The 144179-nt window shown below is 39.1% G+C and overlaps 1 protein-coding gene across 1 annotated transcript; it reads right to left on the bottom strand.

The window, feature by feature from the left end:
• Positions 1-49527: 49527 nt before the first annotated feature.
• KHDRBS3 (KH RNA binding domain containing, signal transduction associated 3) lies at positions 49528-141299 on the bottom strand. Its single transcript, XM_075705973.1, has 9 exons — positions 141212-141299; positions 115087-115205; positions 102240-102356; positions 96325-96471; positions 90742-90881; positions 80197-80389; positions 68753-68835; positions 52898-52956; positions 49528-49619 (listed from the first exon to the last, which is right to left on the bottom strand). The coding sequence occupies exons 1-9, from the start codon at positions 141297-141299 to the stop codon at positions 49528-49530; spliced, it is 1038 nt and encodes a 345-aa protein (XP_075562088.1).
• Positions 141300-144179: the final 2880 nt, after the last annotated feature.

Below are 144179 nucleotides of genomic sequence, written 5' to 3'. Positions count from 1 at the left end.
ATACCACATTAAAAATGCTCCTCTATCTCAGAAAATTATGTTCTTAAAGCAATTTTGGATTCCCACCTGTCTTTACGATGATACACTGAATGGCTGGTTTGTGCCGAATCTATCGTACAAACTATTAAAAAGCCCATAAATCCAAATTACATATTAAAATATGCATTTAGCCCAGGAACTTAAACCAGACTAAGGGAAAAAATTCTCTTTTTCTTTCTTTTAAATTATCTTAAAGTCTTTACTGACATTCATTTTCTTTTCTCCACTGATTTTACTGACAGCCAGTTTTGATAGGTTCTCTTTTTTACCAGCTTTCAATATTTCATGACAGTTGGCAAGCCAGTGTTGACATAGTGATAGGATTTGATATGACCACCAGTACTTAAAAGTAAACTTTATTTTGGAAGCGATAGCTGCCATAATTTTAAACAGATATGCAGTCCTGCTATATTATGCCTACCTTGTATAGGAGCAGAATATGATGCTAGGTGAGCCTGTGAAATCTTTTGTCTTGTTTTCCCTTGGGTAAAAGTCACCAAGGGAGCAACTATCCTTTTTTCTCTTTCCTATGTATTCATTTACGCATTTCCCTATTGCTACCATAGGAATACAGGTATCAGGTATGCCAGCGCGGCAGAAGAGGATGTCACTGAGGTCACGCAGGAAGACTGGGATGTTGCACAGTAGCAGAGGCTCAGGGCAGACAAGGTAGGAGCCATTTCTGAAGTGCAGTGTCTTCCAGCTCCTGGTCCTCATGGCCTGGTGTCCTCATGGGACACAAAATCTGGGAACTCCTAACAGCAAGAAACTGCAGACCCTGTCTGAGAGGCAGTATGACCACATGCCAGCCAAGTTTCCATTGCCTTATTTAAACTTCATTTTCAGAAAGAAAAACACATTCTGGCTCTCGTCCATGGGAAGTTTGCTTACTCCCCACATAGCCTCATTTTATAAATGAAAAAACTAGTATTTAAGAGAGATGATGCCATCTGCCCAAAGTCAAAAAGAAAGTCTGTGACTGAACAAAGAACCAAAACAAAGACCTTCAAGGCATCCTTCAGCGACTAAAGGCAAGACATGGGTTCTCCAAGGACAGACCCAATCCCAAGCCTTCCCCTTTACAACTGCTGTAGCAGAGAGGAATCCTTATGAAGAACAGAGACTTCTGAGGAAGGAACGAAGGTATCCCTGTATATCCCTGGACTATGCTATGTCACAGGAGCAGTCCCCAAGCACTGGACAAAATTTTGAACAACGTTCATGTTGCAAAATTATGCTTCATCAGGTCCCAGAGCAGCTTCAGCTTTAGAAGGACACAAAGATAGCCCTTGATAGGCTTTGGACAGCACGAAACTTTATTCCAAATATTCAGAGGCTCAGCAGACAGAGAGGAAAGACGGGAGAACATTTTCAGAAATATGCGGTATACTACAACTATAGACCATACCTTCTGTCTAATCAAACAATGAAGATTTCTTAGAATCATAGAATGTCTCAAGTTCATAGGGACCCATAAAGATTATTGAGTCCCACTCCCTGCTCCTCACAGGACTACCTAAATCTAAACCATATGACTAAGAGTGTTGTCCAGATGCTCCTTGAACTCTGACAGGTTTGGTGCCATGACCACTTCCCTGGGGAGCCTGTTCCAGTGACTGACCACCTTCTCAGTGAAGAACCTTTTCCTAATGTCCAGTCTGAACTTCCCCTGATGCAGCTTCATTCCATTTCAATGTGTCCTGTCGCTGGTCACCAGAGAGAGGAGATCAGAACCTCCTCCTCATCTGCCCCCTGTGAGGAAGTTGTAGACTGCAATGAGGTCACCCCTCAGCCTTCTCTCCTCCAAACTGAACAAGCCAAGTGACCTCAACCACCCCTTGTAAGTCTTGTCCTTGAGGCCCTTCACCATCTTGGTTGCCCTCCTCTGGACACCCTCTAATAGTCTGATGTCCTTCTTATACTGAGGTGCCCAAAACTGCACACAGTACTTGAGGTGCAGTGTATATCTTATATTATGTAACAGATTTTCTACCGTCAGGTCACAGGCTGATGTATATTTCTAGGGGTAGCAGTTAGAACTATTTTATAAGGTTTGTCTTACACTCTGACACTACAGTTCTGTACTGGCCATGGCAATGATGCCAGCAGATAAACAACTTTTGTAAATTTGATTTAAAATATATATATGCATAACAATTAAAACCAGTGTCCTGATATCTTATTCTCCTCTTATGCTCACTCTTAATGATATAAAGACCAAATTCTTCCACTTTCTTCCACTAGACTGATCTACATAGGAGTGTCTGTCTAAAGAGCTGCTAACAAATAGCTCCTGCCACCTTTGCAGAGGTCTTAACATAGTCTGTTCATATTTTTTAAGATGCTCTAGCACATCAGCTCCAGCAAAATAAGATTTGCAACTTGTAAAACAGGGATCTCTGGAGAAAACATTTAGGCCTATTGTCTTTTGAGAAAGTAAAAAGCTGTGTCCAGCAAGCCATTATTTCCTTGTTCCTACTGAATGCAACATTAGGGAGCTGTCTGAATATTACCTATACAGTTATTCATAATAACTGGATTCCATTTAAGACTTACACAGCAGACCCAACAATAGCCATGATACTACTGCACATCAGCCCCATCTCTATGGCAATACCTTCTATTTGGGTATCAGAGCTCCTCCTCTTGTTTAATTGCATCTTACCTCAGGTCGCTTTCATAAAGTAGGGAAAGTGTAGTTATGCCCATTTTGTACACAGGAGGTGAACACAGAAACACTGCAATGCCTTACACACAAAGTCTGTCCCACAGACATGAATTACACTCCAGAATCTAAATTACAGCACTACTGTAATTTCCTTCCCTCTTCTATTAAATTAGTTTAAACCAATGTAGCAGCAGATCCTCTATGCCCAAGAGTAGTGTTGCATTAAAGGCTTCCCCTCTTTGCTAGTCACAGACTACTAGAGAAAGGCAAATGACAGGCAGCTTAACATTGGTGGTGCAAGGAGCTGCAAACAGGTAGGAATCACCTGAGCTAACTTGAGCGATCTGTACTATGGATGTCTACTATGTCTGATCATTACAGTGCCATTTGAGATATCCTAGAGTTTCCCATCTGTCTTCTAGTGGTTGGTCTTGAAGACTGTCAGTCTGTGACAGTACTGTCTCATTTTGGACTTCCTTGTGCAGTTGTTCAGACACCTCAAGCCATCTCAGGTGGCACTAGAAACCTGTTTGTAGGCAACTGAATCAAGCTCCAGCTTGAATCCAGTCAGCCTCATGGCGTTTAGTTGGTGCAGAAGGTCACACAAAGAAACAATGCCTGTCTTTCACACTTGGCTACTCCTATCTCTTTTAAAGCCATGTTCACTGCCCACTCTTTGCATGGTGAGCAATTTCCTACTCCGGTAATCTTTTAATGTTCCTCCTTGCATTGCTATAAAAGTGTAATCCCCAGTGAGCTAAAAAAAATCGTTTCTATGATTTTATTAGATGTCCATTTGGAGGAGGTCAGGAGAAGGGGCTCTGATGTTTATTATTAGTAACTGGAGATTTTATTTTTCAGCTGCTTTACCTCTTTTTGAAGTTCTTGCCTTAAGTTTAAGGCATCTGCTTTGGGAGGTCGTCAGCTGTATGAATTATAATGTGGCTTTGAGCAGGAGGTTTAAGTACACAATGTGAATCACTTGATTGATGGCCCATTTGATCAACTGTGCAGTCAGGGTCCTTGCTCTGCTGAAAACCTGACTACACAGCCAATACTACAGCATCCCAGGCTGGCAGGAGGATTCAGGGTCAGTAGCTGTACTATAATAAAATCTGCATCACTGTACAGCTGGCATCTTGCTTATCTCTCCCCCTTGGCTGCCTTTCATTGTTCATGTAAAAGATCCAGGTCTGGGATCTTTCTTCTGTCCTCCATCCTTTTGCTCAGGCCAGCCTGTCACCCTGTCAGTTACAAGAATTCCTGTGGTCTTTTGTGTCCACTTGGTTAACCAAGAACAAGGTCTCTGTTGCACTGCTCCACTTTCACAGGAATGGATCTAATCTCAGAGAAAAGCCCTGAACTTGAACATAAGGGATAGTGGAAATATCACCAGTGAGAGTTGGTCTACTTTTATTTATTTGGTTTTTTTTAATGAAAGACAACTGTTTGAAAAAAACCTGTGTCCTTTCAGCATAATTTATTGGGTTTTTAGAAAGACTAAACCAAAGACATTTTCATTTTTCAAACAGTAAAACTTCCTGATCAAAAAAGTAACACATGAATCATTGGGACAATTCAACAAACAAGGGAACAGTGCCTCATGGGAAAGGAAATACAGATGAGGACAGCGGCCTAAGGAAGAGAGGAAACCGCCAGACTACTTTTCCCATGAGCCCCCACAGCAGCGTGGATAGTCACCATTCAATGCCAAATACCCCTGAAGTGTAATAATTTGGATCAGTGTGATAAAATGAAATATTTGGATGTGAGGTGGCTGGACGTGAAAAGCAATGTTCCATTTCTACTCTGCAATGTTCACTCAACAGCTCTGTTCTCTGGCCTCCTAGCTCCCTGATCCTACTAGAAGAATTTGTGGGAAAGCAGCATTGACCTCTCCAGAGGAAGATGTGGTTAGGGAGCACTTAAGCCAACTGAACGTGTTTAAGTCCATGGGATCACAGGGCACACAAGTTAGGGTGCTGAGAGCTGGCTGATGTCATTGCCAAGCTACTCGTCGTTGTCTTTGAAAGGCCATGTATATTTGGGGAGGTTCCTGATGCCTAGAAGAACGGGAACATCACTCCAGCTTCAAGGAAAGGCAAGAAATAGGATTCAGGGGAACTACAGACTGGTCATCCTAAACACAGTCCCTAGAAAGTCATTAAATAAATTATCCTAGAAGTTATTTCCAACCATATGAAGGATAAGAAAGTAATTGAAACAGCCACCATGGATTTACGAAAGGCAAATCAGGGCTGACAAAGCAGATTGCCTTGTATGATGAGACTAGCTGTGTGGGTGAGAAAAGTAGATGATTATACGGGGTGCCCCTGCCCCGGGGCTGGCGGCGGGGCTGGGGGCCCCTGTGAGGGGAGGCCGGGGCTGCCCCGGGCCGGACACAGCCGGTCCCAGCCGGTCCCAGCCGGCTCCAGCGGCCCCAGCGCAGGACACAGCTGAGCCCCTCAGCCAAGCTGGGGGCGCCGGCAGCGGGGAAAAGAGGTTTCCGAAAGGGCCCGAGGCGGCCCAGGCAGAGGAGGAGGAAGCCAAGGAGGGAGCAGCAGCAGAGGCAGCCCGAGGCCGCAGGAGGAGGAGGGCAGGAGGTGCTGCAGGCCCGGAGCAGGGATCCCCTGCAGCCCTGGAGAGACCCCGCTGGAGCAGAGAGCCAGCCTGCAGCCCGGGGAGGGCCCCAGGCCGCAGCAGGGGGATATTTCCTGCAGGAGCTGCGGCCCTGGAGAGCCCAGGCGGGAGCAGGTTGTCCCTGCAGGACTGCAGCCCGGGGAAGGGCCCGCGCTGGAGCAGGGAGCCGTGGCAGGAGGGAGGAGCGGCCCAGAGGGGCTGCCAGGGGCTGGCCCGGGGGGAAGGAGGGAATGGAGAAAAGATGGTGAGGGGGAAGGTGGTGTTTTAATGGTTGTCTCTGTTTCTCACCATTCAACTCTACTTTATTTGGCAATAAATTAATTTTCCCCAAGTTGAGTCTCCTTTGCCTGCAATGGTAACTAGTAAGCAATCTCCCTGTCTTTATTTCAACCTATGATCTTTATCTCTTTTTTCTTTCTCCCCTGTCCTGTTGAGGTGGGGGAGTGAGCGATGCCCAGCTTGGCCACAGTCCAAGGTCAACCCACAGCAATGTTGTATATCTTGAATTTAGCAAGGGCTTTAACATGGTCTCCCCGTAGTGCTCTTATAGCCAAATGGATAAGCTACAGGTTTGGTAAATGGATGGCAAGGTGGGCAGATAATTTGCAGGACCTTCAGCCTAAAACACTGATGACCACTGGTACAAAGTCCAGCTGGCAGCCTGTTACTAGTGACTTTCCTCAGGGATCAATGCGGTTACAATATCTATTCAAAACCTAATGACTATATTCTGTTCTATTCTAGTCCAGTCTAGCCTGATCTATTCCAATCACTATATAAATAATTCTCCTTGAAGGACTGGAATTTCTGTTTAGCAGCAGATCTCAAAGTAAAATTCAGACTAGACATTACAGCATTGTAAAAAACAACAACTTTAGGATGCATGTCTTGAGCAAGAAGAGCTCAAAACTTGATGTTCTTCCACTGCTTTCAGTTTTATGCCAGCTTCTGGTCTTTAGACCTCTCTTGATCTATTTACCAGAGCTATCCAATGCATTTTGGACCGTCTCTGCTTTTGTTTCGTTTTGCTTTTTACTTTTATCTCTGTAGCATCGAGGATATTATTTCCAGGTTTATTCTTGACTTATACCCAAGCTATTAGAGCCATCATTGTATAACGCCATTATATCTTATCCTAGTGTTTTCCTTATTACTTCTTTTTTCTCTGCAGTCTTGAAATTCTCTACATACCTTCATCCAACTCATTTTTAAGTCAATATGTTTTATCATCAAGTTTTGCTGTTCTCCAGCATTGCTATCCATATACCAATATAACATGCCAGTTAGCCTGTATGTGCTGATTTCATGGTTTTTCTTGCAGATACAATGAAGCACTGTTCAGAAAAGCGGGGGGAAAAAATCCCTTGATGCAGTAGATTCAGAGGTGGAGGAGTTTAAAAGTACTGTGGGGACTTAGTTCCCAAGAACAACAACGTGGGAGCAAGAACCTACAGCAGAGGATACTTTCATATTTTATACCACAAAATTTGCCATAAGAGAAAAATTGCAAACTAGACCACATCCCTCACCCTCTTCATTTCCCACTAGTGATTTCTCTACCCTTTTGATGGCAAAGGTGTTCTCTACTTACATGCTCCCTATTTAGTAAAATTACTCTTGAACTCTGTATAGTTGCTCAGCTTCAACAGGGGACTGGAGTTTGTCACTACCATATTCCCTTCTCTGCCCTTCCAATACAGACAGGACAGATCATACCTGGAGACAGAGAACTTGAACTGCAGGCTAGGATCTGTTTCACTGATGGATCTTCCAATCACTGGTTTTGGGGTTTTTTTTTAGGTTTTATATTATATAAAACATATGTTATTACATTATGTAAATATTGCTCTTTTTATACCATTACACAGTATATTTGTTATATAAAATTTGTTATGAATGTTTCACATGTTCTATGTAAATGATGCACGCTACATGAGACTCATAGCAATTTATATGCAGACACTACAGAAAATGCTTTTTATAGATATCTATAAAAGTGTTTATGAAGTTGGCTATTACATAAATCCACCAGCAACAGCTTCTTGAGGAACCCAGTTCTGTCACTGTATGTTAGGTAAGATCTGAAACACTGTATGGAGCTCCTCAGTAGACATCGGCCTCGCGCTGCCTTGTTCCTGCTTCCTGATTACATTTAGACAGAGGTAGGGGCTCAGAGCGGGCTGTTCTGAGCCCAAGGAAATTTGAAGAGGCAGGAGAGTTCAAATGTCACCAGCCTTGAATGGTGCCTGATAAATAGTCGTGGGAATGCAATTTTGGAGCTAGACGCATCAGTGTCACTTAGACCTTGCACTAGCTGTCTGCATCCATGCCTGGATCAAGACCCCAGGCTGGGAAGCTGACCAATATTTTTACTCCTAAATCTTTCACTGATATGCTGTTCTCAGGATTGGTCCCATGATTTCTTTCCAGGCTGCACTTTTTCAGCCACTCAAATATTACTTAACAGGCATGTTTTGAGTCAAATCTGTTAGCAGCTGCTTGTGTAGCTTGGTGACATCATTGGATGAGGTATCTATCTCCAGAAATAAAGTACTATTGGTTTGTACCAAACCTCTTCGTAATCACTGGAATCTATCCCACTTGCTAATGCAGAACAGGGAGGCTGAGTAACAGGAAAATATTCTTAATATAATAGATTATTGCTCCTTGGGGCAATTTGTCAGAAACAGTTGGGAAGTTTGTGATCCACATTAATTCCTGAAAGATCTCAGCAAGGGAGGGGACAAGAGACAGCAGTTTCTGGAATGAGGAGCAGGGAAGGGGTGCAAAGAGCAGGATAAGTAATTCTCAGAAGCTCTTTGGAAAAATATAAACAATCTGGTAAGGGGGAGGAGGTGTGGGAGATGAGCAGAAGCAAATTAAAAGGATAATTAGAAGAGAAAAAAAATTGAGTTGCTGAGTACATTTCAGCTGCTGAAGTCAGGGATTTCAGATGTATTCACAGCAGACAGATGGTAAAAAAAGAGGGGAAAACCAACAACCAACAGCATACCCTATAATCAGTTCCTTAGCACGAATATTAGGGGGATTTAGTTAGAGATGGGGAATAAGGAGCTGGCAACCTTAATACACAATTATTTTGTTTTGTATCCTTGCAACAGTGGAAGAGGGATCAGAGCAACCAGAGACAAAAGCCACAGCCCTGGTTTGCTGTGGGGCATGAGCTGGAAGAGTCAAATAATCCTCACCATCCACCTAGACTGACATTTTAACTGTAGTTTTCACATTTTCCTGTGTGAGAAGTTGGCACTTCTTTTTTTCTCAGACACAAATGTCTCTGGGCACCTGGAAGTTTAATTAATGAACATACAGGCTAAATAGACAAGTAATTTTCCTATATAAATAATCAATATATCCTAAAGAAAAAAGAGTGGAAATAAATAACAAATGAAAAAGAACTCAAGCACCCCATTCCCCCATCTCTGATAACATCAAGTAACAGAAGCTGCAGTACGCGAAACAAGAAGGAAGGGAAACCACCTCCCCAATGTGATGAAGAAAGCACATGCCTTCCCAGTGCAACAGGGTGAAGGACAGAGACTTGCAAAGCAGCTCTGACAGCAGTGCACCCTCATGACACAGGGCAGAGACCAATGCAGTGAATTGCTTTGGTTCAGCACCACGAATGCTGTTGTCTTGCTCTGGATGCAAAAACAGCCCACACAAACCAGCCTGGAGATCTCTACACAGCATGCTCCAGAGCCTTGGATCTGCGTCTCAACACTTTGGGGACAGGCGGGGTGTCCCTGTGACATACTCTTTGGCAGAGATGCTTCAGTTTGGGTTGCTTCTCTTTTTTAGTGGCTAACCAGAGATACTTCATACTGTATCAGCTTTCTTGAGGGATGTACTTCAAGAGATGACTTGTTTTACCTGTCTAGTCTATAGCTGGGCTCAACCTACAGCCAAGATGAAAAGAGTCCTCCTGCAGACTTGGAGATATCCTAAAAGTATGAAACATTTCATTAAAAAATCCAATTCCCACTGAAATTACTAGCAGAACTCCCATTGATTCAATTAAGAGAAGAATCACAGTGTTTATAGCCCCCAAACCTGCTAATACGTAAGGACATCTGACTCATGAGGACAGTAACCAGAGGCAAGCTATTCACACACTTTTTTATTCATGGAGTCATGACTCTGGACAGCATAGATGAGACCAAATTGATTTTAAATAGAGAAGCATTTTTATTGAAGACCAAAACTTTTTGATAATTTTGCTGATTTCAATAATTTTTAAAATTTGCACTGCCTTGCTAATTGGGGAGATTTTCAACAGAGGAATTACTAATAAAAAAAAAAAAAAAAAAAAAGAGTAAAGGTTTGGGCTTTTTTATGTTTGCTTTCAAAATGAAATGGAAATTAAATGGGAATGAAAGAAAAAAACACAACCATTGTTATTCCTCTAATGTAGTCTCTCCTACTCTCCTATGTAGATGATGATTTGGTTTTGAAGTGTTGCAAAGAGCACATTAGCAGTTCATGTCTGGTTGGAATTGTTTTGTGTGGTTTGGTTTGGTTTGTTACTGCTGAGGTACTGTGACCCTTATATAAAAGGTAAAAGGATTTTCATAAATGTATGTCACAGATAGGTGTGAGATCAGGAGGGAGAGTTGTCCCTCCCAACCATGGATCTCCCATATTTCCCCTCACTCCATGGTGCTGCTCATGAGCTGTTCATCTCTGGACCCGATCATGTCTACGAAGACCACCAACTCCAAGAGAGGGCTGCAGCCTTCCCAGCCCTGGCCAGGGGGGGCAAGTAGAGACCGGGCAGTCTGTCCCTCCACAGTCTTTGCAGACAAAGTCCATTCTGTGCCATAGCTTTCCCAGAAACCCTCAGAGGCAGGTCTCCAGCCTCCCCAGGCCAGCAGTACCAGTCATACAATGAGCTGCATTAAGCATATCAGCTACGGGAAGTTTCCTGTAACAGCTCTGGTGCAGATCACATTTCCTCCAAGCCTCTTCCTCTCCCAGCTGATGGATGCCCAAGCCCCTTTTTGCACTGCCTGAAGCAGGGAATAAAACAGTCTGGAGGACCTGACCCAGAAAGAAGTGTCAGAATATGGTGGATAACACTGTATTCACTGGAGGTAGAACCTTCCTTTGAGAAGAGTTTCTGAAGAATTAAAGCCTTCATTTCCCCCTGGCACCAGGCCTGGCTTTGCAACAGCTATTTCCATATTTCACTTGTTTCATCTTGGAGGCTGTGATTCCTTGATAGATCAGAACTTGCATCACTTCATCTCCCACTTAACTAATTTGATGAAGAAAATGGAACTGCTATGGTGGCAATTTAAGTGTATTAAAGAAAAAACGTTAATGCAAAATTTTGATTCACCAAATTTAAAGTCCATTTCCATTACATTGAATAAATTCAGCCTCTCTTAGTTCATCTGTACTTATCTTTAAGTCTGCATGGCTGGGTGGCATTAGAAATAAGAAGATTATTCATAGTAGGGTGCTCTGCCTATGAACTTTTTCTTAGCTCTCAGTAGAGATAAAGAATCTTTGTTCAACTGTATATCATTTCATAACCACGTGAGTGGTCAGCTTCTCTGTTCTTATAAAATCAAATCTCACACCATCAGCCACAGACCTTTCAAAAAATACCAAAAGGGGTAGAATTAATTCAAACAGAGTAATCATTAAAGTATGAGGGTAGTCTGACACATGCTTTTTCATTTCCCTCCAAGCATACATGAATTATAAGATCCAAATCACACCTCTTGTAAGGGAGTAGTTCGTGCATTTGTGTAGGGAGAGGGGAGGGAAGGGAACTTGCTACATGAATTCTCACCCTTTTACTGTAAATCTGTGCACAAACCATTTGGGTCTGAAGGCCTGAATCGTGATGTAGTACACCGAATCAAGGAAAAGTAGGTGAGGAAGTGAGCCCAAGGAAAAAGATCTGTAATGATTGACATTAACATGTTTGGGAGGGAGCATGCTAAAAGGCTGCCTCTGGGGTGGCAGCAGGTTCTTAAATTCTGAAGGATTTAAGGAATGATTTGGGGGGGGGGGGGGGGGCAAGAAAAAAACTTCCACACAATCTTGCAGCAGCAGCAGCTGCTTCCCAGTCTGTGGAGTCAAGGAGAGAGAGCAAAGCCCTTGGAGCCGGCATGGGAGCAGGTGGGGGAAGGTGCCGCTGTTATTTGCAGCAGACGTTCCTTAGCAACAACCTTGAGCAGATGGAGCCCGGGTACCGCTGTGCGAAGGCCCCATCAGCAGCCCCTCGTCCCCCTCAGCCTCGTCCCCAGGCAGGGGGAGGTAAGACAAGACAGCAAAATCTACTGGAGAGCTTTTCTCCAGATAAAAAGAAAGGGATAAGGACATCATCTTCGCTTGTACTAAGTTGAAGCCCAAAGAGACGTGAACAAATTTTATTAAACAAGTTTGATAAATACCAACAACATTGTTGTAATTGGCTATATAACAGCGATAAGTAATTATATGTGTTATACATACACATGCATACATAAAAACATATTCTTTTACTATGACTGAGTAACCGATTTCTGGGGATGCTGAGAAATCTTGGAAATGTAAAGAAAATGCATGTGACCAAGGGTGTCTTAAGGTTATCCTGAACCACACCTGGGGAAAAAAAGGAAAAAAAGGGGAAGATACCAGGTCTTAATCTGCATCTGAAGTAAAATAAAAGGTGATGGATGTTCCACAGTTAAAAAGGTTATTTGAAAATGGACAGTTCACAGATGCAGAGGATTTCAGAAAAAGTGGACATTGACAGATGGATGTGTTACCAAATTAAAGAAAATGGGAATCTTCTGTGGGATAACTAATTAATCTTGTACATGGAGAATGGGGAGAATCATCACAGTTGAACATAGCTAACAGTGGTGGGGCTGACTGTAGACAGTGCCCGTAAGACTGTAACAAACACCCCCAAGTTGCGCAGGCACCCCTTTTTTCTTCAAAATCAGGTATGCAGAATTGAGCACTCTGATATCCTATTATATTACTGTATATGTAAATATTGTCTTATTATCATTAAAGGAAAATAAATTCTACTGCCTGTAGTTGATCTGGCAACATGCCCTTGAGACTTGGTTGTAATCTGCATGCAAAAGCAAAGGAGAATAAAAGTACAAAGGCCATAAAACTTCATGGTCAATAAAGAGCCATAATTGTCTCTAGGGGGAAGGACAAAAGCCTGCTTCTGAGAGTTTGTACATAACAAGATGTGGTGGGATTTCTTGCACCTTCTCGAGGGCAAGATGTTGTTTGAAACATGTCTGTTTCAAATTAGGATTGTATCAGCCAGACTTGTGCCCTCAATGCCTGTTTTCTATTAATAGCACCATTAACAAAAATCTGATAGATTAATTGATTTATCTTGGTTGATTACCTTGGTTAACCGGGACCTAGGTGAACGTCTTAAAGACTTCGGAATAGCTCTGTAGCCAGCAAAAGCAGACAAACACTTGATTATGTATTCTGGTGAGTCAAGCTCACCCATATGGGATCTCATCTCCCGTGTCTCCATTTCCCTTCTGCTAATCTAACCTCTTAGCAACATTTTAGCAATTCCTGTGGGTGATACAAGCAGTGAATAGAAATTGGAAAACTACAGATGAGTCTGAACTTCCATTAAAACCAATGGATTCTTTATTCCATTAACGTCAAGGACACTAGTCTGAGTGATAATGGTATTTAATATTATTTCTTTGGCAATGTCTGGACAAAAAGAGAACTCCTCCTTTTTCTTGCCTCTGTAGAGCTATAGACCAAAAGGAGTGCAACCAGAGTAAGGCTGAAGTTTTCTTTCTTACCAGAATTTGCTGATTAGCCAGAATTGTGCAATTTTGAGGAGATGGTTAGTTTTACAAGCTTCTCATGCATACCCTAGCAGTTTGCCTATTTCAAACCTTTCAGTCCACCTGCTTGTCCACCAGGTTACCAAAGTTTCTGATGATTCCCAGTTTCCTGACAGCTCACCTGCCAGATCGGGCAAGATCAGAGCATAGAGCTGCTTCATGGATCCTCAAGAGCCAAAACTCCTTGTCTCCTAGCTAGTAGACCACCATGCTCTCAGGGTCTCCAGGGTTTCCACAGCTCCTGTTCATCAGCTGGAGAGTCAGGGCTCAATACCCTTTCACAGGTAATTTTCAATTGTTATTTTTCCCCTGAGAAACAGTAAAACAAAAATTCTAAATATCAGATCTTATGTGAAAGACTTCCCTACACAGACTCCTTAATCCAAAACCTGGGAGCAGGCTGAACCAGCTTTGGTACACAGGCGAAGTGGTATCATTTTATTAAGGATGTAGCCAGACAAGTGTCATTGTATGGTTGCAGATGGGGCCATTTCTTAATTTCCAATTGCTGTCCTATCAGCTCCATTTCTATTCAATATGAAGGCAACTGGACTAAACCATGGGGTGGGGAGCTATTTATGTATTTATGTCTTTATTTATTTAGTCTGTATTTATTATGTAACAGTCAAGGAGGTTTCACAGAATGAATTACACAGCTAAAAGGGCAGCAGCCTTTAGACAAAAGGCACTACCATCTTACACTACTCAGATGTGAGCCCATGTACACATCTGGCAACACCTATGAACTGATTGTGCTGTATCTATGTATACCTGCATTGACTTCTCTACTATACTGCAAAACAGCTGTGTTAGCATTTCACTAGATACTATTCCTTGCTGCCTTAATGCGAAATAAGTTTGATTTAAACTGATATGGGAGTGACCAGGTAGGAATTTGCAGAAATTTTGTTATGTTGATTGATATCACTCCTTCACTTAAACAATAGCTACAAGTAGTGCAAGCAGGCAGGTAAGGGTAAGATAAGGCAAAAAAGCAATATTATTGTTGTTGTTGCTGTTGTTATTTTAGCACAAACAAATTGCAGCTGCAGTCTTTCTCCAATTAGCAGCAGCAATTACAACTTACCATCTTCTAAGCCATTATCAGGCAACAGTTCTCAAAATGTAGTATGGGCAGGGACTGAGGGTAGCAGGCAATGCCCATATACAACATCCTTGCCTCACAGCTGCTGCCAGCCTGTCCATTTTTCTTTTGTTTTATTAGGTAATTTAAAATAGCTTCTCCCACCCCTCTTCACACCCACAAAGCAAAAGCCACTAGTGACATTTCCAAGACAAGTATATGTAGTTTTGTATTCTTTATCATTTTATCCTCCATCGGGGCCGATTCTTTTAACTGGTAGGAGAGCCAACTTCACGTTTCATAGAATATGCCCTTTTTTTATGCAAAGCATTAGCTAGAATGACATCTCAGCACTGATCCTGAGAAAAGGACATTGCAAAGTGTCTTTATGGTGAGATAAATCCAGTGTAGCATGAATAAAAAAATTTCCAGTGCATTTCCATTCTGATTACATATCTACTTGGAAATCTAGATAGCTTGTTTAAATCATCAATCTTCTGGGTTCAATGCCATGGAAATTGCAAAGACGTTCTGCTTTGCAGGACCTCCTGTGCTGTATCTTGTTGAACAAATTTGAATGTGCCTATGTACAGAGCAGAGAAATTTGATTGTGATACTTCTTTGTATGGATTGTGTCTCTTTTCATACTAAACTGACTTTTTCAAGCTTCAGTTCAGCAGGTTATGTCACTTGATTCCAGAATAATTATTTTGAAAAAGATTGGTTGTTTCTTTACTTCCACAGTAAATCTATTCTGTTTGGTTTTGGGTTTTTTTAAGAGTTCATAGGATCCTTTTTATAAGATCCACATCTTGTATAATTTACTATAGTCTTATTGTGCAAGTATTGTTATTACTTCTATTTTCCACTCATAAAAGTAATAACATGGGAAACAACTCCTTACTTCATTTTGTGAAGATTCATTCTTTTCTAGAAATTCCACTATTCCAGCTAATCCCTAAAGATAAAGAGGAAATTTCCCTGCCAATGATGCAGGCACCAACTAGCAAGTGATGTGTTTCTGGTGCGATCATTGTAATTGATACCGATGGTGATCTGTGGGACAGGGAAAATCTTGGTGCAGATTTCTCTAACCAACCCTTTGGCTTACAGGTTACTTTGCTTTCAATGTACTTCATATATACAGTGTCACAGTCATTACAGGATACACAGATACAGCGCTGCGGCTGAACTGAATGACTACAGAACAAACTTTAAAACCTTTCATATTTAGCTCTGATTATACAGGGAGGAAGAAATACGGTCTCAAAACTGCTGTTTAAAAAAGGCCTTCAAAGAAAAATAAAACCCAAGATGGAAGAGGTCATTCTTGGACAGGTTCTTGGACAACCTTTTTTTTTTTTTCTTTTCACTATTCTGACATCACATATTTATTTCATTCCCTTTTGGTTTTAACACTGAAAAATCCCATTATATTAAATTCCCTGTATTTCACTTACCCCTAACGGTACTTAAAAATAGCAGTCTTTTTGTGTGTCTTCATGGCATTTCTTTTAATATACTTTTCTCTATTTTTAATTTTAAAAGTTGTCTAGTACTGAATATTTCAGATGTTCTGGCACGCTCTTATTTCAAGTCTCCTGGCCCTTCTGCAGAACCACCTCCTGCAGGAGCAAGATGCAGCTTTCATGCCAGATTGCCTTACAATTTCCCAGTGACAGCTGTCCCTCTTCTTGTTTACCTTTCTGAAATAAGCATAATGCCACTTTCATGTTACAGGAGCAGATTAACAGCTGTCTCCAAAGTCTTTGTGTAACAGCATCAGCTGTTGTGCAAGGTAGAGACAAGGACCACCATAAAGCTAGCGCACAGAGAGTGGGAAATAACCTTAATCTCTCCAATCAGCTTGCGGCATGGCCTGGGAGGACATTTCACATAAACAAAGGCTTCTCAGATCTGGTTTGTCTGGGTGCCACCATAGCTGGGGGTCCTTTCTCAGCTCTGTTCTGGACAACTTAGTTGTGTAAGAGGAGTCAACCCTCCATATTCTCCACCCAAGTATTAGTACACCCTCATTCCTTTCCCTTAGAGCAAACCTCCATGCCTGTGTCCAGGCTTCCCACCATTTAGGGCCCAGAGCTATGACCTCATGAACACATACCGACAGTCATCACTTCCATCCCAATACTTTCCCCGTCTGCACTTGCATCACCAATTCAGTGCTTCCTGCCTCATTCTTCCTTACTAGTTGTTTCTTACCCATCCTCTCAGATGTTAATGGCCAAGCAGGTATTTAGACAGAAGTGCATGTGTTCTTACCCCTCAGCTCAGATATATCTCTTTGAAGAAGCCACCAAGAGCAGCTGCCTAGTTCCTTTTGCAGTTGCTTGTGCCCTATCAATGGCATGCACACTGTGCTTGATAAACTCTGGAATAAACTATTCCAGACTCCTGAGCTGCCTGTCTACCTGTCTCTTCACTAGCAATAAGGTCACTTTTAAAAATAAAACAATAAAACTTCTTCTAAGAAGAAGGAAATGACCTTTATTTGTTGCATGTCTAAGTAAACTGCATAAAAATAACAGGAAGACTGTGACATGAGATAACCAAAGATGGTAAATTTAGGCTGACATCTTGTCCTTAACTTGAACTGTTCAACAAGAAAGTATACATTAAAAACAAAGATTTGGCCTTAAATCAGATTCTCTTGGGATGTGTCATTCTGCTATATGCTTAATATATTTTCAGGTACTTCCTGAGCTGCCTGTGATATGATACAGAATCACTGGGAAAGCAGGAATGCTGAAAGACCATCACTGGGGATCAGAGTCCCTTAGGACCAGGTGCTATAAAGCTAAATCACAACAACAGAGTCCCTGCCCGGACAAAATGCCAGAAGGGATACAACAGATGAGCCATTCAGACAGGCAAGGGGAGGGAAAAGAAGAACAGGCACTGGCTGAATGGATCTGATAACAAGAAGAACAAAGGTCAAATGAAAAAGGCTTGTGAATCTTGACACGGCAGTTTCTCGCACATGTGGGAGTTATGGTAGGGAAAGCATCAGTAAGCTTGAAGAAGAGTTCAAGTGAGAAACACACATGCAGGGCTATCTTCCATCCTTAGTCATCTGGAACAGTCTTTTGGGTTACTCTGTATGGTCTATCCAGTCTGAAACTAAGCGTTCTGAAATTAAAACTATACAACAAAACACCTTAAAATATAAAATGCAAAACCATACCAAGTAATACTTGGGACACTTGGGGAAAAAATTCTCATACTCTAAGAAGTCAGACTGCTTTCCAACCAGGTAGCCAACCTAGGCGTTTCGGTTCATATTTGAATCCAGTTGCTCCTAATTATTCCCAGCTGTAAATCCTCACTTCATTTCCCTTTATATTTAATGGCTACAAATACTCAATGAAGTTCGAGAAAGAAAAAGAAAAAAAAAAAGCAAGCTAAATTAATCCTTCTAAACCTGATTCCCTTCACTTAACACAAATTTAAGGAAAACAGAGGCACTGAACTGGGATTAATTGGAGGCCACAGTTTTTATTTATAGTCTGTGTGAAAATATACACAAGGTATGAATCACAATGTGTTTTTGGCTACAGGCTTGTCCCTTGTAATTGATGCTCCAATAAGGCTTAGTGCCCTTCAGAAACACTGTCTCCCTAACCCTGATAATTGTAGGCCTAACTGCTGGCGCGCTGCTAGCTCCTGGATCATTTGGTTATGGGAACTGATGCTCTTATTTCTGGCCCTGGGAAACAAATGGAAGACTCATGGATGTTTTCTCAAAAGGCAAAGTCTCACATTGATTACCAGTGAACCAGTCATTTGCCACCTGATAGTTCCCATCCACCTTGGCAGAAGAAGAAGGGTTGTAGAAGTGCCCCATGCAAAGTAAGCCAGCTATCTTCCTACCTCAGGGACAAATTGTTGTGAGTTAACCACGGTGGGCAGCTAAGCACCACACAGCCACTTGCATATACCCCCAGTGGGATTGGGAAGAGAATCAGAAGTGCAAAATTTAGAAAAGCACTGGCAAACTTCCACACACACACCCATTTTATATGCTGAGCATGACATCATATGGTATGGAATATCCCTTTGGTCAGCTGGGGTCAGCTGTCCTGGCTGTATCCCCTCCCAACTCCTTGTGCACCCCCAGCCTACTCACTGGCAGCAGTGTGAGGAGCAGAAAAGGCTTTGACTCTGTGTAAGCACTGCTTAGCAATAACTAAAACATCAGCGTGTTATCAACAGTTTTCATCACAATCCAAAACAGAGAATCATACAAGCTACTATGAAGAAAATTAACTTAATCCCAGACAAAACCAGTACACAAATCAAGACCCACATCTGTGTAGAATTTTAAATCTACTTTTTAGTCAATTTTTTGAAATTCTAATGTTGATAGCAGGACTAGGAACGGAAACTCAAGAGTTGAATGCCAGCAGGTAGCATACTCACCAGAGATGGTCTTTCTCACCTAGCAGAAAAAGGTACAGCAGAAAACATAAACTGGAAAAAAAGAAGCCAAATTTTAATGTAAGAGGTAATGAAACACTAGCAGATCTTACCAAAAGAAAATTTTCAGTCAAAATGAGAATTTTTTGTTGATGTTATACTGTAGATTTTTAGTTTTGCACCACAAGATACAACACGTGGATCATGAAAGTAAATTCTTTCTGGCCTCGAAGTATATGAGAAGTCATTGATCCCAGCTGAAAGTATGAATAAAGTTCAAAACATTTTTTCTACTTGTTTTTCTGTAGTGTCGTGGTTTAACCCAGTCAGCAACTAAGCACCACACAGCAGCTCTCTCACCCTCCCCCCACTGGTGGGATGGGGCAGAGAATCAAAAAAAAAGTAAAACTCGTGGGTTGAGAAAAAAGGCAGTTTAATAGGACAGCAGAGGAAGAGAAAATAATAATATAATAATAATGATAAAAGAATATACAAAACAAGTGATGCACAGTGCAATTGCTCACCACCTACTGACCGATGCCCAGCCAGTCCCTGAGTAGCAATCACCCCTGGCCAACTCCCGCTGGTTTCTATACTGAGCATGACGCCATACAGTATGGAATCGCCCTTTGGGCAGTTTGGGTCAGCTGTCCTGGCTGTGCCCCATCCCAGTTTCTTGTGCACCTGGCAGAGCATGGGAAGCTGAAAAGTCCTTGACTAGTATAAACACTAGTTAGCAACAACTAAAACATCAGTATGTTATCAATGTTATTCTCATACTAAATCCAAAACACAGCACTATGCCAGCTACTAGGAAAAAAAATAACTCTATCCCAGCTGAAAACAGGACATTTAGTATCTACTTTTCTCAGCTATCATCTTTTCAACATTGCTGTCTTTGTTAGTCCTTGGAAACCCTCACCAGGGTGATCGGCCAGTATCCTGTTGTTCCACATACTGCACAGATAGACAACAAAAAGACGTCCTCTACCCAAAACTGCTCACAGTAAAGCTGAAACTGAACATCTGGGTAGAGGTGGGGAAACCAAGAAAACAAAGGCTGCAGAGGGGTTGGCTGCATAATGTTAAGTTCTTTGTAGGGTTCATGACAAGGATGGACTTTAAAGCTATTTTGGGGGGACGAGGCTATGAATTTTGCCATTTGTTATGGGAAATGCACAACAGTAAGGGAGAGGGCAACAAGTAGAAGTTGGCAGATGGTAGGCGGAGCAGAGGCAGGAGTTGACATTGTGATACTGATTGAAAGAGGCTGGGTGGATAGTTCACTTAAGTTCAGCTAGTTCAGCTAAGGCAAATAGGTGCTTTGTTTTGGCCTTCTTGTAATAAGAAAGGAGAATCCTGAGGGAAGTGCAAAAAGATGGCACAAGAGGGGTGATATGGTCAAAGCAGCAGTGTGGGAGAGCACTCCTGACAGCAGTGACTTACACAGATATGAGGAAGGCAAGTTTGTATATGACAGGGTGACAGAGAGGTATCTCGCTTATCAGAACAAGAGCTGACCAAAACCTGGGCAGGAATGTCAGAATGGCTGCAAAACTCTTTAGTTTAGGAAAGATGAGGACCTAAACTTGAATATAACTAAGGATCTGCAAGCCCAACAGAATAGTGGGATTATCTGTAGCAAACCATTTCAGACAATGATTGTAGACAGTGCCTTTAATAAGAGCAGGAGAGCAACATGGGGCAGAAGTTGGAAAATTTTTTTTTTTTTCATGATTGTTTCTCTTTTGCTTTCCTTTTTCTTTTTTCTTTGAAGATATGTGAGATAAAGGAGCAGATAGGTCAAGGGGGGGAATGTTTGCAAGATGGGAGACTCACTGGGGCAAGAAGAGAGTGAGTAGAGAAGGGAAGTGGATTAAATACTTCTGCCTCTCAGATTGGGGGAAGGAATCTAAATTTAAACTACCAAATTTCTTCATGTTTTGTGGAAATACATAAAGGATGACCCAAGTTAGTGTCCTCCCCAAGGAATGGTGAACCCCAACCTCAGCTATAATTTAACCACCAGAGAATCCACATGGGAAGGAAACGTTATGAATTCTCCAACCATAGAAACATGCTTAATGAGAACAATTATCTTAACATGAAAGTCCACAACAGTGGAGGCTCCACCATGAATGTTTCACTGCTCACAGCAGCACTTACTAAAACAATAGATTCAATTACTTATAATATTCCTCAGTTCCATGTTTCTATTGGTACCTTTCTGATGCCTATTTTTGTCTTGTTAAAGCAAAAGACAGAGATAACAGAAACAAACAAAAAAACCCTGGCAATGAATGTTTTTAATCGCAGTTCCCTGGGTGGGGTAACCAGTGATCATGAGTTACTTTGGGTTTTCATTGTGCTTCATGACTGCATCACAGTGTCGCTGGTATGTTACTAACTTAATTGTGCTTGCTTCCTTCAGCAGGATGAGTCCTGACTGAAAAGCCAAACATCTATTGTGAGAATTCACAAAACACATCACAACTTCCTCCCAAAAGAAAAAATAATACTGAATGGTCTTTTAGATTGACTGAATTTCTCTCCAGTTCTATTTAGAACATGGTAGAACTTTTACTATACTGAGTAGACAGCTTATTAAAATAATTTTAGTAAGTAATTTTGTACATTTTGACAGTGTAAAAAGCTACCATCAGTTTAAATTTATGAGTTAAAATAAAACCATGCTGTAGATAAATTCCCTTATGAGTACTAACACATAAAGACTTATTCATTTTTTAGTTTTATTTATTTTTCCATTTTAATAAGAAAGTTTCAACAACGTTTTTTCTATCCATTTAGGCCCAGCTCCAATTTCAAGGTAAGATGTTGGGAAATATTGTGTCACAGTGTAAAAAAATATCAAAACAAAGTGGTAGTTCAGCATGACAAGACAACATATCACTGCCCAGCTGGGATGCCAAGAGGAAAATCAAAGCAAGCACTGGTGTTTTTGTAGGCTCCTGCACAACATGACAAATGTACATTGTTATCTCAAGAGTAAGGAAGATGAGCTCAGGAAGTGTGTAATGAACGGTGCTCTGTCTTTGAGAGTCAGCAGCACTAGGAGCAACTGTGGTTCCAGTAAAGCTCTGCTACCTAAACCATTTTTGTATTGAGCTGTTGCTAATCAATAGCAAGAAGAACTCCTGTTCCTGTATCTTCTACAGGAAAGACTCCACGCAGACCTCCTACAACATGTTCATGGCTGATGGGGGGCCTTGGAGAACCTTCTGAGAGCCAGAAAGGAAGGGCAGAACTCATGGGTTGGGATTCATCTTCTGCAGGCTTGTGATAAATGATCCCCCATTTCCAGTGGAGGAAGGCAAGAGATATTTGCTGGGTGGCTAGTCCCATCCTAAGGTGACTCCTAAGGGAGTTGCTGAGAGTCTTGGTGCACTGATGGGATGTGATCTTGGTTAAAACGGGAAGGAAGAAGGAAAGGAAAGGAAAGGGGAGAGGGATAAGTATGGGGTGGCATGGTTCACTTGTACCCTTCCTCCTGGGCTATGCTGATGCCACAAGGTCCCTGCCTGTCACAGCCTCCCAGTGCAAACAAGGGATAGAGGAACTGTCATGCATTCACTACACTGCCCTGTAGAAAGTGTCTCTGATCCACTCAGACAAAAACATGTACCTTGTTACTCAGTTGATCATCAAAAGGGAGGGGTGCCTGAGGAGACCACTGAGGGGTCCTGAGATTGACCCTGGAAAGGGGCAGGGGAATTGGGGAAGCAGGTTGTACCTGGCAGATAGCTGCATTTCTCGTTCCCGTTCTGTGCAGTAGAATGACAGTAGCTCCTGTGATTGAACGGGGGCCTACATGTAGGTATAAATAAATAAATAAAAATCCTTTGCACAAACATGAAAGCTGAGAGTGCTTAATTCAGGCTTGACTGTTACTTTCTTCTCCGCACCAGGACTGGACCGCTCTGAGATATAAAGAAGCATTGACTCTATTAGGTTGTAGCTATTCACCATATTAATCATAATCCAGCTCACCTTTCAAAAAGTAAATAACGTCTTTAAGATGATCAGACTCAGTTTTGAGCAACATTTTTCTTATTAAACAAGCACATAGGACTGAGAAAAATCAATAGGAGAGTTAGACTAGCCTCCACGTAGATGGTGTTTGTTATCATCCGTAAGTCACTGTAAAAGATGACAAAGCTGCCATATCATGGAGAAAAGTAATTTTACAGGGCTCAGGTGGGTTCAAGTGTCCATCTTCTCCCCTCCTGTAATTCAGTGCATCATGTGTTTCCACCAGATAAATGAATCTGCTAGCCTGCCAGACGCAGATGGTCACCACAGTGACAGAGCTCAGTGTGCTAATTTCCATTTTATAGACCATGATTCCTTCTCTTTTCTCTTTAGCAATAAAGAAAGGAATTCTAATTCTTCACAGGCAGTGCAAGTTGGTGTGATTGGGTGGATGTAACAGCCCACAATTGCAGGTGGCTGGCTGACCACATCATTCTGTGGAAAGGAGGGGATACTCATTTCAGCTGGCAGGAGGAAACTTAAGTGGGCTCCACCACATTTATCACCTGCATGACACAGTCCACCTCCCTCACTATGCCAGCAACCTCAAATAACTGCAAACATCAATGTAAATTCAGTGAAATTTGTATAGTTTGTTATCACATATAAAATACATTTAAGTTTCCTTAAGTTTAAGGTCTGATTTGTCTGTGCAGTTTCATAAATATGAAACTCTAAAAACTAATTACTGATGTTAAGTTTTCAGGGGAAGGGTTTTTTTTGTTGTTTGTTTATTTGTTTGTTGTTAAGGGAGTAGGTTGTTTTTTACCAAAATGGAAGTACATCTTGAATTCTTTCTCGGTATGTAAGAGCTATTGTTCATTTGTATTATAATAAGGCATTAGAGCTTGCAGCTGTAGTGGCAAGATCAGTTGGAACAAGATGAGGTAAGTAGCCATTCCAGATAAATGTTTCTAATGCAAAGGAAAGGTGATAAAAGGAAAAACAGAAAAGGATTAATCAAATTGCCTGTCATTTTGGAGTCAGAGAAAGATTCCTTATATTTGCCTTTCATTCAGTAAACTGCCTGTAGTGGAAGTTACTGTACATCAGTGAAAACAAACATATATGTGTTAGATGTTAGGACACAAAAATAATGATAGCATTAAAAAGAAAATATGTGGGTTTGCAGCAGTACCTGTTGCAGTACCAATCTCAGACACCTAAGAAAGATACTACTTTTCCTTCTCTTCTACTCTGTAGCTACTACATGGGTAGAATGAAACTCTTCTTCTAGTGACTTTTAAATGGGCACTAAGCTTTGCAGTTCACTTCTGTTACCTAGATTAATGGGCTATTATTTTCTGTGTTTGTCTTACTACCTTTGTTAATTCTGACTTGAAATATAGCTACTCATGATCAATAAGGCCTGTAATATGCACATATTTACATTATTAGAAATAATAAGTCATGCACAGAACTCATAGCTGAGAGTTAACTTTGTTAGCTGTGTTCTCCAGACAGTTTCATAACCTTCACCTGTCCTCTGCATATATTTTGGTAACTAATATTGAGTGACTCTCTAAAGTGAACACCGTAACCTGTATCATGAAATTAATCAATAATACTTGCTATCCTTGATATTACATTCTGGGGACATTGAATTGTACATCTCTGGAGCACAGGGTTGTTTTAACAATGTGTCAATATTAATAGTTGGTTGAAATGAAAACAAAAAATTTTATTCCATCTTTAATGATACAAAAATTGGTCCTCATTTGATGTAGTAGTACTTTTAATCCAGAACTACACATTCCATGAAAATGGAATTATTATTTTCAGAATCTTCCCAATTTTTAACTGAAATTCTAGCTGTTGCTGCAGATTTTCTGCCAGTGCACTTAAACCAGGATAGTTTGCAATCAGATTAAGATTATTTTAAGTCAACGTCTGCTTTTGATGTCAAGGCCACAACGTCTGTATCAAAGTATGGTTGATGCACACTACAAGCAGGCTTTCACTACAAGCTAGCACTGCTCAAGGGTGAGTATGTGGTCATCTAGAAAAGCAGTATGTGGAGCTGTAAGTGTGGGAAGGGGACTGCCTCTCTAGGCCTTCTGAAAGAAGGAAAGGTCTCTGCATGAAAACACCTGCCCACCTGCCATCTGAGTAGATGGAAAATCCCACAGGATACAGTCACTTGAATACCCAGAAAATAAATCTAGATAAAGCCGTATATGATTATTTCACAAAGACATAATTTCTGTCTCTTTCTCTTTCACATCTTTTTATTAAAGAAGAAAATGAGTCATGGTTGCCTCTTTGCAGCCCAGCCTGAATTTGCCTACAACCTGCACATACAGACAACGGGCACTTTTATGAGGTGTCATAGTCACTTAGTAAAAGTTTCTACCTTAGGCTAACCTACTGGCTCTGAGTCTTTTGTGGACCACCTCTAGGGAGCTCTGCACTAGGTGGAGGGGTAGTATCCAGTTCTTCAGTTTGGTATTCAACCATGACAGGCAAGAAATCCTCCCTTCCCTCCCCCTATTCTCTTTCTTATTCATCATATACCTTCTAATTGCTGCAACAAGCAATTGTCTAGGCAGTGGAGCACTTTCACGACACAGTCCTGATTCATCTGTGGAGCAGGTCCAACATATACATGCAATATATGCATGTATTTGCATAATCAATGGCTGGAATGTAATACATATTTATGAACAGTGCCAATTCAGCTGTCACAGAAAATGATAGTTCTAGTGATCCCCAAGCTATGTGTTACACATGTTAAAGAAAAGTAAGATTTTAAAGAACAGTAACTGGAGTTCTTTTTCGGTAGAGAGGGAAAGGGAGACACTGTTTTGGGGTTGCAATATGGTTAGACAGTTATGCTATATGTGTCTGGGATAATTTTTTGGCACAGATTTGCCTATATCTGTACTGTTAAAATCCCCCAGCCTGTGAACCAGGGTGGGCACATCCAAACTGCTAACTGGGAACGGTCCCTGGTCTGTGCTGATTCCTGAACTGTGTCCAGGATGCATTTTGGGGAGTGCCAGCTGGCTGGGGCCAAAATCATAACAGCAACCACTTAACAGGACAGGCGATCAAGTTCCCGTGCCTGGGAACTTTCCCTGGCGCCATTCAATTAACTAGGATAGAGTAGTCCAAAAGTCTAAACTAATTACCATGAAGAGAGACAGTAATTCAGTGGCAGTGTTTCATTGCTGTATGCTGGCATCTTTGGGGTCTGGAGAGAAAATAAAACCATCTTAAGGAAAGCTTTGCCAAAGGAAAGCTCTAGCAGACAATTGCAATAGGGAAGAAATTTCAGGCATCACTCACGACTAGGAATGGGGCATGATAAAACAGCACTTCCCTTCCTTCCTTCCAGACTGTTTCAACAGAAGGGAAATACAGTGAAAAGTTGAAGAAGCAAAATACTCAATTACAAAGATGTGCTGTTTCATTTCAAAAATACCCTTTGAATGCTGTGTTTGCATTACTGGACTACAGAGTTAGCCACAGCCTGTTCCATAGGGAGAACTCAAATCAGCCTTCATTTAAACCAGATTTCAAGATCTGGTATCCTGATACTGTCCCCTGGACACAGTTATTGTGAGGAACATTTACAAGAAACAGAAACACTTTGTTAGGAAGTCTCACCAGGAAAGGCAAGCATGCCACATACATGCTGGGGTCTTGTAAAATTCAAACTTCCCAGTGAAATGACAATTGTACATGATAAATCCCTCTTCAGGCTGAACTGAAGAGGTTAAACAAACATAAACATATGTATTTTAGAAGGAAATATCAACTAGTCCTCCCCCTGGCATGGATTTACCAATAGGGTAAACGAGCTGAAGTAATCTACTTGTTACTACTATTTGCAGTAGCATATGCACTGGATCATGGGAGAAGGGAAAGACTGTCCTATGACACTTCATTTTACTGCTGACCTTGGATCCATATCTGCCAGACCTCTAAGGCCAGCAAACGTCTGGATAATGGGAAGCTATTACGTCAGCAAGGAGGTAAACAACTAGTGAAAAGGCCATTTTCTTGCACTATGGCTCTGCACAGTATCAACTAATGGATGTCCTTTGAATAGAGACTAATCTCCAAAGGTGAAGGAGGAGGGTAAATTCTCTCCATGTTTACTGGGCCACAGGCTGGTGTATGAAAAATGTCTCATTCTTCTTCTGTTAAATGGAAAATATTTATCTACTGAACACCTGCAACACAGCCCGACAGTGAAAAGAGGACTAGTTATAACCCCGTTCTCACTGAATGGAAAAAGGTACATGTAGGACACGATGGACACAAAAGTAACTTGGTTGCATCTCAACAAGTTCTTCTTTATCTGGACAAATACAAAATTTGTATGAAATGACTGCATCTCAGATGTGCCTCACTGCCCACTTGTATCTTGTTATAAGAAGAAGTTGTCACAACATGATGTATATACCCTGTTAGCTTTTACCAACTTCCATTCACTAAATTATGGGAGATGGATAAAGGTCAATTGGTGGCTCAGAAAATTGAGTTTAATCACAAGCCACCTAAGTGAGGAAAGACATTACCATCTGGCATTATATAGTACATTAAACTGACTCTTCGCTGGCCTGTAAAGGTCATTGTACATTGTATGGCAAAGGTTGCACTGTGGAAATGCTAATTTATTTTTAATATTGGTTGCTGGTTTTCCTGTAGAGAGTGTCAAGTGCCTCTTGGGAGTACTTACTGACACTTATTCCCAGTGGAGTCATAATTGCCACCCCGTGCCAGAAAAATCAGATGGATTTTTGAGGTCCAGTCCAGCAAAGCTGGAAGAGGACTGAGGATCCACATAATAATCATGACTCTGCCACTGAATGACTGTACCACCTCTGTCCAAGTTGGGTAATACATTTGAATCTCTCATCTAGAAAGCAAGATAATCCCATCTTCTTGCCCATGGGATTGAAAGATGGAAAGGGCAAGTTATTACCATTCACAGAAGTGGTCTGAGCACTTGGTGCCAGGTCCACAGGGTTTCCAGTGGTTAGCTCACATTATATTTCAACTGACTTAAATGTGAGTTAAATAGCTTAATACAGAAAATACATCAATAAACTAGCAGAAGTTCAGTGGAGGCCACTCAGATGATCAGGGCTAGAATGCCCTGAGAAGAGGCTGAGGGATGAGCATTGTTCAGCCTGGAGAAGTGGTGGCCTTGGAGGAACCTTACAGCAGCCCCCAGTACTCATGGGAAAGTCATCAAGAAGACGGAGACAGGCTTTTCACAGGGGTGCATGGTAGGAGGATAAGAGAAAACAAGCTCAGAAAGTCTCAGACTGAATATAAGGAGAAACACTTTTTCTCCATGAGGAGACCCAGGCAGTGGAGCAGGTTGCCCAGGTACATTGTGCCTTCTTCATCCTTGGATGAAGACTCAAATGGATAAAGCTCTGAGCAATATTATAGGATCCCATAGCTGAGCCAGTTTTGAGAAGGAGGTTAGAATAGAGATCTCCTGAGGTCATATTTGACCTGAATACCTGATGACCCTATGAAATGGGTACGTTGGTGCTGGATACACCCTTTGTGTTACTCAGCTGGGAGAATGGACAGATGGGATGATCTGTCATTCTCCACATCCAGCATACACAGAAATCATTATGAGTCAGATATATTTCCAGCAGCTTCCTCAAACACCTCTAAAGGGGGATACTAGATGGTGATACTTTCCCTTCTGTAAAGAAGCCAGTTGATAATTTTGTTTGGTATTTGCATACATGTCCAATAGCCGCCTTCTGATTGTCATCTTCAATGGCATGAAATGCATTTGGATCATATAGAGTTACAAAATGTATGCAAAGCCCAAATCTTCCCAGTGCCTGTTAGTTAGAGCTAGATGCATTTCTAGGAAATCCTGAAAAAAAGGAAAATGTAAGATTTGGAAGGATGTGGTTGAGAGGGCGCTGGTGTGACACACTGCCTGGCTCACAGTGATGGGCTGCATTGACAGAGGAAATTCCTGGCATGGCATTGGCAATTTCTGTGTTCACAATTCGCTCAGCCCTAAAATGAGTTCTGGAAGGCTAATCATCATTTGTATTAGATCACTAGTATGTAGGAATAGCCACAAGCTCTGACAGTAAGTAGACAGAAGATAATGATGAAGGCACTTTTAAAAAAAAAAAAAAAGAAAAAAACCCCGCACCAAAAACAAACCTTCACTATTTTAGAACTGTGTATTTCTAGAAAAAAACTCGTGGACTTCTTTAATGGCAGTTCCAGTAGTTTAGACAACATTACTGTTTATGTTCAACTTGTCATAGCTTTGCATAAATGCTCAAAATGAGAAAAAAAAAAACAAAACCAAAAACCAAAAAGGCGATTAAAAAGTACTACCAGGGCTTAAAAGGAACAGAGGAAAACAAAAGACAACTCATTCCCAGTGCAATCCAAGCTCCTTTTTGTCAGATTTAAAGAATTTCATCCAATTTCCCCATTAATCACCTGATAAAGCGGACCCACATTCTGACATGAAGCATAAGATAATGTCAACATTATTTGCAAACTGCTACATTACAGTGACAGCCTAATGTTTATTACTGTCAAATTACTGTCATTTTATTAAAAGGACCAAAGGAGCTGGCTTTGCTAAGCACAGCTCTCAGTCCCACTAGACTAGTGAAGCTGCTCCCTCTTCCCCCGTGCTATTCTCTGTGATGGAGCACAGTATTTCCATTTGTCTGTGCAGACAGCTCTGTGAACATGCTAGCTAATGAACAGTGCAGGGAATTTTAAATACCAGGACACCTTTTTATCTGAATCACCCTTTGGTTTTTGATAGGGTTTTTTGTTTGCTTTTTTCCCCCTAAACCCTTCGTATGTATTATCACTACAGTTTATTCTCCTAATAGCTATTCTCCCTGTAGCGTTTGTGCTGTTAGGGCCAGATTCTGCTAGCCTTACTCTGTTTGAAAAGCTTTCTCCGCTATGTCAGTTCTGGCACTTGTGAAGTGACATGCTATGCAATTTTAGGAAAGACATCACTGTGTCACCTTCTAGATTTGCATCTACTAGTCAAACAATGCAATATTCTCATCATCTATGCTTTTCTAGTGCAAAATGAAAACACTTGGTAACAGATCTGGGCTAATTCATTTCATAGGCTTGCATGCAAACACCCTAAGCTTTATTTTGACATTGTTAACAAGGGCATAACAAGAACTGAAAGTTGGATACTGCAAAATTCAACCTTAAAATCAATGATGATTTCCTAGAAATAGTACTGCTCAGCGCTGACACAATGCTTACACAAGGAAAGGGAGGGCAGGCACTGTCTCCTGTGGCCTTTTAAACAAGGTTTGAGATCCCTTTATCCAGCTTTGGAAAGAATTGTAGGATTTGCATTTTTTGAGGGAGAAAGGATATAAAACCTCCTCTGCTGAATGGCTATGGACACTAGTAGCAGGAATGGGATTTCTTGTGCTGCCCTCAATGCATTCATAACACTGCAGTTTAGCTAACAGTTAATAATCATAGAATCATAGAACCGTTTAGGTTGAAAAATACCTTTAAGATCATCAAGTCCAACCATTAACATCACTGCCAAGTCCACCACTAAACCATGTCCCTAAGCGCCACGTGTACACTTCTTTTAAATACGTCCAGGGATGGAGACTCAAGCACTTCCCTGGGCAGCCTTTTCCAATGCTTGACTACCCTTTCTGTGAAGAAATTTTTCCTAATATCCAATCTAAACCTCCCCTGGCACAACTTGGGGCCATTTCCTCTTGTCCTATCACTAGTTACATGGGAGAAGAGATTGACACCCACCTCACTACACCCTCCTTTCAGGTAGTTGTAGAGAGCGATAAGGTCTCCCCTCAGCCTCCTCTTCTCCAGGCTATACAACCCCAGTTCCCTCAGCCGCTCCTCATAGGACTTGTGCTCCAGACACTTCACCAGCTTTGTTGCCCTCCTCTGGACACGCTTCATCACCTCAATGGCTTTCTTGTATTGAGGGGCCCAAAACTGGACACAGTATTCCAGGTGCGGCCTCACCAGCGCCGAGTACAGGGGGACAATCACCTCCCTGCTCCTGCTGGCCACACTATTCCTGATACAAGCCAGGATGCTGTTGGCCTTCTTAGCCGCCTGGGCACACTGCTGGCTCATGTTCAGCCGGCTGTCAACCAACACCCCCAGGTCCTTTTCTGCTGAGCAGCTTCCCAGCCACTCTTCCCCAAGCCCAGAGCATTGCATGGGGTTGTGACCCAAGTGCAGGACCCGGCACTTGGCCTTGTTGAACCTCATACAACTGGCCTTGGCCCATTGATCCAGCCTGTCCAGATCCCTCTGTAGAGCCTTTCTACGCTCAAGCAGATCAACACTCCCGCCCAGCTTGGTGTCATCTGCAAACTTACTGAGGATGCACTCTTGCAGTAGAACTTAACATGTCAGATTATCACCTATAAAGGTCACAAGGACTCTTTTTTCTCAACTACATATGTAAAAAATGAAGAAAAAAAGCATCAGATGTAGATCTTCTACCATGCTGTCTCGGTTGTGTCCACAGAACCACTCTGCTTGGTGTGACCCTTGCCTCCAATCTTTGCTTTTACAGTTATTAATGAGAAAACTGCAATTAGAGTTGGTTCAAATGAGAGTTAGAATGCCCCTTTAAACTTTTCAGAACAAAGAAAATAAACTCAGGTCATGTCTCTCTACACATAGGTGAATACACTGCAGAAATACACATTAAAGAGCAAGTCCCATAGCGACATACCTAATATGATTGGTGGGAAACGGAAGTGAGTTGAGAGTTAAAAGCAATTGGCTTTGGTTGTCATTGGAAAGTCTGTTAAATATTCCTAGCTAAAATACTGTCACCCCCAGTCCAGCTCAGTGTCCAAAACCAGGCACCATTCATCTCATGGAGTTTTAGTAGCCAATTTCCAGATATGAAACTGAGGTTTGTGGAATCAGCCATTGCAAAACAGAACCAAAAGAAACTTTGTTAGACACCTGCACATGAGAAACTCATGCCTCCTTTCACCAATTCTTATGGCCTGTTCAACTCTGAATCACAGGATCTCATTTAAAATGTAATGACTTATAATTAATCTATTTAAATATCTTTGCTTCATTTGGATTCAATATTTGATGTCCACCGTTTAGGGAAGCACTCCACCTCATCCTCCAAGCCAGTGATGACCATCTCTTGTCCTGTTCATGTGACACAACCCTTCTCTCATGTCAGATGCCTATTCCACGTTGCGGAGATACTTCCAGCCCCTGCTTGCAGTAGTCCTTATTTTAAAAAAGTAAGGCTACCAAGATGAAGGGGGCTATGAAGATTACAAAGCAGGAAAAAGAATCTCATATGCACAGAGAGTCTTTGTGTGAAGCACTTTTTTCTGGTGAGCCGCATGTACACAAAGACTGATCCCAAGGGTCTGGGAAATTAGCCTCCTTGTATTTTGGAGAAAAATTTTCTAAGTTGGTTTGGTTAAAAATGAAAAACAGAAACAGATCATGACTGGATTTTTCTCTGCAACAGGAAGAAGCAACCTTGCCTACCACACACGGCTAATCTGGAATGAGTTATCTGCATCAAGGTCACTTCTTTATTGTCCTCATTCTGTCTTATGTGAAATTGCCAAGATGGTGCATCTTCCTTCTTGGGAAAATAGATGTTTGGTGTTTAGTTGTGTTTTGAGTGGTTCTTTTAACATCTCATTTGCATCATAGATTGCTTGCTTATAATTTAATTTTACCAAAACACGTAGGTCAGATCTTCTTCTGGTATAAACTGTGGAAGTCAGCTGAAAAACTATAGTAGGAATAAACACAAACTGGATTAAATATACCTCATCCCAAGAACAGGCAAGAGGAGCACATCTGGTAGAATCTTAAGGCTGGTTTTTTTTCAATTTCAAGTACAAATGACCTCCAGTGCACTGAAATTTAATTGCAAACATTTAGTCTGATTTAGTAAGCCTGAAAGTCTGTCTCTTCTAGAAGAGATCACTAAATTATTTTTCTGTGTGGGGGGAGGTGAAAAGAACTAGTCCTCTGCAGGGATATAATAATTTATATATCCAAACCATGGCTCTTAAATCTACAGATGTCTGAAAAAGATTTTAAAGTCAAATAAAGCAGAAGATCAGGAGCTCTTTACTCCCAGGGCATTTCACATGCTTGAAGAACAGCAATTGCTTTGTCTCCTGCTGAAATGCAGCTTTCTCTGGGGTAGAGAGAAGCAGCTGTGTAACACCACATAGCAATGCCACACAGGAACTTGACAGGAAAGGAACAATCGCACGTGAAAACACAGCAGCATCAGGAACTTAGCTAGACAAACTGTGCAGTCATTACCCATTCAGATTACTGGGACAGAGATGGGAATTAGGCTTTCTGTACCACAGGGCCTTTAAACACCCCTATGTGGCAAAGCTTGACGTTTGATATCTTATTTGAAGCCTGGCAACCACCACCTTATAGGGCCCTTTGTTCTGATACGGCTGCTGTGAGTGCTGTTCTAGTGTCATAACAGGAGATACATTTTCATTGAGGAGCAACATTTGGTTACAGACTGAGTTTGCTGGTGCTAATAACTTGGGCTGCTTCCAGAAAGAGGAACTAAAATAATAATAATAAAAAAAAAAACACCCAAAGAAAAAAAAAAAAAAGAAAAAACCAGGAAAGGTAGCAATCCAAATATGAATCAAATGCTGTGCAACCCACGGAGTCAACAGGGACCTGAACTGAGATAATAAATAACTGGCTCTGGATGAACGTTAGAAGGTTTAGCAATATGTTTCACTTGCTTCTCAAAGGGGGAAGTGCAGGGTGAAAAATTAATGCAGTTGCTGGAAATCTAAGAGACAAATAAGCAGCTTTGCCAGAGGCTTAGGAGGTGGTGATGGGTTTGCCCATAAAGGAATTTTGCTGCATCTGATTAAAGCATTGGTAAATGTAAAAGCCATCCACAGGAGGAATACTGAAGCAGTTCGTGTGAGGCTCATAAATTGCTGTTATAAACAGGAGGCTGGTGATCTGTAACTACCTTCCACAGGTTTTAAGTCATCAGAGAGATGCCTGTTTTGCACAGCTGGACTTTGCACGATCTGCTTGGATGGTAGGAGTATGTCACCCTGCCACTCACCTATGGGCCTCTTCAGGAGAGTAAGTGGCCTTCATATTCAAAATTTAGGCTGAAGTGAAGGATTTAGACACAGTTAAGCAGACGCCTTTGAGTTCCACTGGAGGCCTGATCTATACCAACAGCAAAACCACCATCTGCAGTAACACGGGAGCCAGAGCTGCTCCTCTTGTCCGCTGCGTGCGGACCCGCGCCCGGCAGTCCCACGTACCGAGGCGTGCCAACTAGCCTCCTCCGGCTTTGCAGGGTAAGTGATGCTCAGCCATCTTAACCAGACGTTGGTACATGAGGCGGCAGCAGGGGGCTTACCCAGACAAACCTCACCTAGAGGTCAATACCCCTTAGATTTTTTTTCAGTTTATTTAATCCCCAGGATATTATTGGAGCGTAGCATTATGCATGACCGTAGCAGTACCGTAACAACACAGTATTGATCCTGGAGCACAGCATGCCGGTAACTAAAAAGAACTCGTGATCAGAAATAATTTCAGGGAGTTATTGCAGAGGACTGAGAAATAATACACGGCCCCTCGGGCAGGGCGCTCACAGGGCCCGCAGGAGACGGTGACAGCCAAGGCTGCAGGACTTCCGCGCCTGAGTCTTTCTGCCATGTTGGAAGCGGAGAGAACGTATCTACTGTAGGTTATAAAATGAAAATAATTGAAAAAGCGATAACAAAGATTGAGACTACTATAAATATGTTTAAGGTGATGTACTGGGTGCCCGTGCCCAGGCGCTGGCGGCGGGGCTGGGGGGCCCCTGTGAGGGGAGGCCGGGGCTGCCCCGGGCCGGACACAGCCGGTCCCAGCCGGTCCCAGCCGGCTCCAGCGGCCCCAGCGCAGGACACAGCTGAGCCCCTCAGCCAAGCTGGGGGCGCCGGCAGCGGGGAAAAGAGGTTTCCGAAAGGGCCCGAGGCGGCCCAGGCAGAGGAGGAGGAAGCCAAGGAGGGAGCAGCAGCAGAGGCAGCCCGAGGCCGCAGGAGGAGGAGGGCAGGAGGTGCTGCAGGCCCGGAGCAGGGATCCCCTGCAGCCCTGGAGAGACCCCGCTGGAGCAGAGAGCCAGCCTGCAGCCCGGGGAGGGCCCCAGGCCGCAGCAGGGGGATATTTCCTGCAGGAGCTGCGGCCCTGGAGAGCCCAGGCGGGAGCAGGTTGTCCCTGCAGGACTGCAGCCCGGGGAAGGGCCCGCGCTGGAGCAGGGAGCCGTGGCAGGAGGGAGGAGCGGCCCAGAGGGGCTGCCAGGGGCTGGCCCCAGCCCCCATGGCCGCCCTGCCCCGGGGGGAGAGGGGCCGGGGTGAGGGGGGAATGGAGAAAAGAGGATAGAGCAAAGGTGTTGTTTTCATTCACCTTTTTTCTTATCCGTGGATCTATTTTAATTGGCTATAAATTAAATTCATTTTCCTCAAGTCAAGGCTGTCTGCCTGTGATGATAACTGATGAATGATTGTATTGTGTTTATTTGGCAAGGTTTCGGTAGTGGAGGGAAGGCTGCAGCGGTGGCTTCTGTGAGAGCTGCTAGAAGCTTCCTCCATGTCAGACAGAGCCAGGGCTCTGGACCCAATGTTGGCCAAAACTGAGCCCATTAGCAACAGTGGTAGCACCTCTGTGATAATATATTTAAGAAGGAGAAAAAACTGGTGTGCAGCAGCTGGGAGAGTTGAGTGAGAACATGTGAGAGGAACAGCCCTTCAGACCCCCAGGTCAGTGCAGGAGGAGGGCAGGAGGTGCTCCAGGCACCGGAGCAGAGATTCCCCTGCAGCCCCTGGTGCAGCCCATAGTGAGGCAGCTGTGCCCCTGCACCCATGGAGGCCCCCGGGGGAGCAGAGATCCACTGCAGCCCGGGGAGGAGCCCACGCCGGAGCAGGGGGATGTTCACAGGGTCACTGCTTCCTTCAGAGAAGGACTGTCTCCTGTGGGAGGGACCCCATGCTAGAGCAGGGGAAGAGAGTGAGGAGGAAGGAGCAGCAAAGACAACATGTGAGGAACTGACTGCAACCCCTGTTCCCTGTCCCCCTGTTCCTCTCAGGGAGAGGAGGTAGAGAAGTCAGAAGCGAAGAAGGGAAGGGTGGGGGGAAGGTGTTTCTAGATTTGTTCTTGTTTCTCACTATCCTACTCTGATTTTGATTGGCAATAAATTAATTTCCTCAAGTCGAGTCTGTTTTGCCTTTGATGGTAATTGCTGAGTGATCTCCCTGTCCTCATCTTGACCCAGAAGCCTTTCATCATGTTTTCTCCCCTGACCAGTTGAAGAGGGGCAGTGATAGAGCAGCTTGGTGGGCACCTGGGGGCCAGCCAAGGTCAACCCACCACAGTGATCTCCCTGTCTTTATCTCGACGCATGAACTTAAGAGATCGGCTTTTTTTTGATAAATATAGCAGCCTGATTTGCAAATATGACCCTAATGGCAAAAGTTTGAACTCTGTTTGCTTCAAGACTGGTGATTTGTACTTGGGCGAGTAGCTGCCTAAATCAAAGCTGTAAATATTTTAATGCTTGCTCCGTCCTAATCAAACTATAATATATTATGGCCAGGTACTTAAAATTCTGACTATTGTTCTTTTGAAAGATACAGATAGATCAGGAGGCCTGTCCTAAAATATAGCTGAGGCTTTTTAAATTTTAAAGCCTGTTACACAGAGCTAATAGGAACAATACATTCACAGAACTAATGCATTGTTGTGTTCTGCCCACTAGATGTGAAATGCTGCAGGTGCTCAAAAGAAAGTAAATAATAAATTGCGGTTTGCTAGATTTTTGTGCTGGGTTTTTTTTTTTTAATACTAAGAAACTCTTTGAAAAATAAATGCCTGCATATAATTGAAAATGTTGCTTGCTCTCTAGATGTACCTGTAGTAGAACAAAAGCTCTGCAGGGATGATTAATAAGTAGCACTGTTTCTCAAGCACTATCTGATTAACAGCATTCCCATTTACACAATCCTCCGCTTGAATTAGCAGAACAGGGTATCGTCAGTGAATGACAATAATGGGTCTGGTGGTGAGGTAGCATAAAGAAGTCAACTCTTTCCTGCTAACATATGCTGATCATCGGGAACTTATTTTTAATGAGCTCACTTACAGTCTGTGTTTGCATAAGAGAGAAGACAGAGAAGGGAGCACAGACATAATCTTTAGTATGTTTATTCATTACTAAATTCATTCTATTACTATATTAACAACTGCAATTATTTCAAAAACCGTTCAGGTGGGTCAGTAAGGAGGTGTCAGCTAACCTCAGGCAACCAAATGAAGCTTCTAGCATAGGAGAAGAGTGTTCTCATATTCCTCAGGCTAAACAAGTCATACTTTGCACCCCTGTCTCTCCCTTTCTTCCATGTCTTTGTCACAGCTGTGTATAAAGGAACCTAGAACAACCGCAGTCTAGACTTAAGATCACATTATGTAGTTCCAGAATACCCAAAACACATAAGCTTTGCTATAAAGTGGAGGAATTTACACTCCCTGACACTGTAAGTACCTTTTAAAAATCTCGCAGATTCTTACAACACCCTTCAAGCCTGCACCGAACAAAATTGTTGTAATGGTCCCAGACCTGTTGGCTGAGGGAGAAAAAGAGACATGTAAACATCTCGCTTTTACTATGACTGACTTGAGAAGAACAAGTATCAACAAAAAAGCACATAGTATATTTTTAACCTCCTCTTCATACATTTTTACAGAAGGGAAAAGTGGAAGGACCTCTCTAGTTTCAGGTTCCTCTCAACTACCTTCAACTGGGTAAAAGCCAAGTGACTAGTCCAGTGTACTAGGTAATGAAGAATACAGGAAAATTAGGGGGAGGATTGATCCCACTTGTTTTTTTTTCCCCTGACATATATATAATCAAATATAAAGCAAAAGAATGATGTTCTTTATGGCTGGATGTCATGTCCATCATCAGGATTGATGATCTGGAGAACCACAGGGTGGTCGGCCTAATCTTGGTTTCTGAGAAGGTTATGGAGCAAATCTACCCAGAAGCACATTTCCATGCATGCGAAGGACAAGAAGGTAACTAGGAGCAGCCAACATGAATTTAGCAAGGGCAAATCATGTCTGACTAACCTGGTTGCCTTCTGTGGTGACTGGCATTGTAGACTTGGAGAGAGCGGTCAACGTCACGTACTTTGACATGAGTGAAAAACTTGCACTCAATCTGGAGATACAAAGAGTGGTTGGATGGACTGCAAGGTGACTGGAAAACTAGGCTGTACTGAAAAAATAGCTAGACAGCTGGACTCCAAGGGTAGTGGTCACTGGTTTGAAGTTTTGGTGGCAGCCAGTTCCTCGCAGCATGCCTCAGGGATCTACACGGGGGCCAATACTGGACAATAGGATGGCGTACACCGTACGTGCACCTGTAGAGACCAGGTGAGGGGGGTGAGGAAGAGGCATGGGGACACAGTTAATACATTGCAGGACAGGGCTTCTATTCAGGTAGACCTCCATCGTAGTGGCATTACTATGTTACAAATCACAGAATGGTTGAGGTTGGAAGGGGCCTCTTGAGGTTATCTTATCCACCCACCCCTGCTCAAGGAGGGCCACCTGGAGCAGGTTGCCCAGGACTATGTTAATACAGAGAACTACAGTTGAGAGTTCTGTGCCAGCGTCCTGATATTCTTGTTTCCCCCACCCCACCCCCCCCTTTTTTTTTTTTGATGGTTTCCCTCCCAGTCAATTTTCTCATGTCTTTTGAGTGGCCTAGCAACACTAGGCATGTCCTGAGAGAAAGTCACATTTTAAAAATACACATCTTTTAAAAAAAAAGTTTTGAAAGAATATATTTCAAAGTGAAATAGTAACTCTCTTCCCAATACACGTTTTCCTGCAAACTAATGTTTTTCTGGGAAAATTTGAGCTTCTGAGGAGTATTGCACCAATGAGAAATTTCAGGCTTGTTTTGGCTCTTCTTCTGTATAGTGCAAAATGATCCCCATGCATCACCTCTTCCTTAACACAACAATGTTTGAAAGTTAGTGAATTCCTTAAATGTTAAGAACCACAGAAGTATGAAGTCTTAGATTTCCATTAGCAGAAGCACTGCATATTTTCTGTTTCCTAGTTAAAAGATTTCCTGCAGATATTCCAAAGGAGAGCTAATCTTATTTAAGCAGCTCTGGATAACTGGATAAGTACACTGAAGGTTTTTAATTCTCCTTCTGTGTAGCATCTAATGGTTATTAGCGGGGGCTGGATGCTAACATTTTAGATGGTAGAGTGAAATAGGAAATCTTTTACTTCCTGTTGTTCTAAGTTTTTAAGCATAGAAATTCAACTGCATTTTCTAGTCTCTAGACTATCCTTCAGCCAATCCCATTTAAACCTTTAAGCAGCGACTAACATTTATAACATAACAATAAATTCCCACTTGTACAAGTCATCTCAGCCAATATTCTAGTTAATCCTTAGATTTAAGATGCCTACAAACAAACAAAAACATGTAGCCATGTTTAACAGAAGGCTCTGGAAACACTGAGTTTCAAAACGTCCTGGTAAATACATATGCTAAGAAGGCTATGTCACAGAAACATTTGGAGCAGAAGCAATCAAAAGACAGTCTGCTTTGCTTTTCTGCTTACAACAAGAAGAGCATAAAACTTTTGCTGAAGGAAGGACGAAGGACACACAGACAGCAGGTAACAAACACGGTTACATACACATCCTCTCACCTACTCCTACCTATCTGGAATAGCAAACCACACCTTCCATGCTCATTACTATGAGAGCTGTCTTCAGTGATTTTTCTCCAAGTACCTATTTAGTCCCAGACCCCATCAATTGCTGCTGTTTTCAAGGTATCAGCAAAGCTGGATTTAGAACACAAATATGAATGGGATTCACTTGAGACATCTAAGGCTTAAACATCCAAATAAGTTTAATCACCCACATGAGTCAAGGGGGAAGAGCTAGGTGCTTTCAGAGGGTGAGTCACCTGATCTCAATGTACTTCTGTCTCAAAAAATGTGAGTTACCCTTTGAGCTTGTTTCTCTTGGTCGACTATAAGGGAAACCTAAGCAACCAGTCAAGAGTTTGTCATCTGAGTTGTAGATATGTAAGTCAGAACTGAAAAATCCTGCCTGTTTCTTTTCTTAAACAAAATTTAGAGACTTCTGTTAACTTAGTAAGTAGATGCTGTTTCTCAAAAAGCATAATTTGCAAGGTAACAGCAATAAACAAGATTTCTAAATGTTGCTTGCATGAGGAACGAGAGTCATGTTGGTATGTTAGGATCAGTAAATATCTACTTACCATTGCTTTCACTGTTTGTAAAGGCACTAAGACATGTATAATATATATTATATATATGTACAGAAATGGAGAATTCATCCTTGTAATCAAAGGTATTTTGAACATCTTAATCCTCACAGATTATTAGCCTGCAAATCAGAAAAAAAAGCGCTTTCTTGTGATGATTAGAATTATTATACAACAATCATGGATCCACAACTTTCAAGTTCAGACATGGTTATTAGATCATTCAATCTAGTCTGCTATGTAAGAAAACCAACAGAAGCCCATTCTTCTGTGTGTAGCTTGCTGCTGTGGTTAATCACTCTCATTTGAGCCTAATTTCTCATTTAAAACTGCAGGGCTCTTAGACTCAGCATTAGTTCTTACTTTTTTCACTACTAGATTAGAGTAATTTAGTACTTGTTATTTTCTCCCTGTGCAAGCAATTATAAACCACAATCAAGCTTTTTAAGTCTCTCACAGTAAGATATCATCTTCTGTCCTTTGAATTATTCTTCTGAAGAGCCCTTACCAAGTATGTTAAATTATGTACACATTCATATAAATATTATTCAGGAGTACACAAAGTGACCTTTCAAAACGGTGTTGATTGTGGCATTTACAAAAATTATCTGTTTATATCTTTGAAGGACATCACCAAAAATTAATGAAGTTATTCCTACTATGTGAGGGATTACAGTGCCAGACTAGCTAGATACAGGTAGAAAAAAATGGTAGTTATCATAGATCATGCCTGTGACCTATGTTTCTCTTACCACTCTGACCTAGGATGCATCACTTCAACTTCCTAACATCAAATATGTCTAAATCGAGAGTGAACTCCGGGGACTAATTGTTGGAATAGTCTATGCCAAAACCCCCCATCATTTTAAAGATTAGCAGGTATTGCATGGCTTCCCAAGCTAGCTCAGGGAAGATATGCTCTGGAATATGGAAGCTTTCCCTCTCCATTCCAGAATTTGAAATCCGGAATGGCTGTTATTATTTAGATTGCTTTTTAACAACCTATCTTCCTCACTCCCTCATCCAGTTTCCTTTTGTGCCATATGCTTCTATTATATTTTTCCATTTTCATTCCCTCAAATCTGTAATGAGTGTAATAAAAAAGTAAAAGTGACTCATGATCCCCACCATTAAACATACCACAAAACTTTACCACAATTCCTTATGCATTTATCCCACAGTTCTTTCAAGAGGAGTAACTGCCTGAGGATCATCTCTGCTTTCTGACTTATACTTCCTTAATTCTGTCAATCTTAGAGGAACTCTATTTCTGATGTAACAATAATATAGTCTTCAAGTGAATAATGAAAAGACCACAAACACTTTTCTTATTAATATGCTGTATGAGAAATTTATTACTGGAATATTTTAAATATCTAAGTGAATTTTCTATTCAAACCATTTCAAGTTAGAGCCTCAAGTACTGTAAAAAAGTGAAACATACTAAACAGAATAAGGTTGACTTTCACATGTGGATAACTCTGATCATCATCATTAGTCAGATGACTTCCAATATACACATAGGCAGCATTCACCGTAGATTATACTTGGTCATCTCATTTGCTTTCAATCCTGTAATTAACTATCCTGAAGGGTCTACTGAATTTTTAAAACAATAAGTATTTATATTGTGATATGAACATTGCAAAATGATTTAGTAAAAGCCCAACTTCTGTGAATGTATGTTTAGCAGTAATTATGTAGCAGTCTGTTAATATCTGAAGCAAGAGCATCTTCATCCATGGATTTTTGAGCTGGTAATTGCATTACCAGAAGAATTAAATTTAGAGACAAATGTATTTTCCTTCTTTTTTAATATATCCCTCTGCGAGATGGAGTATGCATATTTTCTCTCAGTAAGAAACACACAAGAAACAGCCACCTCCACATTAGAAACCCCAACTCTTAATAGAGGAATGAAGAAACAAGGCAATCTATCAAATGAATAAATAGTGTTTCATCTTCATGAGATGTTTAGGGCATCAGGATCTTTCACAAACAGATCAACAGCAATAGCACGTTACCACTTACTCTTTTTGCCATAGAAGACAATGAACTATTGAGTTCATAGGTTGCTGCTTGACTACGCATTTGGAGCAGTTCACTATGTTTTGCATAAAAGGGAGGAAAAAACCAAATCAGCCTATGGAGGTCAGTAAAAAAAAAAAACAACCCAACTTCCCTTTATCTTCATAAAGGGGCCAGCATTTCACTTCAGGTGCAAACTTCCTTTCTTGATTCTAAATTTCAGTAAGAATATAAAGATAAGATCATTTAAGGTATGTCATACCAAATGGCTCTAGGCATAAAGAACTGGATAAGTGTTTAGCTTTGCAAAAGCAGAAACTCAACTCCAAGGACTGATTTACATTCGATTTCTCTCAGGGTAATGCAAGCAGAACCTTGTTTAGTCAGGAATTCTAGCTCAGTAGCTTTCTTTCCTGAAAGAGTATGAATTATTTTGATTACTGGATATAAAGAATCCTGGGAGATTTCATCATATACCTTTATTAAATCTAAATTATTTTAATTTCATAATTTTCAAGTACATCTTTGACTGAAAAGTGGAAGTTTCCATTAAGCTTGTTCCCTAATTTGCTATTTTTAGGAATGTCGATATTTCATACTTTCTTAATACTTTCCCAACGGGGAACCTAAAAAAGAACTACACAGCAAAGCAGCTTTATTTCTGCCCTCGGCTACAGTTTCTAAGCATTTTTTAAAATCCAAGTTTGCCAGAGATGTTCTCTTGACTTGCAATCGTAGAGAAAGCCTGCCTGAAGACAAGGGTCAATGCACTGCAAACTCATTGAAGTATCTAAGGCTGCAAAAACATTTATCATCTTAGCAATATGTGCTTTAACACTAAATACCTTCAATAATTTCCATTACCAAAGGGGTTTTTCTCCCCATTAAATGAATGCAGCTGTCTTGGACAAAATTGCTAAGCCTGTGAAAAGAATTCTCAGCCCCTTCATCCAATTAATCTTTTTCATAAATTTCAAGTCAAAGATATACTGATTCTTGGTGTGCATTTACTCAGCTGCAATAGTACTGAGGTTCTTGGACACTGTAACCTGAAAATTCTACTGTAAGTTGGGCCTTTTAGCACACAATTGTGAACCTGCTACAAAAATACAACTATACTGCTAAATTAGTAAAAAGATTGCAGAGTTCTGTGTGGACAAATGGAAACAAAACCACTCAAGGGTAGATTTGATCCTATTTATCAGCAATCATTATATATATATTTAACATTTAACTTCACATTTTGATCTTTATTTTCAGTTCCAACTGAGAAGTTCCAACTTGAAAAGTATGCTCTGCAACATCATTTAGAAAGACATGACCTCGAGGTTTGTTCTAATACATACAGTCATCGAATTCATGCATTTATTATGACACATTACCTAAATGTGGGGACATCCCCACATTAAGATAAACATTATTGGAAAGACTATGATGCAAACTGGACAATTCCTTTGAAGCAGCAGGCTCATGTCCTTGCTCAAAACCTTTAAGTACAGCAATGTCATGTAGAACTGGTCTCACAGTGTAGGCTAAAGTCATCAATGACAGCACAGGCAGGATGCACACATGTATGTGGTGGTCTCTTGAAGTGAATGACAAAACTATTCCAACAATACCCCGATTTCACTCAAAACTCCATCACAAGAAACACATAAAACCCTACCTAGTTATAATAAAAACCAGCAGAAATGAAGTCACAGAAAGAGCCAGTCCTTAAGTTTTTAGTGAAATCAAGCAAAGTACTTCCAAGACAAGCAGCTGGATAGTCTGCAGTCAACACACTTTGACTAGACCCTAACAGTTCCTGTGTTAGGCCACTCAGTAATCAGACAAGATCTCAGAAAAATTACCAGATTTGCTAGACAGCTTTGGTAGTTACATATTAAAATAAGTCATACTAGTGAAATATTTTCACATTGACATGAAGAAACTCTGTTGTTCATGGCTCCAGAGGGGAAGGCTTGATACTTCACTCATTAAATTGTTCATAGCACTCCTCAAATGAGATTGTGTTGGTAATCCTGATGTCCAGTCCAAATTACAGCAAGTGAAATGGCACCCTGCTTATCTAAATTCCCCCCAAAGTATCTATATACAATTTTTATACTAGGCTAGCGTTTAAAATGTTAGGTGCTGTTCCACATCAGAGGTTCCCACCTGTCAGTCTGAAGGGAATCCATTACTATACATCTCTTGTGCTTATTCAAAGGTTTTTGGATTTTGCTTTTACTTATTTAAATAATCACTGTTGCTTGCTGTGGAAAACATTACAGAAATGCAGTTGTAGTACAGTGAAAGATGTTGGCAGGGAAAATCTTTCCAGATTGTGAGATTGATAAAATCACCTTAAATATTTGAAGGTTAAAAATACAGACTTTTTTTTACACTGTCAATTTTTTTTTTTTTTACCTATTGAAAGTGATATCTTACTCAAGACACTTTGATCAGTGTCAGGGTTAATAGGAAATTTTAAGTTTTCTTCCACATCCCCATAAATTTCAAGGCCATTCTTCAGTAGTCAGTATACAGTATTAGAAGTTATGAATATATGTTGAAGAGGAGGCATTTGGTGTGAAGCTATTAAGTGATATTGCTTATTTTCAAAATAAAATGAGACAGGCACAAATTATGCTTTTCTTCAGATGAATTTGAGATTCAGTGAAGAAAAATGCATCTGATAGAAACATAACTGAGGAATAGGACACTCCTACTTTGCAAGCAGTATTTAGGAAAAAGAACACAAGAAATTAAATTACCAGGATTTTATTTCTGTTACAAATTATCACAATCACAATTAATATAAAACAGAGAAAGCACTGAGGAAACTTGACTTAGATACAAGATTTATCAAGGTGTAAAAGCCTCATCTAAGACCACTACTAGAAAACCTGTGACTGTATATTAGAGAAAACATTTCTATGCATCAAACACCAAGTGAAAGAGAATAAGCAGCATAGCATAATTGACAGGGATTAACACACCTTCATGTTATACAAGTTTCTGAAGGAAATGGAAGTTGGAGTATCATTTCTACCCAAGAGTCTTGTTGTGAGTAGACCTGTTTACAATAAGCTATTAAGAAAAGCTTCAGCATAAAACACCAATCTTCATTTTAACTTATCCATGTTGTTCATACATTAGACAAGCTATTTCCAAAAGCATTTAAATTCTAGTCAGTAGACTTCACACTCTCTTACACTTGCTGCATAAGGCTAAAAAGGATCACTAAAAGGAACATGAGGCTGCATTATTGCTTTGTAACAGGAACTTAGATGAAAATTCTTTATTGAGCTCCAAATAAAACATCGTTGCATCACTAAACAATTAAGAGTTTAAATATACAATTATTTTAAAAAGTGTATAATATTATACACTTTAAGGCTTTAATACAAGAAATACAGAACAGGGTTTTCATACTCTGTAGCCCGTCTCGTTGTTGTCTAGGCACACGGGTAAGTACAATGCTCTAAGCAGTCTGTAAATAACATTGCAGAAGTTCCTGAAAAAGAGCAAAATATAATATATTTGTATACATCCCAAGACTAGCAACTATGAATTCTCTGAAGACTGTCAGATTATAAACAGTGGGATCAGGCAATTATGCATACAATAAATGTATGCAGATTTATGGAAGCCATTGCAGAAACTGCTATCATTGAAATTCAGTGAAAATGAGATAAAAAGGTTCAATAAAGGCAAATTAATGATATGGTTAATTATAATCATTAACATTACTTGTTTGATCAGTAACATAGAAATTGACCAGTGTCAGAACACAAAATCCTACTGAAGTAGATAAACACTCCTAGGTTAGTTTGTCACAATGAAAGAAAGGCTGCCTTCTACACTGATTTTTTGGTTTTTTTTAAATTTAGGGATCTTTAGATTATTTTTCCCCTCTCTTCAAAACCTAATGGATTTCTTTGCATAGATTAGTCCAAATTTAAAAAAAAAGAACAGGAATGCAATACAGAACACAATGCTAGTGCATGTTATTTCAGGAACTGTCAAGAGAAGTTTTGTACTGCAAATATGGAGTTTCTAAGAATATCTAACACCAGCTGTTTGAACTGATGTAGCTTATTGTACACACATGTATGGGACATGAAAATTGACAGAACTTTTTTTTTTAAAGAGGTATGAAAACACATTTTCTTAGGAGAAATAAGGTGTATCAATGTGGAGCATTGGAAGAAGGAAGACTTAATGGATTTAAAACTCATACCATTATCATGCTCAATATATGCAGACTTTTTTCTTAGATGTATCAAATTTAAATGTCGCACATCATTAAAAGAACGAATAAGACTGGACTAAAATGGTTAGCTTTTCTGCCAAGGTGGGCCACAGCTACTTAATTGGAGCACCATATGGCCAGACTACTCCATCTTCTGTGAGAAGCACATCTGGCTTCTGACCATAGGATGGGTATGCTCTTAGGAGAGGAATTTTCTTTTAATTTACTCATGTGACCTGCAACATCCAGTCATATGACATCCTGTCACACAATGGTGCATCCAGACAGCCTCTGCATGATTTGACAGGGACACATTTCCCTCCCCCCAACAAAAAGGGAACCTGGAGCAATTTAAGGGTTTATAGGACTTCAGGGCAGAGTAGCAGAAAAGTGGCACAAAGTGTATGCTGATACATTCATCCTCCATATAGAAAGCACTAAGGAAAGGTGGCATAAAAAAAAAAAGAGTTGGATAGATATTACAGAAGGTTGATTCACTTATTCATCTACTAGCCATCCCTGCTACTAGATATTTTAGTTTCAACCCATCAAGTTTCATTGTATATGGTTAATAAAAAACTTCGTATTTGCAAATGAAAACTCGTTGTGACTTACATAACTCATCTTATTATGTGATTTAAGGTGTGAACAGAAATAAAGATTTGGCCAATTCCATTATAAATGTTTTAAAAAGACATTTATACACTCAGTTTTGCTATAGCAGTTCTAGCAACTGGTATCAAATCTTTGCCCTTTGAGCCCCAGAGGGCAGAAGTCTCCTCCAAGCTCTCCTGATCTTAAAAGGGTCCTTTGCTTTAAATCATTAAAATACTCTCAAAATTGTTCTAAAGCCATTTTGTATGTACAGAAAGTTCCTTTAGCCTGTGACAGGAGTCTCTTAAATTGACTGTGGTATATCAGACAGTGCAACGTATGCAATATTTCAAAGTATACAGCTCTATCTAAGTTATACCAACTAAAGGCACTGAGACCATGTCATTAGCAGGAAGAATTACCATTCCAAGTAGGAACTAAAGAAAAAATTCTTTCTATTTAAAATATACACAAACTGAGCATAAATACAGTCAAGTTATTTCTTTCTTCATATATTGAATTCACCAGAAACAGTAGAGCTGGCTGTTCTTCAGCTAATGTTTCTCAATGGACTTGTTCTCCTTCCTTTGTGCCAAAAATCAGTCTGCTCCTCATGCAGAAATACTCGACTTAAAAAATCATTCTACAAATGCTTTCTTCAGCTTTGGAAAACCATTTTAGACACGTTTGCTGACTGGATCAGAGTTTTAATTTCCATTTGAACACTACTAGCATAAAGTTACATTCATTTTCTTTCACCTTCCTCTGTCCAATGAAATACTTGGTGGAAATGTTGTCAAAGCTACATACAACTTCCAATTAACAAACAGCAAAAGAAGTGTCCACACACTGGGACAGTTTAATGTCTGTTTAATGATAGTTTAAAACTATGACTTTTCCCACCACAATTTAACATAGCCAATCATTTTTGCTGGCCTCCAGCTCAGTACCTGTAATCATTACGTAAATTAAAGCCTTGTGTATAAAGAATTAAGGACCTGATCAAAAGCTCCATTATTTCCCTAATAATTTCACAGGTGAATAAAGATACCTACCAAAGCATCAGAAGATTAAGGTTTTTGTTCTCTTGGCTGTCCAAGGAGGTGGGTTTCCTGACAAGAGAAAGAAGATATTTTTACTAAATTTCAAAGACTTTCAAATGAAAACTAAAAAAAACAATGTAAATCAAACTGTAATTAATAGAAACTTAATTATTAACAAAAAGCTTTAGATAACATTTGTAATGTTTAAGTTACTAGAATTTATGGAAAAAATATATTACAAACTATTGGTTATGAGGTTTTACAGTTGTTTAATAGGGAATAGTTTGTCCAAATTTAACTAGCTAAGCTAAGGCTTTTTAGATTACTAACAGAAATTAAACGTTTTAAAATGAGAATTTAGGTGTCCTTAAAGTCTTTCCTACATTCTAAAATGAAACTTTCTACGTTGTAGCCTCCCTGTTTTTATTGGTTATATTAAGATAAATTAAGTGAGATTAAAATCTTATTTGATTTATTTACCTTTGCAAATGAAGACCGTTTTAAGGGTTACACATCCTCTGCCTCTGACGAAAGCGACCTCAATTAGTCAAGTCAGAAAGTCTTTAAAAGCTTTGTGTTTATTGCTTCCAGCACGGAGCGAGGTGGTCATTAACGTACCAAAATTCTCATAAAAAATCCAAAGTTGCACTAGTGAAAAAATGCTCAACAAGATGAAAACTAGTCACATCTTTTTCAGAAAATTCATTAGCTATTTTAAACCATTTTTAACAAAAATATTTTGATTTAATGTGGCACTCAAGCAGATCCATACCATTTGGATACTTTAAACAGCATTTATATCTACTGTGAATATATATACATTTAGGTTTATACCATTTTTTTTAAAGAAGTTGCGCAACGTTTAATATGAGCCTTTTATGTTGATCACTGTTAAACGTATTTCTCCCTGTTTACTACTATTTATGAAGTTTTATTATGAGATAAAACATAAAATTAATCTCACACACACTGATTTTCTTTCAAAAGTTTATTTAGTATCAAGCAAGGGTAAAACTTTGCTTAACACTACAGAACATTTCAAGACTTGAATTACAAAATACCACATTATTTGCATTTGTAATTTGCTTCCCTTTTTACGCATGTCTGCAAAGAGAAAAGCTAGCAAATGGCTGAAAATAAAAACTAAAAACTAAATTGTTGAAAACCTTTAAAATAAAAGGTTACGCTTATGTTAAAAGAATGGACTAGCATATTTAGTAAACCTATTTTTGTTTAACACTAGTTAATCAAAGGTTATTTTTTTGATCACCTATTTTTTCAGTTACAGTTTGGAAATAACAAAGTTCCTTGTTTTACATATCTTTATGTCCAGGTTGTTCTTTCAACAAAATATTTTAAGTTCAGTCCATCCATTCAGATTTTTAAGCGCTTTGATTTAATAAAAAGGGATTGTTCATAGAAAAAAATTACTTTGAACAGTATACAGGACTGGTGGAGATTGGATATTTCACAACATCAGACAGTACAATCAGTATCTGGCATATGGCTGGTCTCTGTAGACTCCTTTTGTTGTCCTTGCAGAAGGTGCCTTGTGTCTTGAATTGGTCCATTCTTCTTGCCCTACAAGAAGGGAAAATACAGTTAGATCCCTTCCAATGTTCTCAGATGCTGTATTTATGTTTTCCTCATTTAACTGTGAGCTAGATAGGGACATTTTATGTACTGAAACCAAGGTGTGCAAAGTGAAGTCTAACACGTGAACCAAAAAATCTGGGTACAACACATCTATATGAGCTACCCCACAGTGTTTTTTCAGCACATAACAGTAGGGCGTGCGACAGGCTAATGCCCTGTATTTAGGGCTCTGGTATTCAGCTGGACCTGCTTGTTGCAAATACACAGAAATGCCAGCTATAGTAGCAGACCTACAAATAATTATGCTAGGATGAAATGAATGAAGGATATGAATTATGTATAAGCAAATAAGCTACCCTCAGAAATAAGTTTCTTTGCATCAGTACCAATTTATGCTTAATTCAAATATGCAGCCCAATAGTGAAAAGCCTCAAGTATCACTACAAACACCTGTGACTTCTAATAATCTAGGGGCAATATTGGACTTTACCATACACATACACTTCCTCTAGAACACAAGAAACAGGAAGGCAGATTATAAAAAAACAAGGGCAAAGGAGATTACTTGTTTGAATTTTGACAGCAAAATAAGTTTGTGAAAAGCTTGTGCTATATTTAATGCTGCATAATCCTACCACGTTTTAGTGGTAATGAATATTAATAAAAAGTAGAAGAGTATTAATAAATGAGAATCAGACCTACTGTGCTGTGCATTTACAACAAAAGAGAAGACAAATGAGGAGTATAGCGAAACAGTACTTAGGTACACTTCAATCAGGTAAACAAATCTTGAGTACTGCCTCTGAGAGGAAAAAAAAACCCAAAAAATCCAAAAGGCAAGCACACCTGAAAACAGCATTTGTGCTTCCATATCTACTTTCAGAGAATTGCCCAGCCCTAAGCAGACATGTGTCCAAGTGAACCCAATGCAATGCAGAAACTAAGTGTGGAATCCAAATGGCTAGGTATGGTAAACTAAAATGTAGGCACCACTTATCTGTCTTTCTAGTCAATTAAAAAAAGTCACCAGTCAAAGAACCCTTGTATTTCTTTGAATGATAAGGTAACGTCCTCAGACAGTAGATATCTGAAATTAGGTGACAAGAATCCCATAAGTCAAGGGTCCAATTTCACAATCTCTTCAGAGGTGGTTGCCTGCAGAGCCTAGGTTATGTATCATACCTAGGTGGTCAGAACATTTGCATAGGAGGTAAAAGGAACAATTTCGAATTTGGTGTAAGGCTGAAAGAAAGAAACTTGCACCTCAGGCAAATTCCACAGGAATCTGATAACAGGATAACATACATGAGAAGCAACCTCTTGTGCTGCTTCATCACACAGAAAGCAAGGCTTATATTAAGCAATTAAAAGAACCCTAGTCTAACAGTAAAGGCAGCTCACTGAGGGGTAAGAATTAAAAATATCCTAGCTTTTCAGCACCGCTGCAAGGAACTGTTTAAATGTAAAAAGCAGCCTTGGTTACAGTTTAAGGGCAATACTTGCTTCTTTTCAAGCAATTGGTCAAATCAGTACGGTAAAGAGCCACATTTTTATCAGTTTTCATTTTGGTGTCATTCAGGGCTCCAAATCCTAAAAATACTGATATTCTTCCTACATGCTCTGGATTGGCACCTGAGCTCCTCAGAGGAGGAGAAGTTCAAGTACTTCCTGGAAAACTGTTTCCTCCTGGCCAGCACTAGGCAACTATCTGCTCACTACGCAGTCATGAATTTTAGTCCAAGACACCTGATGTTCTTCACATACTGTAAGAACATTTATTAGTATCTAACATTTAAGGATGTACTTGAGGGTCAGCTAGTTAAGAAATAAAGTGTATAACTATTTATTTGTATGTGCAAAAACTTCAGTGGCTGTAACCCATAATCATTCTTCAAGGTGTTTACAGTTTTCCTCTCAACTTGAATAAATACATCACTTGATATTCCAAGTGGCTGTGCTTTGATAAATAGAAAACCAATTTTAAATGCAAACGCAAAGAAAAAAGTCCATATTTTCAACCTTAAATGGTGCAATCCACATTTTCCCCCGTCAGTCAACTCTATCTACATTAAGCAGTTTCATACATTTTTTTCCCCCATTAATTTTGCATTAATGAAACAGTCCTAGAAATATCAGGCTTATAATGGCAAACAGTTTATTTTAATGCTGAAATAAAGTTTTAAGCTATATATCTATCAAGACCAATTGAAAGTGCTGGGGGACAGAGGAATTTCAAGTGTCCTCTTCTTTTGATGAGTTGACTTTCCCCTTAAGCAAAATAATTAGTTTCAGCAGACTACATTGAGCAAACTTCTGTATTAGGTGCATTTATTATAACAACTCCATTGAGGTCATTTTAGTTTTCAGCAGGAAGCACTTCCAAATGGAGTTCAAGAAATACACCACAAAATTTTAAGTAGAGCACTAAAAAAAAAAAATCACTGAAGCATCCATTACCCAGAATCACAACTCTTTTACACTAGTTACTAACAATGCTCAAATGTTTGAGATTTGAGTGATCAAGATTATATTTCTCTGATCTCTAGCCAGAGATTTAACATTTATCCCTTAAGCAAAGGTGCCTTTTAACATGCTTTATGCTCCTAATCTGTAACAGATTTAATTAAACCTGTCACTACCACACTTCTAGCTTAAAAAAAGTGATCTTTACCACAAGCATATATTTTTTGCTTCATTATGCATTGTTTTCTCTCCATATGAGTAACCCACTGCCCTCATGTCTATTAGCTACCTAAAGTACTTTCATAAACTTTACCATAATGACTCCCTGCTTGATTTCACAAGACTGATACGTGAAAATGAACTAATACAAAAAGACGATACAAGTCTAAAACGCACTCAATTAGGCACTGATTCAGCTGAGAACTTCAGCATATTCTTACCTTGTACCATGTTTCAAAGCCAGTTGTACCACACTAGAAGCATTTGCTTTCAGCTGCAAACAGCTCCTGGAAAAAGGACACCCTTTTTTTTTTGCTTAAACCTCCTTGAATGTGACATGAAAAGGGTACTTGCAGCATGGTTTAGATTTTATTTTTCACACGACTATGTTAGCTAACAGACCACAGAAACCTTCTTCAGTATTTTTCTCAATAACCACATGAGGAGCTCTGTGACAGTGCAGGAATCCCTGAACAGCTGTTATCCACTGCAGAACTGAAGCTTGCCCTATGGAAATTCTTCTTTGATTATGTTTTTCAGGAGTCTATTACTGTAGTCATTCAGCTCATAAAGCTACTCACCATAAGAGTCATATGTTTCTTCACTCAGTCCATGGCCATAGTCATAGTAATCTGCTCCACTGTACAGGAAGAGAGAAGTAGGAAAAACAAGAAGAAAAAAACAGTTACATTTTAAGAATCAATGCTTATTATTACACATACTACCTTTGAAAAGAAGAAAGTTTGAAGGATGTAGACATGCCCTAAGGTAAGAAAGGTAAGCATTCACGTAATACAATGACAGCTTAGGTCCTATTTGTTCATTAAGAGAAACGATACCCTATTTACTTCCATTTAGTTCCCCCCCCCCCCCCCCCCCCCATGACTGAGCCCATGGTCCACAGTGTTAAATGTGGATGTGAGAATTTTATATTTATAATTATACTTACAGATGGAAGGTTAAAGATCTTATGAGTCCCAATGAAAGAAGAGTAGGAGGTGTAGGTACTGAACCCAATTCCTTTGTCTTATAAATGTCTCTTCATTACCTACTGTTGCCTAGTATTTTGTCTTTACATCTTTAAATTCACTGATAAAAATGTAATAAAGGACAAGCAACTTGCTGATCAAAAGGTTACATAGTTTCTATACATGTACAGGTCCCACTGTCTTCAAAACAAGATAAATGTAAACATATGCAAATACTATCGTTTTAATAGGCAGACAAGAAACAACAAAAGGAACTTCAAAGTTAAAAGAAATCTGCAGTCATTAGCATTCAAAAGTAAGTATGAATATGATGACCATGGCCTAAACCAGTTTTCCATTTCATAATGGCATTTCTATTTGTATTAAGAGCACTGAATGGAAACTGAAGGACAAGCCTTATTACATACTACTTTTCCTTTATGCTTTCATATTTGATATAAGTACAGCTCTGTATAGTCTTTTATATAATTGACAGAACAAAAGTCTATTAGACATGTTTGTAGGACATCAAAAACAAGTCTTTTAATTCTTTCCTTTTCTAACCACAGCCAGACCCTGGGCTGATGATATTTGGAAAATTCTCTACAAACTGATGCTACCAAGTCATTACCTTCTGAGTAAGAAGGAAATCACTGTAATATATGATCACTAGCAAGTAATTACTAATATTGACAAAATGTTTCTAACATTAGATTGATTGCTAACAAAATAAAAACCAGAGAGAAAAGGCAATTTATAGCCTTAACAGGCATTAGCAGGTAAAGCATTTCTAGAAAACAAATAACACATTCAATCACTTCTAAACTGACACAAAACAAAGATCATTTTCTGTGTTTGGGTTGCTTCTGGTTTAGGGTGGGTTTTTTGGGTTTTTTTAACTAAAAAGTTTTAAATACCACAAAATAATCCAGGCCAGAGAAAATACAGTTCTGGTGTGTGCAAATGCCTATCTAAAAAGTGTGGATGAGAATCTGTTATTGCTAGTATAAGACTTCCTAAACAAAAAAACAGAATACACTATGAAGACCCACAAAAAAGTATCTGTATACTACCTAAATGTTACCTATGGTTTGTCAGTCCATGTGATGAGGACCCCAGAATAAGAAGGGCAAAGTTTGAAGCACAAGAAATAACATAATTTTGTGCTGCAGCAGCCAGTGATAAAACAGTCTTATTCTGACAACCAACTTAACTGACATTCAACTATCCTTCCAGACAGTACTTGATTATTTATTTTAAGGCTGTCATCAAGTTTAGAAGCCCATAGCAGCTGAGCCCTATCCCCATATCTGCCAATCCTGTCAGAATGACTTTTGAAGGGTTTCATTTCATAGACCTAAAATATCTATTAAGTAGAAAATAATAAACATCAGAAAGGAAAAATCTTTTACTTATACTGAAAGTATATCATGACCCATCAAAATTAATAATTTTTCCGAAAAGTACAAGTTATAATGTGAGGTAATGTTGCCTAGTGCAATTCAATACTCTCTACCCTGAGCACTTGCATTTGTGCTCTATGACCACCACCACCTCTCTCTCAATTCAACTGTACGTTAAACAAATGCAAAACTTCAGGTAAGACAACTTAAAGACTACGACCCAAAGAAAAGGATACATACAGACGGCTGTAAGGAGTTCAGGGTAAAAAAAGAAAACATTAAGAAAATTATTTTTTTGTTTCACCTGTAACAATCTGAACAGCCTATGGAGTTCACAGCCAAAACCAAGATATCTGAAGTTTTTTTGGGAGGATTTACAGAAAAATCTAGTACTGTATGTGAAGTCACAGCTTACAGAACTGTATTTTCTTCAAAGCAATCACCTGGTAAAAGGAAACCTAGTCAAAGGCACATGCAATATCAAACTTCTTTGTAAATTGTACATTTGAACTCATTAACTGAGATAGTGGAAGTCAATTCTATTGTGAAGAATTAAGTAGCTATATTAAATAATTCTTCCTCTGGACAGAAGGTATGATGTCAATTTTTGTTTTAAAAAGATCCTTGACATTTATACTTTTTTATATATGCTCTCTGGCATCTTAGCATTCTGACTAAAGACTATTCAAACTCTATTTTTCCCTTTAATGGATTTATTCTGGAAGGGAAACCCTTTTCTTTCTATTCATAGAATCATAGAATCATTTAGGTTGGAAAAGACCTTTAAGGTCATCCAGTCCAACCATTAACCTAACATTACCAAGTCTACCACTAAATCAATTAAGGGTAGAGTAGTAATTTCATGTTTCCTGGCTTGGTGGCTGGGTTATTTTTTAATGAAAGTAAAAACTAGGAGTCATTAAGATTGGAAAGGACCTCTAGATCATCAGTCCAATCATCAACCCAACACCATTCCTTTCATTTCCTCTTGTAGAAAGGAGAACAAAACCACAAAACAGGTTCATTTTCTTTTTTTACCTCATGTGCCTCCCTTCTTTCAGAACAAGGTAAAAAAAACATACCACAGATCCCTTCCCTTTTAACCCAGCAAGACTAAACCTCAAGTCTGCTTTGAGTTTGTGTGTTAAGATGTGAAATGTCTTCTTGAGGCCATTTTCTTCAATTTTCTTAATTTTTCCTTACCTCTCCAGTTGTCTGGAAGTAGTTTCCCCTAGCGGCAGATGGGAGAACTACCTGAAAAGTCTGTGATGTCTACTTTGTAGATGGATAGCTGCATTATACAGTATAGTCAGGCGAGTTTTCAAGCATTTTCCTAACCACCAAGTAAACAGAAGTGCAATCAACACTGGAGTATCAGCTGTGAATCAGATCTTTTGTACATAGAGCCCTTGCTTATATCTACTCATATTTAACTTTTGTATTCCCGTTCCAGCACAATGTCTTTGGGCTGACAAGAGAAGACAGAGATGGCAAAGAAAAAAATGCTTTGATTTTCCATGCCAACATAAAAACTTGGAACCACCTAATGGTATGGAATGATTAGCAAACAACAAACTTAAGAAGTATGTCACTTCTAACTGCTGAGGGCTGGGTATTAATCCTACAATGCTTACAGGAAGTGTGGAGTGAGGCTTAAGTAGTTCAAATAAGGCCAGGGGAAAGTGCCTGTTTTCTCTGTTCAGGAAACACCCTGAGATCGACAAGAGCAACCTCAGATTTTAGCACTGCATCACTGATGAGGAGCTTTTTTACATAAAATAGAGGACTGGGAAGCTTCCTGCCATTTTTCTAGAACCACTGTGCTGAGAACTGTCTTAAAATACTTAAATTAGAGGTATTCAACATAAGCCTTCAAAGGTCTTGTGGAGTATGACCTGAATTTCTCAGGTTTTTCTGCTAAGCTGATTGTTTCTCAAAATATCTTGATGAACCATAATAGAAGAACAAATCTTTATGAAAAAACCAAATAGCAGGAACTGCTCTTTACATGATGGTTAAGTCTCAAGGAACTCTTACCTTTTATACAATTATTAACTATTAGCTTATTCTGTCTAGAGATGTTGGAATATTCTCTTGGGACAGATATCAACAGAATGGTAGACTTTCAACCTAACACTCATGAGATATCAGAATAGGACTTTACAGCATTTTTGGGACAATTGTAGAACAGGCATGTCAACCACACAGTGCAAACATTCTGTAGTATTTCCAAAAAGTGCATAAAGGTAGTCAAAATATATTGTGATTAATGAATGCGATTGTTACAGCTCTTTAGAATTGATACAGGCATCTTTTAGAATCAGCATTATGCCATTTCTGTGACTGAAACAAAAGTAGACTGAAAGCTTCTCCATGTCTCATCTCTCAGAACAGGAAAGGTAAATGGCAAGTAGCAGAGGTGACTGAAGTACAAAGTACAAATAAAGCTTCCTTTCAGGAACAACAGCAGCAGGGACCTATAGCTTTACCTTGAAACTGTGAGCAGAATCCAGCAACAATCCATTCCCAAACATGAGAAATGCTAAATAAAATGTCAAAAATTCGCTACATCAAACAAGAAAGCACCAGCAGGAAAACTAAAAATTCAGGCTGTGTAAACATCAGCATTTTGGTTTGGCCCGTGAATCAGAACTAAGCCCCAGCCATCCCCACATCACATTTGTCTGGTTTGCAAAGCAGTTTGGAGGGAGTGAACTAAACTGCTATTAGAGGAAACTAAACGAAGTCTTAAACTATCCAGGTGTGTATCAAAGGTGTTCCAACTGCTAAATGGAGAACAGAGATGTGAATCAACGTAAACATTAACATTGCAAAAGGATGCATTTTTCCCCCTTTCCCTCCAGACAGACAAGGCTACTCAGGACAGTGGAAGCAGCAGAGAATAGAATCATAGTATCATAGAATCATTTAGGTTGGAAAAGACCTTTAAGATCATCCAGTCCAACCATTAACCTACACTACCAAGTCCACTCTAAACCAATCAAGGGTAGACTAGACTAAACCATGTCCCAAAGTGCCACATCTACATGTTTTTTGAACACTTCCAGGGATGGTGACTCCACTACCTCTCTGGGGCCTCTTCCAATGCTTGACTACCCTTACGTGAAGAAATTTTTCCTAATATCCAACCTAAACCTCCCCTGGCATAGCTTGCGCCCATTTCCTCTCATCCTATCACTAACTACCTGGGAGAAGAGACCAACACCCACCTCACTACACCCTCCTTTCAGGTAGTTGTAGAGAGCGGTAAGGTCTCCCCTCAGCCTCCTCTTCTCCAGGCTAAACAACCCCAGTTCCCTCAGCCGCGCCTCATAACACCTGTGCTCCAGACCCTTCACCAGCTTTGTTGCCCTTCTCTGGACACGCTCCAGCACCTCAATGTCTTTCTTGTAGTGAGGGGCCCAAAACTGGACACAGAATTCCAGGTGTGGCCTCACCAGCACCGAGTACAGGGGGACAATCACCTCCCTGCTCCTGCTGGCCACACTATTCCTGATACAAGCCAGGATACTGTTGGCCTTCTTGGCCACCTGGGCACACTGCTGGCTCATGTTCAGACAGCTGTTGACCAACATGTCCTCCTTCCGGCCCTTCTTGTAGATGGGCATCACATTGGCAAGCCTCCAGTCATCAGGGACCTCCCCTGTTAACCAGGGCTGCTGATAGATGATGGAAAGTGTCTTGGTGAGCTCCTCCACCAGCTCCCTCAGTGCTCTCAGGTGGATCCCATCTGGCCCCATAGACTTGTGAGCATCCAGGTGGCATAGCAGGTCGTTAACTGCTTCCTCCTGGACTATGTGGGCTCCATTCTGGTCCCCATCCCTATCCTCTAGCTCAGGGGCCTGAGTACCCTGGGGATGACTGGTCTGGCTGTTAAGCACAGAGGCAAAGAAGGCATTAAGTACCTCAGCCTTTTCCTTGTCCTCGGTGACAACGTTCCTCCCCACATCCAGCAAAGAATGGAGATCCTCCTTGGCTCTCCTTTTATTGTTGATGTACTTACAAAAACAGTTTTTATTATCTTTTACAGCACTGGCCAGATTAACTTCTTGCTGGACTTTTGCTTTTCTAATTTCCTCCCTGCAGGACCTAAAAAGATCCCTGTACTCCTCCTGAGTTGCCCACCCCTTCTTCCAAAGGCAGTAGACTCTCCTTTTTTCCCCTGAGTCCCCGCAAAAGCTCCCTATTCAGCCAGGCTGGTCGTTTTTCCCACCGGTTGGTCTTATGGCACACAGGGACAGGCCGCTCCTGCGCCCTTATGACTTCCTTCTTGAAGAAGGCCCAGCCTTCCTGGACCCCTTTGCCTTTCAGGACTGCCTCCCAAGGGACTTTCCCAACCAGCATCCTGAACAGGCCAAGGTCTGCCCTCCGGAAGTCCATGGTAACAGTTTTGCTGCCCCTCCTCTTTACATCACCCAGAATCGAGAACTCTATCATATCATGGTCGCTAAGCCCAAGACGTCCTCCGACCATAACATCTCCCACAAGCCCTTCTCTGTTAGTAAACAGCAGGTCAAGTGAGGCACCTCCCCTGGTAGGCTCGCTTACCAGCTGCGTCAGAAAGTTATCCTCCACACATTCTAGGAACTTCCGAGACTGCTGCCTCTCTGCTGTATGGTATTTCCAGCAGATGTCTGGCAAGTTGAAGTCCCCCATGAGAACAAGGGCTAGCGACTGCGAGACTTCTGCCAGCCGCTTGTAGAACACTTCATCTACCTCTACATCTACGTCCTGGTTGGGTGGTCTATAGCAGACTCCCAACAGGATGTCCGCCTTGTTGGCCTTCCCCCTCATCCTTACCTATAAGCACTCTACCTTGTCATCACCAATATCAAGCTCTATACAGTCAAAACACTCCCTAACATACAGAGCCACCCCACCGCCTCTCCTTCCCTGCCTATCCCTTCTGAAGAGCTGATAGCCATCCAGTGCAGCACTCCAGTCATGCGAGTCGTCCCACCACGTTTCTGTGATGGCGACTATGTCATAACTATCCTGCTGCACAAGGGCTTCCAGCTCCTCCTGTTTGTTGCCCATGCTACGTGCATTGGTGTACATGCACTTGAGCCGGGCTATTGATTTCGCCCCCAATGTTGCCATGTTGCCCCTGGGCTCCTCACTAGTGGGCCCATTTATATCCCCTTCCCCCTTCAAACCTAGTTTAAAGCCCTCTCAATGAGTCCTGCCAACTCATGGGCAAGAATCCTTTTGGATACTGAAGATCTGACAGGTATCAGTCAAAATCTTTAGCCTATCCGTTGCAATACTGGAAAGAGTTGTGGGTATTATTCCGTCTAATTCTTGGTTATCCCCCTTGAGACCTGCGTAAGATGATGTTAGAGATCCAAGATGATGTTACCTGTCACAGACTGGAGTACAAGACAACACTGCCTCTAATACATCATAATCCACAAAAACTGCATGGACAGTATGTCACCATTCTGTCATTAGAAATACTACTCAGTAAGATATACATCATACCTTCTTGTCTTTCTAATTTATTGAAGGACTAGTACAATTGTCATCAGTTTCCTATAGATTTACTACAGTTACTCATCAGTTGAAATTGAAGAGCATTTGAGAGAAAAAATGTAATTCCATCCCTGTGTTATAGGATTATAATTAAAAAATAATAAAAGTGCCATCAAGGAATGTATTTGGTTAAAGGTATTATATTTAACCGTTTTCAGGGCTGCATAATCGTAAGCATCTGACAGATCTTAAAAGCAATGTATTATCACATTTGATATCTTTCCAGTGCTTTGCTAATGCCCCTTATATAGACAAGGTTCAAGCCATGCCTCTCCAAGTACAATAAGGCAGACCACTTCCTCTTGTGTTAAAGACAATTCAATCCACTTAACTAAGACTTGATCGCTGCACTTATGTGGGCTCTACTTTTATCAACATGTATGTTCCAAGCAGATTGCACCTGGCAATTACACCATGATAAACCTCAAATTCTGATGGTTACTATACTGTATTTTTCATCATCTGTCAACTGAATGATGCCAAAATTGTGCTTAAAAGTACAATTTACAGCTCCCAGTATTTCTTCTAAAATAAAATACAAGCAGGAGAAACAAATAAGACCAATTTAAAGTTTTCCTGCAACCATCTCCCTTTTCTAAAGTTGCCCAATTAGATATTTCCTCACCAACAGAAAGAAGCAAGATTTTTCTTCCCCTGAAAGCAAACTAAGTACTACAGGATAGTCTAAGAGAAAAACCTGCAATTTTCAATTACTGCTAGTAAGCAGACATAGTATGTTGACTGCCAACCAGCAAAAGTGTCAAATCTTCATCTACAAAAATGTGTTCTGTGACAAAAATGTTCTGAAATTATGAAGCCTGATTTCTCATGCCTCTCTCCTTCAACTAATAAACATTGGCTTTCAGGAAATTGTGAGCTTCCAGTGAAGTTCCCTCTCCACCCCACACCAGGGAAAATAAATCTTCCTTATATGTACATATTCTTCACTGTCTACTGCAAGTATGAATTTATGATGTTCTTTCTCTAGTCACAGAGAGACAATGCAGTCTCTCTTCCTTATCATGGCATCTCTTAATGAAAGTGGTAGAAGGTATATTATGTAAGACATTTGAAAAGTTATTTCTAAATGAATAATAATTTGTAAGATTTGGAAGCCTGATTATCCAAGTTCTGTCTCCAAAGACAATATATCAAGCAGCACTGCTACAACACCCTGCTGAGGCCTAGCAACTGGATACTCTCCTTCCTCTTTGCAACCTCCATCATTCAAGCTTAAAGTACTTTTTTTTGAAATTAAAATTTTTGTAATTAAATTGAAGCCCTCATATAATTAAGATTTTTAAGTTATGACTAATTCCACAAGTTACCATTAATAACTACAATACAGCATTTAATATTTCAAAAGTATTCACCATTAATGAGTTTTTCTTTCTATTAAGGACTTCTTAAAAGATCTTATTTGACCTATCCATTTCTCATGTTTTCATCTGTGTAATCAGTCAAGGAAAAAAGTCCTAAATCCTACCAAATACTCATCATCTTATAATTATATTGTGGTAATTCAAGGACCCCGCTTAAGATGCTGTACAATCACCTAAGTAAAATTAAACCTATCACACAAAATGAATAATCAAAATTTATTAAATAATTTTTTGATTCCTCAATTATTTAAAATTTCCTGTTACTAGTTTTTGTACTACAATAACACCTCAGTTTTCTCCAATAGGTCTCTATTTTTAAATGCATTTTCACTTGTTTTTTAAACATTGAGGCATAGTCATAGTTAAGTTTAATAGTAAAGCCATGAAGAAAACCAAAATTTTTTTGTATCTGAAAAGCATTTTACTAAGTATGATTAATAAAAATTAAAAGTAATCCTAAGATTTTTTGAATAGTGAAGTAATCTAATGTCAACATGACGTGGATTCCAAAAACCTTTTCCAATTTTATGAGTGCAGCTTGTGATATACTTGTGTTAAGATTAGTTTTCCCTTTAAAGATATTTTTTTCCATCATTACACTTGAATTGCCTTAGTCTTATTCCTGTTTACTGAGGTTTCAGAGCAGATTTCTGTAAACCAATTTTTTTAAAAAAAATTCAAGCATGTATGCTGGACTCACAAATAAAACTATCTGTGCTGTTGAGGCACTTCTGAATATTTTGTCTTGTCACATTTTAACAGATAAAAAAGGAAAATGATCTATCTAAACCTGAAGAACTAGATCTGAAAAGCTGCAGAAACCAATCTCTTCCAATAATATGAGCGTAAAAAATTAAGCAGGAAACCACATGGCAGGGATTTTCAGTTAAAAGATACATTAGCTTGTTTATGCTAATGCTTTTAAGACTTTATTTGTGCAGAATTATAACCTCCAATAAGCTCAGACATACCAGGTGTTCATAAGCAAAAACAATTGCTAAATACTAGCCATTTGCACTATCCCCAGAAATCAGCCTGCTGTGGATTGATTTGATTTATAAGTCAGAGCATGAAATACAAACAGCTACTAGCATTAAAATCCTGAGAATTACATCTTGAAAAGCTACAGTAACAGACACTGTTTTGCATATAATGCATATTTATACACCCTGGAAATGCATGATTGCTGACAAACTTAACAATGTAAATTTAAAACACTGAGCACCACAAACAAAATGTTAGCAATTAACTTTCAAATACCAACAGCAACACCTCCATAAGCCAATTTCAAATCCATACACTCAGCTCTTTATGAAAATCCTCCTCTTATAAACAGCAATGTCGTTATCTTTTGTATGACTACTAAGCACAGTTTCAGAATACACCTGAAAATTTGAGTTCCTAGTGGAAAATGGGGAGGGTCTTGCTGAGAAATACATACAAGGAATCAGCTTCTCAAAACTAAGGTGCCTTTGGAGTGGCACAAAATCAGGGATTTGCTTTGAAGGATTTTAGCAAACCAATTTAGCTGTATTATTTAGGCATCAGTTGAACAATGGCCACTGCTGGATTTCAAGGTGATACTTTTTTTTTTTCAACCTGATATCCCATTACTTGGTTCTTAAGTAACTGCTGCAAGCTACAAAACAAATTTCCTCAAACCTTTTAAACCACCAGCTCTTTTTCTGCCATCTTCCCTCCTTTAAAGAAATTTTATGTCTTGAATCAGTCACCATTGAAACGAACAGTAAAGAATAAGGCCTCACTGCATGGCATTCGTAACACTGGGTTTTTAACATGCTTAGGAATTACTACATGGGCAGTTATCTTTCTATGCTTTTAGATAAATGGTTTAAATTAACGTTGCACATGTACTTCTCACCTCCCCACACACTAACCAATAAACCCAGACTGAACTAGAGGCACTGAATAAACATAGGTATACTGAAGAGAATTTGCTGATTCCCTCAATTCAGATTAGCTTGACTGGATGGCTCTAAGGTTTACAACACACTTACAGGTATTTGAATGTATCATATATTGGTATAATTGGACATAGTAGCAATTATTGTTAGATATGCAAGAAGAGCAACTGAGAAGCACTATGTGTAAGCCAATGGCACAATGGTTGTTGCCGAGAGAAATCTAGAGCATTAGTAAGTGCAGAAACCAGAAAACATTGCACAAAACTGCAGACGATGCCAGCAATTACCTTAAGTCCTAATATTTCCCCTTTTATGCCAGTGTTTAGATTAATTTCTCCTGCAACAGAGTGAAGGTGACATCACCAAGACTGAAGACCTAAGCCAGCTTTTACATTATAAATTCTAATTAAACACAAAATGACTACATTACTACCACAAAATGACTACATTACTACATGAATGACATTATTTGTGCCCCTAAACAGGCACAGGCATATAGTTATACAAACTGTTGCTTTTATAGTTAAGACTGCTGATCTCTGTTGTAGGTAAAAAAACAATAAAGCTAGATAAAAGCAGGTTTGGGGCTTTTTTTCCCCCCAAGAAAAGAAGTATCCAGTTTTAAATACTAGTAGACAAGCCCAAAGAAGTTATTTGAAACTTCTGAGTGCCACGAAGCAGACAGATGGGGTTCTCCACATTTTTTTTGTACTACAGTAACTGTGTTAGCCATTCTCTCTTGATAGTAAACTTAAAAGCACACAGTAAACCTTTAGTGCTGTTGGAGAGGTAACAAACCAAGCCCCCTTTCTCGGCAACCTTGTCACATAATCTGAATTTTAGTAACAAACCTCTTTTTCTGGCATGTTAGCTCTCTGCAGCATCTGTCACTGCTATGAATGGTTGATCATAAGTACCTCTGTAGTCATCTCAATGCTATTAAGCAGATGGCAGCGCTAAATCCGAATGATGTAGTACATCTCCCTGGTGGACTTTGTTTCCATACACTACCATTATTCTACAATTCCTCAGTGATAAATCTTATGTATTCTAGAGAACATTAACAGTGAACTGACAGTGCCAATTGATTTATTAGCATCCATTTCCCTTTGCCCCATTATTGTCTTCGCAAACACTTGAGCAGATCATGTATGGAGCCACTAAGGGACAAAAGCACTTTTGCTCAATTTGAAACATATTTCAGAGATTTAAAATAAATAGAATTTTTCTTCATGCTGAAAATGTTTAAACTGATCTACAAATGTAAATGAAGACCCAACTAAACGCTCCTGCTTCCTCCACAATATTCTTCTGAGTTTTCATAATAAAATTGGTCTAGCATTAACAGCAGGCCATTAAAACACCCACTACTTTCTGCAATAAATCCAAGGATTACAAGTTCCATACAGATTTGAGGAAGTCCTTTAAGAGTCAGCTAGGTTGTGTAAGTAACCATGCATATACACTAGTGAGAGGAGCTGACAAATCTACATGCATCTGACATAAGAAAATATTATGACTGCATAATGTGAAGTCTGCCCCACATGACAGACTAACATTCAGCCTAGTCTTGCTGCTTCTCCTTAGCCAGGCATTGAGTATCAACCATAAAGGACCATAGCTTTCGACAGTGTTCATTATGCTTTTGTTAAGGCAAAACTGTCTCGGCTGCTTTAAGTATTTGCTAGCCTTTGCTTTTCAGAAATCGAGAAATATTTTGTTAAATTAATTTTAGATTGCTTTGTGGTTTTTTTTATAACAATACTGAATAGACCAGTTGATTAACCATCCCAGTTTATATTGGTAAAAATATCATCTAACAATCCTCTGCAAGAAACTATATGTATAATTTAGTCACACGTCTTCTAAAAATCAGTTAAGATATCTAGTCAAGCTCAGTACAGCTCCAAGGGATTTTTTTTTAAGTCTTTTTGACCATAAAAAAATAATTCTGTTAAAAGACATCCTGAAGCACTATTTGGGGCTTTGTTGCATGAACAAACAACTATGGATAAGAAAACATTTTAAAAGAAAACTATTTTTTTATAGGATTACAGGGCATTAAGATGGATGAGAGCTTGGAGAAAAACTCTGACATTTCTCTCCCTATTAGTGCTGTGACAGGTTTTAACTAAAGCTTCAGATTGCCAAGCACAAGCAAGGACACAATCTCACACAATGTCAAATAAAATGCCATCAAACCTTTAAACGCACATGATTTGGTAGCAGCAAGCAGTTAGGTTATAGAAAGGAAGAAATGTTTGCAGAGGCATGCAAAGTCTGAACTACCATAATGCACACAGAAATATACGGTATGCTATTCTTCATATCTGAACTTATCACCCATCCTAGTCCATCCTAGATTTGGCCATTTCTGGGAAATACACTAGAAACATCAAAATTAAAAACGATAAAGGAGAGTCATGATGCATTGTACTGAATGGTCAAATCTGGAGAACTTCCATCTTTAACAGAGGAATCACTAAAATAAGCAAAAACTTTAAAAATGAGTATTTCAACTGTCTCCACTCTTAATACGTGTACATTGTACACACAAAGTACACTTGTGAACATTAACCAAGTCTGATGAGGTGCAGGAAGAGGGTTCATATACTGAAAAACTACTGCAAATAGTTTAATGAGCAAACCCATCTTTTCAGTTTACTAGCTATTTCTGAGATTTCCTCTTCAATACACAATACCATTAATATGCAATCTTCTAGAGAAATTAATATCAGAAAACATAGTAGAAATAGTATTACTTTAAGACTACTGCTTTCAACTTACACAAGGAAAGAGGAAAAGTTATTTACACCTGCTAGTCACTAAATGGCACATTTTAAAAAACATGAATGCCCTCTATGTGAAAATGTATTTTCTTTCCATGCTTTATGAGGGCAAAATACCAAAAATGATACAAGGCTAAACTACGAAAACAATACACTTTTCCCTAATTTCCTTCACAGTAAGGACCTTGTAATGTACCTAAATATGATAAGTATCTCTTAGTGGTTACAAAATGACATTTTGCAATATGGGCTACTATTTGATATTCCGATTAAAGATAGGAATGCTGTTCTAGGTAGCTCAGATGGCTGTTTACAGTTATTACCTTTTGCCTGCCAATACAATCCTAAAAATCGTTTTTGACAAGCCAAAAAATATGCCAAAAAATGGGTGTTGATACCCCGTGAGAAATGTACAAGTGAATCACTTCTTTTTGTCTTTTACCATGAAGCACTTAATAAAATGGGGGGGAGGGGGTAGGGGATTGAAGTAAGCATTCAGAAGATAACGAATTCAGCAAAATCTAAGAGTATATGTATTGTGAAACTACAGGTAAAATACAAAGCAGAGCAATAATTTTATGTAGTATCTCCTTGCAGACTGGCTGAGCATGTGCACGTATATCTAAGGTTATTATTTATATTCTTATGTATTAGTCCTTTACAAGAGCAATTTAATTTCTTGGGAGATTTGCTTTTTGCTAATTTTAGTTCAAAGGAAAAAATCCTAGTGAAAATATTCTTAACATGGAAAAAAGTATCAAATCCAAGTAATGTTTAGTTTTGGCTCAGGCAAATGACTTGGTAAATGGGTTTATTGCACACAAACATTTGGACTTCATTACAAACACTAGAAGCAGTAAAACAGAACAGAATTACCAACATAAAAGTTGAGGACTATTTTGGTAATTTTCTTTTTGGAAAAAAGAATCCATTACCAGCAGCTGCTCTCCAAATGTAACATCCTATAAAGCCTCATATTTTGAGGGTTCTACGCTGCTGGTTTCCTATGTCATATTATTTTTATCAATTTTCAGTATTTTATAAGACTTTGCAGGAGCCAAGTATCAGACACAAAGGTATTTTCATTCTGTTAGTTCTCAACAATAATGACACTTGAACTTTCCACTAAGCTTTTCACATTGACTAAATTGTTGGGCACAGGAAAATATTCATTTATACCACAAAATTCAAGCCGGGTGTGTCAACACTACAGCAAAGCAGATGTCAAGTGTAAACAGCTTTGTTCTCAGCTTTGCTGTGAAGAGTTCTGTACTATTTCAGATAAGACTACATTGTAAAAAGTCATACATATTTAGCAGAAGGTAAAACAGTCTAATCAGTATCTGTTGATCAATATCACAATATCAACCAATATCTCTCTTTCCTACTGTTTTCTTCTTCCCAGAGGGCAAGGTTCGAAGCCCTAGTCAGCCCAAATAACCAAAGCAGTAATGCAGAACTAGAGCATTTTATTTTGTATTTTACTGTTTTTTCAACACGCTTGTTTCAACCATTTCAAGTTCATTGCCAGAAAAGTTTCAAAAAATTCTCAATGACATTAGAAAATCTACTACTGATCAAACTATGAATGCTTGGTCTAAGAGAAAAAGAGTGAGAATAAATCACAACTCAGTAAAAGGCACAGAGAAGGTCCCTTTCCAGACGTGCACATTAGAAGTAGCTAATAGACGAGCTGCTAAATAATGTGTCGTGATATTTGCCATTAAGTTCAAACTACCACCTAATACAAGTAGTTTGTACTTCATAGCATTTTTCCCATCATTGGGAAACATTAGTATTCCTAGAAATTCATGGAGTTTTCAAATAGCAACTCCTTTGAAGAAAGCAAAATTTAAAGAAAATAAATCACAAGTGCTTAAAAATACTGTTGAGAATGAAGTGGGGAAAGGAACACAAATGGCAAGAAATTCAAATCTGTCAGACAATTCCACAATGGAGTAAAACAAACTAAACGTTGTACTACTTTTTTTACAGCCAAATAAAGGTAAAATACTTGAATGTAACCATGTTTAAGTAGTAAGAAAATGCAATCAGCTCTGTTTCAGATTATTTAATACCTTTTGTAAAGTTTTTTTTCTCCTCTCCCTGCCCCCACTCCCTCCCAAAATGGATCTGAATTAAATTTTCCCGAATTTCCTGAACTTATGAAAACTGATTTATTATTTCACATCACTAAAACTCTTTGAAGTTCTCATTTCTGCTTCTTTTCAACCACTCAAAAACTTGACTTTTATACTTATGTGATACTAGAGACAAATAACACTGGAGGTTATTTCTAATAAGCCTCTTACAATATTTTTGCTGTTTAAGATGAAATTGAAAAAATCTTTAAGTAAAGCTAACTTTCCAACTGTAGAATATTTCACATGTAGTTACAGCAGATGTAGAGACTTACCTTTGCGCTTGAGTGCTATAGCTGTTATCATAGGAATCATAGCTTTGTTCATCATAAGCAGTTCCATAACCATCATCATACTCCTGAAAAGATGTAAAAGAAAGGTAATATTAACCATAAGCACACTCCAGAAACAAAGTAGTAACCTAGTGCTAAATATGAAAGACAGTACTCTCCTGAAATGTATATGTGATATGTACACCATGAAATGGCAACATCTTAATGATATTAGTAGAGACTACTTCCATTTAGGAGGTCACACACATTTAAGACTATATTACTTCAAAAGGTATTTTGAACTACTGGCAACATGCTTTGGAAATATTTTTTTAGTTAACACAGGCTTGTGCAGAGACAGTACAAATGCTTCATGTCTTCATGTACTTGAATTCAAGATGAGTGAGCTACTGATATTCAAGAAAGCTCTGGGAAGCACCTCAGGAATCAAAACACCTGAATGAATATTGTGCAGCCAACTTAGGTAGCTGGCTTATTTCTGAACAATAAACTCAATAATCTACATAGACTACAGATGGGAAAAACTCCCTAGAGATAAGACAAGTATGTTTGTTTTGTTCTTTGAATGCCCTCTGTATACTGTAACTTGTGGGGGTTTAGCAGCCATTAAGAAACTAAAAGTAAGGATTTCCTACTCCTCCCACATTACCCACACTTTTTAAGTATACACTGTAGTAACACTCTTTCCAAAATAGCACTGGATTTCAATACCAAGTTGAACAAACCACTAAATCCAGCTACAAGTCAAGCTACAAGTCATACAGAACTTTGAGATAGAAACAAGTGACAATGATGCTGTGTTTTCCCAGAGAAGGATGAACTACAGAAATCCAAAGAACTGTCACCAATTTATTATTTCGTCCAATAACAAACCTGAGCTAAACACATGAAAAGTAGAAATGGCACTTCCTTTGTACTGATTCCTAGGAAATCCTAATATGCAAATCCTAACCAAATACACCAAAGACCTCAATGTATATATAGGGGTATCCTGACCAGTTTTGCCAGATGAGAATGACCTAATGAGAAGACACTTTGAAGATATATGGACTCAGAGAGATGAAAATCAGGCATCACCTTATATATGGTGTTTTCTGAATAAGTGTGTATCAAACCCTGGCAACACAAGGGTAAGTCTCACGAAAGAACAAACTCTTTACCAGGAAAAGGAACCTTTAAGAATCTTTCAGCGATGACAGAAAACAAAACCGACTAGTGGTATCAATTAGGTAGGGATGACAAATGATGGATTGTCCAACTCTAGTAGAAACCATCCCCAATGACTGGAATCTGACAGCTTTCTAGACATTGTAAGGAAAGCTTTCTATAGCAGAAGCCAATGACATCCTCAAAACAACTGATAGGATACTGAATTTGCCGAGTTTTTAGCGTTTTTCAAGTGATCTGAAATTAGTTCTATGGAAAACCAGGCAATCTGCCCATCAATACTGCTTTACCACCACTAGATCAGAGAACACGATTGTTTCCCAGCAGTGATTAGTAGAAGAGTGTCTATGAATAACTGCAGGCATGACTGAGTGACAGCCTATTCATAGGTCTGGAAGAAGAAATGAGGATACTTCCAATTCTCTGTTGTGAAGAGATCCATGGATAAATAGCCCTACTTGAAGAGGAAATGTATTGTTTTCTCTTTCAGTAATTCATTGTCCTGAAACTAAAAATTAGAGTCTTAGCATTTTCTTTGCCCATCTGATACGGATATGGACTTTTCTTGATAAGCCACACACTAAACCCAGGAAAACATTGCCTCCTGGCAGTTATTATGAACAAGCACTTTATTACTTATTGATGCAATACACAGACATCTGTTAATAATACAGACATTGATCAACAGCAGAAGCTGTCCAAGCCAACTTATTTGCTCTGTTCCAGAACATCTACATGATGTTTGGTCCTCTCATAGAATCTCCCAACTGTGAACCAGCCATCCCTAAGAGACTCCCAAACTTCAAATCATGCACATCCAGCAGTGACAACAAATGAAAGCAGAGGACTGAAATTAACCTTTCAACATGTTAGGAAAGCTTTGCCACAAAGGAATCATTGGAGAATTCTTAAGCAATCAGTCCTATTCTTCACATTTATGTTAACTTTTATGATCAATTTTTAGTAAAATAAAGGGGAAAACAGACCACTCTGAAGTCATGGTGTGTCTATGACTTCTTGCAGACAAAGGAACAAAGTAAATTTGAAATAGGAAGAGCCTTATGTTAACAAGATGTCCAGCAGAACAAAAGGAAAATTTTCAGGAGGTCCATGCTGTATCAGGCTTAAGTGTTTCTAGCATTAGCATTTCTCTTCCAGAAAAATTTTGCCCAGAACTCATTACTGTTCACCATTTTGTGCATTAATAAATTGACTACTGCAGAAATTAATTACTGCATTATTGTATTGTTGAAGGTGGCTCTTATGAGCTTTGAATGGAAAGATATCTGGTTTGTAGTTTGGATATGGGACTCCTGTCACTTAACATTAAAGAGATCAACCTGTGCTGTTGCAATTACTATAACTGCTTAAATAGATCAATTCTTCCTTTTTATTGTTGTATTTACATTTATAAAACCAAAAATTTACATGAAAACCAAGATAAACTTCATGTGCAACATGCTGCAAAAATAGGTTTAAAAAGCTGCTCTCAATGGCTTGTTCTGTTAAGAGATAAGAGATTCAAATTTCAAAACATTTATTTACTGTGCACTATTCCTTTGACATAGCAATTAGGCAGGGGCAGCTGAAGTATGTTTTAGAGCTTTCACTGAATTAGGTCTAACACAGTATTTTCTTAGTCATACAGTATTTGAAAGCTTTCTCTTTCCAGAAGTTACAAATACGATTGGCCAAGGCAGAATGTTTAACATTTTAGATTAAATCCACACTATTTGAGTATTTTCTGAAACAGACATCTTGTGGCTTCAATAAATGTTTTCTTTAACTTCATTTAGTATCTAGGTGAAATATCCTTGGCCACATGGCATATTTCAATGCTATAAAATATCCTGCTAACTTACATGAAAGTAACTATCATTTTTGCACATAATCAATGAAAATGGATAGGACAGAACTTAAATATGTACAGATATCCTATACTAAAGTACATCAGAAATTCACTGACAAGCACTGCTATACAGATTTCTTTCTGTACAGTACAGAAAGAATTACACCTTCATAAGAATATTTTAATTGCATTTTTCCTGCTGATTTTTCAGTATGTTTCAGCTATTTATAAAAGCATTCATTTTTGTTTTTAAAGCCGCTATTCTTCATGTGGATGACAGCATTTGCATTCTTACTACCTACCAAATGCAATACAATGGACTTCCCCACTACTCCAATTGCAGAAGTCTATAAAAAGCTCTTCCTAAGGTACTTGATCAGAAAGAGTTTACTGGTGAAGCTATATTTCCTCTTCCTCTCAAAAAAAAAGCCCAAACAAGATCATATTTTCATCCCATGAATGAGAGCATTTTGTTTGTTATTCACTATTCTACTTTTCAGGATAACCTAGAAAACTAACTCTCATCACATTTAGTCTGATCAAAAGAAGGCAAGCGTGCTGTACAGTTTGTGCTTACAACAGAAATGTAGAAGAAAAATAAGCTGAAAATGTTAAAGTCCTCTTAAACTACAGGTATTTTCCACACATTTGAAATATCAACCAGGAAGGTATCAAGAGCGATTGTCCTGCCTTCTGTTATTTTCAGTCTTAAGAATCTTCCCCCAAAGTAACAGAACAGCTAGAATTACAAGACAGGTCCTCTGAAAATAATATGAAACTACGCTGTAAAATCTCAAACCTGATTAATAACTCCTTTATTAAGCCAGCCTACAAGCCAGAACCACATTACATTTCCTCTTAATGAGAGCTTCTGCCTGCAGTTGTCTCAATGACAGTGCCCGTAGTTGATATAAATCCCAAAAGCAGCCCTGGTAACAGTAATTGTTCAGTGCAAAGTGCAGAAATTTTTCATGAACAGAACCAAAGGCAATATGTAAATATGCACCCTTCAAATATTTGAAATAGTAAGTTTCTATCACAGGTCAAAAGATGACAAAAACAATGAAAGCAATCTTTGCCAAAACCTCTGCACAACCCAAAACATTACAAATCATGCTAAGCCTTGCTCATAAGTGTTTCTTTCTAATAATTAAGTACTCTAAACATACCCTTGTTCATGGGGAATAGTAAACAGTGGCTTTAAATTATAATCTGCTGGCAGTGACAATGACAGACTAGTGTTTGGGTGCTCTTTAGGGAAAATTAACAATGTTTCAAAAAGAACAAGAGGAACAGGAAGAAAGAAGAGGGTAAAAAGTTCATTTTAACAAAAAGGCCATTTGCAGTGCTGGAAAAAAAAAATCATGACATCAATAAGAAATCAATTTTCCAGCTCTCCTCAACTAAGGAAATCCATCCAAGGGAAAAAATTAAGGCTGTTATTATTAGAGCTAAAAGGTTGTTGTTTCTTTTCCTCATCATTCTCTGAAATTAATTAACCAGTACTTTATCAAAGAATATTGAAGGAATGTCTTCCTTTTAGATAAAAACTATCACATTCAAAAAAATTGTTTGCGCAGAGATTAACTTGAAGAAAAAAGAACATGAGACAACATCAGTGCAGTGAAGAATTTTTTTTTGGTGAATTAGAATTGTAAAGGGAAGGAACAGCCATTTTGTTACATGGAAATAACATCTCCCCATCATTTAATCAACAGGGAATATGGGGCAATCAAAACAAATATGGGTAGCTACTACCATCTAAAGTCTAAGTGATAACATTAAGGACATTAGCAGCAAACATGCACAGACTGTAAGCTCTTATTTTGTAGATTTTCATCTGTTTTCATCTAGAAAGAGCCTAGTGCATATTCAACCAGAACAAATAAGGTATTCCCGGAATGAGAAATGTACTAGTGGATTGTCTTTCATGTACCTCAAAAAAACCCCACCAAACCAACCCTGAAGAGTTGCTAATGAATATAGGCAGTAACATTTAAACCAAGTTACTACCAGGCCAAAACAATTCTGTTTTTCTATATACAACAGCAGAGAGCAGTGTCAGAATCAGGAGGACAACTCATGCTCATTCAATAATGTAAGTCAGAAAATGGTCAACTTAGATCAGCAGCTTAAACTCTAAAATAATTTAAGAAGAAAATATTTTATATGCACATTATAGGTGAACTTTCAACTTTGAGATAGGCAGGTAGAAAAGCTTTTCAGCCTTTCCCCAAAAAACACTCCACTGCTTCCACAGCCAAAGTTGCCTGAGTTCCTGAGAAAATGAAAAGATTTTCCATTCTCTCTCCACCTCATCCTGAAAACCCCAGAGAAGGTAAATGTAAAAGATTAAAAATGAAATAAAACAATTGAGGGACTTTAAAACTTTTTTTTTTACATGTATTTCTTCTTGCTTGTCCTATTTAGCATGAAAAAGAACATTGTAACTGGCAAAAAAAGCCAAGAAATACTTGCTGTTATGAACTTGCTTTCCAAAAGTCTTACCTGAATTCACCCTGACTTTAAGAATAGTCTTAGCACTTCTGAAAAGGCACAAGTCAGTAAAATACATTGCTTAAAAAAGTTTAAGACCTAAGTGGAAACCACAACATTATCTGCAGAGGGTAACAGAGACAGAATGGACAAAAGATCATTTCTCTAGTTCCTAGAGAATGAGGCTACCTCAAACCCTTTTGCAGGAACCCAAACATGAAGTTTTACACTCAAAACAATTAGGCAAACAAAAACATCTGAAATTAATTTGGTTAAAATACTGCAGGTTATTAGGAAATTATCAATATTCAGAAGACCACAGTAAATTAAAACATGGTGTGACATGCAAAGTGACATTGAAGTTATACTTACTCTAATCAGGGAGAATTCAAATTCTGTTCAGTGTCTTATACCATCTGGATTAGCCCTTACTTTGCCACCTCAACTCCAACAGGCGTTTATTTGTAAATAAAAAGCCTGTGTTTTTTCATATTGTATACAAAGTTTTTGCTCTTTTTTCCTACAGATCTTTCCTTTTTCAACCACAAACAGTAAGTGAGCAAAAGAGCATTAATGAGAAAAAAGTCTACTTGAAAAATAATTTACCCTGTAAAATCAACATTGTATTAATAGATCCAAGAAATTGCTTCTACAGTATGTTTTTTCTAATCCTAATTTTCAGTTTTTCAAATCAAAACTAAGTATGATCTCAATGAGGAGATACAGAATTCAAGCTTAATGCTGGAGATCAAAACAGAATTTGCACCAGCTTTCTAGGAAGGGGCACTAAACAGGCTATAGTTTATTCAGCTGAATGGGCTCCTACCTGTAAATAGTAAGACTTTGGGTTCATTTCTTTCACTAATGGATACATATATGTATATTTTATAATAATCACTGGATCATGAAATTGATTTCTGTTCTTAGCTATCCAGCCAAGCATCACTTGAGAACAAACTTTCCTTAAATCTTCCAACAAATTTGTAAGGATTTCTCACAAAACCGAAAGGACAGAAGCCACAGCTCCTGACACTGTGTATGTTAGGATAGCCAGTATCCGGGTGGTCAGCACACCATCTCCGGAGAGAACCAAGGGAACATGAATACCTGCGACAGGCATTTGAACCAAGGGCCTTCCACTACTGGAGAAATACTGAGATTTAAATTAAGAAAGGACATACGGCATCACATCATCTGCTTATCATTTGGGTGGGATCTTGTCAGACAGCAGGTTATGTAATGTCTTTTGGGTCTTCCCCATTTCTCATGGGAAACAGTATGAGCATAGTCTCATACTGTTGTAGTGTCTGTAATATATATGTATCTTCTAGTATACACAGTGTCAGTATAGTCGCATAGTACAGACTTAAGAGAATTTCAAGCTTAAGTCTTAATTAAGTCTGAAGCACTGCTTTGTCCACCAGTAAAAGCAACATGTTTCTGGAAATATCCAGAAATGTATGCTTCAGGAACTATAAACTTTTAAAACTTAGCAATCCCTAAGCTTTAGAATGTTCTAGAATCACACAATAACTAAACATAGATTTTTAAAGAGTAGATTTTGAAGTCTGTTATAAGCATCCCTTTTGTATCCAAGTGTTCTGTGCACCCTAAGTAGGCTGTATCTAAGTTAAAAAAAATCTTTGCATATAATTGGAAATAGTTCATAATGTTCTTTTTCAAGTTACAATTTACTTAACATTAGAAAGGCTCCCTAGGTCTCTTACTGGTAGACATTCCATCTTAATTCAATTTCTTATTACAGAAAGCAATCTCATTGAAGCATTCTAATTGAAGCATTAACTGCTAGAAATTATACATGTGGTCACTGCATTAGAAAAATCTGCCGCTGAGGTAACCCTTGTCTGAACACAAGAAAACATCAGTAAAATTGCCAGAAACAGATCTGAAGCTCTGCCACAACTTTCCCACATAGTAGGGAGGAACATTTAGATCTGATTGCTTTCTGAAGTACTGTTGAAGTAAGTCTTGGCCATAACTTGCTAGATTACAGAGTTTTATGTTTCAGTGCAGCCATTCCACGCTGCCACAGCAACAGGTTTTATATCAGTTTTTAAAGTCCAATTCTTAATGCCTAAAAAAATCTAATTATCATCTCAGATAAATCTCACTTTGCATTTAACACATTTAGGCAGCCAAAATGGGACTTGACATGGCATGATCACACATATAGTCATACAAAGTACAGAACTGAAATACTTACAGAATATTTGCAAAATATTTACCTTTGTAAAATGAAAATAGAAGCAAATAAAAATCTAAAAAACTAAAATCTTAAAAGAGCTTCAGGCTGTGTTACTAGTTTGGAAAAAGCCTCAAAGTTTGAAGCCAGTAAGTGGACAACAGGAAGAGGCAGAGAGCAGCAACTGTTACTAGACAGTAACAGACTGAACACTGATGGTCTAACCTATGTTTGACTGAATATTGGCTAATGAATTTACACTATTAAAAAGAGTAGTGAATTGCTAGCATACTGTTAGTAATTTCCTGCTTATTGAAAATTATGGAAAAAGCTTAAAATCTCCAGCTAGTAGTTAAATACAATTTCTATTTCTTATCTTAATGGAATAAATTGTCAAGTTAAGAATACAGAAAAATATTTTTATCTATTACACAGTTTGGTTCAATGAGTAGAAAAATATTCTCATAATTAAGAGAATGATGTCCCTGAAACTATCTGTAAGTGCGTCAATAAATGTAGCACCATCTAGTATGATTTTCCTTATCCAAGTATCATAAAAAGAATCCTGGCCATGCTTCACACGTCATACTAGCAGTTGAGGACACTGACCTGAGCAGTTGAGGACAAAAATGGGAGTCATGTTAGCCTTCAGAGAAGGTTTATCACACCAGACAGTGTGATAGAGCAGTGAGGTTAGAACAGTGATAATAAAGCTGGCTGGCCATAGAGGCCTGAATTTTTGTTATCATCTAAGCTGATGCTACAGCTATTAAAAAGACATGTTCACAGAAAATGATAAGGAACTGTCATTTAGTGGCTTGAAAACCTTCATCATGGTACTAACAATATGGTGAGGTCCCAGGAGGAATGGGTGCTGGGGCTGAGAGAGATATCTGAGACAGGCACCAGTGGAGTGGGAAAACTAGTTACACTGAACTGGAAATACATGCAGATATCGCTGCTAGTCCAATATGTTGCACGACTTCAGCAGAGAAGTCCACATCAAGCATCCAGAGTCAGCATTACAAACATTCCAGAAAGCTGACAGCAAACAGAGGTAGTCTACCTCTGTGTAGAGCTTTCTGTAACAGGTAAGCTCTGGACAACTTCCCTATAGGCTCCAAGTACAGGACAGAAACGATCACCTAGTTTTGTTAATCTTGAGCCCATGTTAAAATGCACCTAAAGTGAATTATTTTTTGCCTGCAGCATGATTTTCCCCATGTGAGATACTGCCTCCAGAATTAACCCTTCCAATTTTTCAGACTGAAGTACGTATCCTGCTTCCCATTTTGATATTATCTTTCAGAAAACAACTTCTTAAACAACTTCTTCAACAATCAAGAAGATGATGGAGAGAGATTAGGATAGGTAGGAGGCAGAACCGAGTAAGTTCCTTGTAGGTATTAAAGATTCATTGGCCTCAAGAACTACAGAAAAAAGTTACCAGCAGAAGTGAAGGAAAATGGATGCTGTTTGTGACTCAACGATGGCTTCATTCTCTGTCACAAGTTATACTTAATAAATAGTACACCACAGAGGAAAAGGGCAAGGACCTGATGTACTGAAAGCCCTGCATCATCTTTGAGATATTTAGAGTTACAGAAGGCAAGGTGTTGAAGGCTTCCATCCAGAATATATTTTGCTTCTTTCTGAACTTGCACAGTTTCACATTATTTTAATGAGTACAAAGCAGAGGCTTGGAAGCCTAAGGGAATGAAAAAGCTTCATGAATCCTTGCAGACTTTCTAATATTCAATGGAAAAGTTCTAAAGGCTGCTCTGTAACCTCTCTGGATATCCCAGTCGCTGAGGCTCTGAAACTATATGCTGCTTAAAATAACTTACGATACTCACAATCTCACTGATGTTCTCATTCTACAGACACTTCTCAGTAGCGACACTTTACCCTGCTCGGAGATTCAGGTTAGCAAACCAGCACTTAATACTAGATATGGCTAAACAGCAATTAATAAAGAAAGGACAAAAATACTAGTAATGACTCCTACCATGTTATCTTAACCTGTAAAAGATACAGTTAAGGCACTTTGATAACGTACTACGAATGGGCAGGTAAAAAAATACTGTGCGTTAAATTTAACATACAATACACTAGTGGTTCATGTCCTAGCAAAACTTTATTCTAATGAATCTCCATTTTAACAAAGGAGACACAGAAAATATGGTAATTTTAAAATGGAGCAGCTAGCATTGCTGTATCAATTACAGCTTTAAATATACCTATCCCGGTTAAGATATCTTGTTTGGAAGATAAGTGATCCAGTTCTAGAGAACATTCTTTTTAGAAGTTATTTAGCACAGCACTATTTTTCTTTATAGTGCTATTTTCTAATTATTCTCTCTCAGAAGTAAAGCATACATCAGGAAACAGATTCAAACAGCTGTTATTTCCATGCCTCTTCTATATACACATGCTATAAACAGCAGATACATATAAATATGAAGTTACTCAGAGGTTTATTTTCTACCACATCACCATGCATTCTACAGTGTATGCCCTGGAAACAGGCTGTTTAATGAGGACTAATTCTTTTGAAAGCATTATGAAATAACCACTTATTTGCAGTACCCACCTTGACTAGTCAAGTGAGGTATAGCCAGGGGATGTTTAGGTACATTGTTCAAGAACTAATTCTCATAACATTAATAAACAATATTAATTTCTTCTGAATTGTTCAGATATGTGTATAAATGTACTAATGGCATTAAACTTCTGTCTGCACAAAGCTATAGGTGTTATATAGAAAATTAGGTTTCTGATCAAAAGGGATAATGGTTGAGATATGATTCAGAGGGTTTGCGGTGGGGGGGTGCAAGAAGAGAGGGGGAAGGTGGGTGGAAGAAAGGTTGAGGGAAGCAGAAAATGTCTAAACAGCAAAACCATTTTCTGGAGCTCAGGAATTCCGTTTTTGCTAGTCTGAACAACAGAGACAAAGCAGAGTTGGCTGTAAAGTGGGCATGCTAAAAGTTTTAAGATTCATAAAACATCAAAAGCATTGTCCTTGAAAATGTTATTTTTCTATAAGACTAAATCCATTTTTATGACGATAGTTTTGTTTTAATAAGCTTTTTTCTTTATCTCAGTGCTCTGTAAGTTCAGTTTAAACTAAATTTACCCTAACAATTCATAACTGCCTATAATATTCAGTCATGTACAATATAAAGTATTTTGATATGTTTTTTAATTTTTAATACAATGAAATAAAGATAAATATGTATGGCTTATTGAGATACACTGTACATTGTTAAAATTTTAGGATCATTTCTGAAGCTTTCAAAAAAATACTTTAATTGTCTAATCGTTGAACAGTTATATGACCACAAAGATAAGATTAGGAAGAAGAGTACAATATTATTCTCAGTTTTATTTGAGAATTAACAGTCTACTGACAATGTGATTTTTCAGATTTTTATAAAGCAGAAACCTAATATAATACGTTTAAGAGGTACATAACTATTTTGCCAAATGAACTGTAAGTGCCTTTATGGTAGTACATATAACCTGAAGCTTTATTAATATGAAACAGTTCGAGTCTGAAAAGGTGACGAGAGATGACCACATTCACCATAGATTCTGGGTGCAAGACTTCATTAGGTACTCATTGAAGAGATTCTACTGAGTTCTAAAGTGATAGGATCATCCCTCCAAAATTATACACTTTATGCATGATATGTCAACAGCTTGACTTACATATTCACCATATGTCTCCTGTGCTGGAGGTGGTGGAAGGGGCCGGTAGCCTGCAGGTGGAGGTACTCCTCTTGCTCTGGGTGCTAGAAGTCCACGGCTACGACTGACTGGTCCTCTACTGGGAGGCACTCCTCTGGGTGCTGGTGCCCCTCTCGGTACTCCTGCTGGTGGTGGAGGCACTCCTCCACGGCCCCTGTGAATATATGGATCACTTCCCATTAAATGCAACACCCCTGGCCTCCCTTTCAACAGCTCCCTCCCCCACATCATGACAATTTTGCTTTGTTACAGCCAGAAAAAGTCTAGAGGGTTTATAGTTTATAATTTTTCTGTACGCTTTAATCCAATTATACACATTATGCAATAAATGAAGAAAGATACAAGCTAGACATGTGATTAAGTGATGAACTTCTCACTAGCTTGAGCCATTCTCACATACACAGACATCCAAACCAATTTGCTGGAATCAGTCAGCTTCACTAGAATTTGACTTATATGTGAAATCACAATCATAGAATAACAGGTTAATTTGAAGCTGTCAGGCTATATCGTACTCAAACCCTGCAGAGAGGAATAGGTTGCAACTCCCTTCTGATCCTGTGTAAGCTTCTAAATGCAATCCAAAGATCACACTGCATGTAAGATATTGAGTGGGTCAGAAGAATTACATTTTCTTCTGGTTCTGAAGAGATTTCCAGCTGTTGCAGGAAACATTCAGACATGTAATAAATGTGCAGGGTGATTATGGGATATAACTTGATACTCTATATGTATTTAAGAACAAGAAATAACAGTATATTTGTTTTTAAAAGTTCTGAATGATAAACATTAACTTGCATTTTATTACTTTGGACACTTAAGATATAGATGAAAAATCTGAGACCTAAACCGGAACAATTTTCAAAAATATTTGATCCATTTAGAGGTGGTGTTCCTCCCTGTCTCCCTATAGTAAAGGGAGAGACTTAGAAGTACAATCTGGGAGAAATTTGCATCATTTATCCACTTTCAAACAGGATGTCTAAAACATTGCTAATAGACATCTCCTTTTTAAAGGAGATCATTTCACCCCATGAACTATGACTAAGTTTAAATGACTGCTCTGCAGGCATACAGACTTGTTCTGAGGAAGTCACACCCTTATTGTATACTGTAACAGATACATAGAAGAAAACAAACACAAGCTCTACACTACGCTTCTACCTATCAAGCCATCTTCTAATTAATCTCAAGAGTACTAACTGAATGAAAATACTCTGTCCTGATTTCAGTAGACATTTCCCCCTTAAACAATATTATAAAGTAAGATCCAGATTTGGCCTTAAGGTTTCCTATCCCATTTCAGATAAGTCATAATTTCTCACTGGTAAACTTAACAGGAAAAAATATAATCATTTTATCACAAATAATTAGTATTTCAAAAACTGCATCACTAAAAGAATGCAAAAACGTAAATACTTGATACAATCAGGATAGATTTTATTAATTCTAATTACTGATCAAAACACAGTCACAAAGTATTTTAAACAAGCCTAGAGAGTAAGTGATTTAAAACTGTGCTTATTACTTGGTTTTGGCTAATCTGTAGAATGCCTCCTCAGGACAGGGTACCAGCTGCTTATTTGACTTCATTGTAGTGGGGGCAGGGGTGAGCAGTGAAGTTCCCAGACACAGCCTGCTGAAGTAATATAAAGAAATAGCAAATGTGACACTTTCCAAGGTGAAGCCAAAGAAAGGGAAATGAACCTATTGGCATAGACAATAGTCAATACCAAGTAAAAAAAAAGTCAGTAAAAAGACTCAAGAATCACTAGCCATAATCTTCATGGCATCCTTCAGACAGGGTGCAAGTGAATGCAGCAGGAAGTGGGACATGCTGAAAAACATGGAAAAACATTTGAGGGAGGGAAAAAAGTACAGTTTTAGAGCCAGTATAGATTTATTCTTGAAGAGTAATCAGAACATCAGATCCATGTGATGAGAAGGTCTTTTCAAAACAGTTAATAGGATTGGAGTGGTGATGTGTGGGAAATCGTATTTCTCCTATATTAGGAGACATTTACATGCTTTTTTTAAGAGTCACTGTAGGAAGAATAAACAATCTGAGATGTATAGTTCTGTATTACACTACTCAGATGGTTACTGCACCAGGCTGGAGGACACTAGAAAGGTGCAGAGATAGGAAACCCAGTAACAGGAGAGTTCAATTACCACCATGCAGATGAGTCATATCAAGGTAGGATGCTAAGAGCAAACTTTTAGAAACTGTAAATTGTTATTTCATTAAGAAGTTATCAGGGAACTAAAGAAGTTTGATTGACATGAACAATGAACAGAAACTGACTGATAATATTGAGGAACCACTTGAATAGGAACCTTTGCAAAAACAAAAAATCAGTTCTGGTATTGCTTAATTTGAAAAAAGGGCAGTTACATAAATTACTTCTAAAAAGACTTAAGAGTGAAATGTATATACGCAATATGGGAAGACATTTAGAGAAATCCCATGGGAAGTCAGAGCAGATACACAACAATTGTCAAAAAAGAAAAAGCTTGAGAAAGGGCAAAAGGAGCTCAGTAAGGCTAGAACAACAGGGTAAGGAGAGGTATTAAAAGCGGTATCACTTGAAAAGCTGAACCCATCTCTAACCTCAAAGGACAAATGCTAATAAAACAAATGTAAAATACTCAGGAAAGCAGGTCAGAGATAATTTAAAGAATTTGTAGAAAATCTGAAGAAAAATAAAAGTCCTTCAAACATTCTGGAATCAGGAAATCTGCCAGAGTGAGGCCAAATCACCAGTGAAGAACAGTGAGATATATATGTATGTATACATTATGTTTTTTGCTACACAATCAAGAAAGGCTGGACAAGGTTCTCATGGTAGACTGTTTCCTTACAGGGAATGCATTGGATGGTGCCGCCAACTGTCTTAGAGACAAATTACAGAATAAAAGGAGCAAGTAAAAGCAATTGCACTATCTATAAACTGCAACAGGAGTTCAGATGCCTAGCTCTTTAATCTGTAGCTGAATCCCAACCTGAATATTAAGGAAAGGAAAATAGCAAAAAAAATTTCAAAGCAGCAAACTATAAGAGAGGACACTTGGGAGTTAATATACACACATGTATAAATTTATATATCCTAACATTATACAAAGTAATAGGTTCTGTGCTTTCACTACTCATAGAACATCTATGATTAAGATAGGCCCAGTGGTAAAAAACAAATACAGTTTTAGAAAATATAAGAACAGAACACAGAAAACTTCGTTACCCAATTATGTGCATTCACAGTCCCATTTCCTGATTTGGAAAGAACATAAAAGAACTGGGAGTGCATCAGAAACTATGTTAAAGATCACCAACAGTATAGAACAGTTTACACATGAGGAACAATTAAGTACATTAAGGCACTTCATACTACAAATGACAACTGAGGCTTATATGATAGAATCCAATAGAAACATCAAGGGGATGACAAAGGCTTAAGCTGCACCAGGGGAGGTTTAGGTTGGATATTAGGAAAAATTTCTTTACGGAAAGGGTGGTCAAGCATTGGAACAGGCTGCCCAGAGAGGTGGTGGAGTCACCATCCCTGGAAGTGTTCAAAAAACGGGTAGACGTGGCACTTGGGGACATGGTTTAGTCTAGTCTGCCCTTGATTGGCTTAGAGTAGACTTGGTAGTGTAGGTTAATGGTTGGACTGGATGATCTTAAAGGTCTTTTCCAACCTAAACGATTCTATGATTCTAAGGCTGAGGGGTGACTTCTTCACAGTCTACAACTTCCTTAAGGGGGGGGGGGGGGGGGGGGGGGCAGCAAAGGCGCTGATGTCCTCTCTCTGGTGACCAGTGACAGAATCCCAAGGAAATGGGATGAAGCTGCATCAAGAGAAGTTCAGACTGGACATTAGGAAAAAGTTCTTCATCAAAAGGGTGGTCAGTCACTGGAACAGGCTCCCCAGGGAAGTGGTCACAGCACCAAGCCTGTCAGAGTTCAAGAAGCATCTGGACAACACTCTTAGTCATATGGTTTAGATTCAGGTAGTCCTGCAAGTAGCAGGGAGCTGGACTCAGTGATCCTTATGGGTCCCTTCTAACTTGAGATATTCTAAAGGTACATAAGGAATTATTCAGCAGTCATTTCCAATGTAAGAATCAGGGGATATCAACATGTAGGGATAAATTATTAAACCAGATTGCCTTAAGGCCTGGACCACTATGACTGCTCCTATGAAATATGATCACTGAATGACAGAATGGTTGCGGTTTGAAGGGACTGCTGGAGGTCATCTGATCCAAACTTCTGCTCAAGCAGGGCCACCTACAACCAGTTGCCCAGGACCATGTCCAGGTGGTTTTTGAATGTCTCCAGGGATGGAAACTCCACAACCTCTCTGGGTAGTGTGTGCCAGTGTTCTGTTACTGGGCACCACCAAAAAGAGCCTTCTCTTCTCTAGGCTGAGACCTTCATCAGGTCCTCCTTGCAATTAAGGTAGGCATGACCTTTACTTTCCTCCAGTCCTCAGGCACCTCCCCTAATCTCCATGATTGTTCAAAGACTGAGAGTGGCTTCACAATGACACCTGCCAGCACTCACAGGTGCATCATATCAGAGCCCATGGACTTATAAGTCAAGGTTGCTTAGCTATTCTCTAACCTCATCCTCTTCCACCAAGGGTATGCTTTCCCCCTCATCTTTGGGTCCTTGGATTTCAGAAGGCCCCTCTTACTAGTAAAGACTGAGCCCAAGAAGTCATTAGGTACCTCAGTCTTTTCCATGCCCTGTGTTACCAGGGCCCCTGCTCCATTCAGCAGTAGGCCCACATTTTCCCTAGTCTTCCTATTGCTACTCAAGTATTCATAGAAGCACTTCTTGTTGACTTTGACATCCCTCACCACATCACTGATGACTCCTGTTCTTCATCTCTACTCATGTCTATGCAGCAGACATGTCATTAGGGGCAGAAGTGATGGCCCTAGGGCAGTTTAGTCCCCACACATCTATTACTTCTCATCTTCCATCTATGCTCTAGCTAATCCTTCCACAGCTCTCAATTCTGATCCATCTTGCCTACTGTTGTTTTCTATTTCACTCCTTTATCATTTACATATTTCTCCAAGTGTTTAGGGTTGAAGTGGTTTTATTTTTACTGTACGTAAAAGCTTCACTCACACATACTTGAATGTAACCCACTACTACCATTAAGTTTAGAGAATGTGCTAATAGTCTTTTCTCTTCCCTTCATACCATGGACATTTGAGTGGTGTGCAAATATACACAGCATATTAAAAAGCACTCTCTGAAGAAACTGCACAGAGGGTCTTTATTCTTTTTCTTCTACAACTGTCTCACCTATAAATTCAAAAACCTTGCTGCACCTGCTAACATTTAGATTCATTCTTCTACTTATTTCATCCAAATCAAGACATCTCAGCTCTGTTCTATCACATTCACAGAGATATCTTACCATCAAATCAAATTCATCATGGTTCCTAGTCCCTCCATGCCTTTCACTACTTGCTTGTCTGACCAAGGGCATCATTCTGCAGACCAAATTTCAGCTGCCATCACCAACTCCCCCTGTCTTTGCACACAGCTTACAGACTATTTTTTTCTTTAAAAAAACATGTAAAATAGCCTTTCTTTTCAGATTACCTAAAATTTTTTTGGCATGGAGATTTCAGTTGACAAACTTTAAGACAATGAAGGGCTCCTCTCCTAAAATCAGATACTCTTTCATGTTAATTGAGGGTTTAGAAAAGTAGATTTTGAAACTTTCTGGAGCATCAGTGATTAGATCCCAAATTCCCACTTATTTTAATTAAAATTATGGCACATTTGTTCAAATAACTATGAAACAGTCTTGATCCACAACTTTGGTTCAGGTATATAATTCATGGTTTCACTACAAGCAGCACAACTTTTCCTTTCAATAAAGAACTGTGTATATTAACCCTCAATCAGAATGCTTGTGCATCTGAAATTTGAGGTGTCTGCCAATACATTTCCTTGCCTGTTAGCCCTCTTAATCCTTCCACTGTTTCTTTGTTACAGAAGAGAGAAATCTTTGTTTCCACTTCTATAGGCCACAAAGCATTATCCCCAAACCTTGAAAGTTGTATGTTATTAAAACTCATTTGTCAACCCATGTCAGCCTTGACTACCTATTTATAATACTGAAAAACAAGAATGGTCTTTTATGCAAGTTTTATTTCACATTTTTGTTTGAAAACAGTATGTTCCTGTTTAAATCTCCTTTTTTCACAAAATTGATCACAAGACTAAAAAGAGACAGAACACCCTGAACATAATACCTGCCTTTGTCCTGGATCCTGAACTGGCTTTGTCTAATATTTTGTGCTACAGAATCTTTTGCAGTACACTACCTACATGTTCTCCACAAAAAGTTATTCTTCAAAAAAGAAACCAGTTAATTCAGACATGACAGGAATGACTTTTTGATCTGGTGACTAACAAAGAATAGTTGAAAGTTGTGAACACATTACAGCAGTGACCCACATCACCTCATATTTCTTCTGACATACAAGACAGCAAATTTTAACCTACAACTTCTGTAACACTTTTGTCCCCAGACAGAGTGACAGTCAGCCAACCATTAGGATCCCAGCCATGCATACACAGAAAAATGAATAAAAAGAACAAATGGGAAAAGTAAAACACCCCACAACCTCTTGCAAGCATAAACCAGAATTTTGCTATTTCTTTAATTAGACTATTCCTATATGTTGGCTTTGTAAGAAATTACTTTTTCCTCCCCCCCATCTTAGTGGAACCAAAATATCTGCTTTCAAATACAACTGCTCTCAATCTGGGCAGTGAACCCAACCAGCTCTCCCTTACTGTGGCCTTTCAATACTTAAGGAGGGCTTCTTATAAGGAAGATGGAGAGACATTTTACCAGCATCTGTGGTCACAGGACAAGGGGCAATGGTTTTAAACTGAAAGAAGGTAGATTTAGATTGGACATAAGGAAGAAATTCTTTACAGTGAGGCTGGTGAGATACTTGAACAGGTTGCCCAGAGAAGCTGTGGATGCCCCATCATTGGAAGTGTTCATGGTCAGGTTGGATGCAGCTTTGAGCAACCTGATCTAGGGGAGTATGTCCCTTCCCATGGCAGGGGGGTGGACTAGATGATATTTAAAGCTTCCTTCCAACCCAAACCATTCCATCATTTCGACAGTGATTTCTAGCTATAAGTGACATGAATTGGTTCCCCCACCCCAAGGCAGTAAGCCTAAGAATATGGAGAAATCTTCCTTGCTATTATCATCCTCTAGAATTTCACTTTTCCAATATATATTAGAGTCAGAATTGAGTGATCCTTAAATCTTATTTTTATTTATTCTTAAATTAGGAATGTGAAGTTTTAGAGAGGAAATGCTACTTTATTTGCAAAATGTCCTTGCAAATGTACATTAACCTGTATGTTAACACATGTTTATTTGCAGTCTTTAGTTAATCAGAAGTCTCAATTCACATTTCAGTAGTATTATTATTTATGTTGCACTGATTCAGGATGGGAATTCAAATGCACTAAAGAAACACTGATTCCAAGAGGTACATTATCTAGCTACTCACTATAACAGCATCACATGAAACATCATGGGTCTAAGCTTGCTAGCACAATAAATTAAAAAAGATATGATCCTTCATTTTATATAGTTGCCTCCAAAAAAGTTAACAACAATGTCAGTTTACAATAAAGACAAAGGAGTGAAAAGCAGACTTTCACCAGGGAAAGATTCGCATGTCCCTTCTCTTGTTGCACAGCAGAAGCAGGTACTACCTAAAAAGGTTAAATGCTCAGTATAAACACCACAGAAAATAGAAGTGTTGTAATTATATCTGAAGGTCATCTTTAACAGTATTGGGATGAAGAAAAAAAAAATAAAATTGGGGGCAAGAGGGCAGAAGGAAGCAGCTATATGCTCAAGATCAGTGATAAGAAAAGCATATTCCTAAAGGTAAAGCCCAAAATACACACAATCCTTCTACAGCAAATTCCATCCACTCACCCCCAAAAATCTTGCTTGGTTCTAAAGTCATAAAAAATTCATTCAAGAACATCTGGAACAAGCCAGAAATAGCAGAGTAAAAAAATTACCAAACCACAACCATTAGGAAATTACTTACCATATACAGGAATACCTGTGCACAAGCTAGAATTTTCTATGCAAACACAACAAATCTATTGTTTTCTACAGAGTAAAATTTTGGTATGGAGCTAAACATACACATAAGTCTTCTTAAAAAAGGTACTTGATAAGATGCATTATCTCCAGTTTCAACATGTCTGATAAGGAGTAAAAAAAGGCATAAATTAGTACTCTGGGTTTTTTTAAGCGAAACTATTCACGAATAATAAAGGCTTAAAAAACTGGGAATTTAACGCACGGTTATTGCATCCTCACAGGATGTTTCATGTATCAAGGCTGTTATCTTAAAAATATTCTACAGACTATAAAGAGAAGTTAGGATTGAGGTTTTAGACTTCATTTTACAAGTCTTCAAGCTTTGCTTCAACCTCTCCTGGATCTCAGGGATGCAATGCTATTAAAACTGTTTTAACAGTAAGACAAAGCCTTTAACAAAGCCTTCCTTCAACAAAAGTATTACTGAAATCAAGTTATACTAAAGAATCTGAGTATTGCAACTTCATTTGAGATCTTTAACTCAATGGCTTTAGTGTCTCAGTAGCAATGGCATTAAATTTCACTCAAGGAATCTTTTATGCTAAGGGAGTGCTTTGATTTGAGGGGAAAAAGTCTTGGAGTTTAAGACAAGCCTTAAAGTAAGGACAAGTCAAACAAGCCAACAACCTTCACTTTTCTTCAGAACACAAAGAGATGACAAGTACAATTTTTAGCTGTCATCTCCAAATCAAATGCTAATAACATTTACCCTGAAGACAATTCAATAGTTGTAGGCCAATAGGATGAACTACAAAGGATTTTGTAAGCTACCTAACAGCATGTATGTGTTGTATAAAATGCAGGTTTGAAAAAATAATTTGCCAAAATCCAGAGAATGGAACTAGTGATGTTAGAAATTCAGGACTATGAAGAGTTAATTACACATGCATGTGCTAGACACCAGTAGTAGAAATAAGGTATCAAACTTTAGTGATAATATCAGACCAAACAATAACTACAGTATCACAAACACTAGCTTAAGGATATGAAGAAAACATGAAATAGAACTGTGAGTACAGTACACACTGTACTAAGCATCTGTAGCAGAGCTGTTACAGGTACCTATGGGAAAGAATTAGTAAAAAGCCAATCTCCAAAATCAAATGGCATCTCCAATTTGCAAGCACTTTTGTATGACTGATTACAGCACTAAAGTCAACCTTGGTATATAATTACCACTACTCTGAACAACATTAAAATCAAGAAGAGAAGCAGAACAGATATATTACACAATATAAGAACAAAAATTTGTTGATTTAGAGAAAAAAAATTATATTCTTACAGGACACAACCAACAGTAATCATAAATTCTCTAAATTAAGGTTCATTCTGCATTGTGTTTGCAATCATTACAGGATACATGTAATTAAACAGTTCTGTGTAAATAGAATGAGCTCAGTGCTTTTTCTTCTAACATGCTTAATCTGAGTTAAAACACTTCAGAATATTATTTTGAAATTGTTTTTAGAAGCTGAAATGTAAGTTTCAAGCTTGCATTAATAAGCACCATACCCACAACTGAAGGAAAACAGTTCACCATACAGAACAGTTACACTTAGCTGCTGCAGTCCACAATCTCTCTGTACTGTAACAGAAACAGTTATGCACTTTATTTAGTTTGTTTTCACACTTCAGGACTCAAAGGAGTTGAAGTTGTCATCTCAGTACTGCAAGGAAGATAGGGGAAGCTAGAGTAAAAATAAAACATCTCCTGCATCAAAGAAAAATAAAGCAAAAGAAGCAGTAGACTTGCCTACTCCTGAAAAGCCACTTTTTTCATTAAAAAAGTGCCACTCAGATGAGACCAAATCCAAATTCTACCTCCAAAGCACTTCTGTAACATTTTATCATGACTACAAAAACTTAGTAATGCTATAAAAAAGGAATATGTATATTCCTTAAGTTAGAGAAATTGCTCTGAAATTCATATGTCAGTCAAGGCAAGACAGATTTACCAGTTTTTCAAAGCCAGGCACTCCATAAGGCCAATACACAGACCCTACATGCACCTAAGGAGCAAATCAAAGTTAGAACTCAAGCAGGTGCTCACACAGTAAAATTGAACTTGTATGACATACATTGCTTCTTAACATAGGTATCATTCCAGTTTCATAAGAAATTTCAGCACCATTGTTAATTCAGTCTAAACTAATTAGACTATCTTCAATGAATCAAGATTGTTTCCCTTATCTTTTGCTCCTATTTTAGGAATCCTTCATGAATTTTACTATTGTACTCTCGGCAGGGGGGGGGGCGCGGTTTGAAGGGAGAAGCTTAAAATATGTACATTCCAATGAAATTCCATTGCAGGTGAGGTACTTACCTGGCCAAAGCAGGAACTGGTACTCCTCTTGCTCGAATAGATGGTTTTCCACGAACTACTGGAACTTCTGCATTTTCTGAGCCACCATTTAAATATGTTAATTCTTGAAGCTGTGCCTGTCTGATTTCATCATTGTAGTCCTAAAACAGGGGGGCAGAGTAAGAAAAAAACAAACTGTTCAGCCACCAAATTAGTATCAGCAAACACTGATCCTGAAAGTTCCCTCTTAAAAAGCTGAACAACCCACTGAAAAAGTTTAATATGCGGAATACTGCAGGCATATTAGTCAAAAATTTCTACAAGAGGTCTAAATATTAATTACATTTTTTGCTCAGAGATGGTTTTCTTTCATTTGTTTACCATATGCAATGGTAAACAAGCTGAAGACACATGGCTTGTTTCTTACTTTGCACAAATCCTCTCTCAAGGTCTGTCGAAAAGAAAGCTGAAGTTATTTACATGGAATTAATATGGTACTTCTAAAATACACAAGAGTCTTTTCAGGGACCTTGAGCCGACCTCCAAAACTAGCACATCACAAGAATAAAACAGATACAGCAATGAACTCTTGAGCTATACATATTTTTCTATCATTTTTCTTCCATTTAAAGGGAGCCAAAGAATGCATCTGTAAAGGTGAATGAGAAAAATAAATTTTACTCAACATGTATACATACAAAATATCAAAATATTAACAGGTCCTCTAATAAGAATGAAGTGATACTTCCGATATAACAGCTCTTATCTTCTACAAATCCTCCCATTTCAAAGAAGGTTCATTCAAATACCACCCATTTTACAACTCAGTTACAAAACAAAGGATCTGCACCTCTTATTGGAAGTCTGCAGTTATTACATTTATGCACTAGGCAGTTACCAAAAGACTGTCAGGTAGCCTTGCAACAGACAACTCTGAAACAGAACTCTGCATTGAAAGGAGGTTAAAACTTCTATGAATTCAAAAATCTTTTTAATTTCTTAGACATGCTTAGGTTGACTCTGTACATGATGGGTTCTTTTTCTTCCTAATGATTTCTCATTTTCCTGCAGCATACTACTAGACATACCAGCAGCCTTAGTCATAGACAAGGACTCCACTGCACAAAGGCACAGAACAGAAAATACGGTCCTTATCACATATGCCAGAGGCAGCAGGAGGATACGGAGTGAAGGGGCACTACAAGGAACCCATGCTAACCAGCGGTGTTAATCCATTAAACTCTGAAATGGATTCTTCAATTAAAAGTAACAGATGGTCAATTTATGACTACCCACTGCTGGAAAACAGCACATTTCAAGTCAAATTGAAGAGACAATCTCTTCCTCACCTAGAACAAAAGATGGACATGGAAACCCTTTACACTGCACTCCTCCCCTGCACGGTTTAGGCTGAGGTGACACTCGAATTTCAGTCAGATGCTGCTGACTAGTTTCAAGTGAGCAGATGTACTTTCATTTTATAAATATTGCCCATCCTGACTGACTAGTCTTCTCTGAAGATGGAGGATTTTCTTCTAGGAATGACTACATCAAGATACATGCAAGAGATTTTCTCCCTACAGAGAATTACTTACCTGATCCAACTAAACAACATTCTTTTAGATGTTATCTGCAATTTTCACCCAGTCCTGATCAACACACCGGCAGCAGCTCTCCTTGGGATCATTGGTAACTTGAGACTTCATTTCAATTTATCATTTGAACTATTAGTAAACACATTTTTTATTTGATGTTAGGACAGATCCCTGCAAAACCCTATGCAGTTTTGCAAAACACCCAAGCAGATCTTCATCCTGGCAGTGAACAGTAGTTATCAGATTTCTAGCCACCTTTATACACACACACCTTACAGTTACTTGCCAGATTGCTTAGAGAAAAGTGTGTGAGCTTCCAAAGCCCACCAGCTCTTCCAAATGCTATTAAACACTATTTCATCACCACCTTACAAACTGAACATGCAGGAGGCAAGGCAGACTACAGGAAAAATTTGGAAACTCTGCTCACATTGTAAATTGACTGCTACGGATTGTTCTCTCAAAGGTATTTCTATACTTTGCTTTAAAGACAAGTAAAACAAGTAACTGGTAACCAACAGCAAAACATAACTAATGCTGTAGCTGCCCAAAGAAGAATGACTGCCACTACTCAAAAATTAAGCAAAATAGACTAAGAAAAGTCCTATTGGCCAAAAGTGCAGTAATTGCAGTATAATACAGGACCCAAAGGGAGGTGAGGGTGGAAGTACCTGGCTTTTTGTCCTGACAGAAGTAATTCTGGGATAAATATCAAGCATGACACCCACCAATCTAACAGTCAAACAGACTGATGACTAGAGGGTCTGGCCAGAACAAAGGGACTGGCTAATGTAAAGGAGGACAAAAGAATATACTTAAAGTCAGAAGCCACAGTTCTACCTGCAGAAGACAGGAGAGAGTCAAGGCAACATGGTAAGCACAGCCAAGAAAACCTCAAGTCAGAAGGTTTTATGCCTTGGTTTGAATTAAACCAATAGTTTAAAGGAACATACACCACTGCATCTGCTTGAGGCTGAACTTCAATGCAGAGGTGCTTGCTTGTGGATTGAAAAAGATCTGAGAAGAGAGGTGTCCTGGTTTCGGCTGGGATAGAGTTAATTTTCTTCCTAGTAGCAGGCATAGTGCTGTGTTTTGGATTTAGTAGGAGAAGAATGTTGATAACACGCTGATGTTTTAGTTGTTGCTAAGTACTGCTTATGATAGTCAAGGACTTTTCAGCTTCCCATGCTCTGCCAGGTACACAAGAAACTGGGAGGGGGCACAGCCAGAATAGTTGATCCAAACTGACCAAAGGGCTATTCCATACCATCTGACATCATGCTCAGTATAGAAACTGGGCAGGGGTTGGCTGGGGAGCAGCCATCACTGCTCAGGAATTGTCTGGGTATCGGTCGGCAGGTGGTGAGCAATTGCATTGTGCATCACTTCTTTGTATATTGTTATTATCACTATTATATTGTTATTATTATCATTACTATTTTACTTTATTTCAATTATTGAACTGTTCTTATCTCAACCCAGGAGTGTTTCTCACTCTTACTCCTTCGATTCTCTCCCCCATCCCATCGGGGTAGGGGGAGTGAGCGAGCAGCTGCGTGGTGCTTAGTTGCTGGCTGGGGCTAAACCATGACAAGAGGCTAAGGCATATTTGCTATAGTCAGCTACTACAAGGATATTTTGTATCCTACATTCTAGTACCAATTGTGATTGTATATTCAGGCCTGATCTGAGAACTGGACAATGATGATATTCATAAATTAGGATCAGCCTCTAAAGTTGTTGGGAGGTATAGTTAGCTTACATTGTAAAGAGAACACATATTAAGATCATAATCATATATACTGATAGCGGGACTTTACTTGAAATACAACTGATAATTTGCTAAGAAAGCCACAACAGACCTCAAAGAAAATAAATATCAAGTTGCATTTGGCAGCAGTTAACCAAATGGTAGTTTTGGAGAGGACAAAACTGCTCCTTATTGCTTCCTGGAATGGCTGCTGCAAGGCGGGCAGGGGAGGCAGAAAAGATTAAGGCATTTAGAACCATTCTGATAAGATTACATTTGAAAAGCCAACGAGAAATTAAGACAGTGTTTGCCTGATCCCATAGTTCAGAAAAGATTATGTAGCATCAGTTCAGCTCAGTACAATAAAGATGTAATGATCAAAAATCAAGATGGAAAAGCATAGAACCAATGAATGGAATTGCTCATTATCAGTCTAATTCTACTGGCTTAACAGCAGTAATGACTAGGTTTTGGTAAGCTTACTGTATTTATTATGACATTAAGCGAATCAAGCTCAATGAAGAAAAATAAGATCTCTGACAAAGGGGGCAGAAGAATCAGATATGTCCTCTTCCAAGCAAAAAGCACTTATCAAGTTGAGCATGTTCATCTAAAAAGAAAACAGCTGGTCACTCACTAGAATAGCAAAGAACTTAATTCTCCCTTACCTCTTCACACAATTGAATCATGTAAATACAGTAACCTTTGACATTATGACAGCCCAGCACTCCTACAAAGATTCTGTTGAGTATCCCCTACCTCATCAGTTAGAATGTTTGAACAGCAGTATGTTTATTTACCTCTTCATATACATCAAGACAAAAACCATTTGGAACCTGCAGAGTTATGATGTGGTGCTTGGTTCTTTATAATAGAACATAATGCTCAGGACATTTTGGGGGCATTAACTGTCTTAAGGTGCATCCATGTTAGTGCATTATTTCACATCAGGATGCCTCCTGATGATTGTTACTTACCAAGCTTTGGTTCATGTCATGGATTTGGGGCATATGAACTAGTTTTCAGACAAAAACAAGCCAGAAGGAAACACTCAGAGTGCACAATCAACTCCAGTCACTTGGACTTCTTTTCATGGATCTAGACTAGAGTTAGCACAAACTAAAATCCCCCAAATGCATACCATAGTATTGTCAGGTCATCAGCATCAGCTGCTTCACCCTGGAGTACAGCTAGCAGTTCTACTCCCAACAGGCTGTGGTGGCCATATAACAGTGGTCCTGAACACAGCTACACTGACTATACTCAAACATTTATGTGCTGCTGTCACTCAGATACGCACCTTAGTGAAGTTTCCTTAGCTAGGTCTCTCACATTTCCAAGATCTGTCACTAATCAAGAGTAACACTTGAATAACATTTTCAGCAGTAAAAATACACAGAAATCAATCCACCTGGAAGATGCTTTTCTTTCTATATTCAGTCATTTGATAACCAATAAAAATAGAAGAACATTCACTGAAGAGCTAATACAGTTAGGAACTTCACACAGTAAGACCACCTCAAATGCCTCAGCTTAAGAGAGTTGGACTGTTCCAAGCAGTTTAATATTGCAAAACAATCAAGGCTGGTCCTTACATGAGAAGCAAGTAAAGGAATCTTCTGTAAAAAGACACTGGAAACCCTGCAACATCACTGTCTATACATATTCCAAGCCTGGAGTACAAACTTATACTGGAAATAACATCTCATTTTATACATCCATACATCACAAGTTGAATACACCACAAAAGTATAACCCATGTATCACTAGCTTTGTGAGAAAAATAGAGCTAGAAGATAAAATTGTATTGATTCTCAGCACTGAACACTAAACCAGGATTATGGGTGGGAGCTATACTAACTTCAAATGTATTTATTCTTAGTGAAACAGAACCCTATGCTGATGCTTCAGGTATACCTAGAACACAGAAAAGCCCTACCTTAAGCCAAGTTATTTTTTGATATTTTACAGATTTTTACAGTTATTTGTAAACTTAAATACTTTGCATATGACCAGTTAAGCAAGAATAAGTTGCTTTTTTTAATATAGGTCATATGAGGTGAGAGTGGATGTGGAAAGTTATGCATTCACCCAATAACTGCCTATATCAGAATGAAAAGTGTTTGTAAACATCACCACTTTTCACAGATGAAGGAAATTAAGCAACATGACCTGATCAGTATCATACAGTAAGTTAGTTTTAGAGAAAATTTCTCACTCAAGACTACCAGAATTCTTACAAAAAATTGAAATACTAACAGGGATGAGGAACTTCTTGATTTCTTCCAATGCATGTCCCATTCTGGCATATGCTTCTGCTGGTGGAGCAAATACTTCAATTAAAACATGCAGGTCATCATTTAGGTGGAAATACTTTGCCTCTCCACTTTTTCTCAACTCTTCCTCCTAGAAGATAAGAAAGAAGTTTTTTTCCATTTTCTTTTTTTCAACATATAATGCAAGTGTTAAAGTTGCTTCACAGGCATTTGCACATACTGCTTACCCATGTTCAGATGTAAACAAATAAAGTATAAAATTACATACTTTTCTGATACTTCAAACCGTTCATGTTGCTAAAATATAAGAATAGTATCATTTTGCTTATCAACATTAAGTGACAATAACATACAAAATAGGACCCACCAGCTTCTGCTCACATACAGAAACTATAGCACAAGGGAAAATGTTCCCAGGAGTTTTCCCAAGTGCACCAGTTTCACTTAGAATACACTGAGAAGTAAGTGAACTTGAAGTCTCTTTTCTCAAAAGTAAAGTCTTTAGAAACAGGTTTGATCTAATATTTCACAAGAGCAAGATTCTTTTACCAATATTATTTCAATCTCTTCTTAGTATTATTGCACAGCTCATACTTCTTATTTTCTGTTCTCACTGAGATTTCTACCCCATGAATACATCCTTCACAGAACTGCGCTACTTGGACATGAAACTAATACATCAGCGTATGAGACAAGGGAGGAGGACATTAGAGAAAAAAAGAGTTCACTACATATTTCAGAACACCGTTTATTTCTTTTATTCTGTTCCAGCCAACCCACTTCAACATGACTGAAAAACTATGATTTCAAGGTAGTGAAATAGAGCTCATTTCTCTCAAATACTTGCAATCACACACAAAATGGTCACAGACCTAAAGGACATTTGTTAGTCTCAGATAGGCTCCCCGCATCCCCCATGTGTGTTTGACTAGTGCATTCCAACAGACTAAGCCACCCTTAAAAATAATTTAATTGTATTACCAGATAACATTATATCAACTTCTTAGCAGTTCTGCTATCTAAAAAAACCCCTAAGAATTCTCCTCTGCTGCTTATTGTATTTGGCAACAACCAGGTAAATACTTCATCCTTTAGATTACTAAAATTACATAGTTCCAATGATAGCTGAAGCCTCCCCCCATGCACACCCCTTAATTATGGGCTGAGGTCTATAATTGACAACCCGCTTCTGCTTCTCAAATAACATTCTTGTCAGACTTTGTGTTTGACTATGGGGATGTTCAAAAAAAACCAACAGAATCTAGTTAACTGTTAGAGCATCCACAGCAAGAATATTATGAGGCCAGAATCAGCAGGATTAGACTTTGTCAGCAAATCAATTATCTTATCAATACAAATAGCAGATCTTAGAAATAGAAAGTAAACTAATATAAACATTACAGCTCAAACATTTAGTTTTAATAGGAACTGTTTCTCACTTAAGTACTTAAGCACAGTTATCCAAGACATATGAACCATAATCTAGCACTGGAAGCTAGATGTTTTCATCCATGAAGTTCCCCATATACTTTGGTTTTTTGTATATACATGTTATCAAGCATCCCCTGCCCCTTTAAAAAAGGGAAAAAACATTGTGCAGTTAGCTTCACAGAGAGTTAAGAATTAAGAAAATTAATTTCTGTGATTACCAATCAGCTTGCCTAGTAATAGCAACAAGCAATACAAACATCACAATTTCATGTGCAGTGCCTGGTGAAAAAGGATTCCAATCAGCAATTTTAACAACACATACAAGGTATTTCAGTGCAGGTTGTTCTAAAAGTCATTCCCATAAGCAAGCTTCTACTTTATCCTTTCTTCTTGTTTCACTTGCAAGGTTCACTTGGAGAAAATTTTTTTTTTCAATTCTGTAACGCGACTTGGTAACACACTATTCTCCACAGCTCTTAAGAGCACACAGATGAGAAAGAGCTCATCCACTGTGACCTACATCTCCCAACCTTGAGCACACATTAAGCATTTCAGGCTTTTTTTATTCCCCATGATGATCAACAAAAAAGCCACAGCTTGCTCCCATTCCAGTATTCCTCACTGTCAGTATTTTTAGCTCCCACAAAACCCTCTACCTTCCATTACTTGACAGTACATACATTGGCTAGGCCCGCCTCGTCCATGTAGATGCTGCGTGGCTGGCCAAAACAGAGAACTTTTCTCCTTGACTGCAATGGAGATTTTTGAGAGCTGCTGAAAGGATGAAAGTAAAGCAGATGTGGAACAAGGGAGCTAAAAGACAAGCAAGATGGCCACTTCCTTTAGTGGTTTTTTTTTTAAAAACAAAATCTGTCCTTTAAATCTCCATCTTCTCACACAAAATCTATCACACCAAATGGTTCATGGCTTGAACAAGCTGACGTAACATGTTTTCAGTAGACACATCCTGTCAGTACTGCACTCTGGGAGCCTTATGAGAAAGCTCACTATTTGCTTTGTACCTTGTGCTCTTTTATTTCATCCCTTCATGGTCCAGAACAAAGCAGAGTACTAGCACAGCTTATGATATAGTAGCACAAGGCACCTGGCAATACACCTAAAGACAATATACTTTGCCCTGTATTCTGTAGTACCAATAGACCCTGTTGCTCTTCATCCTGTTTGTCAATCTGTCAAGAACCAGATACCAGCCCTAGAACTCTGCTGCTTTAAATCAGTAGCTGAGTAGCAGTATTTATCAAAATATATGTCCATAGGACTGTCCATTTTCACCTTTACTATACCACCCTTGGTTCAGGTTTCAAGTTTTTTTAGGTACTACCAATAACTTATTTTAATGTTACCTAACTGTTTTTAATGTTACCTTAAGTGAAATTTGGCTTCTGTCAGATTTTAAATACCATTCAGGACACTCAAGTTGAAAGGCCTGTACCAGTTTCAAACTATTGATAATACAGGAATAACCAATTGGGGTGGAACGCTTTGTTTAACTATTATTTCTTCAGACTTGTAATATAAAAACAGTCTTGTCATGCGATAAAGAAATTTTGAAATGGTTCCTTTTACTTTTTCAGTCTCCCATAGACATAAAAGCCTGAATAGTCTGGCAGAAGGTATCTCTGCACCAAGCAATGACTCATGAAAAGCCACTGATGAAGTGACAGCATAGCTTGAAAAAACATGTAAATGGAAAAGAAGAATTACTGAATTTAGATACTGCATATCACAAGTAGATGCATGAAATGGTTCTCCAAGTGTTGACAAAAGAAATGGAAATAAAAATCCCAGATTGATTCTAGAACTCAAGTTTTCAATGAGTAAGGAACAAAGATACAGTGAAAACACTTTCCTGAATGTGCTCTTTTTAAACCCAGGTCTCTTGTTATTTAAATGATTTAAAGTGAGACAGGATCCTGTATTTCCTGTTTTATATCTTTCCCTAGAAAACCTGCAGAAGGTAATTGTGTTCTTTGCTATATTTTGTCAGCCTTTCCTATCAGTTAGCTTCCTTCCCTAAGTCTTTGAAGTTCTCTTAAAGCAAAAAGTATCTAGAAATTTGGCTTAGCTAGAGAAGTCTACAGAGCTTACTGCCACTTTCCTTCAGGAAAGAGGTAATAATCATACATTTAAAACTGGTAATGTAGCAGGTGGACTAACATGTAAGTGATAATTACATCATTACCAAAGGAAACAAGAGAAGTTCAAATTACTCAAGTGTAAACCTTTAAGACTCTCCCCTAAGATTCTGAGAGTCAAGTTAGAATCTGAACTTTTCAGCCTGGGCTTCTGCTTTTAATAAAAAAGCTTATACTGCAGAGCCATTAGAAAAACTCAGGGCCTTCCTACTCTAGACACATATGTTGATATAGAAACATGTAATCCAGCAACAGAACAGTATCAGTTTGACATGTGCAACAAGAACTGAGAAAGTTCACCAAGTGTCATTTAATCACAGAATCATAGAATCATAGAATTGTTTAGGTTGGAAAAGACCTTTAAGATCATCCAGTCCAACCATTAACCTACACTACCAAGTCCACACTAAACCAATCAAGGGTAGACTAGACTAAACCATGTCCCAAAGTGCCACATCTACCCGTTTTTTGAACACTTCCAGGGATGGGGACTCCACCACCACTCTGGGCAGCCTCTTCCAATGCTTGACCACCCCTTCCATAAAGAAATTTTTCCTAATTTCCAACCTAAACCTCCCCTGGTGCAGCTTGAGCCCATTTCCTCTCGTCCTATCGCTAACTACTTGGGAAAAGAGACCAACACCCACCTCACTACACCCTCCTTTCAGGTAGCTGTAGAGAGCGATAAGGTCTCCCCTCAGCCTCCTCTTCTCCAGGCTAAACAACCCCAGTTCCCTCAGCCGCTCCTCATAAGGCCTGTGCTCCAGACCCTTCACCAGCCTTGTTGCCCTTCTCTGGACACACTCCAGCACCTCAATGTCTTTCTTGTACTGAGGGGCCCAAAACTGGACACAGTATTCCAGGTGTGGCCTCACCAGCGCCGAGTACAGGGGGACAATCACGTCCCTGCTCCTGCTGGCCACACTATTGCTGACACAGGCCAGGATGCTGTTGGCCTTCTTGGCCACCTGGGCACACTGCTGGCTCATGTTAAAACAGTATTTGGAGCCTTTGCCATCCTGGCTTAGTAGCAAATTTAGTTTATATAACTATAAAAAAAGTAACCCCGAGTAAACTGTCATATTTGAAGTTTATAGTTTTTCATAACTAATTGTGTAGCACATAAAACTTAAAGTTGCATTATCTGTATTATGTAACAGCTCTCATTCAAAAAAGCATTTCATATCTTGAAGACTATAATTATATTTTATAAACCTAAGCTATGTTTATGTTATTTCAATAAATATTTTCAAGAAGGAATTAAAAGCTTTTGAGTTGTACAAAAAATTAACTCTAAGTCATTTATGTGCTCTGATCAAGTTCTTGATAAATACTGTATAAATCATGTAACATTTATGTTTCATTGATGGAAAAATGTGCTTAAAAACATAGTTTAGGAAATTCAGTAGCCAGCCCCCTAAGTCACTCTTGCATACATATGTCATTATCAGTCTTTATAGCACACAGTATTTTTAAGTTTCAGGTTACATAACCACACAGATTTCACTGGAGGCCTATAAAACATGGTATGCTACAAGCAAGAAATATGTTCAGTGTTTTAATTTGTATCATTAGGAACGCCCCAATTAAAAAAATGCAGCTTACCAGACAGGTGACATCTCCTCACTGTTGTACACTTCTGTTAGAAGTTTACCCAGAGATTTGTTTCCGCAAACAGGGAAAGTGATTAGTACAAACACCTATCAAGCTAAAAGTTTCTCTTCTGCCATCTACTTTGGCTCTTGTAATGGATACATCCACTATAACCAAACACTTCCCACAGAAACAACTGCAATTTGTCAATTGCTTAAGCTGCATAAGTCATCCTCAGAGCTGTGAATTTTTTCCAGCTGTATTTTATCTCCTTTTATCAGCTATTTTTATCTTTGTCTAGAAATGTTATTAAATGATATTACATTTAAATGTTAGGTGTTATTTTATGTGGAAATGTTTGGATCTATCTAGAAGTCAGGTTCCTTCAAAAGTAAGAACCCTGCCACATTCACTTGGGCATTACTTGTTACAAGCTGTACAAGATCAATCTAGAACATGCCACTGGTAATGCCCCACTTACATCCAAGGACCATAGTTTGAGGGAGGCCTAAGTACAACTCATAGTAGCCTCAAAATATTAGTGAGAGCAGACTCAGAGAAAAGACACTCCATCTGAATCTAACCAATACAAGCATATCCTATGCTTTTTATTTGCTCCCCAATTTTTGTCACGGGGTTTGTTCACCCCCCAAAACATTTTAGGAAAAAGTTACAAAATCCAGGTATCAAACACTCCACTAGCATAGCTGGGTCTTACCTTTGTCTTGTCCCTCATAGAACCTTTTCCCAAAATAGACATTTTTGTCAGTGTTTCTTCCTGTAAACGCTTTAGAGAATTGCCACGTGGACCCAAAAGTTTTCCCACAAAGTTGAACTGCAAGGAAACAAAAAAACATTAAGCTCATCAGATTTTTAAGCATAAGTGAAGAAGCAAAATGGAATATTTTGCTGAAGCAACTTTTTGTTCTAGGTGCAAACAAGTATTAGATCATAAACTACAAAGTCATTAAGACAGTTAACAGTATCAGTGGCTCCACCAGGTGCCAACAGAAACACAGAAGTATCTGAACTCAAAGAACTCAAATAGTATAAAGAGAACCTTGTGTTTATCACATTCAACACTGACAACAGATGTGCTCAAACTGCAATTCAATTTTCAACAATTGTTTCCAGGTACATAAAGCCATAAAAACAAAGCTGGCAGCAGTCTTAGATACAATACTAACCAACCAAAGCTCCAAAGGAAAAAAAAAAAGACATCTTAATTGCCTTATCCTCCTTTGAAGATTTATGAAGTAATACAGCAACCCATACAATATACCCTCGACTAAACACAGACACAAACAGGGAATGAAATCCAGAGAACATAAGCATATAAATCCAGTCCCAAACCAGAATCACTCAAGATCTTCCCAACTACCACTCAACCCCCATTATCACTAAAAGTTTACCAAAACCAGTTGGGGTTCATAACCATGGCATTACACCATTAAGATAACAAAGGAGCAGAAAATGGTGAGCCACAAAAATAAAGGAAGACAAGGAAAACCCAACCATTTCCATTCATAGAAAACACCAAAACATACAGCTGGTGCTTTTTCAGCCCAGAAAGTGCTTCAGAGGGAAAGGAGGTTAAAGGAAACAGGTATCAAAAATCCATTCATAACAAAGGAAAACAAAAAGGGAGAACCTGCCTACTGTCACTTCAAGGACACAAAACTAGACTTAGTAGAGCTAGGAGGTGTAAAAGTTCTGAGTTCCATAGGGCATATATTCCTAGTTACACATACCAGAAGAAAAGCTGTGTACATTCAGCAGTCCACTTTTGTGTATCACTGCACTGCATTTTGGAAGCTATATAAAATTTGAAGGGTAGTAACAGAGAAGACTTGAGGATTCACTTAAAGTATGCAGACAACTATTTCAGTTGGAAAAAAAATCACAAAAAAGAGCTGATAAACATAAGCTACACTTGGAAGTTGGTATGGAATGCTGTAAACACTTCCTGAAAATATTAATTTATTCCTGTATTGGATTTACATGCCAAGGTTTTGGTTGCTGGAAGCTGCAGGGCTGGATTCCATGAGAAGATGCCAGAAGCTGCCCCATGCTGGACAGACCCAGCTCCAAGACAGACCCACCATTGCCCAAAGCTTGGCCCATCAGTGACATAGCACCTCTGTGATAACATACTTAAAGGGTAAAAACACTGTGAAGTTGAGACAAGTGAGAACATGAGAGAAACAACCCTGCAGACACCAAATTCAGTGAAGGAGGGGGAGGAGGTTCTCCAGGCACCAGAGCAGAGATTCCCCTGCAGCCCATGGTGAAGACCATGGTGAGGCAGCTGTGCCCCTGCACCCATGGAGGTTAATTATGGAGCAGAGATCCACTGCAGCCTGGGGAGGACCCTACACCAGAGCAGGTGGATGTGCTGGAGGAGGCTGCAGCCCATGGAGAGCCCACACTGGAACAGGCTCCTGGCAGGAGCTATGGCCTGCAGAGAGGAACCCACACAGGAGCAGATTTTCTGGCAGGACCTGTGACCCTGTGGGGGATGCGCACTGGAGCAGTTTCTTCCACAGGGTACAGTCCTTCAGGAAGGGACCCATGGTGGAGCAGTTCTTGAACTGCAGCCCATGGGAAAGACCCACACTGGAGCAGTTTGTGAACTAATGTATCCTGTGGGAGACACCCCAGGCTGGAGCAGAGGAAGAGCATGAGGAAGGAGCAGCAGCTGTTATGAGCTGACCACAACTCCCATTCCCTATGCCCCTGTGCCATTTGGGGGAAGGAAGTAGAAGAATCAGGTCTGAAGCTGAGCCTGGAAAGAAGGGGGGCATGTAGGAAAAGTTTTTAGTTTTATTTCTCAAGTTTTTAGTTTTATTTCTCACTATCCTTCTGTTACAATTAATAATTGTAATAAATTAAATAAATTAATCTTCCCCAAGTTGAGCCTGTTTTGCCCATGACTAGTTGGCAAGTGATCTCCCTGTCCTTATCTCAGCCCACAAGCTCTTCATCTTACTTCCTCTCCTCATCCTGTTGAGAAAGGGGAGTGATAGAGCAGCTTGGTGGGCACCTGGCAGCCAGCAAGGTCAACCCAACGACAATTCTTGTCAAAATAATACTGCAATAGAGATTGCTTATCAAACTACTGTTCAGGAATATTTACTATTCCCAATGAAACTTTGTAAAACCAGGATATTCACACTGTTGGAATCTGACACAATCATGTTAAAAAGATTTTTAGGCACAAGTAAAATACAGTTATGCTAAAGAGCAAACAGGCTTAAACTACTTGTTTGTGGCCTCAAATTTATGAAACAGTTTGTAAGTTCTTTGAGTGTTCCTCTACTACTGTGTCACTAAGGGCCAAGACGGGCTTCTTTGATCTCCCTGTTCCTCTGGGGAAATTTGAACACTTGACAATGAGTAGCAGCTTAAAAGCTGTTGTTGCTACATTGGAAGTGCTGATGGAGAAGAGGCCCAGCTGCAGTCACCCTGCAATGCAGAAAGTCTACAGCTCCAGTTCACCTACTTCCACTTTAGACAAAAAGAAATGCAAGCATTAGAAGACTAGTAAATATGAAAATTAATTTTACTCCCCTTAGTACTTGCAAGTTCAACTCCCAATGTAATCCTGAGTTAGAACAGAGATATAACTGAGCAAATTACTTATGGATTACTGTAGTCCACAGAAGCTATGAAATTTAAGGCCTTGCATGAACTAGTCTTTTCTGAAATTATCAGGCCAAGTCTCAATAAATCCTCAGGCAATTTCTTTAAGTTTATTTTATTAGGTATATTCCTTTTTTTCCATATAGGTCCTAAGATACAGTCAAGGAAACATTCATCAGAAATAGGTTGCCCAGCAAAACAGTAGAAATCTCCCTTGCTGAGAACATTCAGGACTTAGGGCCACTGATGGGACCCTATGTAATCTAATTTACAGTCATGATTTCAACTGAAGGTTGGACCAGATGTTCTCTAGAGGTCCCTTCCAACTTGGACTTCTGATTTTATCACTGCTGAAGTATAACTGCAAGGAAAGCAAACAAATTGAAACAATTCATAACAAGTCTGAACTTCCAGAAGTCAGTAACTCCTTGTCAACAGTTTCCTTAAATAAAGGATCATTACTTATGAACAGGGAGTTCACAGTTAAGCTCAAATGACAGCTTTCATATAGTGGAATACCACATCAGTTTTTCAAGCATTACTTAAGATATTCGTTTACTTTAAAATAGCCTTATAAGTTATTAGGAACAAAAATAAACACTGTATACTTTTAAAATAAGAGATTTTCCATTTACAGTAAAGTATACTGGAATTATTTCAGAGAGTTGAGTACCTGCAGTCTGATACAGTCTAAATTTCTAGCAGTAATCTTAGTTAAAATACTCGGGTGAAATTTTCCTCGATTTGACTGCAACTTAAGAGTAGGCAAGCATGTATTTAACTATGCAATGCATAGCTCTGAATATCACTTTGTAACTGGAACAAACAACTACTGACAATTAAATACAAACTACAAATCATAACAAATGGAAGTGCATACCTGCAACAAAACTGAAACCCACTTTGTATGTAATCAAAGTAACAAAAAGGCTTCAGTGCTCAGAGAAGATTGGGGTGTTCCAAAGCACATTTGTTTACTTCAGCTGTATTGCTTATTTTAATAAGAGCCAAATGGTTTAATATGTTGTACATATATAAGACTTGACCTTATAAAACTTCAGTACCACCAAAAGTTGTCACCTTCTCAAAACCAAAAAATCTCTAGTGTTGAAGCTAAACATTATGGTAGCTACACAAGTAGCTGCACAGATTACATGTTCTAGACAACACAATGAACATGAAAATGTATTAGCTATATCCTGAGATCCACTGAACTATTCTTTCATGCGCTGAGGCTCCAAATATTAGATTTGACAAGTCTGAAGCATGAGAAACCTGTGCTACAAGTCTGAAATTCTGCTGATTTGAAAACACAGTACCTCTAGATGTAGCTTAAAAAACACGATGAGCATTGAAGATTACTAAAAAATGGCTTACACAGTCCCAGAGCCTTTTTGCTCCCATGTAACAAAGCTAAAAAGCTTTAGAACATTGCAGTTGATTATTCCATAAAACCCATTTATGATATTGAATGAATCCTTTCAGTAGAAAACAGATTGAACAGTACTTTGAACAGGTACTGGATTTTGTTTGAACTATTGGTTTATGTCCCTTTTGCATCAAATTGGAAACATCTGATCAAAGGTTTATTTTGAAATATTTCATAGATATGTAGAAACACTCAAAAGGATATCAACTACCAAGTTACTATTATTTATACACTTCTTTATCCCCAGCAATCAAGGAGTAGGACTCAAACCTAAAGGTACAAAGCCAGCACACAGTAAGACAAGTTTTCATTACAAAATTAACAAATCCAGCCTATATGCTGGTGAAACAGAAGCAAATAAGCCTGGCAGATCCAAGTTAGCTCTTACACAAGACAGTTCACATACAAGTTTCATGGGCACTTCCCATGCCTCATATTCCTAGAGTTTATTTGCCCAAGAGCACAAGGACAAAACAAATTCAGGTCTAGTATTGAACTCAAGCTTATAAACTATCTCTTAGAGGCACTGGATAGTAACAAAAAGACACCTGAGCAGCTCTGTACAAGTCTGATCAGCCACATTCAGTAGCTCTGGCTCAGAATCAGACATGCCAGACTCCCCTCTTCACTCACTCTTCTCCAGTACAGCACAATCAGATCTGAATTGCCATAAATACCCAAGATTTTCCTCAAGTTCACTAGCTTCAGCTTAACATTGTATTAAAGCAGTTGCACTGCTTTCCAGTGCAAGCTGGTCTGGAAGCTATTGCCATATTCACAGTTCTACAGGATAGCTGAACTCTGAAGAGCCAGCCATGAACGATATTCTACACTGGATGAATCATCTATGTTAAATCAAGGATCATCTATACATTAGGACTCTTCCAATGTCTTAGGTAAGAATCAGGATCTTATGGATTATGTTATACAAACCAGAAGATAAAGTCCCCAACTCAAATTTGCATCTAGACCAGCTCTGAAGGATATGCCAAATATTCAAAATCACAGCAAAATATTTAAGGCACCTTTGCAAAAACAGTATCAAGATTCAGATTAACAGACCTGGGAGGAGACAATTGGAGAAAATGGGAAAAAATGTTACCCCAGCTACAGTCCAAGCCAAATAACACTCCAGTCATGATAAATGGTACCCTCTGTGGTCTTGCGTCATTACAAAGTATCACCAGATATACATTAGTTTGAGCAAAAGGATGCGAGATTTACAGTGTGCTGTTCTTTCCTAAAGCCTCTGATCACTGAAAGCACATCCTTCTATATCTACACCTCTGGTTTACTTTGTGGTTAAAGATACACCATGAATTGCAACAGCCCTTTCTCAAATTCCTCAGATATGGGATTCTATCCCTTGGCCATGGTAACCAATATTTGTGGGCTAGTGGACAACTATGCTGAAAGCCAGTATTTGTTTCCCTTTCACAGACTATCTTAAACTGCTGTGTAACTACAAAATCTCCAATATAAAATACATTTTTAGTAGAAAAAATGTTACAGAACTAGAAAAGTGTATCAATAATCAGATTTTTGCTTAAAAATTGTTTCCTTTCTAGATATTCATAAATCCTTATTTTAAGAAGCATTTTTTGAGATATAGCACAATGGAGATTATGACATCTCCACTTAACACCCATTTCTTCAGGATCCCCAAATCAAAATATGACTAACAGGTATCTAGAGATTTATTTCCTTACCAGATCACTGCTTGAAACTATTCCCTGAAAACGGTTCTGGAAAAAACAAAGCTACAAAGAGTATGCAAGTGAGACATTCTATTCATAAGCATTTGATCTACTACATGAATTTCAGCAAAAAGGGAATTAATGCCAATGCTACACAGTTTTTAAATGTATATATTACAGAATGGGGGATATAATAGAAAAAGTAATCCTTGTTTATCCCCACCAAGACAAGTCTGCTGAGAATGGTTCATCCAGCTTAAAATACTTAGTGAAAATATAAATGCTCAACCAAATGCTTTCCTGTAAAGCTCTAAGCCATTGTCATTAAACCCGTAGAAAGCTTTCTTGGCATATTAGTTTTCTGCAGTGATTCCTCTGTGATAGGGTCACTAGAAAAAATAAAAATAGTTAAATGAAGATTCAGAGCACTCTCCCTACAATGACCTGAAACCAGGAAATCTTCAAGGTTTTTCTTACTCATTTCAAGAAAATAAGGTTTCAAGGGAAAGGTAAATACTTCAGGCATCTACATTGTACTACAAACTACTCTCTCCTCCACACAACACTAATAGGTCTTTAAACATTTATTCACAACACAAAGCTTGGCCAATTACTATAAAGTTGCTCAAAAGTTATCCCTAGTATTACATTTGATGCTTGTTCCTCCATGTCACTTATAGTTACACAACCACATTTTCTCATTCCTACTCTAAGAAATCCTTAGAACTAAGGTATTATGAAAATTTGTTTTCTAGTCATGTGACTAATATTTTAATCTCCCCATGACCTACATAACTGCAAATATATTGTATATGACAATGACATTTTAAAACAGATATTTTCACTTTAAATGTTGAGCTAAAAGGCTTAATAGATACTAGTTCTGTCAGCCAATGACTTTTGAGAATATATATTTAAAGTATCACTTCAGGGAACATAACACAGACCATTTCTTACCAACTTCTGAGATTTACCCAGTATTTAAGTGTAGATCTGTGAGCAATTTTTAAAATGGTAGCCTGTCACAAAACGGAAATAATTGTTCCCATAGTTTTGATCCATCTCATGGAAAGCCATCATCATTCCATTTATCATCCATGGAAGCTATTTTTCCTCCAAATTCAGAACATTTGAGTTCACTAAACTGTCAAAGCAAAATCAGATTTCTGAGACTAAACTACTTCATGATGCATATTCATTGAATGCGTGGGAGGGGGATAACTCCCTCCTGCCTCATTTGTACATATCTAAGCTATGAAAAACACCTTTCAGACATGCTGGCATTTCATAGCAGTGTTCGGATAGATCCAGAGAGTGCCTCCACCAAGACAACCACATCATGACCTTCCATAGCCAGCTCAGTTTTTCTGCCTTTGTCTTTAAGTCTGTGCAAGTTTGAAGATTATTTTCAAGCACGAAATGCAACAGAAGTACAGGTATAAGGGTCACATTTTCACACTTGACCTGGAGTCAGTTGAGGTATTCAGCGGATCAAATAGCAAGGTGTATTAGATCACCCTGAACTCCATTGCCTTAGCTGACAAGATTTCATTCCACTAACTGCAGTTTAGACATCCAGCATCCACATGGACTCCTACATATAGGTAACTTGATTTAGAACAGAATCCTACCTCAAGAAGTTGGCCCTTTTCCTACTATGCTGCCTAAAAGCCCTAATCGCTCTAATCCTTGCTTGTAGCACATTCCAGTTACAATAAGATTTTAGACAGCATTACCAACACATATTCAAGCCTCACCCAAATACCTCAGATTACAGATTCCTGAGAAGTCCGAATTGCAAGTTAGAGCTGGACCAACCTGAAAAATTCATAACAAGATTGTATACAATCTGATTTTGAAAAGACTTGACCGGACCTGCAATCTATAGAAGAGTTTCCACAAGGTTTTGTCTTAACAAGACTATCTGTCACTATATCAAGACATATTAATTCAGGTGTTTAATGTGTACAGGAGTCTAAAGAACACAAATGAAAATAATTCAAATGCACAACCAGCTGTCCTGGTTTCATCTGGGATAGAGTTAGTTTTCTTCCTAGTAGCTGGTATAGTGCTGAATTTTGGATTTAGCATGAGAATGTGGTAACACACTGATGTTTTAGTTGTTGCTAAGCAGCACCTACACTAAGTCAAGGACTTTTCAGCTTCCCATACTCTGCCAGCAAGAAGGTGCACAAGAAGCTGGGAGGGAGCACAGCCAAGACAGCTGATGCAAACTGGCCAAAGAAATATTCCATACTATATGATGTCATGCTCAGTACATAAACTGGGGGGAGTTGGCTGGGAGGCAGCGACCACTGCTCAGGGACTGGCTGGGTGTCAGTTGGCAGGTGGTGAGCTGTTGCATCACTTGTTTTTCTTGGGTTTTGTTCCTCTCATTGTTTTCCTTTTCATTACAGTTTACTATTATCATTCTTATTTTAATTATTAAACCATTCTTATCTCAACCCACAAGTTTTCTTACTTATGCTCTTCCAATTCTCTCCCCCATCCCACCAAGGAGCAGGGAGGGTGAGCGAGCAGCTGTGTGGTGTTTGGTTGCCAACTGGGGTTAAACCACATCAGCCTCAAGCAGAAACTGAACATAATACCTGGGACTATCTTGACAAATTATTTCATAAAGCAGAGAAAATTCATGCTGTCTTGGTTATTCTATCACCTTCTATCAAGGTCCAGACATAAAACATTTAGGCCAACTCGCTCTAGTATGAGATGAGGCCTGTTAACATCGCCAAGGTTTGAGCAAGACAAAAGGTCCCAGGTAGAATATGTAAATATATAGCACCACAGAAGCAACTAAGAGCTGTTAGGTAGGAGGCAAGTTAAGCATATCAGACAGTCAACTGTTTGCACACTAAGCAGAAGACCAGAAACTTGTGAGTTTTTTTCAGGGAGAGCAAAGATGCCCAAAAAAGTGAAATACCTACTTTTGAATCTGAGGTCTACCAGATTCTTTTCCAATAGAAACCCAGCTGCTCTGAAATTCAGTTAAACAGCTTTGTGCTGCAGTTAACCTGTCACCTTCCAGGTCTGTCAGAGGTAATGAGGCTGAATTTGCACAGGACCCAGCTATGAGCCCATGAAAATACATCTGACAAGACAGGTAATGTGAGCAGGCATTACAATGCCAGGTTGATCAGATCAGAGGTAGGACTGCCTGACCTGTGTTGAGGCCATTATGATTTATTCAAGGAGTCAGAGAAGTTTTAAAGAGGGAACAGGCAATGAAATACTTAAAAGGAAGCTTAGTTAACCCTGTGTCAGGTCTAGTTAGCTGTCTGAACAGGGGTAGTGCACTGGTGTGCTGTTTTGGTCCAGACGCCTCATTTATCGCAAAAAAAATATGATTGATATTTCATTAATCCTACTGATATATCCAAACAGCAGAGGCATCTTTGCCTCTGTCATCACTGACAAATACAAAGGAATAGTTTCTGCTAGCAAAAGCACTTATATTTGTAGTTAGTTTCATTTTCAGATGTTAAACCCTGTTAAGGATTTAATAACTAACTTCCTTTTTTGATCCTGTTTAAAAGCACAATCATCTATTTGGCAAAGCACTAGTTTATTCATACAGTTGAAACAAGCTTAGTTTTTCCTCACCACTTTCTGGATACCCAAGTTTGCCAAACTTACCACAATGCTAGTTTGATAAATTTATCAATTACTGTACCGGCTTGGTCAGCTTCAAACAGCAGATTCTCAATTCACTAACACCAAAAAGACTACACCTCCTGAAATACTGGAGGTATCTTTTCATTCAGGATCTTGCACAATAGCTAACAGCATTAGTATAGACTGCAAGCATATGGAAGCAGATGCCAGCTTGCTAGGAGAACTGCTCTAAATTCATATTCACATGCAGAAGAGCTTTTTGCACAGATTTCGTCCATATTTAAGTCTTAAGTTTCATGCTTCTGAAGCATTTGTCACCAATCCTGATCAGGAAGGAGAAAATTGCTCATAAATCAAAATCAAATCTTTTAACCATTTTTCTGAGGTATTATCACTTGGCACCTTCTACAAATAACACTTTCACTAATACTGACACCTCTTGTAGGCAAAAGTAGTCTAGAAAACTGCACACATGCACAGAGAAGAACAGCATAGAGACAAAGCATTTATATAAAGTATCATTTCAGGGTTTAAGCACCACGTAATACCTTCTGCTTAAGTTCTGCAGAATCTGAATATACAATTCATGCAGTCTAAACAACTCAGTGAAACCAAGATGACTGGAATAATTTCACATCTACCCCAGAAAACTTGATAAAGCATCCCTAATTTCTGAGCCACCCTCTGAACACACTTAAGAGGAAGAGGGTTAGTCTTTTGCATCCTAATGTTTGCTCTAAAAGACTTCGTTCCCCTGTGTATAGGCATTCAAAACTCATGTCACTGCAGACTACAGTATGCCAGCATAAGGCTCTCAGTTTGGCATCTTGAAGCCATGTCACTTCATACAATGTGTTTAGATTTGTTAGATCTCAGAAATAAAACCGTAAGCCTGGTCCTAGTAAACAAGTGATACTAAACTGCAGTGACTGCTTGCAGTTCAGGGTGGGTGTATTTTAGAGAAGTTCAGGAGTACCTCTTCCTAAGTCTAAATTCATACTTACCTCCCAGACTACTCTTCCACAGTGACAAATTTTAATTCCTTTTGACTATATGGAATCTTTAATGAGTAAGCTTTAAAATAAATACCCATAAGCCTGGAGCACAGGCCTTATGAGGAGCGGCTGAGGGAACTGGGGTTGTTCAGCCTGGAGAAGAGGAGGCTGAGGGGTGACCTTATCACTCTCTACAACTACCTGAAAGGAGGTTGTAGTGAGGTGGGTGTTGGGCTCTTCTCCCATGTAGTTAGCAATAGGACAAGAGGAAATGGCCTCAAGCTGCGCCAGGGGAGGCTTAGTTTGGATATTAGGAAAAATTTCTTCACAGAAAGGGTGGTCAAGCATTGGAACAGGCTGCCCAGAGTGGTGGTGGAGTCACCATCCCTGGAAGCATTCAAAAAACAGGTAGACATGGCACTTAGTCTAGTCTACCCTTAATTGGTTTAGTGTGGACTTGGTAATGTTAGGTTAATGGTTCGACTGGATGATCTTAAAGGTCTTTTCCAACCTAAACGATTCTATGATTCTCTGAGATTCTATGATCTATACGTAATAAAATGGAAATTTCTGAGAAAAATGGAGGCCCCCCCCCATATTGGGGTAAAAATATTCTTAAATAGAGAATACCTAGGAATTTTTTTTTCTCTGGCAGAAGGGAGGTTTGTGTGAGCAGATACACCAGTATTCTGCTTTCTGTGGGGGAAGTCCTAGTGGAGACATAGGAACTCAAATGGCATAGCTATTCTGCACAGCAGTTGTACTCTGTACACCCTGGATCCTGGTGGTCTAAACAGACACATACAGGATTACACCAAAGCTCTGTCTGGATATAAATTCAGGTTTCTTTCCACAGCACATACCAGGCTTTATCCCAGTTCAGACAGTCAAAGACTGTCTCCATGGACCATAACTACAGAGCACACAGCAGAGCGTACCTGCCCATTCAAAAGATGGCAAGGGCTTTCCTACTAGCTATCCTAAGGAAGAATTTCAGTGTTTAGTCCTCTGAAGAAAGTTGTCACTACATAAAGAAGCAGAAGCATCTTTCAAAATGCACTGTTTCCCTTTTTAATACCCATTTTACCTTTCCTTCCCTTGAGCTCAAGTGTCTACATCTCAACATCTATGAGAATAACATCCTGATAACACGGACCATGTAGGCTTCCTCTATCTTTTACGTTCCCATCTTTGTTTCTGTATGTTTGTATATAGCTCTTCCCAGTCAAAGATGACTTAAGTCAGGGTTCCAAAGAGGTGCCCACATATAAGTGATATGCAAACTTGAATTCACTGAAGCAGTACTTCATGAAACTTTGAAGAGCAGTAAAGCAATCCCTACAAGTTACCCAGCACAGTCTGTGAGGAAAACAATGATAATGTGCAAAAAAATCTAGAAAAAGTCTTCCTAAAGAAATGGAGGGAGGAATGAAGGAATTTCTTTCCTCTATGAGCAGAAACAGAAGTCATCTTAATTTCTAGTAGGAAGAAAAAGCCATTTCAACCAAGTGAAAAAAAATGTTAATCTGTTTTTCATAACATTAACCTTAAAATTTAAAGAGGGACCAAAACAATGAAGTTCCACAGCCTATTGAATGTTAAACAAACACTTGCAGGTAGCAATATTTTAGTGCAGGATAATACTTGGCAGTAGAGAAGTGTTAAGAATTCATGGTGGTCAAAGATATTAATAAAACAGTCTCCATCCCTCCAGAATAGACTGTATAATTTAGTAGTGCAGATTTAACTAATTCAAGAGTAACAATGGCTGAAACTTAAGAGGATAAGAAAGTTTACTCAGTGAGTTCCTTTAATGGTGCATTTTAAGCTCCACTTCTACCTACTATAAGAAAGTTTCAAAGCTTGGCATCAGAATCAACTTAAATATACTTCATTCCTTTTGCTATTCTGAAGAGGATCCTGCTATCCTGAAAATACAATTCATTTATCATTTGTTCTCAACATACTTTTTTTGTGTGACCAGCACCACTTTCTGCACATTTATTCCAACAAGAACCGTTCCTGCCTTAGAACTTTTATAGAACAGACTGCAGAACAGCAGAGATTGTTAAGACTGTTTTAAATGTAACAGTTAAAAAACTAGTTAATATATTAACGGAATACTTTTTATAAGCACTTAGATTTATCAAGTATGAAAATTGGGCTTACCTTAGGAAATTGTTTTACTGGAATCAAGACTTTTTGTCCCAACTTCATATTTTTATTGATGACTACATCAATATACTTTTCTTCTTCCTTTCCTTCCCCTTTTTGGAATTTTTCAATTTCTGTTAAAGGAAAAAAGTTAGTTATTTTCTCAGTTTAATAAAACAATCTAAAAGCTGAGAATCTTCAAAGGCAGTACAAATTAAAATCTTGAAAACTAATACTGCATGGTATAATACTTATGGCATAATGTGTAGTTAATACATTAGTTACATAGGTCAATGGGATAAACCATGTGTTGGTTTTTCAGGATTTTTTAATACTCATGTTCATATTGGCACCTTGAATTAGCACTGCAAGCATTTTAAATGCTAACTTTTAGCTTAGTACTTAGGATACATTGACTTTTTATATGGCTCAAGCAGGAAAAACTATTCTTGGATACCTTTATTCATTTTTAAAATCAAAAACTTGCAGCATGGTTTCATACTTGACTATTTTATCCCTGTATACTATAAACAAGTATAGAGTTTTAATGGTGGCTGTCTACAGTGCACTTATGAGCAAATGTCAAGTCAATCTTTTAAAACTTCAGGAATGTAATTGAGGCACACAAGTCACACCCAAAAATCTGAGATTAGTGGTATATCAATGACAGAATTAGGAATGAGATTTAGAAGTTCAAACCCAGGCTGCATGACTCTACGCATTCCACAGCTACATACAAGACCGATTCTTGATTATAATTCTTGATTATAATTCTCTCCAAGTATTGACTCTCCAGTGTGCTAATGAAAAATTGCAGATTTCATTTCATTGCTGGAGAAACATGAGCATAAAAGACTAAAAATGAAGCGCTGCCTGAAGTCTTTACTGGACTACAGTCCAGCATGCTGTGCAATTTCAGAAATGCAACACAAGGTCTTCTGTGGACATCTAGCATTTGTCCTCCCAAATCTTTAAACATCTTGTTTTACACAACAAAACAGACCCTTCTACTTAACCAGTAAAAGTCAGTGACATTTATCAAGACCTTGAAGTTCCTTTAGTGGGAATGTGATCTTACGCCAATAGAAGACAGTAACAAAACTTAAGTGAAAAGAAACCAATCAAAAATATAGAAGGGGAAAGCATCTTTTAGGTAGACTTTAAAAGGCAATTTAGTTTGAAAGTACTTCCAATGGAAAACAGGAGTAGTAAACCAACACATTTCTTACTACTGAAAAAAATCCATGCATCATCAGAAGTTTTGTTTAATGAATACCAGTCCATTCCCATCTACCACAATAGAGATGAAGATGCTAATGTCTTTCCCAGTATCTGAAACTCCAGTCTTCCATGCAAGTTTTCACCTCGCACAGAACGGCAAATAAATGCAACTGCATTTATTCAAGTTAATGTTCAGTGACTGAAGAACTAAGAGCCAAACTACCCTATGACTACTTGAAGGCTTCTTGAAAGAAAAGCCTTCCCCAGCTATATTGTCAAATCTTCTTGCTAAGTCCCGAGAAAGTTTGATTCATATAGACTCTAGCAATGTAAACATTCTGGAGGAGCCCTATCAAAGCAACCTTCCTCTGAAGCATCCTTTATGTTGCAGCATGCTCAAAAAAACCCAAACCCCTCAGCCTAACAGGCTGACAGCTACTGAGGAACCTACTTTAACAACTGAATCCAGGTAAAAATAGAATTCAGATGTTCTCTGTAGAAACCACTTTATGGACTACAGAATTATGGGCAATCAAATAGAGGTAAAGCTACATTTAAATTCATTTCCAGATAAAATTAAGACTGAAATTTTATAGGGCATGATGTTCCCACTCAGAAAGCAGGTGACATTTTTCAGAAGTCAAAGTTTCTGGATATGACATTCAGACATAAGTGTAGTACTATCACAGCGCTCAAATACAAATAAACTACTTATAACACCCCTGCTTCCTGCTATAACAAGGACAGTTATGATAAAGCTCTTTGATTTATCTTGGAAAACAAGACAAGATACTTAGAGGTTTGTACATTTTACAAGGGGAACACAGAAACATGACACTGATTTTTAATGCTATGTTTGGTATACACTATTAACAGTGTAAATGCTCAAAGCTCTAAAGTGATCAGAAGAATGCTGCTCTTTAGCAACATTTTACACCAAGAAACACCAAATATTAAAACTGTAATAAAAATACATCCACTTTGTTATGACTAAAGCAAATGCAGTTACAACAAAATTTAGTATAACTTCATTAAGTATCAACTTTAAATGTTAGGACTAGAATTTGTTCAGAAAATCAGAAAAGCACAATTCAACTCCATTCAAGATTAAAAATTAAATTAATGCACTGTGCTGTACTATTTTGGAGCAGATCAGTGCACTGAAAGCTCCTGGTAGTTAGATTGATACAAGATATTTTAAAGTTTTCAGTATCTATAATTACTGTTACAGTGAAGGACTTTTTCCTTAGGTAATCTAAACTTACAAAATAAGAGTACCTGTACCATGAACTGGTAAAGCTAAAAATTTGTTTTCTCCTGTTGAGTCATATACTATTGTACACAACTGCACAGTATGGCATACACTGCAATCCCCCCTGCCCACCTGAAAATTTAATTTTGTAAAAATTGCATTTCCAGAAGTAAGGAATTTTAAATTAGAACCACAAGTTTATAAGTGAACAGTGGTTTAAGGACCTTCTTAGAAATTGCCAAGAAATATTACACCTAAAGGTGAGTTTTGTTTCAGGAGTATTCAGATATCTGAAACAGACTTGTCAGGTTTAGAAAGTATCTGAAGAGTTAAGAGCAGCATTCTAATAATATCTCAGCAACATTCCTCAGATGAGCCAGCTGCATGAATCCCTTAGAAGATCAATACACTGTTATTTGTACTTCCTAAATATTTTAGCTTACATAAGCTATTTGAATTCATTATTTGAAGGACCTGACCACAACAACTTGATTAATACTAGATACACTCATAATTCTATAGTATTTTGATTTACTTAATACAAAAATAAAAAGGTCATAGAAAGAACATTCTTACTCTAGCAGTCACTCAACTCAAAGTGGACAAAGTAAATATTAAAAGAAATCCATTCATCATTCTGAAGATCAGTTTTCCTACCCAAATAGCTACATACTTTTTATCGACCATTTTAAGAACAATCATTTATTTATCCTAACTTCCATTGTTTAATCAACTTCCCATTTGCTTGAAGAAGCTACTGAAACCCATAAGAAGCTGCCAATTAACTCTTGCAAAATGGATCACAATTTTCCCCATCTGTTTTAAAGTCAAATGACCTGGTTTTCTTCTAATAAACCAGCATAGTACTACAAAATAAGATAAAAGATTTTTTCTTATTACAGACCAAAGTTTATGCGTATTCACTGCTATCATAAGACTTCCATTTTGAATGAACAATGTCAAGGCCACCAAATTACTGAAAATTTATCTTACATTGAGACCACATTTTCTCTCAGGTTTTTCTGTTTTTTTTCTTGTCTTTTTTGCACTCAAATCTAAGATGAATATGAAATAAAGTTAAGCATTAGAATTTTACCCATCTCTGCACAGCTCTTTTGGTATCTATTACATACATCAAGCTTTAGATAATTAGGGAAAAATCATGCCAGATCACACAGGAAATCCAATCAGATTTTCAAGGTCAAATGGATAGGAAGATTTGCCTTTTCCTAATCCTTAGATTACATGCTGTGCTGCTTAGCTATATGAAGCTATGACATTTCCTAGATCACAAATAGTAAACATGATTAAAGCTTCCCATAATGATAGAGATTAAAATCCATGTTCTCAGACCAAGGATGCAGCTAATGCAACAGTCCAGGAATTTAACTGGGTGAAGTAATAACTGCATGGATTTTTTTCTTTACATTTAATCATAGCAGAGAGATCTAAGCAATGATTACTCTTCAGTTAATACACCAAATAATGTTGCTAGATACATCAGATAATGACAAAGTAGAATTGTTCCACGTTAATCTCTAGGTAAAATTAATCTTCTTGTGGCAGAACTACAAGCCAGGATTCTAGCTCCCTCTGCTAAGTCAATATAAATACTCAAATTCAATGTAGAACCAAGTGATGCACTGTATTTGTCTGTAGTAAAACAATATAATCAATGTAAGATCAAATGTCAAACTCAAAGTAAACAGAAATGTTTACTTAATTTGTCCTTAATACAATGTTTCCAGAACACAAGATCAGGAGAAACAGGAACCAGGTAAATTTGTCTGCACATCCTTAAGAAACATTCTACTATTTTTCCTTAGTTTCTTATCAGACACCCTATTAAATCCAAATCATTTCATACTAACTTTTTCTACTTCAGATGGAAGAAAGAGTGAAGAATCCAAGGCTCAAATTCTAGGACATCCAAATGATCATAGCTTCAAAAAACATACTGCACTGCAATTTTACTAGAAATAGTTTCCACATTAATTTTGAAAATGAAAATATTGTAACAACATTATCCTTTATAAATACTCCTAAATAATGCTTGACTGAAATACACTGAAGAGGTTTGGGAAATTACTAACAATATACAACAGCACTATGCTTTATTTGGACTATTCCATTATTCTTAGCTTGTAGCTAAGAGAAAGAAACATTAAAATTTAGACCAAGTCATCCAAACAAGTCCATTATACAACTACTGAAGCATGTCCCAATGACAATAGCTTTTCTCAGTAAATTCTCAAGACTTCATAGCTGACTTAGAGAAAACACACCATCTCCAGTTCAGAAAGCTCCCAAGTCAAACTGAAGGCTGTGGAAGCATCTTTATATACTTTCCCTGTCCTTTTACTTCTCGAAAAAGCTCTGCTATTGACCATTGCTGGCAGTACAACACTGAGCTAGATGGATATCTAGTCTGACAGTACAATTCCTTATGGTTTCAATCAAACCAAAATGATGGTACAACAAGAAAAGAGACTTTGGCTTATTAGTTTTGCATTTTACAAAGATCTCTTCCAAGGATCACACCCAAGCTTTGATAAGAGACAAGCTTCTGGAGGAGGGGGACTCCAAGTCAGTTGTAGCACAGTTTCAGAACAAACAGTTTTTCCTCAACGGAGAAAAACACATGGACAGTATCAGTTAATTTTCCCCAAACTTTCTACAATTCTTCCAGTTCAGAGTATCAGTAAGCACTTCTGAAGCCATCTTTGGGGTTAAAATATTACTTTTATACCATGTGTAGAATTCTCCATTCTATACTGTTTCTTATTTGAAAATTTTCATTGTGGCAAAATCCATATTTGTATCTCAGAAGGCACATTTTAAGCACACCTATTCTGAAAATACTGGCATTTAGAACTTTTGCAATGAAGCCAAGTCACAGAAAGTCTGTATGCTGGTTATTGATTTAATGCTCACAGTCCTTCCATGACTTGTTCTGCTAAATCCAAAGTGCAGTAATATAGGAGGATGAACCAACAATAGTTCTAATTTTGAAGACTATGACAGCTTAATGTCATTGTCATAATAAAATGGTCTCAACTGTGCCTCAGATTATGCATCTCTGCACTGGACTCCTTTATTTCCTCCCCCACTAATGGGGCAATTATCCAAAACAGTACATCTGCAACAAATATTTCTTTTCAGCTGAAAATAGCACTGCACAACAGGAACTTGAACTATCAACACACTAAGACTTCAATAAGTTTCAAAAGGCTTTCTGAAATGAACCCCACAGATTTCCTGAAGGCAGCCTCTAAGAGACCTACTACTCACTCTCCCCATCCTCTTCATCAGTATGAAGCTGGACAACCCTCCCAATTTTTGCCCTAAACAGAAGAGGTAAACTTAGCCTCCTGCTTTTGAGTATCTTAAAAGATGTCTAACATAGCCTAGTTAGCTTTAAAGCAGTTTCTCTGTGTACATATTCAGAAGAGACATAGAATTCCTCAGTTTGAATTGTTTGTAGCATCCCAATCCCCCAGGAAAAAAGTACAATTAAGACAGCAGCAACTAAACATTTTCTGATGTAAGGAAATGTCTGATGAACCAAATAGCCCTTTTTCCACCCACAAGATTTTTCCAAAGCAAATACTGATTAGTATATCTTCATGAAGAAACCAAATTAGAGAACTAAAGTGTTCAAGCAAATAAAATAGCCTCAGAATTTTTAAGATACAGGAGCTAAATATATGTGGAATGGCTATATCTAGATCCATCCTGAATGGGTCTAAGACTCAAATAAAAAAATGCAATAAATTTTTTAATTTTTAATGCAGCTCTTCTATTATTGCACCCATCCCCATTCCTCTATGGGAACTCCCATAGAGGAAAAAAACTCCATCTATCCTCCTCAGCCATCATTTTGATACTTTAAAAAAGCCTTTTTAAATCAGAAATTTAGCCCCTAATTCTGAACTGACATAAAAAGTAATACATTAAGACCACGAACTGTGCATAAAAAACATAGAAATTTGTTTCAACAAATGCACATTACAATAGTTGAATTCAGAATAACTGCCTTTTATATGCCACCTTAATTTTGTAGAAGCAACTGACAATGAATCTAATTTGAATTTACAATAAAATGAGTGGTTCATGCTAGAATGTCTACAACATTCAGCACGCTTAAATTAATAATATCCCAGTTGAAGGACTTAAACCAATCTTTATTTAAATTGCATTCACAGGCATTGTAAGTTCTATTTTACAGTCTAAGTACTACTGTCTGCACTGATCTGAAAATACATTTCAGTCACCAATATGACAAATATTTTGAATAGGCCTTTTTATTTAAGCAATTCAAAGCTAATTGAACACCTATTACCTTCACATCAAAAATGACTACACTAAAATCTGTTCAGACTGATTAATATTAGCAATAAAGTAGAAAGTACCACAGTAGAAACTGTCAAAAGTAACATCTAAGATATTAACAGATGTTCAGTCAGTCTTGCTCAGGAAGAAAACCAAGATGTAAACATAGGCTTCAGTCCCATATACCCACCCTACTCCACTGAAAATTACTATTTATCTCATTGTGAGGAGAGCTTCTGAACTTACAACAACCTACTAAAATTCTCTATATGGTTTACCTACTGTTGACAGTTTTCTTTAACACGAATGTTTGTACATTAGCACAGTCAGGAATCTAACAACTGCAAAAATGTCAACTCATTTGCTCCATAACTTAAAACCAAAAAAATTCCAAAGACAACTTATACATGTATCTGTGGAAGAACAGTACCCAAAGTCCTACAGTCAAGTATTCCAAACTTGGATGCTGCATCCCATCAGGATGAAAACATTTGACTTCCCTGTTCCTCCCTGCTTCAGGAACACCTAACCTTTCCTGCCTAAATAGTGGAAAAAGCACTGGCTTTTGTTCTGCTTTGAGCAGGAGACTGGACCTTCAGAGGTTTCTTAAAGCCTCAGGCATCCTATGATTCTTCCTACAAGGAGAAGGGGTACAAAAAGGGACCCATACTGTCTTGTATCCACCTACTTGTATCTACTGAGTAATAGCCTACAGATAACAGTATTCTCTTTCCACAAACACTTTTTTGTGCTTCTGTATGACAGCACAGGTAGCCCCCAAGCCCAAGCTCTGGAAGCCCTCTAAACTATTTAGTATTAGTATGGTAGGAACAAAATGGAGAAGTTAGTATTAAGTAGTTCCCTCAAAGCAGCATGTGCAAACATGACAACTGGCAGCATAGATATAAATCTACTTTGGATGCAGATTTCAAACGTAAATCCATGACTTTATTTCAGAAGGGGGTCCAACATACAGACTATTTTGTACTACTTGGGGCATATGGCTTAGGCAAAATGAAGTTAATATGTTGTATCAAGAGCCCTTACAACAGCTGATCCATCTTTTTCATTTATATGTATGAACATGATCAGGTAGCCCTTACACAAGATTTAACTTGTCATCTTGGTGAGTCATCAAGAAGGGTCTATATCCTCTCTTCCTTATGTACATAGCACTATTCAGTAAACTTTCTGCGATTCCTTTAACAACTTTCACAAGAAGGAAAAGCGTAATTCAAATCTCATTGGAAAAATGGATACAACCCACAGCTCTTACTACGCATGTATCGCATTTTAAACTATTGCCAAGTTGAAACACTAGCCATAGCACATCCAGTTATTGAACCCTGAAGCAAACCTGAGCACAAATAAAGACCACATTTAAAGCTTTTTAGGGCACTGGCAAAGACAGTGCAGTCTAAAAATCTGCTGACAGATTCAAAAAGAACCCCACATTTAATACTGGAAGATACCCTACCAAGATGTGTTTTGGTAGTATAGGCATCTTCTATCCCCAGATTTTGTATAATTCATAGCTACAGAAGTGTACAACTGTTTACCTAGCATTACGCAAGATTTATGTAGCTATCAGCATGACAAAATAGTGTTATCTTCCCCTACTTCTCTAAAAATCATTTTTAACAACTCTAGAGCTTTGCCAGCACCCTCCATCCCAACTGACAGAATGCCAGAGTACAGCCTCACATTCTGGCAACAATTCAGTAAGGTGCTATATCCTATTGATAAATCCTAATAAAACACAATTCACACCTAGAAGTCACAATTCACTTGAAATAATTACTAAAGCAGATATTTCAGGAAACATCCACAAGCACTGAGGGAGCTGGCTGATGTCATTGACAGGCCACTCAGTTTCAGTTTTTGAAAGGTCATGGTCATCAGGGAACATTCTTGATGACTGAAGCAAAGCAAATATCAGTCTTGTCTTCAAGAGCAAGAAGGAGGATTGAGCAACAACAGGATGGTAAGACTCACCTTGATCCCTTGGAAGGTGATGCAGTGAACAGCCCTGGAAAATTATTTCCAAGCATATGAAGGACAAGGTGATTGTGAGTAGTCTGCATGGATTTATGACATGGAAGTCACACCATACCACACTAAGAGCCTTCATCAGTATGAGTACCTCCACAGATGAGACAAAAGCAGCTGATGTTGTCCATCTCATCTGTAGGAGCACTTTTGACACTGTCTCCCATACCATCCTCATGTAAACTGATGAGGTACAGGCTAGAGAAATGGGCAGCAAGGTAGACTGAAAACTGACTTACTTGCCTGGCTCCAAGTGTTGTGATTAGTGGTATCACAACCAGTCCAGCTGGGGCCAGACACTAGTGGTGTGCTCCAAGGGTCAATACTGTTTAACATCTTTGTTAGTGACCTGGATTATGGGACAGAGTGCAGCTTCAGCAAAGTTTACAGATAACAAAACTGGGAGAAGTGGTTCAAACACCAGAGGGTTGTGATGACACTCAGAAGTACCCTGACAAGCTGGAGAAACAGGCAGACAGGAATTTTCATTTAGTTCAAAGGGAAGTGGAAAGTCCTACACCAGAACAGGCTGGCAACCAAACAGCTAGAAAGTAACTTTGCAGAAAAGGACCTAGGAATCCTAACAAGCTAAACACTAGCCAGGAACGTATGCTTGCAAAGGCCCCCATCATCCTGGGCTCCACTAGAACAGTATTGCCAGCACTTTGAAGGTGGTGACCCCTCCTCTCTACTCAGCACTGGTGCAAGTTTTAGCAAGCTACTTGTTTGATTTCTACTGTTTTGCAGAAGAGTTTTGAAAGGATTTAAAGGAAAGATTTATTCCATCTTTGGTATTTTTAAAGAATACTAGTTCTAGTGAATTCTGTCCCCACCCCAAGATTTATTTGACATTAAATACTGTAGCCCAGAAAGCCATTTGTTACCTAAAAGCATGCTAAAAATGTGTGTTGCATCATAGGGTTACATGTGCTCAAACAGTCCAGAGAAGCAGATTTGGACAGATCCTGTGTACAGCAGTCCATTGTTTCCCTGCTCCACAGCCCCACCATTACTCTGCTCCACATGGCTAGAAGTATATGCATTCTTCTAAAGTTACACATCTCTTCCCACTGCTGCCCAGAACAACACGCTAAGATACATTTCTGTCCAACAAAAACCTATTGTTCATATTTCACAGCGTTAGGGAAAGGAACAGAGATGAGGCTATCAAATACCTGTAATGCACCTAAATTCATAGAATCATTTAGGTTGGAAAAGACCTTTAAGATCATCCAGTCCAACCATTAACCTAACACTACCAAGTCCACCACTAAACCAATTAAGGGTAGAGTAATAATTAATTTCATGTTTCCTGGCTTGGTGGCTGGATTATTTTTAATGAAAGTAAAAACTAGGAATCATTAAGATTGGAAAGGACCTCTAAGATCATCAGTCCAACCATCAACCCAACACCACCATGCCTACTAAACCATGTCACCATGGTTCTATGATTCTATGTCCCAAAGTGCCACATCAATTCCTACACTGAATTTGGTGAAACTCGGAGTTAGCACCATACACTATCAGGACATAGAAAACTCACACTCACTGTATCCAACATAATCATTACCAACAAGTGTAATCTCTTACTGCAGAAATTGCAAAAAAACATCCATAAGTTCTGTGACAGTGCACTGGTCAAGTGAATGCTACCACTACTTTGGTGCCTGTAAAAGATCAGCTATTGAAAATGGTATATGCTGGAGTAACCTTCATGTATAACTGTGTTGACAGCCTACTGTTCATAAGTTCCTCAGCTTGTTGATTCTAACACAAGTTTCCTGGTCCTTTGATGTAAATTGCTCTGAGGTTCCTGAGACTTCATGCCTGCGACTTATAGAATTATAGAATCATTTAGGTTGGAAAAGACCTTTAAGATCATCCAGTCCAACCATTAACCTACACTACCAAGTCCACACTAAACCAGTCAAGGGTAGACTACACTAAACCATGCCCCAAAGTGCCACATCTACCCGTTTTTTTGAACACTTCCAGGGATGGGGACTCCACCACCTCTCTGGGCAGCCTCTTCCAATGCTTGACTACCCTTTCCGTGAAGAAGTTTTTCCTAATTTCCAACGTAAACCTCCCCTGGCATAGCTTGAGCCCATTTCCTCTCATCCTATCACTAACTACTTGGGAGAAGAGACCAACACCCACCTCACTACACCCTCCTTTCAGGTAGTTGTAGAGAGCGATAAGGTCTCCCCTCAGCCTCCTCTTCTCCAGGCTAAACAACCCCAGTTCCCTCAGCCACTCCTCATAAGGCCTGTGCTCCAGACCCTTCACCAGCCTTGTTGCCCTTCTCTGGACCCGCTTCAGCACCTCAATGTCTTTCTTGTACTGAGGGGCCCAAAACTGGACACAGTATTCCAGGTGCGGCCTCACCAGTGCCGAGTACAGAGGGACAATCACCTCCCTGCTCCTGCTGGCCACACTATTCCTGACACAAGCCAGGATGCTGTTGGCCTTCTTGGCCACCCGGGCACACTGCTGGCTCATGTTCAGCTGGCTGCCAACCAACACCCCCAGGTCCTTTTCAGCCAGGCAACATTCCAGGCACTCTTCCCCAAGCCTGTAGCATTGCATGGGGTTGTTGTGACCAAAGTGCAGGACCCGGCACTTGGCCTTGTTAAACCTCATACAGTTGGCCTCGGCCCATCGGTCCAGCCTGTCCAGGTCCCTCTGCAGGGCCATCCTACCCTCCAGCAGATCAACACTCCCGCCCAACTTGGTGTCGTCTGCAAACTTACTGAGGGTGTACTCAATCCCCTCATCCAGATCATCGATAAAGATATTGAACAAGACTGGCCCCAAAACAGAGCCCTGGGGAACACCGCTCGTGACCGTCCGCCAACTGGACTTAACTCCATTCACCACCACTCTCTGGACTCAGCCACCCAACCAGTTTTTTACCCAGCAAAGACTATGCCCATCCAAGCCATGAGCTGCCAGCTTCCCAAGGGGAATATTGTGGGAGATGGTGTCAAAGGCTTTGCTAAAGTCCAGGTAAGTGACATCCACAGCCATTCCATCATCCACCAGGCAGGTCACCAGGTCATAAAAGGAGATCAGGTTGGTCAAGCAGGACCTGCCTTTCATGAACCCATGCTGGCTGGTCCTGATCCCCTGGTTGACCTGCACTTGCCTGTTGAGTTCACTCAATATGAACCGCTCCATAATCTTTCCTGGCACCGAGGTCAGGCTGACAGGCCTGTAGTTCCCCGGACTTTGTTTAATACAGCACAACTACTGATGTGTAAGTAACATGTGTGAAAGTTGAACTTGTACAGAAAGAACATGAAACCACACATGAATATGAAGGGACAACACATTGTGGATGGATTGTATTTTAATCCATAAAACAAAAATATAGCTCAAGAATTTGAAAAATGCTTTCAGAATACTTATGAAAAAGGTAACAACGCAAAGATCCTAGAACATTTGTCTATTCTGGTCCACAGATGTATGAAACAAATCTACGGAGGTTAGTTGGTGCATGTAGAAGAAAGGGGACTAATTCCCCACACACCACTCTGGATTACTTTAACACACCTCTAATCCTTCAGAAGGCCGTTACTGCCACTGCCAGCAGACAAAAGAGCCAAAACACTACTTTTGATACAATTATTGTAGGCAGTACTTTTATTAGTTGTCATCCATTACAGTCCTTGGCTGCAGTAACAGCTTGGCAGGAAAAACATACAAAGGCAGCTTGTACATCTACTGCCCCATGGGAAGGTGCAGCTTAAAAAAATTCACATGGAAATTTTTTGTATGAACTTCAACAGAAGTTGAATGTTGAAAACTCTTAGCATCCAAGTTAAAAATTAACTAGCAGAAGGATAACATTAATTACTATCCCTTCTACATGCTCATTAGAGGGCAAATCCAAATATCTTTTTTGTGTATTAAAATCCATATTACACAGAATTAAGCAGATTTCTACCGTATTCAATTGTTTCCAAATATTATTCTATTAAACTTATTCTCATAAAATCAGTTGAATCAGTTCATGGAATTTTAGACCAAGATCAGACTTCCCTAGAAGTGTGATAAGTCTTGAAAGTCCAGCCCATGGACTCATTCCAGCTGCAACTCACAAGGGAAGGAACTAACATCTCTGCCAACAGACCAGTTTTTTCCAGGAAAGTAGTGAGATTTAAGTCTGCAATAAGTCTATTCTCTGTAGGACCATGTGCTTATCCATGTAGTACCTACACTGATGAAAATCTTCCAAATTTTATGGCATCTGTCAGGTTTTTTTCTTAAAGTAGTATTTCTATCATTCACCTAATAGAACATTAATTTTTTTTAAATCTGGAAAATTGAGTAAACAGACCTTCATAATTTATACCTGCATAAATCTGAAATAACTACAAAGTTATGCCAATAAGCTTTTGCTGAAACATACGTTGTAAAGGAAGTTAAAATATACTAGTTTCAGTAGCATTTATGGTATGATTCTATTTGCCATAGGAAACAGCTCTGAATAATTTTTTATCTAAAGAAAGTGTCTTCATGTTTAGCTTAAGTAAAACTAAACAGTTCCTTCTGAATAAGTCATCTTTCAGGTCAGTAAATTTGTTTGTAAAAAAGCATCTTCAGTAAAAAGTATTTTTAAAAACCCAAGGTCAAGTTTCTTTCCAATAGACACAGTTATGTTATAGCTGTAAGAATACCTGCATGATGTTCTGTGCAACTACTCAGCAGTCAGGGTATTGCAAATTCAGTTGTCTTACAAACTTGTTTTGAAGACAGTTTAAAATCAAGTGCTTATGTGGAAGTGGAAAATATGATGCTTCAGTTTTACTGCAGTTTCAGAAGCCACATCATGTTGTGTAGTTATGTGATGAATTTCAGAAGCATTACTGTTTTAGTTGTAATCAAGATAATTTCAAAATCCCAGCTTTCACTGAACACTACAACTTTTTCCCAGTGAGGATTGTATGCATTATGAATTTTCTTGTTGTAGTAATTACTATATTTAATAGTTTAAATAGCAAATTTCAGTGTATTTCTATAGATTTTACATGGAATAATCAACTAATGGGAAGTGTCACACACACAAGGCAGCTCACATCATTAAGGGCAGCGGAACAATTCACAGCCAGGGAAGTACACCTACATTGAAGCTGAGACACCATAACCAAAGCTGAACCGGTCACAATGAGATATGAGTAGCATGAGGAAAATGCAGAAGCTGCTACTAACTAGACACCTGCCCTCATAATCCCATATACTCAAGCTTCTGCTCCATCACTTCCGTCTGCCAAGAAACAATAAGAAAAGCGCAAAAGCCAAGAACCTGAGGTGACATTATTCCTAGTTCAGTGGTGTTTAAATTGCTTCTATATAGGAAAGGACATTTTGATGCTCCGGTTTCCAAAAGTATAACATCAAGTTACCTTCTAGAAGTGACAGAGAACAAAGGGGATGAATCTAAAAAAAGGCAGCTGCCTAAGAAATTCAGGGTCTGGGTGCCCAAAGGATGAAGGACAGCTGAGACACCAATAACCACTTAATATGGTAATTGTTCTATCATTTCTTGCTACTAGAGAGGAGCAAAGCATAAGAGTGCATTTGGGAAGAACAGAAGACCAAAACAGTCATCATGGGTACTTATGGTCCCATGAGTAAGTCTTCCTAAAGAATGGTTCATGTGTATATTAAGTTTCAAATTTCACTTTCTCTTCTTGATTCATTGATTTCAGAGCAAGTGCAGGAATGGCTTACCTAGTTACAAACAGAATAACCACCTAAAATGCTGGAATGTGTTACTTAAGACCCCAAGAAATAAAGGTGCTTAACTGAACTGAAAAAGATCTGACTATCCACTACTAATAAATCTGGAAAGAGCATTTAACAAGGGAGAAGTTAAACTCTTCCCCAAGCCATCAGAAGAAATACAAGCACAAATACCTCTACCAAATTTGACATGACAGTTTAAAGACTCAATTGGTGTTTCACAGAGTAAGGAAATACTAGTAAATGCTATAATGAATCTTCCCTGAATAGAAATAGAAATACATCCCCAGGATTGCTCTTTTTTTAGTATCCCTTTCTGAAGCAACACACAACTAATTTAACAGGTTACTATTCCAATTTACTATAGCTGTATCTTAAAAATATGAACATAACACTAAATTATCAGAAAGAGCTGGGAATGAGGAAAAGCATTTTTTTCCATTATATTCATACAGCTTTTATTTTACCCTTGCATAGTTATTATCTATTGGCAGTACCTCTTGACAAGAAGCAAGGGATTAACTATGTAGCTGTCCAGGAGCATCTATTCTCTTTAATCTATTTTTCTGAAGGGGCCATCTGCTCCGATTTCTTCATTTCATGGCCTAGCTTGATATTGCATTCATTCTGTTAGTATTTCAATTAGTTACATGTAAAAATTTCTCCCATGTCAGGATAGCTGTCTTGAGGATGAAACACCGTAAGGTGAAGAGGGGTTATTACGAAAAGCTGATTGACTATAATTGACACAGCTCAAATAGCTAATTAGTCATCAATAAAATGAAGGAAAAATAATGCTCTAACATTTGTTTTATTACAACACAGCTTGACATCCATTACTGACAAGTATGCATAGCCATGTTTTAAGGTGCCAAATCTGAATAAAGGGACTATGGTTGTTTTCTGTATTCTCTGCACTCAGCTCTTATCAGATGACTCTGCAGAAAAGCTTCAAATTTCTGCTTTGATATCAGCACCAAAACCTTCCAAATGAGGTGCCCAAAAATACCTCGTACAAACGCTGACAAGACATACATACATACATAATTAGCACCATTTGCAGACTTATGAATAATAGTTACCCTAAAAATGTACTCACTACAAACTACAGGTTTGAGCTCTAGCCAGGTATTGCTCCAATACAACAATATCAAGTTAAGCAAAGGATTCTGAAAGGAGTGTACAGAATGAAACCTATAGTTTTATATCCTACTTCAAGTGGGAAAGAAAAGTACTTCCGATTCAGTTTTTTCTATCTATTTCACTGTTTTCCCCAGCAGAAAGACCAAGCAGGAAGCTATCCAGCAAGCTGAGTACTTTAGTTAGTGCCTACAGCAGCTAACTCCTCAGCATCATCTTCATGCAAGCCATCATAACAGGTAGCCTTCTAGCCTAGACAACCAGCCATTGAAAGCTTCAGTCATTCCTTTGAGCACATTGACAAAAATAAGGGATCAGTGCCTTGAGGATCTACAAGCTGCTCAGAAGCAGAAACTACAGTATGTTAAAAAAATGCTCCATGTACCACTGAAGTCTAAAGGAACTACAATCTACTGGTTAACAAAGCAAATCACATCCATTTTCTTCTATCGAGGGCATTAATTTAAAAAGGATAATTTGCCTACAGTTCTTCATAGAGCTGATCTCACAGCCAGCTACTTGCCACTTATGTGGTAATGAAACACACATCAGCATTTTTAATTAACCTTATACTGAACTATGAACTATCACTTAGTGTTCCAAACAAGGACTATTATTTCCAGGAGATTCGCAAGTTCTGTAAGTGCAGCTATGAACAAATGATTTATAAATAACATTGTGGTAGTTTCCCTGCACTGTCCATTTAATCAGCTGACAATAATGTGATATTCTAAGAGCTTAGAGTTTAAAAGTCTGGCAAAGTATTTTTTAAAACTTCATTCAACACTTGTCAAATTGGACTGACTGACAGTCTTACCAGTTAAAGCATACATCAAGAGAACAGCACAGGCCAAAGCTATTTCGGGTCCCATCCATATCTCAATTGTATTTGGAAACCCTGTGTCCAAAGATAAGGGAGTTCTATTACAGCCGCAACATTCAGTCTATATTTGAGCCTAAGCTTGTGATGGAGGCATGAGCAATAAAGACAAATACCTATGAAATGGCCAAGCAGAAAGATGCAACCAGTGCTAATTTCAAACAGGCCAGTTACCAATTAAAGCCTTTATACCTTGAGCATCAACTTGTTGAAAGCAATATTGACAAAATGATTCTCTAAGCACTGAAGCTTCAGTTAACCGAATGCTGGCTGTCGGGAGGGAGCGGTGTTTTAGGAAGCAGACATCAGGCATCTGGCTGCAGGAGTTACCATGCCAAGCCAAGACCGAGGGCGCCCAGCACACCTGCACAGCGCCCGGGGCCGGGCACCGGCTCCCCGCTGCTGACCCGGAGCCCACGCTGCAGCGCCGGCACACAGCCGGCCCCCGATAACGCGGGCTGCCGTGGGTCCCAAATAATTCCAGAAAACAGCCTGCAAAGCCCTTCAGGAAAAGCTTCAGGCACGATTAAGAACAGCAGGATGATTTCTCTAATACTTAGTGACTACTGCTAATATAGTGGAGTTTCCCAACACAGAGAGCATCTGAACACCTTCCTGGATAAGTTGTACCTTCACAATTTCAGCATCACTATATTCAAGATGCTCTACAGTCATGGCACAGGAAAACCCACTGCAGAACACTTCTCTTCCCAAAGTGTGCTCATACCAATACTTCATAATTGCCCAAGATCCCCAAATTCACAGAAAAAAAATAAGGCTGGAAGAAATCTTAAAAGGTCATGAATTCCCTCGCAAGCATTTTCATGGCTACACTTATGTCATCCCCGACATTTGTTTCACATTATATTAACAGGCTTCTGTGAAGACTTCAAGTGTCTGCAGGAAAAAAAAATGTCTGAAGAACAGATAGAGTAAGCTTTAAAGGCATGATAAATCTCCTGTTGTATGCTTGCATGCAGCAGGCCAATAAAATCCTAATCATTTTTCCAGACCATGGATGCATGGTGTCATGAAAAAAAGGTCAAGGGTGTAAGTGAAAAGAATCTTTAAGACCAATTTGTGTTACACAACACAAAGCGGACCACAGCAGTCCTTTCCAGTCTTAAGATCTACGACTAAGGAGCACATTTCACCTTACAGACTCTGTCTACTCAGCCTAAGATACCAGGATCTCTGGAAAAACAAGAGTTAAAGGTATCACTGCAACCTACCTGCTGTGAAGCAGAAAGTGAAGCAGATCAGCTCCTCCACACACAGACAGGATTTACATGGAGTAACTCAGTCAAAGCATTAGTAAAAAGCTGTTTCACTTTGAGAAACTCTTCCACCTGCTATAAAAGTTTTGGGGAACCCCTGTAAGGAAGGCAAAAACTCAGCTGTGACACACCCTTCTTCCTTGAAATTAGGGCTTCTTGGTGCTAAAAAAAGGCAAGCTGGAAGTGGTCATGAAACAGCCAGATAACTTGTAAAGTGGCAAACCACTCTAGGTTTCTGAACTTCCATGGCTGTACAAATGGACCAAGAACATCGTACTCAAGCTGTGTGAAGGCAAGTCTAGAATAGAAAAATCCGTTTTCCTTCAAACTCAGGGAGGTGTATAGGGTATAGTTAAGCATAACAAAGCCATGAAAGAGCCAGACATGATGGACCTTAGTGCATTTCACTTTTGTGGAAGTGAAATCTATCACTTAACATTACTTTGGAGGTGGGCAGAAGAGAAAAGGGTGATTTTTTACTTCACTAGTTTACCCCATAGAGCTGTATCACTTAAATCTGCATACAGAGGAGCACATCACTTCTGCTTGGTAGCAGGAGAGACAACATGAAAAAGATCAGATCCTCAGTACAAGGGTTAAGGAGCTTGAGGAGCATAAACTGAGCTGCTGACCAGAGATGCATCAGAATCAGTGCTTCCCCACCACCTCTAGTTGACCACCTCTAATTAGGACACAGATCAAAAGGAACCAGCAACGAAAACTTTGTCCATTATCAGTTAACAGAAAAGGAGACCCATGAAAGGAAGAACGACTGCACTAAAAGCAGTCCTTCCATTTCTACATCTTTTAAACACCATTATTATCCCAAAGCAGCAGGAAAAAATAGCTGAAAATATCTAAAACTTTTTGCTTTCAAACACATCTGCTTTCCAGAGTACTGTAAGTGGGTAATCAGAGGCAGTAAGATACTACAGATGCATTTACTCTGAGCACTCAGTAAATGCAGCAGTATTGAGTGTCAGAGCAACAGCAGCAATTTTGACTTCTTCCTAGATTCTTTGTCTCGTCCATGAAAAGATATCTTCCCCTACTGACTATTCCCTTTGTACAACCCAAATGGATTAATGAAATTGCAAGAAATCAGTAAATCCTCAAAGGATTCGCAACTTCAGATTTTCACTGTCACTACTTTATTCCAAGATCAGCACAGCAGCAGTTATAACAATTTTTTCTTATTAAGTGCAAGAACAATAGGTTTACTGAAATGATTTCTAATCTTTTAGGTTTCCAATTATTTTGTCAAGAAATTCTTCCTAGAAAATAAAGACCTGTAAAAGAATACCTATATAGGCCAAAAAAGTGAAAGATTTACCAACTACAAGAATTAAACTGACATTTGTTTGCTGCCTTGCAACTTTGTTCCTGTTGAGCTGCTAGCTGAAGCCAAAAGCCTGATAAACACATCAAAATAAGAAGTGGAAGGCAGCCAGCGAAACAGCAACTGGAAATGGAGAATAGGAAGGAAGGAAATCCATTCAACTTTCCAGTTTATTAATTTTACCTTGACAATAAGGTAAAAGGATGAAAAAAAGACCACACAAAAGAACAATAAGTGATAAATATGACAAAGTTGAGTTCAAGCAAAGGAATATTTCAAGACAGGATAATCACACAAAGAATAACACATGTACTGCTCAGCTGTTGAGACACTCTAATATACAGTTTTCTCACCTTAACAAAAATGTTTCCTCATTCCAACTCTCCAGTTCTTACTCTTTAATTTGCTCCTTATCATAAATAGCCAGGCTACATCTACTGTATATCCCAAGTCATTGACGATTCAGTAAAGAGCCTAATAATTTAATCAAGATCAAGTGTACAGAAATGCATCTCATTTTGAACCAAAGAGGTCAAGAGATGCAAAACCTGCCAGTTCTCATACTTAAGTGTTAACCATCCATTGCTAAAGCACTATGCTTTATTTTTTCATTTGCACTTTTTTGGCCAGACATTGCATCACCAGTTTAAAGGGCCTCTTAGCACCTTTATTTACCTCTGAAGGTAGTAAGGCAGTCAAACCACAGGTTAATGATCACTTCCACAAACCAATCAGACTAGCAAGATGCCTACAGACCCTCTCAAGCTTGCAAAGCATTGTTTTCCATGATCTTCTCAAAGATTAAGACAGATTTCTGTACCTAGAATGTCACAAGAAAATGAAATTCCCTAGTCCATATGCCCTCATGGCCTTAGCTTAAGGCCATAAAGACATTAATTTTCCAGGTAGTGTTGGACTTGGAAGTCACACTTCACTAGCAATATATGGCTCTAAAGCAACTCCACCCCCACCATGCAGCTCCCGCTGTGCCGGTGAGACTCGCCTTGCCAGGTCTCAGGGGTAGATAAACCCACTTCATCAAGATACTCCACTTGCCCAGTATAAACATCCTGTCCTTTATCATTTTCTATGTGAAAACCAGTATTAATAATGCAAACATTAAGCTTGCAAGATTCCTGCAGAGCTCAGCTAAGAACAGTCAGTTAATTCACCATAAAATATTAGGTGTGTCAGTTACCAGTTAATCCATTTAAACATGCTTTTTACTGAAACTGCTAAATACTAATTAAGTCATGCGGTGCCACACTGAATACTTTACAGAGGCTACTCAACTCTGAACTTTGATACCCAATTCTTACAAATCAAAGCGCATCCTAAATTATTTTGTTTCTTAATTACACTTGAAGTCAGAGGGGGGAGAAAAACTCAGAGGGCAGAAAGGTCGCATACATAGAATTTAAGTGCACGCAAGTTAAGTCAAACAAGCCACGGGCCAGAAGAGCAGTCATTCAGTGCTGTGACCTTCTTTCCGATTTCTCCAGTAAATAAGTACTCAGAAGGTTAGTTTTAATTTGCATGGCTGGTGTCGAAAAGGATTGCAAGTGACAAACCATGTCAGTTTAAATTTAAAACCTTTAAATTCAAGCTCTCTCATTGACTGCCAAAGTAAGTGTGCAAGTGAATTAGGAGTCAGCTTTAGACTAAATGTGATCATCAGTGAGTGGCTGCAGGCTAGAGTCATGCTTCAGAGCAGATGAGCCTAGGGTGAAGTGTGTATGATTATCTTCAGCTGCATTTCACAGCAGCCCTGGTAACACGACTGGAATACCTGATAAATCACTTCCCCAGCCTTTTAAGAGACCAAGGCTGGAATCTAATTGTTAATAAGTCCTATGACTTTCCCCAATACTGTTTTCACTGCAGTAAAAGCAAAGAGCCAACCGTTAGAAAAAGGTAGACTTTGAGGTGTTACTGAACAAGGAAGGCTGAGACATGAGGGCCGATCTCTGAAATACCCCTTCTTCACTCCAGATCTTATTACTTTTCATGCTGTTTTAAGAAAATAGAACTAGAACCAAAGTCAGCCGTGCCTGTTTTTATGGTGCTACCATCACACCATATCCATTCCTATTATTATCACTAGATTTCTCATCGTACTGAGCCTGCCAAAAAAACAATTCCCCCTGCATGTTTTCAGACTGTTGTTTTGAAGTCTCATTACTAGAAGACAACAGAAGAGTTTCTTCTTTCTAGTTAACCTCTAAGACAGACAACTTAGTGACTTGCTGTCTGAAAAAATCCATCCGAAGGGCAAATTACAAAACTATTTTATTCAAATTAATAAGATGTTCCAAGTAATCTTAAAACCCAATCAGCTTTCTTCAGCTATATTTGCTTTACAAAACACCTATGACCTTCGTGAAGTGTTTTGCCAGCCTCCAAGAGCAGGACACTTGAAACAAATGTTGCTTTTATGATTGAGACTACCATGAGAAACAAAGGAGAGTTTGAGGTTATACAGCAACAGAGCATACATAACATATTAGGGATCAGGAACAAACAGCACCGTGCATGTCTGTTCCATGCCATAAAATGCCTGTCCTCAGAGGAAAGTGGATGATTCAGTAGCAAACTGATTATTTATATCACAACTTATGTATGTCACTTCATTACATATAATCAAGTACATCTTTTAGACTTCTAATTTTTCACAATTCTATTTGTGAAAAATTAAAGAAAATCCTTGCTAACACCCAGGAGCCCTTGCATACCAAGAGATTTATTCAAAATCAATAATATCCATGGAATCTTAATTTGTAAGTTCCTGCTTCAAACATTTTTTACAAAGCTATTCCTTACTGGCTAAAAAAAAATCAGAGAGTTAGTATCTTCCACAGTGCAAAAAGTCAGTACACTTTTCCTCACACTCCACTCTCCCTGGTATTTAGGGAGGTACTGGTCTATTTGATTATTGAACTCTTAATCTAAATTTGACACACCAGCAAGCCTCTACTGATCACTACTAGTCACACAGCTCAGTAAAGTCATTCAGTATACAGCTAGCACATACAGCCATCTACTGATAGGAAGGCTTGTTATTCCTGTACATCATCTTTTTGACAATTTAAAGGAAGCCTCACCAATTTAAGACACTACCTCAAATCTCAAAGTAGCTAAAATGAGCTTTAAGGAAGAATTACACAGGTACTGTCTAGAGAAGTAAAAATTGTCTTTCACCAATGGCACCAGAACTCAAGGATTTCAGCTGCCCTAAGCTTGATTGCAGAGTCCCTCTCCACCTACACATTTAACATCATGCAAATCAAACAAGTGCCAGGCACCCGTTTTAATGTCTCCCCGATAAAAAACGTCTGGTGTCATGTTTTATTTACAGTTAGCTTCTTCCATCTGCATTTTCACTTACTTTACCCAACATACACAAAATACTTGTCATAATACTATGCACAGATGTGAAAGACAATGAAGATAAAGTAACTCTTCTCTTACAGATCTTTCAACAGTTCTACAGCATCACTTGTGAACTAACTTATGGCAACACTATACTTGCACATTTACTAACATTTATATACAACCCCAAAGTCAGCCATCAAAATAAAGGTCTCAAAAAAAGGTTAAAAAGTAAAGCTACTCAGTGCCTTGCAGTAAACACAATGAACCAGACTGATTTCAGAACAAGCATCAATTTCATACTCAAAAATGTTTTTCAGATTTTGCATAAAGTTGAGCACCTGAGAGCTGTAAATAGGAAAAATACATATACACACGTACTAAACTCTCACTTCTTTCCCAAGGTTCTTCAATTAAAGAACTTATAATAAGATAATAATTGGACATAATGTTCCAGTTCCCATTGTCTGGTACCAGCTGCAAATTAATCCTATTAGCATGGTCACTTTATTACACACGCAAAATAAGTCTACTTCCAATCCATAACATGTTTTAAAGGTTTACAGGTAAAAATATCCCCTTTTTAGGAAGGCTTAATGTTCAAGTATTACTTGTAAGTTATCTTAATTACAGCAAAGGATACAGTTTGGTCTCCTGCAAAAGATTCCTACTGTTCTAAAATTTAAGCAGCAGCCAAATGTCTTGATGGCTGTTTAAAGCAAAATTTAACAATAGGTCTTATATTTGTGTCCCAAAGAGACAAGTCTTTGAAAACTCTGCTCAAGTATTTGATAAGAAATAATCAGCCCTTTCATGCACTATGCAGGAACAATGAAGGATACTGATCTTTGATTTTAATGCTTTCAAAATGCTTAAAACAAGGTTTTGTTAGGGCAAGAAGAGATGCTGTCATCTCAATTCTGAAACACAGATTAATAATACTGCCTAGGAAAGTATTCTTGCAGCATCCTAGTTATCCCCACATTGTTCTTTTTCAACTGAAAGGCTACCCTAGAACTCTGAAAGGATGTCAAGCTCCACTTCTTTCCTGTATCATTTAAAATTATGCAATTTGTGTGTACCCAAATTCTAATTTGTAATTACAAGCATATATGCTAATGTGTCCACTTCCATTTGAGAGCTATAATTAACAGATTTTGGAAGTCTAGACACAGGACTTTTCCCTAGAAACCAATTTTCAACATGGTTAGAAATTTGTTAGCGATTTGGCTCTTTTGTCTACACAGTACACACACTTCAATTCCTTCAGCATCTCGGAAGGATTTACTAATTAAACCATACAATTCTTAGAAATCAATCTTGAGTTTCTGAAGAAAGTTGGCTGATCTACAGTATTTCAGGTAAAAAAATACAGATAGGAAAAGTAATACCATTGAGACCTCAAAATGCTATTACGTAATTAAGCTGGTTATTTTAAGCACTTAAAACCTTTGCTAAGACACTCACACATACCTGGAAGAAGCCAAACTGAGAAACATGTTACAACTATTACATATACATTTCCACTACTATTTGCCTTCATTTAACTGCACAGAATTGTTACAATTGAGAAAAAACAGTCACTGATAAAGTTAGTGTCATGACAGGATGGGTTTGTAGAACATCTCTTCTTACATTTCCCACTTGCATTATACATCAACTTCACCTTATTTGGTCCTTTGGTGACTCTGCAACTGCCTAAAATATCTATTTTGCATAGATATTATACAAATTTGCATTTTAAACTACAGTTAAACAGTTGATAGTCACACTCCTTAATCTTTTTTACCCATCTCTCGCATGTGATATACCTCAGATTTAATGCAAGACTTCACTTTCAGAGTAAGCAAAAAACCTACATACATACTAGAATAAAGATGTTGGATCCACAACCATCTACATTTTTTTCACTGACAATATCATTTATTTTTGAAGCCAAAAGTATGCATGCAGATACCAAGTATTACATGATAAAAGCAGGCAGAAGTTTGTCCTCTAACTTCTCATTTCACCGAGAACCTCAAAAAAATCATAGTCCTAAAAAGTCACAATTGTTATTAACAGCCATACAGTTATATCTACCACTATTTGTAAAATAGTAATCACAGACTTCTGGAACTTCCTCAAATAATTTACACAATGCAAAAAAGATTCTTCCTTCACTAGCTGAAAGGGAACTCCACTAATTTGCAGCCTTAAAATTTAGCTTGATATCTGAGAATTTAACAATTTTTTTATTTACAGCAAACAATACAAACACATACTTATTAACATAATTCTTCTCCCCCTATCAGCAGCAGTATCTTTACAAAGTTAGGAAAAATATGCGAAATACCAACCATCCAAGGACACACAGCTACAAATCACATGGCATAGGCATTCCACAGCTGCAACTAACTCCAGAATATTTCAGACAATAGTTGATTCTCCTCCTGATTTAAAGATGGGCATTTGCAGTCCATTACACATCAAAAACTACAACAACGCATTAAAAGAAGCCACATTGATTTAGACCCATTCCTGTCACAGGAAGTAAAGTACACTAGCACAGCTTTGTAATCACTTCAGTTGAAGCCAAAATCATTTTGGCTGTCATTAAGTTATATTAGAAGATCAGTGTGTAACTTATTGACCATCCCAAGCACTCTCTCAAGTGTTTGTCTCTCCGGAACTGTACTTGAAAGTCACCTGCCAGTTATATAATGTTTCCAAATTTACATTAAATCATGCTGTAAACCACGTAGAGTTACTTTTCCATTCAGTATCACTGAAACAAAGAGCTATAAAGCTTATCTGACATGTCAGATGCGGAAGGGGTAGGAATCACTTATTATCTGGAGTTACCTAATTGCAAAAGAAAATATGCTTTGGGGTTTTTAAAAGATTCACCAGAATGTATTGCCAGTTTGTTAATATTTTAGTTACAGAGCCAAAAGTTCCCAGGAGAGGACGTAGGTTGCGGGCTCCTTTTTCAAAAGGCTCACACGTACATACGCAATAAGCTGTTTATTGTTCAGAAAGACATTAGCGGGGTAAAGCAGGAAAAGCTTTGGGGGTTTTAATCGACTTGAAGCCCAAGCAGAGCACACAAGACCCAAGCTGTTCTACGCAAAATTCAACTTGGAACACTTCATAACTGGAGGAGCGAGCGATCCCGCCTCGCTATTGCAGAGCAACACCTCTGAAAGAGGAGGGGTCGGGGAGGCGGCCCAGCGCCCGCTCTCGTTTGGGGAAGATGCGCTGCTGCTGCCGGAGCAGCCGGGGAGCGCCGGCGGCGGGCAGAGCCCTCCCGGGCAGCGGCCGCCGGTGCCGGGCGGACCCCGCCGGCTCCTCCCCGCAGCCGAGCGCGGGGAAGGGGCCAGGAGCCGGTAGGCACCAGCAGCCTGAACACGCACGCACACACAAAAAAACCCACGAAACGGTGCAAAACGAGGAGTAAACCCCTCACCGAGCATCCTCGGCGGCCGCCGCTAACTCCGGCTCGTCCCCGCGGCGGGACGAAGCGGCCCCGCTCCGCCCCCGCCGGCCCTCACCTTGGTTGACGAGCCGCAGGGCGTGGGTGAAGGACGGGTCCAGAGAGTCCTTCTCCGCCATCAGCTCGGGCAGGTACTTCTCGTCCATGGCGGCGGCGGCCTGGAGCGGCAGCGGAGCCGGGGCGCCGGGTGCCCCCGCGGCGAAGGGGGCGGCGGCGGCGGCGCGGGTCCGAGCCCCAGGCGGCGGTAAATCCTCGCAGGCAGCGCTTCCCTCTGGCCGCCTCCCGCCCGGGGCTGCGGGGACGCATCCAGAGGGAAGCGCCGCGAGCCCCCGGCCGGGAGCGGGGCGGGAAGGGGCGCGGGCCGGGGGGACGCCCCCCACCCCGGACGAGGGACGCGGAGAAATCCCTCTGCGGAGGCGAACGGGGCTCGGGGGGAGGGACGGAGGAAGCGACGCGCCCCGGGAGCCGCTGGCCCGGGCGGGACGGGCCCCCGGGCTCCGGCGCACACACGCGAGGAAAGGGGAGCCTGTGAGGCGGCTGACTGGGGCCGCCGGCAGCTCCTCCAGCGGCGCTGCGCCGACTGAGCGGGCGAGCCCCGCCGCGCCAGGTTTAAATACCCCCGACGAGGCCACGCCCCTAACCGTCCCTGAGCCCCGCCCTCGTCCCTAAGCCCCGCCCCCGGCCGCTCCCAACGGGCGGTGATAGTACAGCCCCCTTCCCTGTCGCCCCGCCTGCTCAAGTGACGGCTCCCATTGGGTGCTGTGCCTTGTCAGTCAGGGGCCGGCCGCAGCTTCGGATTGGTGGCTGCGCTTGTCGTTCCCCGCCCCGCCGCGGGGCGGGAGGGCGGCGCTGGCGGCGGGCGGGTGCGGCGCTGAGGTGGCGCGGGCGCGGCGGCTGCCGGCGGGGAGCGGGCCGGCGCCGGGCGGCTGTGGGGGGTGCGCGGAGCGCGGTGTCCCACGAGCACCCGCAGCGGGCCCTCCCTGAGCGGAGAGCCGCGGCTGTTCCCCTCCGGCCGCCTCGATAGGCCAGCGGCCCGGCGGGCGTGCGGCCTTCGGCCTGCGGCCTGCGGCAGTGCCCTGCGGGAGCGGTGGCGAGGGGAGCCGGGAGCCGCCCGGGGGGCCCGGCCGCTGCCGGCCGCGCTCCGCTCCCCGGGACCCGCTCCCGCTCCCCGGGGCAGCGGCGCTGAGAGGGGCTCGGGGAGCCCGGGCAGCGGCCCGACCCTCCCTTCGAAATCGCAAGGGGAGAGGGAGCGGGGAGAGGCAAGATTCGGGTTTAGAGGAGTAAAACCGCGAGTTTAACTTACTTTTCTCCCCCAAACAGCGGTACTCTTCATTTATCCAGCATTTTGTACTTGCGCCTCTAGTAATACAAAGCACTTCATCAATACTAGGCAGAAAATCTTATTTCCGCCGAATTACACCGATGGGCCCTTCTAAGTGGGCTTGTGATTCAATAGCAGCCTATTTTACAAGAAAGAGAAGCAAAGTTTAAGAGCCCTTGCTCAAGCCTATTTTCCTATTTTTTCAGTGCATACACTTGGTATATTAGATCATTATTCACTTTGATCTTTAGCTTTGAGGCTTTACATAGCTTCCTCATTAGTCCTTAGGTGTTTCATCAATGAATCTTTGGTGACAAAAGCCCAAAGGAAGCGAGACCAACTATTCTCTGTAACAGAGCACAAGGGCAAAGCAGAGGAAAATTACTAAAACACCGAAGACAAAGTCATAACGCTAAAGGAACATTTTCCTCTCTCTGTTGGTTTTAAACCAACATTTACTGGAAAAGCCAATAAGAAACTTTAAGTGATAAGCTACAGTTAAAAGACCACTGAAAGTATTATCTCTGTGAATTGAGTAATCACACATTTACTTTTGTAATTCATGCAAAAAAATGTTTGTAATGTATCTTAGTCCCATCCGTGCAAGATCGGGAGAAAAAAACTCTGAAAAAAAAGGTAGCATGAGAAATCACTCACTCAAAGCTTGGAAGCAGAGGTTAAGGCTCCCTTCTCAGAATTACATGTGCTCTTTCACCTTTAAAACAGAAGGACCATATATTAAGGTATCTTATTTCTTCTTGTATTTTACAGACTGGAATATCTCATAAAACAATGTCTGATACGTTACAATATGAAATATACTTGATTTACATTCCCTCTACAACCATTCCAAATAAATCTTGACCCAGGACTAACAGAAACAAAATTACAAAGTTATAATTTAAAAGTTCTCCTGCATGACATCGAGCTTGATGGATACAGCTAAAACATACAAGCAACGGGAAGAAGCTGGATTACAATGAGTGTTTTATTTCAACCTTCCATATACATCTTCTATAGAAAACTACTGAAGTGCAGCCATCTGTTGTGAAACAGGCAGACACATACAACTTTGACACAGAGCAGTATGTAGGAGTGTAGTCTTTATTGAATGACCTGGAGCAAAATAATCCCTGTCTTTGCCAGTAAACCAAACATGTATTTAAAGTCCCTCTACAGCATACAAGACCTCAGACAGAAAGGTAGCTATATTATTAAAAATGGTGTAAAACACAATGTACCTTTCTTGGAAAGAGTCATATTCTCCCTGGTAACTGATTAAACACACATTTGGTGTTTCAAGAAACCACAGTATTTCTTCCCAAATTATACCAATTCCTTCTGGCTTACAATAGAGAGAGTCACTTACTGGATGTCTGAAGACTTGTTTCTCACCAGGTCTATAATACTATAGGAATTATAAAATTATCCATGTTTTACCCAATCGTTCAAACTCAAGCCTCCACATAACAAGTGCAGTATATTGTTTTCTCCAATAGAATTCACTAGGATGTAATAAAACAAGAGGAGGACAGAAAGGATGGGAAATTACGAGCCTCAGGCCACAGAAGGATGTGGTTAGCTGGGAATTGCCTGCTGAGCACAGTTCTTACTCTCCAGGAAAGGCAAGAAACACCAGCTTCTTAAGGATTGATTGCTTTCTTGCTACTGAAATCTATACAAAGCTTGAAAAGTGGCTTGATCA

Source organism: Pelecanus crispus, chromosome 2, assembly GCF_030463565.1.
Source record: "Pelecanus crispus isolate bPelCri1 chromosome 2, bPelCri1.pri, whole genome shotgun sequence".
Taxonomy (NCBI): domain Eukaryota; kingdom Metazoa; phylum Chordata; class Aves; order Pelecaniformes; family Pelecanidae; genus Pelecanus; species Pelecanus crispus.
Note: the sequence above shows the minus strand (reverse complement) of the source record. Positions and strands in the feature narration are given on the sequence as shown.

What these genes read in the sequence shown, in the direction of transcription:
- KHDRBS3 (XM_075705973.1), bottom strand. Translation starts at nt 141,299, where the DNA reads ATGGACGAGAAGTACCTGCCCGAGCTGATGGCGGAGAAGGACTCTCTG. An exon ending in CTATGAGGGACAAGACAAAG is followed by an intron (nt 96,472 to 102,239) that starts GTAAGACCCAGC and finishes CTTATCTTCTAG; the next exon opens with GAGGAAGAGTTGAGAAAAAG. An exon ending in AGAAACATATGACTCTTATG is followed by an intron (nt 49,620 to 52,897) that starts GTGAGTAGCTTT and finishes CCCTTCTTGTAG; the next exon opens with GGCAAGAAGAATGGACCAAT.